This window comes from Rhopalosiphum padi, chromosome 3 (assembly GCF_020882245.1).
Source record: "Rhopalosiphum padi isolate XX-2018 chromosome 3, ASM2088224v1, whole genome shotgun sequence".
NCBI lineage: Eukaryota > Metazoa > Arthropoda > Insecta > Hemiptera > Aphididae > Rhopalosiphum > Rhopalosiphum padi.
In genome coordinates, this window is record NC_083599.1 from 12462664 (window position 1) to 12606842 (window position 144179).

General features: G+C 30.7%; 5 protein-coding genes and 1 long non-coding RNA gene across 10 annotated transcripts; 2 read left to right on the forward strand and 4 right to left on the reverse strand.

Annotated features, from left to right (window-relative positions):
* Positions 1–5915: 5915 nt before the first annotated feature.
* LOC132924806 (pre-mRNA-splicing factor CWC22 homolog) lies at positions 5916–13593 on the reverse strand. Its single transcript, XM_060989249.1, has 9 exons — positions 13542–13593; positions 10930–10981; positions 9221–9446; positions 9017–9145; positions 8767–8955; positions 8424–8571; positions 8191–8364; positions 7754–7986; positions 5916–6161 (listed from the first exon to the last, which is right to left on the reverse strand). Exons 1-9 carry the CDS (start codon positions 13591–13593, stop codon positions 5916–5918), a joined length of 1449 nt encoding a protein of 482 aa, XP_060845232.1.
* A 3082-nt stretch (positions 13594–16675) lies between these two features.
* LOC132924807 (cleavage and polyadenylation specificity factor subunit 6-like) lies at positions 16676–19031 on the reverse strand. The gene is made up of 7 exons (XM_060989250.1): positions 18948–19031; positions 18266–18412; positions 17914–18141; positions 17583–17825; positions 17461–17503; positions 16914–17303; positions 16676–16854 (listed from the first exon to the last, which is right to left on the reverse strand). Exons 1-7 carry the CDS (start codon positions 19029–19031, stop codon positions 16796–16798), a joined length of 1194 nt encoding a protein of 397 aa, XP_060845233.1. The 3' UTR covers positions 16676–16795.
* Positions 19032–23537: 4506 nt separating this feature from the next.
* On the reverse strand, positions 23538–29430 carry LOC132926622 (uncharacterized). 2 transcript variants are annotated; one of them, XM_060990996.1, is made up of 6 exons: positions 28954–29430; positions 25899–26558; positions 25715–25835; positions 24145–24272; positions 23919–24047; positions 23538–23856 (listed from the first exon to the last, which is right to left on the reverse strand). In XM_060990996.1, the coding sequence occupies exons 2-6, from the start codon at positions 26535–26537 to the stop codon at positions 23821–23823; spliced, it is 1053 nt and encodes a 350-aa protein (XP_060846979.1). In that variant the 5' UTR covers positions 26538–26558; positions 28954–29430; the 3' UTR covers positions 23538–23820. The 2 variants fall into 2 exon arrangements, with proteins under 2 accessions (XP_060846979.1, XP_060846978.1); XM_060990995.1 differs by lacking the exon at positions 28954–29430 and adding an exon at positions 27070–27175.
* Positions 29431–30593: 1163 nt separating this feature from the next.
* On the forward strand, positions 30594–33212 carry LOC132926818 (uncharacterized). The gene is made up of 4 exons (XR_009661538.1): positions 30594–30973; positions 31045–31281; positions 31341–31427; positions 32549–33212. It is a non-coding gene; the product is annotated as an uncharacterized LOC132926818 (long non-coding RNA).
* Positions 33213–35426: 2214 nt separating this feature from the next.
* LOC132924808 (uncharacterized) lies at positions 35427–36842 on the forward strand (the record flags this gene model as incomplete). Its single annotated transcript, XM_060989252.1, has 1 exon — positions 35427–36842. A coding segment is annotated over one exon (1008 nt), but the record flags the coding sequence as incomplete, so codon positions are not given.
* A 4796-nt stretch (positions 36843–41638) lies between these two features.
* Positions 41639–110833, reverse strand: LOC132926550 (uncharacterized). Of its 4 annotated transcripts, none has more exons than XM_060990916.1 (9): positions 109930–110833; positions 72079–73372; positions 57178–58524; positions 54776–55416; positions 51790–51949; positions 46887–47037; positions 46584–46728; positions 45964–46504; positions 41639–45838 (listed from the first exon to the last, which is right to left on the reverse strand). In XM_060990916.1, the coding sequence occupies exons 2-9, from the start codon at positions 73360–73362 to the stop codon at positions 42683–42685; spliced, it is 7425 nt and encodes a 2474-aa protein (XP_060846899.1). In that variant the 5' UTR covers positions 73363–73372; positions 109930–110833; the 3' UTR covers positions 41639–42682. The 4 variants fall into 4 exon arrangements, with proteins under 4 accessions (XP_060846899.1, XP_060846897.1, XP_060846898.1 ...); XM_060990914.1 differs by lacking the exon at positions 109930–110833 and adding an exon at positions 101303–101766; XM_060990915.1 differs by lacking the exon at positions 109930–110833 and adding an exon at positions 87026–87245.
* Positions 110834–144179: the final 33346 nt, after the last annotated feature.

Sequence of the window (144179 nt, forward strand, 5' to 3'; positions counted from 1 at the left end):
TAGATACTGCGCAGCGAAGAGTAAACTACTGACTACTGTCGAGTAGCCAGCGAGTGGATTATAGAATGACCATAGATGGTTTAACATACGCAATTAGCTTTTTGTCGTGGTATATAGTACCTACTTAAGATTCCAGAAATCCGCTTGTCCAAAAACGGTGTACAAATAACGTACCGGGATTAACTAATCGAGATATAATTAATATTATTAAGTATATATTAATTATATTATGGGGCACCGTATCATCGATTTGGGAAACGGTTTTGGTGCGATTTTTTTCCTACACATTTTTGATTGTATTATCGTTAACATTCTTGTAATCATCGACGGACTAAATACCCGCGGTACGACGGACGGCGCGGCAGCTGTTCACCCGTATTCGTTGTCTCCGTCCCGTCGTACTAGTGCGCGTAACATAGCAAAATTCGCTACGTCCGGCACTTCGCGGTTGGCCCCGTTAGTTTTAATAATATTATGACAGTATGATATGCAGACACTGAATCATCACACACGCGCCACGAAACTTAATACCGAACACTCTTCAGCGTTCGTGTGTAGGTTTTTTTTTACGATATTTGAAATATATTTTACCGATAAGTCTTGCGTTGGTTTAAAAACGCTCATAACTCGGTTACGGGGGGGGGGGGGGAGGAGATTATCGTAAAAAAACCAACACACGAACACTGACACGGTTCTTACCGTCAAGTTTCGTATAGTGATTAGCAGGCGGTCGATTCACTCTGACATTAAGACTAACGAAGCTAAACGCGCGAATCATAGTTGACCGCAGTTTTTACAGTGATATGTTCAGGGAAGGTGCCTGCCCACTGATATTGTAAGACGGAGACGGCGTCGTCTTCGATAATGATATTATGGGACACCAACGCATTGTGTTGTCTCCGTCTTGCAAGCGTAGTACGTCAATACAACACAATCCGTCTCACTCTGTTTTTTTTTAAATCGAACTGGCCTATATTATATATACAATTTAAAGGGATGATTATTATCTAGAGAATGAGAATCTCTGTGACTTTTATTGATACCACTCAAATTACGAGTTATGAGTATTTTAAAATGATCATTAATTGTTTTGAAAATAGAATTACCAATAAAAGTATCCGAAATGGCCAAATGCTCTGTACAATATTAAATATTATTATCTTTTAAGTATTATTTTTTATGATTATAATTCAGAAGTATAATACTATTGTTACAATAATTAAATATAAATATTAATTGTTTCTGACTAAATAAATAAAAACAACGGGTTCTATTGTTAATAATAAAAATATATCAGTAGGTTTAGAAATCGAAAATAATATTAATCGAATATTTTTTGAATTTGTGAATATGTTTTCAATTTGGTAATTCATTATTTACGCTTAATAAACTATTGCTGTTTTTGAGAATATTTTTATCTTTATTTTGTTGTAATTCAAAATCAAATAACTCAAGATAGGTACTAAGGTACCTACATGAAGTTTTCTCCGAGTGTTAATATTATCATTTTCTGATATAATATATATTATGATGTAATTTTTCAAAATACTTGGACCCTTTTTGAACTTTTTATATGTTAGAGAAGAGACTGTCAATTTTTTTTTAGTAAAAATCAACAAGAAATTATTGAATATAAGATCCTATATAAATTTTTCTTAAATAAGTTGCTACTTACTTATATTATACCCGTATAAAAAATATTAAAAATAAATAAATACAATTTTTTTTTATATGCATTATTTGAAGTTCATATTTTTACAAAATATAAAAAATGTTCAAACAGGGCTCGGGACTTAAAGCACTTAAAATCATTAAAATAAGCACTTAAAAACATAATTATAAGCACTCAAATAAGCATTTAAAAACTTAAATTTGAACAAAAATATTTAATCAATGTAAAAAAACGAATAAGCAGGTACTAGACATAATTTGTAACTGTGCTAAAAATAAAATAATTAAAAATTACAAAAAAGTATTGAAATAAAATGAATAGTTTCTAACTAAAAAATCAAAAAAAAAAAATAAATCTTTATATTATAAAAAAATTAAACTTCACTTTGATGACATTTTGCCTTATTGTTTATAGATTTTCTGAAAAAACTATAAAAAGTAAAAAAAAAACTGGTCAAAAAGTAATAATAATCAGAAAAACTGGAAATAAGCATCTTTTTAAAAAATCGCTAAAAAAAACAAAAAAAAAGCACTTTCAAATTTTATAATTGAACGTGTTGTAACATGACATATACTTCCATAGCAGTAGAGCACATTAGCACTGCTAAATTTTAAGTCAATCCATATAAATAAGCAAAAGCTTTAAGTCCCGAGCTCTGATTATGAGGTAAAATATTTATAAAATATTAAATTAATACAATAAAATTACCAATATTTTAAATTAATGTATAATGTATATGTTACTTACAAAGTCCGGAATTGTACATTTCGCAATTTGTACAGTGATTATTGTACACATCGCGAATTGAATAATGTAACCTGTACAATCTAGTTACTTTGTACAGCAACATTGTACGATTTGCAATGTGTACAAAAATCACTGTACAAATTGCGAAATGTACAATTCCGGACATTGTATGTAACATATATACTATATATGTGTCTTAGTGCCTTATTTAACTGTTACTTAACTAGTACCTTCCTATAGACAACGTGTCTACGTTGACATGTTGTAGTATGACATAAATTACGTACTCAAATTATGCGAGTCCAAATAAAAAACATACTGATATAGCTTCTTTAAAAAGAGGTCCAACTGTCGATCTCGGGGTATTCTGAAGATTTTCCAAGTTGGAAATTACGTATTATATATAGGTACACTGTACACTAGTGAAAAAGGTCGACAGGGTCCGTATTCGCTCCCCCCCCCCCCATCACTCGTATTTTTTCTATATAATACATTAATTAATAATTTATTGATATCATAATACTTAACACAAAAAGTATTTTATTGCCTATTTAGGAAATCAACTGTAAATTATTTTTAGTTTGTATAGAAGAAAAATAATTCCCCCCCCCCCCCAAATGGACTCAACTCAATACGCCTTTGTTCAAGCTTGCTTTATACAATAATATGTGAGAGATATCATTACACATTAACACATAATAATTAATACTAATAATATTATTAAAACATTTAATAAATCAATAACAAATTAATCGTCCAATAATCTTTATTTGTTAGTTCAATTTTAGTGAATGAATACATTTTTTATAAGACTTGACAAAATATTTTATAATATATAGTTGATTAGAATTAACCATGTCATTAAAGTATTGTCTAAGTTAAGGAATAAATTATTTGCACATTGCACTAAGCTATATAATTTATTCAAGTCGTTTGTACACAAGTAAATTTCAAGATTAACCTTCAACCAAAACATCAATTGCATAACAAACTAGTTTATCATATTTACTCAAATCAATTTGTACATTAAATAACTCCAGTAAAGAGTAGTCCCTAGATTAAAGTTATGTATATTTTTGTAATTTTATTTATTACTAAGGAAAACAGATAAGGGTTCAACGATGAAACTAATAAACAATAAATGAGTCTTATAAATATTTTTTCCATTTCATTATATAAGTTCCTCAATTGGCTAACATCAATGAATAACGGAGAAGAGTTTTGTAGTCACAAAATACAGATAATATTTAAGGCAGGCGTGCCCAACCTTTTTCAACTTGCGGGCCACATTCAAAATTTATATTTATACTGTGGGCCGAATATGCTTCACGGGTTTTTTTTTTTGTTCATTTCGATAAAATATAGACTAGTCATAGGTATATCTATTGTACATTTTATCGGATATATTATATCTGATATAATATTATCTTTGTTCACTTATCGAATTTATGACTCAAATCGTATGTATTTAAAGTTCTCAATATTTCCACGCTATAGTTGTTAGTTTATTTTCGTCATTAGAAATTTAGAAATTGTAGGTTCACATTAAGATGTCTCAAAATATAAAGCGCAAAATTGATACCGAATGCCGTGTTTTTAATGATAATTGGAGTCTAAGTTATTTTTTTATCGAGTATCGAAATAAAGCTATGTGTTTGATATGCAACGAAACTGTGGCGGTATTTAAAGAATTTAATATTAAAAGACATTATGAAAGTAAACATCAAAACAAATACGTCAATTGTGAAGGTAAATATTTATCATATTTTTTTATTTTTCTGAAGAGGGTATTTAGGTATTTCGCTAACTAAGTGTAGAAATAAATGCTTAAATTTATATTTTTAGGGAATCTTAGAACTTCTTTGTTAACAAGCCCAAATTTCACACTAATTATTTTTTATTAATATTCTAAAATCTATATACTGAAATTATTAAATTATTTATTTATTTTTAGGTAGCATCTATTACACTAATTTATTTATATTAATATTCTAAAATCCAATGCAATTTTTTTATATAAAAATTAAAAATTGTAAAATATTTTCTTAAAAACTTAATAAAATACATTTTTTTATAAATAATAATTTTTTTTTACACCTATACAAATTTCTAATTTTTATAAAATGGTCACGGGTCGGTTGGAACACCTTTGCGGGCCGGATTCGGCCTGCGGGCCGCGGGTTGGGCACGCCTCATTTAAGGTGTATGGTTATTAATTATTATACATGAGCTGATAATTTATATTCTTTTTGATTAGGTTTATATTATATATAAACAAAATAGATGTCTGAATATAAAACCCTTTTAATATTACTTAATATATTTTATTATACTGCAATTATCATTTAACAAAAATATAACATTAAGTACAATGAATATTCACAAATATTTCTGATTAATGATTTAAGTAACATCAAACAAATATCAATAATTCATATTACAATTAAAAAATAGTATACATAGATTATTATTTAAAAATAGTATACATAACATTATTATTTAAAAATAGTATACATACATTATTATTTAAAAACAAAAACAAAAACATCAATATGTCTTAGTATAAAACACTTTTAATTTAATATTTTATTATACTGCAATAATTATTTAACAAAAACATAATTTTAAGTACAATGATAATTCATAAATATTATTAATAAATGATTTAGATAATATTAAAAAAATATTAATAACTCTTTTAAAAAACACAAATACTTAACAGATTATTATTTAAAAATTAAAAAAAAAAAATCCCCGTCTTCTTAATTTAAAACACTATATTATTTAATATTTTACTACAGTAATTATTTACTAAATGATAATCGTTATGTACTATGATGATTCAAAAATTTTTTTGTTAAATAGTTTAGATAACATAAAACAAATGTTAATAACTCCTATGATAATGTAAAAATGGTAGATAGTCAATTTCATTAGTTGAAGCTGGAAATTTATTTGAGTTGAAACTTTATCTATTATCTGAAAATTGAATGATATGGCGTTAAATAATAAATGATAATCTTATAACTTATAATCTAAAATCTTAATACAAATAAATAAAGTATAACAATACATGTATTACAATTTATCATCCTTATATAAAATGAAATTAAGTGATCCTCAGGGCTATATGAAGTGGAAGTTCCCTTAAATATAGACATTAATTATTCAATAGTGATGGTAGAAAGTAATTAAATATATAAATATATATATTTTTTAATTAATATAATATTAATAATAATGATGATTTTTAGGTTCCTAAAACTTGAAAATTTATTTAAAAATAACATTCTATATTTAATTAAAAATGAATTTATCAAGCTTAATATTTGAAGAAAAAAAATAATTTCTCAGTTTTTTTTTTTTATCAAATATGATAAAAGTACTGTGACCCCCTAAATTGGACATATCTGAGAGGCACCAGCCTAATTATATCACCAGACAAATGTATGTTTTTAAAAATACTATATTATTTAAAAAAAATAATAAAATAATTTTACTTACAGTTGTTATGATAAAGTGTTTTATGTATTTCTTGATGCAAAATTTTAGCATAATCTTCGTTAGGACAATTTGATTTATCTTCAATTATTGATATGAACTTGTATGGTATTAAACCAATTTTAATTATATGAGCAAAAAATTTGGCAGTATTGTATGATTTTTGTATATCAAAATTGTAGCTTGTTACAAAGCAGTGAATAAACATAATTTCCATTAAATCAAAAAATAACTTGTATTTTTTACATAATACCTAAATAAAATAAAAATTAATAATAAAAAAAATTTGGAAAGTGAGAATGATGTTATTTTTTTATTATATTTTGTGGATGTATACACGACAAGTAACTTTGATTTTAACTCCTGAACTTGAGGGTGGTTCTGATAGCCAATTAGATCTAGATTATACCCAAAAAAGGTTTAAATTAAAAATACTCAGTAATTTTCAAAAAATTGGGGAAAACAAACAAAAAGAAGAATTTTCACTCAAAACCAGTTTTGGTGATTATCCATTTTGTTTTTTTGGCTAACTTAAAAATGAATAATTTTAGATAATTAAAATTTTCACCAAATTTTTAAATGATTATTTTCTATATAATATAAAATTTTAAATATTTCCAAAGCATTTTGTCTGTTTTTGAATTATTTATAGATATATTTTTAAAATTTAATATTGTTCACTTCAATTTCTCTGTTTTTTTTTTTGCTAGCCAAAAAAATTGAAAATTAATACAATCTTGATCTTAGTAGTATATAATGGAAATAAATAATTAAAAAAAAATATACAACCACAATCATCTTTTAAAGATATTTTAAGTTCAAAACAATGAATAATAATGTTCATTATTTTGTTATAATTTAAAAACATTATTTATAGGGACTTAAAGTTGTATGTATATTATGAATTTGACTTTATGTAACGAGTACTAATGACATTTTTAAAATATGTTCATTAATTTTTATGGTTTTAACTACAAACTTATTTACATTTTTTTTCAGTAATAAGGTGATATTGGCTCAAAAGCTAATAATAATAATATATATGGTATAGACATATATTATTATAATAATTGTATTAAATAGTAAATACTAATAATATAATAAATGCAATGTTTTTCTAAAAATAAAAATATTAAATCTACCTGTAATACTAATAGTTATAATTTATAACTTATAAATAATTTAAGAGGATGTCAGCGCAATATTTATTTTTTCTCTCAGACACACAACATAGATAAAATGCTTTCAGCTAAAATCATTTTTTTTTTTTATGATTTTTGAGTAATTTTAAAGTAAAATCATCGATTATGAAAATTATAGAAGATAATATTTTTGAGAGAATGACATATCGGTTTATATTTTGTTGTTATTCAATTTTATATTTGACTTTCAAAATAAAAAAAATGTAAATTTAAATGATGTTAAAATTGTTTTGAGACAATACTTAAACAAATCAAAATGTTTTATCTTCAAAAATTGTATTCTTTATCGTTTTTGTAATGGGTGATTTTACTCTAAGATTACTCAAAAACATAAAAAAATAATTCTGTGTAAATGCGTTTTGCGTATGTTGCACATGGGCTAGAAGAGAGAGAAAACAAACAGTACGTTGACATCCTCTTAATAGCAATATCAAAAAATATATTTAATATTTATTTAGTGATATAGGCTTCTTAGCTTAGAATCATTTTTTGTACAAAATAATATATTATTACATTTGAAATTGAACATATCCATCATAGTGACTCAACATCTACTTTACAGTAGAGCAGTATATACTTTTTTAATAGCCTAAAAAGATGTGTTATAAAATGTTTTAAATTGAAATTTTACTTTAGCTAGAAGTCCAAAATTATCTTTATATGTTCTACGTTCACAGCAACAGTCCAAAATCATAAAACAAAATTCCATTTCTTGATCAGGTAAAATAAATTCCTTTAAATATTTTTTATAATCCATTGGCGTGTCTACAATTAAGTTTATAACTTCTCTTAGACATATATTTCTTAAAGATATCATATTTATGTCTTTTCCTATATCATTAATATATTTTATCATTCCAATCACTACAAAAATAGTAACATTTTAAGGTTATTAGAAAATAATTTATAATAGATCCTATAAATAAACAAATCATGTGTATAAAATATGAAAGTAAATTAGTTTTTTTTAAGTTTTTTCAACTCAAAAATATAATAATGCAAAAAGAGAATGTTCTTTAAATTTGATTTATGGTATAGTAGTTAATATTTTAACTAAATAGCTCTTACATTTTTTTTCACCATCATATTGATTATAAAACTTATTTACAGATTCAAATCCATTTTCTTCTTCATCATCATCTTCTTCATCATCATCTTCTTCATCATCATCTTCTTGGAATTGTGATACCAACATTTTATAAAGTTTTTCATTTGTTTCAAATTCCGGATCATATTCGTACTCTTTATTTAAAATTTAAAATTTAAAAATATTTATTTTAAATATACATGAAATTTATTACCTATTTTAATTAATGTATCATCTACAATCGAGTCAAAAGTTGAAAAATGAGTGATTTGACAGTCATTAGTTGGTAGTAAATCAAGATGTTTAAACTTGAATCCATTTTCATATAATACTGATAGTCTCAAACTTAAAACATTGCAAACCTACAATTAAATGAATTGTATTTTGAAATTAAAAATCTAATAAAACTCAGCAGCTGGTTAAAAATATATGTGAAACTAAAATATTTTAAAAAATCAAAAAAAATAATAGTATTTTAAAATTTTTAATAGTAAAAATAAATGGGTATAATCTGGAACTATAAAAATAAAAAAATTACGAAAAAAATATTTGTTTACCTCTTCATCAAGTTGTTCATCATCCAATAAGCTATGAATTGTATCAAATATATTATTCAAATACATTTTAAAGACTTCACTAACTCTTTTACTACATATTTCCAAAAATGCAATAGCTATTTCAATAGAAAAAATAGACGGTTCTTTTAAAAGAAGAGTTAATAGTTCTACAGCTAACTTTTCATCAGCCTAAAATTAATCAAAACTTTAAACTATTCAAAATGAAAACATAAATTAATTAAAAACTTACAACATTATGATTAATCAAATGTCCAATGAACACCGCAGATGCTAAAGCATCAGTTTCTTCATATTGAAAAAAGGCACATTTGAATTTCATAATAATCCTGTTTAAGACTAATTCTCCTATCTCTGGAAACTTTATATTAGAAAGAATAATTTTAAATATAAACCATACAATACCAGTTATATAAAATTACATTTAAACACTTACTACAAGGTTTATGACAGCAACCAAAGTTGCATAAACATGTGTATCGTTGGAACATGAAGTTAGTTGTGCTTGGATAATAAAATTACAAAACAAATTTTGACCTCTTAAAATATTTTGTTTAAGTAATTCTTTTTTTACAGTTCCAATATTAATACCATTGACTTTGCATAATAAGTATACAATTGACATATGTAATTTATCCCAAGTAGTTCTTTGATAAACATCTCTAAAAAATTGAATAAATCAATTTGCATAATTAAATTTATTATACACAAAATAATATAATATTATAACATTATTTATATAATATAATTTTAACTACTATGGAAATTAAACATATTCCAGATGTTTTTTTTTTTTTTAATTCAATTTTAAATTTAAATACATAGTTTCAGCATAGTTAGGCTTTTAAAGATTGAACCATTTTAAGATTAATATTTTAGGAAAAAATGTATTACACTGGATAGAAAAATGTTTAATTTGATTAATTATCTATGTAATAAATACATCTTATAACCAGGGCTCGGGACTTATAGCACTTAAAATCATTAAAATAAGCGCTTAAAAACATCATAAGCACTCAAATAAGCATTTAAAAAACTTATATTTGAGCAAAAATATTAGGAAAAGTTTCTAACTAAAAAAAAATAAATTAATCTTTATATTATAAAAATATCAAACTTCACTTTTGAGACATTTTGTCTTATTGTATAGATTTTTAGAGGAATTTTCTGAAAAAACTATAAAAAGTAGAAATACTGGTAAAAAAAAAAACACTTTCAAATTTCATAATCGAATGTGTTGTAACATGACATACACTTCCATAGCACTTTGCTACATTTTAAGTCAATCCATAAAAATAAGCAAATGCTTTAAGTCCCGAGCTCTGCTTATAACTAATTTAAAAAAATATATTGAATAATATGTATACTTTATATTTTATGTGCATCAGTGATTTGTCCCCCTATAAAATAATCAGTTATTTCTTTATAATAGATATAATTAGTGGCAGCAAAGGTAGCACGTACATTTTATTGGAAATTTAAGTAATATACTATAAGAGCTTTTTTAAGAGATGTGTCAAACATACAATTTTAATAACTTGAATTGGAATTTTATTTTAACTTTTAAATTTAAAAATATAATAGTAGTAAATTAATACATTTTAATAAAAATAAATAAATATTCTTAAGTTTTAAAGATTTTTAAATAAATCAAATATAAAATTAAAAAAAAAAATGTTAAAAACTTAAGTTTTTACAAAAAATTTAATATTTTTATATAACTAGGTATTTTAAATTTAATATTAAAAATATTCAAAAAATACATCCAGTATTACAAAAAATTATCAAATTAATATAATGTAATATTAAATCATTTTAAACTATATTGTACTTTAACTTTTTACTAAACTTCAAACTGTTTGAATTGTTTTAAATTTGAGGAATAAAGAGTTTAAGAACTAAATCCTGCTTTTTGTAAATAATAGATATTTTAAGATTGTATAGTATTTATTATATATTTTAGATAAATGTTAAAAGAAGCATTATGGTGTCATAAAAATATGTATTTATCATTAAACATGTCTAAAGGATCTTAAAATAAATTATATTGCAATTTAAAATAAATACTTAACATCCTATAGCACTACGTATATTATTATATATTTTATTTAAGTAACAAAAACAATAAAGAAGTATAATAAATACCTTGATTTATCTATAAATTCTTGCTCGTCATTTACACAGTTTGATTTTGTATCTGTAAAATAGATTTCGTGATTATAGTACAGTATTTAATCTAATATATTTTGGCAGTTATAAAAATATAAATAATAAAAAAAAAAAATTAATATAGCTTATCAATGATCTAATATGACTTATTTTCATTTCTTATAACCAGAACTCTTTAATGTTTGGTTTTAGTAGGTCAGGTATCTCTTATGTACATAATATAGTTGGCTTATAAATTGTATATATAAACAATTGTTAATTTAGACCACATTAAAAATTATGATTTTATAGATAATTATTAATTAAAGAAGCAGAAGGCCAAACACGTTTATCATAAAACAAAAAAACAACTCATAAAAGAAAATCAACATATGCAACAATATTTTTACAAATCTTGATGACAATTCATCGACAATATAAACATTACTAAGTGTAACAAAGTAGTAACAACCTATATTGACCATTTATAATATATTTAATTATTTATATTGTATCAATCTTTAACAATTTACTAAAAATTGTTATTACATAGTATCAAGAAACAAAATTGTGAATGTACAATAGAGTTCCTTTTGATCAGAGGAAGAGTGAGTAATTATGAAATCACCTTTCACCTTTTTTTCTGATATTTATTGATAAATAGATTCCTAGTAATAATTCACAATTTCACAGTTAGATAGATATTTTTAAAAATGTAGCCATATAGGTATATTACTATTTTAACAAGCTAAACATTCAATAGTTAAAGCCATAAATAAAAAATAAAAATAAATACTTTGCAAAAATAATAAATAAAAGGTTTAATATTATGAACAATCAAAATAATTTAGATATTGTTTTATAGTGCATATTATTAAATTATAAAATATAATCACCCTTCTTAATTTTTACAATTTGTAAATTGTACATATTACAATAAATGTACTTATATAATATATTATACTTACATCATAAAATTAGAGAAAATACATGTTTATTATTATAGTAGTTATATATGAAATTTCTTTTAATATTTTGACCTAAAAAATGGTATTTATGTGCTCCTTGTTTGAATAAGCTAAATTACAAATATGAATAATAAAAATACTAATTTTTCATGTATTATATCATAATTTAAATTGTAGTATATTTTTAAAATTTCCAAAGGGGTCTCATAGAATTTTAATAATTTGTTTATTAACCAACACAGGTTTCTCTGATCGGTTAGTCACTAATGGTTAACTTATACTTAATATAACTATAGCTTTTATTTATAAAAGACATTTATATAAAATTATTAGAATAATACAAAATTAAATTAGAACATCATGAAATATCAAAGTAAAACTAAAGGTACTTAAATAGTGAAAAATTACCTAATTTAGTTTTTTTATTTAAATTATTAATGTACACAAAATTAAGTATTTAAGATACATTAGATGTATATTGTACAGGGGAATATTATTTTAACTATACTAATATTATTACTTTTCAAAATGTTTATCAATTTATCATCAAATGTGTAGGTATTTGGGATCCCAAATTTAATGGTCGAATAACAAATCAGTAAGTAAGAATAATAGTTCAATGATAATCTGTATAAAATTAATATTTTGTATAGTTCATAATATAATACCTAAAAGGCGTCTCCAAACTTTTTACTCAAGGACCATAAAAAAATTAATAAGCTTTTTGCACTGCCAATACATACAGATATTTATTAAATAACATTTGTAATTTGTAATTTCACAGGAATGTAATTAACTGATTAAATAAAAACACACTCTTAACAGTTGTTATGGCTTGCTGTTTTTTAATATAGTTTAGAATAAATTTGAGTTTAGTCATTAAGAAGAATGTAGTTTTTTAAACTTGTTTAATATGAACGAAATAGGTACTATACTATATAAATTGTACACTATTAAAAACTTAAATAAAAAAAATAATTAAGATAATACGAATACTTCATTTTTGAATAATTGTCTGCAGTTAAAGTGTCTGTGCGCAGACTATAGTTTGGAGACTCCTATAATAGACAAAAATTTACGCTACAATTTATTATTTGACTATAACCATTTTATATTTTGTTGGTAGATAGCATACAACAATAAAGATACTATAATTACAAAAAATCTGGTTCATTGGGCATAGTCTGCGCATAGTATGAGTCATAGATTAGCTATAGGAATGCGAATGCTATTATTTTATATTGTAGCAGATCCAGTGTTTGTTGTTTTTTGTTAAACATGTAAAAATAATGAAAATAACATTTCAATATAAAACGTAAATAACTTGATTGGTGATTAATAACTACTTCATCGACCGTAACACTAATACCAGTAACTGTCGATAAGAATACTTTCACGGTTTATAGCCGTGAATATCCAAGATCCGATACATTTTTGATCTCCGATTCAAGATTTTAAACTGTTAAAAGATTAATATGAAATTATTAAACACTACATTAGTCGACGATTGAGACGAAAACCATATAAAATAACAACTGTGTCCTGTATACTTGGCTGCTGGTGTGTTACGGTCTTCTCACCGAGATTAACTCGGTACATCTTTGTACGAGTAAAATCGTCACCGAAACAAAAACTACTTACGTTGTTCTTCGCCACTTGTGAACAGGCTCATGTCGATTTCCATTTCTGTCATTCCACGCAGGAAAGCTTTTCGGCTTCGACTCTTGAAACGAAAAGTGAAGAGTAACGAATCGTTAGTTTACCTAACCTAACCTTGTCGAATACAAATAATGTAAACGCAAACTCGCAAAACAAGATGACAACTACTAAACGCGCAGGCGCGGAAGCTGATGAACTACGAGAACCGGCGGTAGTGGCGACTGGTGGGCGTGATAAGTAAGCAATGCACTAGTGCGTCGGCGTCGTTTGCCCGTCACCAACTCAGAACTCGCAATGGCGTCGCTCGACGTAAACAACGCAGTATAACCTCAAAAACGGTTATGAATCGATAAAATATAAATCAGTACCTATTAGATAATTATGAATTAAAATTTACGTTATCCACTGCCCAGTCGCGAGTAAAAATGATTAACGAACATAATACAAATTACAGACTGATGCGAAAAAACAATAATCAAAATATTATGTACCGTGGAAATCACATGAACTACTACTGAGTACCTACTCAGAGTCTGGTAACAACCGGTTATCGCCGTTCGGAGATATGACGTAAACTATCAACTATGGATCAACGGTGGGTATATCGATAACGAGTTATCAGTAAGCAGCTGCTACTGCGCTCTCTCGATTTTACTATATTATTGGGTACATTTTATCCTGTAAAACAGTGTTTCCAACTTCTTTTACACGCGGAACCTTTTCAGGAGCTTGAACGTTCTGTGAAACCCCCATATAATTTTTGAAGCTTTCTACGTTCAAATCAATTAATTAAAATAAAAAAAATATTATTAATTAATTTATATTTTCCCAAATTTTCACAGAACCTTTGGCACCGGCTGATGGAAGTACGGAACCATTAGGTTCCGCGGAACACCAATTGGGAAAAATAATGATTTTAAAATATTTGCGTTTCAGCTAGGTAGTTAAAAACAATGACGCGTTCAGAATTGTTTGGTCATCACTTAGTTTCGAAGTTATAGTCTACTGAAACTTCGCCAATTTGGCATTTATAACGCGCGTTATCATTGTTATCGAAACAAATTATGCACTTGTGCGTAGAGCACCGGGTACAGCAACTCAGGCACGTATACCTCCACCGGGAATTTTTTTTTTTTTTTTTTTTTTTTTGAGTACGTGCCTGCAGCAACTATAGCGCCGCTCAGTCGCAATTACCGAATATCCACTATTGTGTTTGAGCTCCGACAATTTGACTCACGAAACTATTTACTATGATTTAACTAATCAGTAACCAGTCATGTTAGCAGTTTAAAATAATTGAAACATTGAAAGGCATACTTATACAATATACATACTTATTACTTAATTAACTAAAATATATTTTTGGTGATATTAAGAGGGTTCTCCCCCAATTTAAATATTGTGATGTTTAGTTTAGATTATAGACATTTTGAAAGGGGAGGGGTTTCAAGCTATCAGACGTAGAGGGGAGTGATGTATTCTGATATTCAGGTTATTGACATCCCTTTCCCCTAAACAATTTTAAATAAAACGTATTTGCCATTATTTTATATATTGGAACAATATGATAACATTTAATTATTTTAATTGACAACAGTATAAATAAACACCTTTTAACAGTTATTTATTTGCAAGAACATAGGTATATCAAAGTTATATATAATAATTTTTTTAATAAATAATCAATTATTATATAATACAATAAATAATTAATAAATAAAAATTGAATGATTTTTAAAACATGAAAAAATTAAAAACTACAAAAAAACAACATTTTTGAAAAATTTGTCAGCCAACCTCCTCGTGGTGTCTCTAGGGTTACGCTTTTAGGCTGAATTTAAGATTAAATATTGAAAAAAATGTATAATGACCCGGGAATCAACTCCTAAATACCTTTTAATGACCCGGGAGTAAACTCATCAGTGTAGGTAAACAGGTAAGTACACGGGAATTAACTCGTACGTAACCCATAAACTAATCTTCAAATTTCGATTTTTATGTATTTTTATGTACTATCCAATATATGCATTATATATATTCAAAATAAGCAAAAATATGTAAAATAAAATTGTTCGATTTCATCGAGAATAAGCCAAATCGTGGACATATCTAACAACCAATCAATTTGGAAAAACATGGAAATGCATAGAAATACTAGCTCTATAGTTATCAGCGTGTACCCATCATATTACATTTAATTTTTAATTTTTAATTTATAAAACAAAAAAAGAGTGTATAGTATTTATTTCTTAGTATCCTAGGTAATATATTTGTAAATATATTTTATTATTGTTTTCAGAACAGAACATTTTATTAAACGTTTCAACTTCAAAATGTACTAGTAATGAAAAAATAAATCTAAAAACAAAACATAATAAATCAATTTAAATCTCACTATTATTAATTTTAAAATACTCCTATAAGCTAATAATGATTTATGCAAGTGGCGTATATAAGAATCAATGTTGATGGGAGGTACCCCCCCCCCCCCCTATTTACATCACTGGATTTATGGCTGTTGATTTGTCAAGTATTAATGCTGTATTATATATAGTGCTAAAGTAGGTAAAAAATATAATATGATATTGATTTAAATGTATAAAATGTATTATTAAGAATACCAAATGTATTTATATTTAGAATTCAATTCAAAGATTCACTTATATTTTTCCTGCGATATCGAATACTTTTGGAATCATTGTTAATACTTTTCGATCTCTTATTAGAAGATAATTTATAATTGATAATTATTAGAATTTTTTTGAAAAAAATTAATTGAGAGACGACACCGCCAACACTCAAATATCCCTATTCCCCATAATAATTATGCATTTACACAAATGTATAATATTATATAATTAAGGATAAAAAAAAATCTACCATAACTATACCAATGAATTGAAAATTAATATACATTTATTCACCATATTTACTACGACTATAATTTTTCTTTTCTAGGAAACTAGAATACTAGATAGAAGCACCGAAAGGAAATAACAGTTGGTCGAAACAATGCAATATGATAATATGATATATTATTATATACACAAGTTTAAAGTTGTTTTTATAATAACAATAATATAATAATTGTTGGTCTTCTGTTTTAGTTAAGCGGATAGCCTGAGATAATCAAATATAATACAATATAATATAATATGCTTAAAGCTAATTGTAATTTTTAGTTTTTAATCTTCGTCGTATACCTTCTAACCATGTAATCATACCTATTAATTAGATTAATTGTGTTCACGTTTTGACCTCTTATATAATCTATCCGAAGGTGATCTAGACAAATCTATAACATAAAAATTAAATTATATAAACTTAAATAAAAAAATATAACTAAAAAGTAACCTTTCTTTTTCTTAACCACTTTGTTTTGAATTCCATGTATTGTGTTATACAACGTACACACTAATATTTTACTGCGTTCGTCGTAAGACACCTTAGAATCTTCGATCAATGCTATGGCTATATTCAAAGTTTCAATTGCACTAAAGTATTCACCATTACTAGCATTAGTTATAGCTCGTGCTATAGCAGAACTAGACACAATTCTATTCCTGTTAATAATATAATTTATTTCTGATTCTGTCATTTTTGTTTGAGATCGATAAGAGTTTGTACAGGAAGGATGATAATCTTTATACGAATAGCTTTTAGAATATGTAAGAGGTGTGCTGATTTGATTGGATATTGAAGGATTAACTGGTGCTTGACAATGATAACTTTGATTTGTTTGACCTGAATAGAATATTACCATAAAATTTATACATAAATATACATTAGGAATTTAGTTTTTAATACATTTAAAATAAAATATTTTACAATAATACAAAAATACATTTAATCGCTAGGTTTAAGGAAGAGTTTAAAAAATACAACGGACAGTTTCACTCACTAAGTGTACCCCCAACTCCTATTAGACATTTTTCTGGTGTGACCTAAAAAAATATTATCATAAAAAACTTTTAATCAAAAACACTTTCGAACAACAAAATAGATTGTAAAATTGAAACTTACAAATGATTTACCCATATTTTGTTGATATGATCTATTCCATTGATTTTCATAACCTGTGATTTGTGGATACTGTTGGTGGGTTTTTATACAAACAGACATTGGTGGCATTCTAGTATGATAAGGCTTACCTACTGATGAATTTTTTAATGGCTTTTTGTTAGGAGTTCTAGACATATCTTTCATAGAAGATATGTTTTGATATATTGATGAAAGGGAAAACCGAGTTTCTGATTTTGATTCAAACTAAAAAAATAAAAATGTCAATAAGTATATTAGTATATTAATAGAATGTTAATAGTATAATAATTTGTAAATTTAGATAAATTATTACCATAAAATATGCACTCGATGATGGATATGTAACATCAGGTTTTCGTCCATGAATAAGTTTATTTGGTAATTTCTTCAAAATCCGATTTAAACTTTGCTCTGATTCTAATGTAACAATACAAAAACCTTTTGATTGGCCATTTTCTCGATTTTCAAAAAATTGAATATCAATGATATTATGAACTCCGACGTCATTTATAGAGTCCATTATATCTTGATCTGTTGTCCACTATAAAAATTATTTAGGTATGCTATTGTACATTTTAGGCGAATTGGTATGATAATTTATATGACTTAAAATTTTAAGTATCTAGACATTAAACTATAAATACATATATATTTATTTAATTTACCCAAGTCAAATTACCAATAAACAATTGGTGGAAATTGGAATAATTGATTTTATTTGTCATGTCACCATCATCTATCAGTGAATCGTCATTGGAACCAAATTTGGAGTCATCAATAATATTTTTACCAAGAGTTGTCACTAAATGATCCTAAAAAAAAAATAAACAGCGTGGTGTTAATTCTAGAAAATAAACATATAACGCATAAGTATTAAATAATGTGAATGCATATGAGTAAATATAGTAGAGCCCGTTAAGAAATGGGATTGGGATTCAGTTGGGGTAATAAGTAGCCTACAAAAACATCATCGTGTTACTTAGATTACCTTAATGGCTTAATAGGACTATGTTCAGTTGAACTTTAACTACCTAACATTGAAATTGTATAGCTAATAATTATATATCTATATTATGGACGATGATAATGTAGTATACCTATTACATAATATAACCAATAATTATTTATTACATAGAGAAACAATAGTCAAATCTGAAATACTCATAAATAAATATTTATAGAATAAATAGGAAAGTATAAATACAAGGTACCTACAACATAGGTTACCGTGAATTCTCTAGTAAAATGTAGGAAAACTATCCAAACCATATGTCTACTATGAGCAGAAATTATTTGGTATGTTTATCGTAATATTTACTTCGTAGATATTTTTAATTGAGTAGGTACCTTTTTATTACGGGGTTCCAATCGATCCTGGTTTCCGGCGTACTGGTCTTGGTCCATGTCAATTTTAGTTTTCAACGTCTCCATTGATGCGTTATCGAACAGCGTTCGTGATTCCAGTTTCAGGTGCGGAATGGACACGACTGTTCGCGAGATCCTGAATTGATCCTCTATCGCCTTCGCGAGGCAACAAACTAACCCGTCGAAGATTATTGATGGCAATTTACCTTTATCGTGATTGATTAGGTAAGTTGCAAAAAAATGCGTTATATTACCATAAATGGATGACAACGGTAGCTAATGGCACAGGTAGTGTTATCTACCAGTAGTGCAGTGATCTTGAGGCGTTTACGGTTTTTTTTTCTTAACAAAAATCGCTTCGTATTCATAAAATCGAATTAGATTTCAAGATAATATTATTACTGCACATTATCCATTTAAAAAATTGTTTTTGTGTTTATAAAATAACGACAACATGACTACACTATTTATATAGTAGGTATTTGTTTTTATTAACCAGCAACATATATTTTATAATACTGTGTACTATACTATAAATAAGTTATATTATACTTGATTTTATTAGTCAGCTTTTAGCGTGTATACATTCAAATGTAATGGAGGTATACACTATACAGGCATCTTCAAATGTACATTGTACATAGTTAGAAATGTTTCAAGACATTTATTATATAGACTAATTTATTAGTTATTCTGGACAGGGGTATGCAAATGGATTTTTAAGGTTATACCTTCTAATGGGTTCAGTGGACTCACTGGACTCACCCAATAAGTAATAACAACAAAAACTAAACCATTTTAGGTATATATAAACACAATATAAGAGTAAAAATTAATTTATCGACTAGATAATATTATGTACACAAATAATGTATAATATATTATAGTATATTAATAAACAACAGACTTATGACTACTACTAACAAAAGTTTCATTATTATTTTTGTACAATATTTTTTTAATCATCGTTTGGATCCAGTTGGATAGAGTAACTAGTAAGCATAGTTGCAATTATGGTTTAACTCCAAGAGAGTGGCTACAGCCCTTATCAATGCTGTTATTATAAAATAACTCTTGGTGAGAGGTGGTGGAGAGAGGGTGGTGGCGGGTGGGGTGATCCACCACACAAAGTAATAGGTAGTAAAGAAGGTTTTAAAACGATATTTATCGGAGATGATTTATCAACCTTATTGGTTATCACAATAGACACTAAGAATATAGCTATTAATATTAAATTATTCTTCTTTTAGTATTATGATAGGTTGATAAAAATTTTTTTATTTATTGTACTATTAGTACCTATTTAATTATAATAATAATAGATATTCAAACAATATTATATTAATATTATTAATATATGAGTTAATAATATCTTGCTGTAACAACACAATACCATAACACAGATGAGTGAATAAGTTATTCATAGTCAAAATGGTAAGCGGTCACTTTGTACGGTCAGGTAAAATTTTAGATTGCAGAACACGGACACTGTAGTTTGTACTATTATATATTAATGTATATAGTAATATACATAAGTGTTATGTGTATATATAATGTAAATTATTAAAATGTAAAAATTAAATATAAAAAAAAAGTAAATTTATTAAAAGTGTTATAAAATATAGTATATTACTATTAGTCAAAATAATCAGTTTAAATCAATTAAAAATGTGTACAATATAAATATATGCCAAAAACGTGCCCCCAAACGAGAAATAATGTTAAAAGCGACATACCTATATAATATATGGAATTTAAAAATTCAAAATTATTTCTCTGATTTGGTGCTGGTTACATAAAGTTAATAGCTTATTATTTTCACCAGAATTAGATTTTTGCTTCTTATGTAACCTATTGCCACATTCGTCCAATTGTATTGCCTGCAGCAAAACTGTCCAAAAACTTGGTGAATGTATAAGATACTTAGATAACAGTTAGATTTACCAAATAATATTTAAACTTAATAACAATTTTAATAAAATTGTATGTAATATGTATATACTTTATGTATACAATAAAACAAATAGTGTCCGCGTTCTGCAATGTACCTTTTACCCGACCGTACAAAGTGTTCGCGTTTCGCACTTTTGATGCTCGACCATACAGCGACCTAGATTAAACCCATATAAAATACAATCATGTATATGTATTTTTAATTATTTTATACAGATATAAGAACAACTTATGTAGAATCATGTCGGAGCGGAATTTTGCAATGAAACTGATTGAATAAATATTTGTTTTAAATTGAATCTTAAATATTCACAAACATTTTAATGAATATAAAATAATTAACATTGGATTGCCGTTAAATATTAATATATTATCAATGTATTACATTAACACAATTATTATTCAACGTTAAAAATTAATCTTGATTTAATATTTAAAATATATCATTTAATAAATAATAAAACCCAATTTGTGTTCAAAATATATTAATTATATAAACGATTGACGAGTTGGCTTTAATTTTTTTCTATGTTTTAATATAAATAATTTATAGGAGTGCCGTAAAAAAAATGAACGTATAATTATTATATGTATTCACTATATAATATTATATGAGCATATTATGCATGACTATATTATAGTCATGCTGAGCATATACCACACGTCCACATAAATTGTATTTACTTTATTTTTTAAAATTATAGAGCGATGAGCGAATAACATACTGCGTATCTATTACGTTATAATACAATAATAATTCCGTATAGATATCCCCACAATTTTCCTCATTTTAATTTAATATTTAAATAATTAATAAACAGCGATATTAAGCAGGTATAATTAAAAAAGAATGTAATGAAAATAACTAATTAAAAATGATCATGATTTACTAGACGAACTGACGAAGACGTACTTTTACCATAATCGATACTTATATCAAACCTTTCATCGGTAAATGAAATACTAATATAAGGCAATATGAACTATTATTATGAATTTATGGAAGTGTGAACTAATATAATTTTATATTTTGTGTTGTGTACTTATATTATTATTTTTATGATGGGCATGAACTAAATAGTAAATACTAATGCATACCTATACTGTTGTGTTAAAAAAATATAATATGCCGGTACACATATTTTATTTAAATTATAAAATAGTAATTAGTAGGTATTTATTAAATACAAATAATGAAATAAAGATTCAACAGAGTTGTTAGGTACCTAATATTATACCTAATATTATTATAAATTTAACCAGGTATTTTGTCTGATATTATTTTATAATAACAAGCTTTGCCCAAAACTATTATTGTATATTATTGTATCAAAGCATAATAACAAATAATAATTATATACGGTAAGATTTGGATACGAATAAACTTCAGCGGTTTGCGACTATGTATATTATTATTATTATTATTATTAATAATATTGATCTTTTCCCGAAATACGTACACGATATTACAGAAATAGTTTATTCCAATAACGGAAGAGGTAAAATAATAATGTTCGACCACTGATTATTTTAAATTTAAATTAAATTTATTATTTGAAGTTCTAAATGTTGGTTATACTGCAGTTGTTTGTGTTAGGTCATGACGTCTGTTATAGTAATATTACTAGTCAGTATCAATAGTGTGCTGTTTGCGTTCTCGTTGTTCGCGTGTGTAATGGTCATTGGTAGAGCAAGGACTTTCATGCATTTGCATATTTTTTCTGGTTAGCTTTATCGTATGCTTGTTAAGTACAAAATACATTTCATAACGTTTATGATGAAATACTCAGTTTTCAGTGCATATTTTGATGATTTATCGAAAAACAAGCGCTTTGGTGAATCATGAATCAAGGTCAACAATTTGTTGTAAATTTATAAAGACGATAAAGATGAATTTTATCTTGAAATAATAATAATGGTTAGTATTTATTATGTCTATTTTTGTATTTTTATTTAACGAATAGTAGGTACGTGGTATAAAAACGAAAGTATCAAGTATCTATAGTCAGTGGGTACCGGGTAGATTAGATTAGCATTAGTTCTAGAACATTCGCCGCGTGTGTGTGAGTTTAGTGTGTTTAATTTTTATATAACGTTCGTATGTTTAATTTTTGTCACTCAATATTCCAAAAGAAAAATCGACAAAAGCTTATCATTTGCGTAATTTTGTAATCGAGTTTGGTGAATCTGTTTTTTTCAACGGATAATCTTATTTTATTTTGTAAAATCTGTAACGTGAAAGTAGCAAGTACAAAACGTTTTAGTATCATACGACACCTAAAAAATGACAAACACATCAGAAGTGCAGCACGTTTAGAAAACAATAAAACAAATAATGTGCAACAATTGGTTACAAATCACAACTCAAAACTATCGAAATTCAATTCAGATTTATGTCAAACTATGCTATCTGCAAATATACCACTCTATAAACTAAAAAACACTCATTTTAAGAATTTTTTAGAAAATTATATGTAAAGAGATATACCTGACGAATCGACACTTCGAAAATATTATGTAAACGATTGTTACAACCAGACAATGGATAAATTAAGGGTCACTGTCCAGGATATAAAAATATGGGTGTCAATTGATGAGACTACCGACAGTAATGGAAGGTATGTAACTAATGTAATAATTGGTACACTAGAAATTGATTGTCCTGGAAAAATTATGTTGTTGACATCTGAGGTGTTGGAAAAAGTTAATCAAACATCAAAGTTAAATTTTATATAATTGTTGATATTATATTATGTTATCAAATGTTTCATCAACAGTCAGAGAGTAACAATCCTTGATAATTGGACTATTATACTATGTTGTTCTTGCTGAACTTCAGTGGTTGACGTTTTTTTCTGAGATGAATTCTAAGCAAAATAACCATTATCTTCTCGCAATCGAGTTATAGCATGTCTATGAGAGATTCATGCAAATATTTCTAAAAGTAATAACATTATATGTAGATATATTACAATATAATATGTTATATAAAATATATACTTGTCGTTTTGTTGGTATTCTTCCTTCAGCTACTAGTTTGGCTCTAGCTTGCCTTCTTTTCATTATTCTAAGATACTGTTTTGCATTAAAATTTGAGGTTTTTTCAAGTGGTTCTGATCTTAAACCTGTCTATATAAATTGTATAGAATCAGTTTTATTATTTAGTGCAGTTTTAAAATTAGTTATTTATTATTTAAATTTAACATGCACAAATATAATGTCATACCTTTAAAATATTTTGTTGAGGTACTGCTTGTCCTACAGTAGTAGAAATGACTGGTTGAGCAACTACTGTTGGAAAATCATTACATACTGTACTACCCAACTGTATTATATATCCATTTTTATTAATTACTAAAATTTTAATAAACATAAAAATATGTATGATGATTTACATAAAAATATTAAGTATAATCAAGGCAGGCTGAAACAAGCTAAGATTTAAGCATTTCTTGTTTAATTACTTTTAAGAAGTTCTATCTAACTATTTCAGTGTTATTTTTTTACATAATATAAACTAAACTTAAATAGTTGTTCTTTAATATAACTAAGTTATTTAATAAAGTATAATTCATTTAATTATTTTTTCTGGTTCAATTGAACAACAAATGTTTATGATATGTACAGCACGAGGTTTTATGTCTTGGGCAGTATACATTATTAACCGATCCAACTGAACAATAAGCACTAAACACATTTCCCGCATTATGACATGGCCATACAGGTAAAAGGTATGTTCATGCACAATTTCATAATTAAAAAAAATCTAATGTCAATGTGAGTACTAATTTAACTTTTGTTTAATATTATTTTATTTTCATTTTATTTTTTAATTTGACTGCGATAAAAAAAATGTTCTATGTCCATGTATGTGTTTATAATATAGCTGGATATTAAGTATTTTCAATAACAATTAAGAAAATATTTTTATAATAAAAAAAAAATAAGCAAAATTGAATTTAACTGTAAGTTTCTTTTTAGATAAGCAATTTATTAATTTAATATGTATAAGTTCAAGAATTAGAAACTGGAACTTTTCATTTGTGGTGGATTTACCTGTTAAGAAATTGGGAAAGTTATATAATATGTGCAATTGGTTTTTCTAACTGAAGTAAAAGCTATATAGTGATACATATCTCAACAATTAACACTAGTATATAAATATCTTTTAACTTAAATAATGATTTAAATTATTATTTCAATTGCACTATAATTTTATAAAAAGATTTAATCAGTCACATAATTATTGAACAATTTAAAAGTAAAAAAAAAATATCTTTACAAGAAACTATAAAGAATGTATCATATTTTTAAAAATTAACATTTTAAATTATTTATTTGTTTTAGTATTTGTCATTTTTAAATAATTAAATAATAACTATGAAATCGTAAGTTTTAAATTTATTCATGATATAAATATGTCTGCACTCGTTTTATTATTTGATAAGATCTAATATGCAATAGAATTATTGTTGATACATAAGTACCAACAAACATTTGTTTTATTAAAATTAAAGTTTATTTTGAACTACTTAAATTTACCAGGTTAAAAAATACCACCAATCCGCTTATATTTAACACATTACTAATTATTAGTTAATGATATCTAAATTTAAATTATTTATAGTTAATTGAAAAACAAACAATACCTAATCTGAAAATACCATAATGTAACTACAATTAATATTTCTTAGTAAAAAAAAAAAATATTAACTTTTTGCCAACTCAGAAATTCAGTTATTTAATTATTTTGAGACATGCATTATATACTTAATTGTCTGCTTAATGAAACATACAGGTTGGTTGTGGTTGTTGTGGCTGATCAATAACTTGAGCTATACCAACATTTATTGATGGTTGATAAATGAATGATTTCCCATTAGATAATTGAATCAACTTTGGTTGTGCTTGTGCTAACTATATTAATAATATAACTATGAATAATGTTCAAAATATTAAAAACAAACGGAAAGTACTTACTATGGGTAATCGCGAATTAGAATGAATAAGCAATTCTTGCTCGATGTCAATTGGTACTATTTTACGTCTTGTTGGTAAAACTTTTATTTGGTTATTGTACGTTATTGGTGTGTCTAATTGAATATTAAGCATACCATAATTATCATCTGTTTTGATTTTTCCCACTTTCACTGATTGAGGTATGAAATGGTTCAATTGAATATTAGACATATTATAATTATTTTCTGTTTTGACCTCTTCTACTTTCATTGATTGAGGTATGAAATAGTTCAATTGAATATTAGACATATCATGATTATCTTCTGGTTTGATTTCTTCCATTTTCACTGATTGAGGTATGAAATGGTTCAATTGAATATTAGACATATTATGATTATCTTCTGTTTTGATTTCTCCCACTTTCACTGATTGAGGTATGAAATAGTTCAATTGAATATTAGACATATCATGATTATCTTCTGGTTTGATTTCTTCCATTTTCACTGATTGAGGTATGAAATGGTTCAATTGAATATTAGACATATTATGATTATCTTCTGTTTTGATTTCTTCCACTTTCACTGATTGAATCATGAAATGGTTCAATTGAATATTAGGCATATTATAATTATTTTCTGTTTTGACCTCTTCTACTTTCATTGATTGAGGTATGAAATGGTCCTATAAGAAGTACCAAACAGTGAAAATATAATTTTAATTGAAAAATTTTGCTATAGTATAAGAACAAAATTGTAACAATAACTGCAGTTACTAAAAGTGTAAACTGTAATTAAATAAAATGTGAAGTTTTATGTTAAGAACTATAGAATTGGACGCCATTTACAGCGATTTAGAGAATTAAATACACCTAGAATATTTAATTTCACTTTTTACGTTAAACACTAGTTTATTAGTGTTATAATAACAATTTTTTTCTGTCATTAGTCATTACTCATTACTCATGATAAACGAGCATTAATGTCATCGGTAATCATGACGATGAAATGAACAACCCAGTGTACAGACTTCTTGTCGTCACACCATAGACCATAAATCGTATAATATAGTCCGTTTTTTAGTAACTAAGATTTTAGTATTACATCTATATAGCATGAGTACCTCGTGACTCGCACTATTGTTGGTAGCTGACGATACAGCCTAATGCTGTTAACAAATTTAAAAATAAACTTACCATTGATAATATTCGGATTAATTGTTTTCGATAATTATTGACTGGTCCAAATTCCAGTGCACATAACAAATTACAAGCAATTAATAATGACTAATGAAAAATACGAATCATGACTCGATAAACTAACAGCGACTGATGACAGGAGGACGATGTAAATGTTGTGATAGGTACCGTAAATCACCAATCGCTTTACTCCAATTGTTATCAATTACGGCTAGCCACGGCTGTTAAGAGGGCGTAACACCAGCATTATTGTTATCTCTGTCGTACACGTGTATAATATTATAGCAAATCTACGGTATCTGGTTCACAAAATTTAGTGGTAAGAACTTTAACCTTGTTTGTTTATAGATTTTTTTTTACAACAATTCGATTTTTTATTGAGTTTTGCGTATATAAAGTATTGCAGTTTAAAAATGCTCATAATACGCTTAAAAACTGTATTATTGTAAAAAAATCTTCATACAAACTAGGATTAAGTTCTTATCACTAAGTTCTACGATAGGTCGATTTACTCGATATTTAAAGCTAACGCCGTAAACTGCTAAGCGTAGTTTTCCATGTCACACACTTGTTAGACGGAGATAACAAATACGGATGTAGTGGCCTCTTTTTAAGAGGGCGTCACACTCACATGTGTTGTCTCCGTCTTACAAGTACGTAATATAGCAAATATACACTCAGCAGATCACATTTAACTCCGTTATTTTAAAAATTAGATAAAAATTGGCATATTATGAAACTTGGATCTAGGACAATTGGTCCCCGCAAAAAAATGTCGTATGCGGACAATTGGTCCCCGTCATAATTTTATACTTGAACAACTAGTCCCCGGCGTAAAAGTAAAAAGTTAAATTTAAAATTTATGTAAAATTTATGTAAATCTCGAAAGCCTAAACAAATAATTTAAAAGATCGTTTTTTGAAAAGTTATTATCAAAACTATTGCAAATGGAAATAATGTTTTTTTCTTTTTCGCTTACAGGTTTCGACGATTTCTATTATTTATTATTATGTTAATTTTTATTTATTTTTTAAACAAATAACTATTATCTATTATATTTTAAAAGTATTATATTATTGAAAAAACATTTTTAAGAACGTTTATTGATTGGTAAAAAAATACTTTGTATTTACCATTTTACTTTTACGCCGGGGACTAATATTGTCCGAGTATAAAATTATGACGGGGACCAATTGTCCGCGTACGACATTTTTTTGCGGGGACCAAATGTCCGCATACCATGAAACTTGATGGTAAGAACATGTACGTAACCGGGGGTAAACGTAACATTATACACTTTTTAACATTTTTAAGAAATTGTTGTACAGATTTTTGATTTTTAACGTTGCCATACGATAGAGGAACTTGTTCGCTACTCAACTATATTATTAAAACTGCTTAAATATCAACTTTAGTAATAAATATTTTTAATTTAAAAAAAAAATCCCCGACCCCGGGGTTAAATGTAACACACCTGTAGGCCAAACACTCACCGTCGACCCAGAGGTAAGTCGACCGGTTCGGCTACACTCAAATAAAATAATAAAATATAATAAAAAATACATATATAACGCGGTCACCTACTCACACTCATATACGTGCACTAGGCACCGCAAACACAAACCCAAAGGGGACAGGGTACTCCTTATACTCGAAAATATTATAATGAATAAGAAATGTAAAATATAAATAAAAACAATGAATAATATGTAAAATGACGGGCCCAACAGCACCGCCGTACTATTGCAATAAATAATATAATAAAGTGTATCACAATAATACTTGGGCGCCCACTAACACATATAACAAAAATATATGTATATAAATTCAACGCCGTAACGGCAATAATACAAATTAATAATAATAACAATGTTTACATACACGGCTGCCGGCTGGTATCACCGTCGTATTCGCCGCCGATCCGGGTAGTGTTGATAATAGGATAATTGATAACTAATATTTCGCGCACTGTTGTCGCTGTAGATAAACGAAACGTGCGACGTGGCAACTTATGGACGCACGAACGGGGGTTACGCAACAGCGCGGCTTACCGGTCCATAAGTGCAGTGTGCACACAATTACGTCGATAATGGACAACGGTTTTCTACAGCGAACAAACATACAAAAACGGCACACGGTGCTTACGGCGGACGAACAGCTCGCAGCACTAGCGCAGACGTTCAAATTTACGTTCGAAATCCAATAAATATAATTCACGGCGATCACGCACACAAAATCAATATAAAAAAAACAACCGATCGCACGGCGGACGAGCGCGTATCCGGCCGGATGGTTAACGCCGCCACAAGCACTGAGGACATCCGACATTGACGTGCGGCAATGACCAGGCGCGATAGAGTCGGGGGACCGGGGGTATCAGTGAATTCGCAAAACAAATGTTATGCAACGAACCAACGACCGACGGCGATATCTGATATAGATAATATAATATTAATAATTGGCCGCGGTATCGTTGCACATAATATGTACGACACACCCTAGGGTTAAATGGTAACACATATCTTAATTCTGTTTTTCAATAATATTAATATAATTATATATGTTCTTGGAACAGAATTTTAAATTTTTTTTTCGTTCTAATTTTATATGTGTTTGAAGTTTGTAAAATTTTTCTTTTTTTAAAAAAATTATATAAAATCGGCAAATTTAGATATCGAAAATCTGTTCCAAAAATATTTAGTACAAATTCTCGTGATTATTTTGATACCAAAATCATGTTTCTACGATCAACGAGGCCTGAGTACTATTGGAAGTACGAAAGCATGTTTTTGGTAAAAAAATTACGAATTTGCCGTCGTCATGTGCTGCTAAAGCGATTACAGCGGCAGCGTTCTGAAATAGTACTTCTTCCACCACCCCGCTTGCATAAGCAGCCGTACCGCACCATAAGTCAAAACTGGTTATTTATCGCAGCCGCGCACTGGTTATAAATAGCAAAATACGTCAATACGAAAATAATAATTTTGTCAATAAATAATATTATTTTATTTTTCGATGTTATAATTCGTAATTGTATTATTATCGTATTTTACGCAAAATGGAACTACGACATAATACTATATCGTAAAATTGTCACGAATCAGCTAGAAAACGTACGATTTAAACAATCTTTTTTTTCAATTACAGACAATTGTTCTATAAAATTAGCGTATTGATATTCAAGACGAAATTTTCTAAATTTAAATTAGTATAACTGTATAAGTAAAAAAAGGTAGGCAAGTGGGTGTCGATCTGCTTTACAGTAGGTTACAAGTGAGTCACTATATACTTACTGGATTATTGTGTTAAATTTGAATTCAATGATATAATATCATTGTATAAGAAAAATGAATCTTATCGAAGACGGAGAGTCAGCCTTGATATATTATAATATATATTTTTAACTACAAAATAATTTAAATTTGACAAATTATTTGATTAACAAAACACGATAAAGCCAAACTGATAACAGGATAAGATGGCAAAACTTATCACATTAATTCGTTCAGTGTCAAGTGTCAACATCATTTTCACAATTTTACACTATACATGGTACAAAAAATAAACAAAGTTGTCCTCTAGTATCTATTTTAATGGTAGATCGTTCTAAAGATTCATATAGTGAAGTTCTGAAAGCGTTAAAATCTTTAGTTTCAAATTTAACGCCCCAACGAATTATGGTTGATTTTGAAATGGCCTTCATATCAGCTTATAAAGCTGAATTTCCTACAACAGAAATTAAAGGTTGTTTTTTCCATTTTCAACAATGTTTATGGCGGAAAATTCAAAGTTGTGGATTACAAAAAATGTATGGTGATGACGTTGAGTTTTTTCTATTCAAATACGATCGTTGAGTGCTTTGGCGTTTATTCCAATAATTAATGTTATTCAGACTTTTGAAGTACTTATAGATTCAACTTATTTTTTGGAAAATGAAGAACTATTATCTCCAATAATTTATTTTTTTTTAAGATACGTGTAAGTACGTGTAAGATAAGTACTGGGTGACCAAATCGTTACAATCGGAAACGCTCACCACAGTTTGATTTTTGCTTGTGGAACTGTTATGATTCAGTACTTAAACATCAACTACAGACCAATAACGCGGTCGAAGATTGGCATCATGCGTTTAACAGTGGACTTGCAGCAAATCATGTTACAATTTGGAGATTTATATATTTTCATAAACAAGAACAGTCCCTACAAGAGGTATTTTTATATAATATTTATGTATTTAATAATATATAACTAAATAATCTCATGTTTAGGTCAAAATGGAACAATCTTTGTCGGGTGAACCAAGTCTGAAAAAAAGAAAAAAGTACAATGATAACGATGAACAACTATTTAAAATGGTAAGTCAATACAACGAAATGACATCTCTGAAATATTTAAGGGGAATTGCCCACAATCTTACATTTTAACATATCTTGATTTGATTTTTTATTCATTTATTTATTTTTTTTAAATTTTTATTACATTAGTTACCTACTCAATTTATTTAATTTTGTTTAATTTTATTACATCACCGAATCGACCACAACCTTAAATTATAATTTGACATATATTATTAAATTGTAATATTAATTTTGTGATAAGTTTTTATTTTCTGTTTTTGAGGCAAATATTATTGTATACTTACATGTAAAAATCACTGTATTATATAGTCGATTTTATTATAATAAATAATTTATTGTGTACTTGTAATAAATAATAATAATAACATATTACTTTAAAAATAACATATTATGATTACAATAACATATTTTTAAATATTAAAACATTTTCATGGGAGATATTTGCATTAAAGATATTTTTAACACTAGATATTTTGTATTATTTTTGACTAGAGATATTTTGACCTGGAACCAAATAGTATAATACACTGAAATATTTTTCTGTTTTTGGTTTAACGTAAAATAACTGCTAGGTAATGAACTTATTTTTTTTTCAGACCTAATTAAATGTATTTAAGAGTACCCATAATCTTTCTATTCGTTGAACTATATCACATTTTGATTTAAATAAAAAAATAACAATTATATTATAAATTATTACACCGCTGAAGAAGGTCCTTAAAGAAGTTACTGTCAACCATTTATTTTGGACGGTTGAAATTTCAGATAATACTATTTATCATTGTTATTGTCCGTTTTACATATCTATTATTATAGATAGATTTTTAAATAAATGTATTTAAGAATTTAAAAAATAAAAACAATTTATAATATTGTTCATTTATTTTTGATTTATTTCAAACTTTTCATACTTATGTCCTTTTACTTTAGCATAATATAGAGAATACAATCATTACACATTATCATATTAATGATTTTGATTGACTCAATTTTTATTATATTAGCATAGTAACATACATCAATACATCATAATATCTAAGAGGTATAGGTATGAGAATAGTGAGTGTAATGTACTAGTGTGTATTTGATAATTTACCCATTAATTAATTTTTTTTTAGTGGTCTCCAATTGGTAGTTGCAACCCAGCCCCCTGAGGCTTAGATCCAGCACTGGGCATATCGTAAGCCATAAGTCATAACTGTTAAGAGGACTCAGTAACCGCATGTGTTGTCTCCATCTAGTTCGTCTTACAAGTGTGCAACATAGCAAATTTACGTTCAGCAGATCACGTTTAGCTCCGTTAATTTAAAAATTAGAGTGAATTGACCTAATATGAAACTTAACTGTAAGAACATTATCTATATTTGTATGTTGGTTTTTTACGATTGTACAGTTTTTAAGTGAGTTATGATAAGAGTTAATTAACGCTAAATTATATACGAATAACTTGCTAAAAAATTAAGCTAGGGAGACCGGGTGCAAATGTAACATGGATCAATTGTAACACGCTGAATATTTTCCTCTATTATATATTTTTATTCTACTGTTTGAGCAATCAAAATAAAAAAATCGTGTTCGATAAAAAAATTTAATGGTTGTAAAAAAAGTATTCATTCAAGGAATGGTTTTATTCAACCCGGTTAATGTATATTGTTTTTATTATTTTAATTTTAATTTTATGAAGTATTCAAGTTGTTGTCAAACATGTTAATATATATATTTACATTTTTTACAAATGTATAAAATATTATAGCTAAGTTAATGAAAAATTTCATTGAAGTATACTATACACGTGTTAACGAAATATTCAAGTATTATTAAAATATGTATTGAAAGGATTTTTTCATTTGTATCTAATAAATGTTTTCACTTATTTTTTTTTTTTTTTGTCATTCCTAAATAAACTAGATGCATATTATCAATGTATATTGATATATGTGTTGAATAAATGTATTTATTATTTGGTTTAATTTTTTAGATAATGATGGATTTGTTATATCTGCAATAAATAAACAAAATGAATCATCTGTTGTTGAATCAGTCTTCACAAATTTAGAGCCTGTACTGATATCCACATATGATGGTGGCTATGGTGATTTAAGCTGTAATTTGGATTCAACGCCCATTACATTTTATCCTGCTTCAACTTCAAAATCTAACCTTAACATACAAGTGATTTACAAAAAAAAGTAAAAACTATTACTAATACAAAATTGTTGTGGTTTTTAAACTAACACATAATAATCAATTAGTTAATTAAAATCAAATTAAACTTTATGGATAGTAAATGTTAAATATTAATACATTTTATCCAAATTTTTTTTTCAAGGAAATATGTTTATTATTGTTATGTTTAGCAGGTACAAGATAGTTATGAAGAACTAAATTTTTCAAATTTAGCAAATTTTGTGCTAACTGAAAATCATTCGGCTGAACCGTTACCAAGTACATCTGTTGGTAAAATAAATTAGTTTTTAATACATTAACTGAGGTACCACATAATATAATATCTATAATCTATATAAATATTATCAAATATATATTTATCATAATATTACTATATCTATATTTATTTATACATTTATAGAGAAAGTTTATCAAATTAATGTATAGGTAATAGGTATACAGTATACTTATAGTGATCATTTTGCAATCAACTTATTTTATTAGTATAAAACCATTTTATTATTTAAATTTATAAATAATATAGTTGTTTTTATATTAGAAGGAATTCAAACTATTTTAATAAAAATACACTCTGAATTACTTGCCAATTACATGATGAGTGAACAATTGTGGAATCAAATGAACAGCTTAAAAAATGAATTTGCCAATATTAAGCACCAGATGGTACCAGGCTTAAAATTTTCAAATAATTCCAATGACAGAATTTTTAAACCAATTTCCTTATCATACAGAACAAAGTGTTTTAGCTTGTGAAAAATTATTACAAGCAGACAATAATATCAAAGAAAAATTTGTATGTTATTTATACACTAAAACAATTAATTTTTATGTACAATTTTGAATTTATTCAAGACAATTTTTGTTTAATAGAAACATTTTCTTCACTTGGTTGGTGGTGTGGATGTCAAATGCCATATTCGAAGAATTCTAAATAAACTATTTAGTAACAAATTTGCGATTAATTGTTCATGGACTGGTAGAGCATTTGAAAAAAATATGTCTAAGTTTAAAATTAAAAATTTACAAATAATTGCAGTGATGAAATGTGTGTGATATATTTGATTTATAGAAACTATATAATTTGGTTTTAAAATTAATAAATATGTTTGTATAAGGTGTTATTAAAAATGATCACCAGCTATATTCAGAATCTAGCTTTGAAAATGATGTCCAATGATGGTTTAGAATTGGAAAAACAAGATTTGACAGAGAAAAGTAATCTTTTTTTGTGAGGGGATATAAATTATTAGCTTATTAATTTTTAAAATAGGTTTTTATATACAATATTTTAACTGAGACTTTTATGTTTTGGTAAAATGAATAATAAAGCATGTTTTGTGTTATTTATTAATAAGGAGATTAAATGACTCTTTGTTAAAAACTCTTAAGGGGATACTTAAGAATCATAGCTGAATATCTTATGTATTACTATTATTTTTTTATTTAGTATTTTTGTTTTATTAATTTTTGTACTATAGTTATTTTTTTCTAGTTATTAGAATCTCCAAAACAATGTAAGAGAATTAAAAATATTAGATCTATCTTTAATCGTCAATTTAAGAGACGAATTAAAGCTCAAATAGAAGTAAGTAGCATTATATTCAATCTTGAGTGTTAATGTTTTGTTAACTAATAACAATTTGTTTGTAGGCCATATCCAATTCATCACAAAAATGTACAGTTATTAGTACAAGTAGTACAATAACAATAACAAAATGACTGCAACAATAACAACAACAACACCAGCCAACATTTTAGTAGTAATTGATTCATCAATTGTTCAATGTTCTTCAACATTATTAAACAATTCTCTTGTACATTCAATTGTTGAAGGTCAAACTTCTGATTATTAGTATTTCTGATAAACTAAGGTCTTGGGTCGATCGATATAATGTTTCTCATAATTGTTGTAATTCTCTCCTTAAAATAATGAAAAGTGAAGGTTTAAAAGTTCCTAATGATATAAGAACTTTGATGAAAACCCCCAAAACCCATAATATTATAAATATAACTAATGGTTCATACATTCATTTGGGAATAGAAAATATGCTATTACCTATTCTTAAAAAATATCCACATCATGTTATAAAGATAGGCATTAATATCGATGGGCTACCTATTTCTAGAAGCTCTAAATCACAACTGTGGCCAATACTGATTTTTGTTTTAAATTTTAAAGAGCTCATTAATAATGTTGTAACTCTAGGAATATATCATGGAGATAAAAAGCCTAATTCTGTTGAAGAATTTATGAATCCATTTGTTCTAGACCTCTTAAATATTATAAATTCTGGTTTGAATGTTAATGGAACTCTTATGAAACTAGAAATAAGTAACATTGTTTATGATTCTCCAGCTAAAAGTTTCCTTTTGAATGTGAAGTCACACAATGCATATTTTGGGTGCACATCATGTCTAGAAGAAGGTACATATGTAAGTCATAGAGTGGTATTTCTTGGAGTAGAGTCTGCTTTAAGAACTGACTATTCTTTTCGAAATAGACTTAATGAAGATTACCACAAAGGACCTAGTCCATTGGAGTTATTGCCAATTGATATAGTAGATACTGTGTGTCTTGATTATATGCACAATGTATGTTTGGGTGTAACAAAAAGATTAATTGAATTGTGGGTAAAAGGTAAAAAAGACATTAGAATGATTGATATTAATATTCAAGAAGTGAATAATTCAATATTAAAAATAAGAGATTATGTACCTTCTGAATTTTGTCGTCTACCCCGCCCACTTACTGATATTGAATTCTGGAAAGCTATAGAATTAAGATTTTTTTATTATATTCTGGTCCTATTGTTTTGAAAGGCAAACTTAAAAAAGCCTAATATTATCATTATTTATTACTAGTTTTTGCCATTAGGATTTTATTATGCACTGAAACTTGTTATACATTAAATGATAATGCAGAATTTCTATTAAAAAAATTTGTTAAGGAATATTCTATGTTGTATGGTGAACATTATATATCATAGAATGTACACAGTTTAATCCATCTTCCTAAGTTTGTAGAAACTCATGGGCCGTTGAATAATTTTAGTTGTTTTCGGTATGAAAATTATTTGCAAAAAATAAAAAATAGTTTAAAATCAACTAAATATACTCTTCAAGAAACTCATAACAGATTAATAGGAAAACAAAAGTTAGAGTTATCCCAGCAATATGAGACTTCTAAAATGTACACCACGTTCAATGAAACAGAGCATAATATAAATTCCCCATTTTATTGTATAAATAATAAACTCTTTGAAAAATAATTTTTAATTATATCAGATTAACTGTAGATATATCTAAAGAAAGAAAAATAAATATTTGTTATTAAAGGATAACTCTTTAGTTTTTGTTCATAAAATTATTGAAAAAAAATTTAAATCAGAACATACATTTACTTGTAAGAAAGTTTTTACATTTTTAAGAGTTTATTGCAAAACCATTTTCATCCATAGATGTAGGCATTTATATAATAAATATAAATAATCTATCTAATTATTACTTAATTAATATTTCAGATGTTAAATATAAAATGTTCTGTGTCCAATTGTGTGGTAATTCATCAATTGTTGTTACATTGTGCCACAATGCACAATTTTAATAAATTACTTTATATTTAGGTATGTATATTTTTATATTGTTTTATTAAATTGATTACAATAAACAAAGATTTTTCAATAAAAATTGCTTTATAAGTACTTACCTAATATATCTAATATAAATATTAATTTATAGTAAGTATGGGTGTCTTTGAATGATGATTTATTCTGGAGCAGGTACCAAAAATATATTTACAAAAGTGCTTAAAAGATTTGGGTAATTAAGTATTTCCAATTATTGTAATAGACAATAGTATATATTCTTGCGTGAAATTATATTTATTTATGAATATATATCATAGGGAGGCTGGGGAAGAGAGATCCTAACACCGAATGCACATTTAAAGTTACGAGGAAACATAACGAGAACATATTATTTAAAACCATTATTTGACAATACCTAAAAACGTCCCAGGAATAGATTTTAGAAAAACATTACTGTAATGTTTCTAAAACACTATTCACGTAATATATATCAGATAACAGTTACATAATGTTTTATTCAATATTACAAGTAACACGGCATAAGGCGTTTCTGTGGTGTTTTTGGAACTTCTATGTAAGTTTCATAGGAACGTTTCAATGTTTTTTGGGAACATATTTTTTATATAATTGGAACATTATTTTGCGGGTAACGCACAGCACCGTTGAGCGTTACACACGCATAAGTGAACGGAAATAGAACACGACTGTAATTAATACATAAAACTGGGAGCGCGGTCGAGGTGGCTACGCTTTAACGTTACCTAACCTAACGCGTACAACGAGCCTGAGCGAAGTGCACATAATAAGTAAATTTGGCAATAAAATATGGCGATCACCAGTGGCGCACACTCATATATAAATAAGGGTAACACGTTCAATGGAAACCACCAACTACTAAATCGCTTTCAAAAACTAAAAATAAGTGGAAATGGTACAATAATATTTTTTCTAATATTCTGCTATTATTGGCAAATGTATTAATTATTATAGTGCCTGTATCAATTTGAATATCATTTTTGCACGAAAGTACCATTACACTTTTAAGCCAAAAAATTTAGGGGTAGCAGCTGCGACCATAGAACCCCCTAGTGTACGCCACTGGCGATCACCATGACAACGAGTAACCGGGTCGTGATAATCACCAATGGATCGTAGAGCAGACGATAGATGAGTAAACGACAGAAAAACACGTTGGCGGCGGCATCCGCCGCTTTGCCTGCAGGACCGGCTCCGACAAGCGCCTTTAGTGCAGCCAACATAAAATTATAATACAGTATAATTTATTATAATAATTAAAATAAAAATAATAAAAATGTTAGGTATAAGTATAAAATTAAGAAATTAAAAAACTGGTAAAAACTTGAATGGAAAACCTTACCTTTTTTTGTAATCTTATTGTCTCGTTAACCAACCGTTTAAATTTTCCTCCACCAACTTTGATCTAAATGAAACCTGCGTCTTTTCATTTGAGCTGATGGTCACACGATTAATATAATGAAGAGTGAATTGCTTTTTCAAAATCGGCAAATATTATTTTAAGCGAAAAATTGATATTAATTTTTAGAAATACAGATTTGAGATGTGTAAATGCTTTTGTATAATATTATCTATAATATTTTTACTAAGTGAAAAAAATACCAGTGGTATCCATTATTATTTTTCAAGCCACGGATTGTCAAAAAATGTTTCCATCCACAAATATTGAATCAACTTCACTTAAGCATTTTAAACTCGGACTCAATTCATGTATACCCACTTATCATTTTTTTTTAATTTCGGGACGCAATTCGTGTGTAGCTGTGTAAAGTATATACAATTTATATCTAGTATAAACATATTTATAAAGACATTTGGGTATAGTTTAAATAATAAAGCCCGGAGGGCTTTACTAACCATATACGTAAAGAAAACGATGATTTTAAGATAACCCAGGTGAGCACGCATCGAACAAGAAAAAGTTGAAATATTCGTTCGACACCTTGAATATGCATTTCTACCGAGTACCTATAAGACACTGAGCGATTTTGACATTGTGCAATGCAAAATAGTTTAATGCAACACATTAAAAAAAATCTTATTTTTCACTCGGTTTGAAGTTACTAAAATAATAGATACTATAACTTAAATAACATCAGACTTTTTTGTAAACATTGTAAGAAAACTTGTAACCACTTAAATAAACTTATAGAATGTATACCGTAAATCTATTTAATATTATACTGAAAATATAATAAAATATATTATAAAACATTTATTGAAGTTCAAATATTAATAGAATAATTCGTCGAAATCCCGAACATTTGAAAACTATTTTACAGTCGAAAATTCATAAGCTGCCCATTTTTACCGCTAAGATTTGATAATGTGATACCTACCATGTTTTTCACGAGTAGTGGTTCATACTGGAACGAAAAAATCTAAAAATATATAAATATAATCAATATTTTATAGACATTTGAAGATCAAATTTGGACGAAATTACATACAATTTTTAACAATGATTAACGGCGGTGTTAATTATTTTGTTATAATTCAAAAACAATATTCACGGGAACTTAAAACTTTTACATATTTTATGAATTTTAAGATATGTTTTATCTATTTATAACAACTATATATGAACTAATTTACACTGTTTAATGGTATTCACGGTAAGGTATTTTAATTTATAAGTTAATAAAATAATAACAATAATTTTATGTGGTTTAAATTATAAATATAAATATTAATGTAATAATTAAATAAAGGAAATGTTTTCAGAAAAAATTAAATCAACTTACAAAATACTAAGTTTAGTAAAATAAACGACTTTAATAGACATTTAGATCGTATCCGTTCAGAATTGTTTTTCGTATATATGATATAAAATTTTATTCAAATTTAACACACCCTTTACAGGGTATGTACAGGCGCACAGCAGTGTGGTACTCATTTTTCTACTTTATTTTTATAATTCCATTGTTTTAGATAAATAAATCTATATTAATTTTGTAATAAGGTACCACCTACGACCTATACATTATATATATATAAAAAAAAAAAAATTATAAGATGAATACTATAAAACTAGAAATAAAAAAATGCAACAAGTGGTGACTATTCTACATGCATAAATATATTAGGTGTCGAGTGGGTCACTGTAATGAAAATGTTAAATGTTAAATTTGAATGCAATAGTATAACATTATTATTTACGAAATATGATTCAGAATGGAGAATACCTATCAGTTTATAATATTATCACTAAGTATATATTTCACGATATGTTTTTTTATTTGATATTTATTTTAAAAATTGTACACTTCAAATACATATAAAATTAAATTGGTTCTAGGTCAAGCATTAACAGTGCGAAACGCGGCCAATTTGTACTATTATATATACTACTATATAGTCTGAAGTCATGACCAACTTTATTAAAAATGTTATTAAGTTTAAATATTATTTGGTAAATCTAATTATCTTCTAAATTTCTATAAATCATATAGCACCAGTAAGTACACCTACTACCTATACAAATATCGTATTATTATTTCTATATGTTTAAATAACAAAAGTATAGTACATTAATTCTTATTGTTAAAAATACTTTTTCTTTTCGACAATATAATATATTGAATACAGTATATATATTTCACAAATATTATAGGTATGTACTACTTACATAATATACAGAATAATATTTTTGTGAACATTTTTGTTAGGGTTTTTAAAATCTAATGATTAAAAAGAACCGATTATTTTGACTTGTTGTAAATATAGGTACTATATCTACTCTTATAACGTTTGTAATTTACTTTTTATTTTATATTTAATTTTTACATTATATATAGGTATTTACTACTCAGTTATATATACTTTATCTATAAAATAGTACAAAGTGTACGCATTTTTAAATTTAAATTTTTATCTGACCGTATACAAAACGTGTCCGCGTTACCTATGCAGTTTTAGCAATGGGCCGTACAAAATGACCGTTTACCTGTTTACCAAATAAATTGTACATAATATGTATTTTTATGCAGATATAAGAACTTATACGGAATGTTGTATTTAGTGTCAAGTATTTTGACTATGAAAATCGAATTGTCAATTTGTCATGTCTATAAATTGCTTGAAAAGAGTTAAAATATTTTGAAAATTTTATCATATAATGAAAAAAATAGTATAAATGTTCGATGAAAATTTTAAAATCATAAAATATATGCGGTGACTTCCCCAAGTTTTTATTAAGTGATCATGGACCATGGTGTAATAGTGACATATACTTAATGCTTTAAACACTATAATACGTTTTTATTTCTTGACGTGTTTCTAGCCACTAAACATTATCATATTTTATAAAAATATATATTAGACTTTAAATATATACGCCACTGAAACAAGCACACATATTCAAAACCGACAAAACCGTTAAAAATAATTCAAATACAGTTTTAATTGATTAATCCCTTTTATTCGTCGTTGTCACATAAATAATTTAAATAAATACATTTCATAAATACATACACATAGTTTAATTGTTTGATTAACCGATGAAAAATAATATAATGCGCGTATACAGCGGCAAATGTCACTTTTACGGCTTAGGTACACGTGCAGCGCATAAGATAAAATATCGGCGGCAATCGTCTAAATAATGTAATTTATACAATATAAAGTGAAGAAAAAAAAAAACAAAACAAAATACTCAAAATTAAATGTTTAAGATTACCTATAAAATACATAATATAGTCGCTATATAGTGTGGTTTGAGTGTAAACACAAAAATATAATATAATAATAATAACAAGACTACTTGGATACTTATGACTTTTCTGCTCTTATTATGAGCTAGGGTGGGCGATGATATAAATAAATATCATATTGGTCCAAACGCGATACAAGTGTCTACGATAAATATTATATAACAACGATACATTACTACTGAAAAATTATACTAAGTAACTATAATAAAAATAAAAGGTGAATGGTCACAATCGTACTCGAATTCAATAAAATATTATGTACAATTAGAATATAATAATAAATAAATTGGTGGGGGGGGAAGGCAGAACGTACGTAATAATGAAATCCATTGGGCGTAAAAAAGCACAGAGATGGGTAAAACGCGAAGGTACACCACAATGTCTAATTTTATGTATAAAAAAAATATTTTACATTAAAAGTAATTATCTGGGTAAGGTTAATGAAAGTAGGCCCGATACAAAAAAAAAAAAAAAAATACGTGGTCATAAGAATAAACAAACGAAAATAAAAAGATAAAACTAAAAATATTACAATCTACACAATACTAGTATAGAACGTAAAACGCGTCGATCACACGACGGACGACGTACGATTTTATCATAATAATATTATAGGAGTGTGTGCCCTGAAAAACGAAAATATTTTCTAGTGACGTACGAAAAACGAACGCCGAGTGGACACGGAACGAACGGGGTAAATTTTGGTTAAGACGCGCGACACCGCCGTCCACTACTTTTTACTACTACTCCTCTTCCTCTTGCCCATGGGCTCGGACGATTCATCGCCCAGGAACTCGAGCCGGGTGCCGCTGTCGAAGAATCGTACGAACGCAGCCGGCGGCACTTTGGGACTGTCGTCTCCGGTGCGGTTGTCGTTGTAGTCGATGGCCATCTGCGGCGGCGGGCAGTCCGGACTGAACCTCTTGCTGTGCGATTTGATGATGGCCGCGGTCGTCATGCCGTTCGTGCTGTCGTCGGTGCGGTAACGGACGTCGCCACAGTCTTTGAACACGAAAAACGGTTCGATGTCTCCTTCTTCCAGGTTTTCCGCGGCCGCCGCGGCTTCCTGGTCGTCGGTGTTGTTGTTGCGTCGCCGCTGGCTGTACACGACCCGTTTGCCGTGGAACTCGACGTAGTCGCCGACGTTCGTGGGCACGGTAGCCGTGGTACTCTCGTCGGTCGCGTGTTCCTCGTTGGTGGTCACCGGTTCGCCGGTCGATCGTAAGAAATGGACGCGGGTGTGCTCGACCAGGTCGACCTCGCCGTGCGTGCGGTATGTGCAGAACCTGCACGACCGTTTCCACGACCGTTTGGACGCGGCCCCCGACGAGTTCATAGCCGCGTAGTGATGCGTGTTGTGCCGGTCCAGCTGCGATCGTATGTCGCACTCGAACGGACAGTGTGCGCACCGGAACAGGGACGTGGTCGTCTCGCCGACCAAGTTTCCGGTGGCCCCGTAGGCGGCGTTCAGCTCGTACGCAGTCTGCTGGTCCGATATCTCGTTCGTGAAAGTCGTGTCCTGCGGCTGTAGTTTGACCACTGGTTTGGTCGTACGCAGTGGCTTCCGATCTTCAGCGGTCGGCCGCTTGCGAATCCGTTGCGCGTTGGCCGCCTCCTCTTGTTCCTTAATCATTTTCGCCCTGTCGGCCGCCTGTGCGTTGTTCTTCCGGATCTCGGCGTCACGCGCGTGCTTCCGCTGGTGTTGCACGTAATTGGCTGTGTATCGCACAGCATAGTCACATTTATCGCACTGGTACTTGTCCACAGCCCCGTGCAGGGTCAGGTGTACGACATACTGTTCACGCTTATTGAAAGCTGACGGGCACTTAGGGCACTTGTACCGCTTGGATCGAATAACGCCGTTTTTTATTGTGGTCGGATAAAAGAAAGATGGGTTGCCCAGCATTATGGATCCGAACTCGGGATCGATCCCGAGCTCTTCGTCGTCATCATCGTCGTCGTCGTCGTCGTCGTCGTCGTCGTCATTTTCATCTGAAAGTTCCCCCTTTGCATCTAATGGTGTAGACGTCGTTAATGAATTTGCGGACAAGGGTATTTTTTTACCTCTAGCTTTTAACTTTGACAAAGCTTTCAATTTTTTCGATGTCTTGTTCTTAATTTTTTCTCTGACAGGCAGGTCTCGATGTACTGCTTCATGACGAACTAAGTTACCATAAGTGCTCACTGCGTAATCACAACATCTGCATTTGTGACGCCCCGGACCACCATGTAACGTTTTGTGGTACTGCAAGGCTGTAGATTTGAAGAACTTACCCGGACACATGGTGCACATAAACTGTCGTGTATAACTGGCTTTAGTAGTCTTCACAACTTTTCCGGTGGCACCACTAGTGGTCTTATGAGTTACGGGCTTAACGGCGGCACCACTGGTAGATTTTATTGCAGTAGCGACTGTGGTCTTAGGCGCTGGTAGCAACGGTGGCGGTGGTGACTTTGATCTGATCATCTTAGACACTGGCAGTAGTGCTGGTGGTGGTGGCTTTGCATTGGCGGTTTTCATAGCAACGCCAACTGTCATAGAACGACGTCGGCGTTTACTATTGTCATCGACGTCCTCGGTGGACGGCGGTTGCGCTACGGTGGCGACGACGTTGGGCTCAGAATGCCGCACACGTTTAGTCCGTCTTTGACGTTGGCCGTCAGGCTCGGGCGAGTGTGTTTTTGAATGTTTGTAATCTAGTAATTGAGGCGGAGATCCTGGTCGTCTTTGAAGTTGAGGCGAGTCGTCATTCACCATTGCCGGGTACTCGGAACGCCGTGGATATTTAGGGTTAACTGGATATCCGGAAGTGAGCAGTTCCGTAGTACGCTGTGCATATTCATCACAATGTACGATTTCGTGCGCATCTACGTGACTTCTTGCACGAGCTACAAATGAACAACAGTCGCACGCGTTTTTCCAACCTCGGAATCTGTGGAACCGGATGTGGAATCGGAGATCAGCACGGAAAAAGTACCGAGCCGGGCAATATGGACAAAATTTAAGCTCAGGATCATCAATTTCTGTATACTTTGTGACGTCTTCAGGGTTTTCATTATCGCTAGACGAATCGGACAACACTTCATTACTAGAAAGTAATAAACCGCTGTTAGTGGCAGTGTTCTTGTCTAACAGCAACCTTTGTTCTAGCTCCATTACGTATTCAATGGCCCGTATTTGAACCGAGTCCACGACGGTGATATCGTAAAAGCCCACCGTTGAGCAGCTGTAACTAGTTGAGTGTACCTTGACATGTGATGCCAATACACCCGCGTTGTTGCACACATAAGTGCATCGTTTGCATGGGTGTAAGGGAGACGGCGGAACTGAACAGCCTGATAAACGCTGTTGCATTTGTCTGTGATTCTGATGATCAGGATGATCCGAGTGCATCCGTTCGTGCTCAACTGTGTTGTGGCGTCGGCGATTAGTGTGAGGGCAGTACCGGCACTTGAATACTTTCGTAAAAGGCGGAATGTTTTCTTTCCTGTAATGCCATACCATAGGGGGCCCGGTGGTTTCATCCACATCTGTTGCATTAGCTATTTTATTTTCTAATTTGTTTTCGGAATTCTTTGCATTCATGTCTCTTTGCCCAGCTCGAACAATGGAATCTTCTGGATATCGAAGCTCTGGTTCTTCGATCACATGCCCGTGTCGATAATGATGGTACAAAATAGCTGATTTAGTGACGTTAAACACGCATTCTGTACAACTATATAATGCACCCCGTTCGATGTGCAGCTGTTTATGTGCTAGTAAGTCTCTTCTATTGGTTGAATAGTACCAACACTCGTTGCATTCAAACACTTCAATTTCTTTGCGTGATACAGTTGTAGTATTTTCTTCCGATGTTGCTGATGACGTTGTAGACGTGAAAGTGGCCTGAAATTTCAAAAATATTATATTATAAATACTATACAATTTACAATATTAATATGTTTAATACATTTATTAGTTATATATATTAACTTGTTTAGCGGGAAGGAAGAATGGCAAATTAAACTTACTTTGATGATTTTAACTGATGTAGGTTCAGTCACTTCCTCCGCTCTAACTATTATTTCTTCATCTTCTACTTGCTCGTCTTCCTCCGGTTCTTCAACTCCATCGTATTCGCAACTTATCATATTGTCAGTTATTTTTTCATCAGCGACAGTACTACTAAAGCTGCTTTTTTCAGAGCTCTTGCTCGGTATCGAAGATGTTTCAATAGTTGATCCTTCGTCATTATCAACAAAATCAGGTTTGCACTCTACCGTTTCGACCACGACGATATTATCGTCACTGGTATCGAACAAAACTTCCATATTGGTCGTGGCGTTAGTGTCATCACTACCGTTGTCGAACATTGTCATATTAGCTGTTGCTTCGTTACTACTACCGTTTTCATCGATTGCTTGCATTTCCTCCTCGTCATCATAGTTGATTGAATTTGAAGCCGATTCGTCTCGTTGTTCGGTTCCGTAATTTACATCGGTGGCATTAACATCAGTATTGACACTACCATCATCCATCTCGTGCGCAAACATCATGTGATCCAACATAGCTCTTTAGTAAAAATAAATAATATTAATATTAATTGAAAAGGTGTTACGGCATTAAGATTTTCAAACTGAAATCAACTCACTTTTTTTCTTCCGACCAAAACGGACAGTACTCACACCTATACTTAGTTTCTTCTGGAATATGGGTGCGCTGCATATGTTCCTTCAATTGACCCGGGCTAGCAGCTGTCACGTCACAGAGCGGACAAGACAGAAAATTTTCGTCATCTGAAAATAAAAATAATATAATATTTTATATACTAATATAAACGTCAATTATAATGTGTAGCTTTAACTTTTTGGATTAAATCTTTTAAATAATGTAATAATAAAATGATATTTTTAATACAACCCAACAGAGATAGATAAATAAGTATAATACTCACCATAAAGCATTAACGACTTAGGGTTGGTAGACAACAACAGCAAAGTATCGGATGTGGATCCGGTTGTGGGAGTCTTTGTTTTTCTGCGGTCGATGGTTGGTGAATTTTGTTCTGTCGTTTCTTTTTTTTCTGCTGATTTTTTTTTTTGAATCTGAATAAAATATAACGGGATAATTAATTACTAATTGATAAAATTCAACGCTCAAGTCGACAATATTAACCGTAATAAAAAATTTGTTATAAATGTGTACATGTTGAGTACACATATCACGTCATGTATTATAAGCGCATTTAATTTGAAATAATTTTTTATGCGTAAATTAAGTAGTTATGTTAAGTTTCTTATTAAAAGTTCTGATTTATGAATAATATTAACAAAATGTAGATTGAAAAAAATAAATAGATATATATATATATAAATATTTTACACTCAACAGTTAATTGTATCAATAGTCATTGTTATATAGTTGATACAATTATGTACCATATTATTCATATTCTTAAGTTTTTATTAAAATAATTATATATAAATTATATTAAATTCAAATAAAATATGTATACCAGGTGTTTAATAAGTTTGGAAACTCTTAATTATTGTATAGATATTCTAATACCTACATAGAGTAATAACAGATAATACTGCATACAATAAATAATGTAAAATATTTAAAAACCTCATTAATTTTATCATATTATCATTTATCAATCCGAGACTAATGACTGTTTCCAAACTTATCGAACACTCTGTATATGCATTAATCGAATTATAAAATATATTTTTTCGATTATTGAGGAAGGTTAAAGAGAAATGATAACTAAAAATGATATAGAAATAAATTATATAATAAATTTTATGTACATATATTATTATCTGTTTTTTTTTTTTAGTTGGAAAGGTATGAGTAACTTAATTATTATTTAACAAAAAACGCTTAAAACAACGATTCACAGGCATAAAGGTAAAATCAAGAATATTTATTTCGTATACATAACGAAAAATAAATAACAGTAAATCACTATTATATATGAAGTGTTAGCACTTAAGTAATAGTTACGTTGAAGGTTGAAAACAACAGTTTTATATTTTTCTGACATTAACTGGATACTTATAATAACAATTTTAAAAACCGGATAAGTCTTTCTGTTACAAAGTAGTTTCGAGCGTATCTCGCATTGTTGAGTCAATTCAATAGCATAACATACAATAAATGATTCTATTAAATTAATTTTTCCAAAAATAACACATAAATTATGCAGCAGTTATTAAAAAATTATATCATGTATTATTGTTATTGTTATTAACCTTTATTAACCTGTAAGCTATTGGCTATTGATGTACAATAGGATGGTATGAAACGAGATAATAATTTAAATATTTTAAAAATTTCACTGAAAATGATTGGTAATATAAATATTAAACAATGTTTTTATTTTTTATGATTGATGTTTTTTGAATTAAGTATAATAAAATAACTAAAATTGTTTAATGAAAAATCGTTATTTTCCGAATAAGTATCCAATTGCCTGCTATAATTTTGTTATTTTCAAACACTCATAAAAAAAAATGAATGTGGCTTTATAATAAAGTTTTTATTTTAATCTCAATAAGAATAATAACCTATAAGGAAAATTGTACTAAATGTTCAAGTTTTAGTCATTAGTTTAAAATGAAATGAATTTTTAATTATAAAATAATTTGCATTTATCATAATTTAGCTGACGGTGAATTCTCAAACGCTTAAAAACAAATGACACAATATATTTTTGATATTTTTTTTATAGCCTTAGGAGCATTTGAGAAATCTTTTAATATATTTTTAAGCAATATGACTTATAATAATTTTATCAATATAAATGAAAAAAATATGAACATTTCTATAGTTATTCTTATTAGAATTATAACCAAATAACAAGACCTATTTTGTAAAAAAAATTATTTGATAAATATTTCGGTTTTTTTAAAAGTTAAAAATGTAAGCTCCAAATTGTGATGAAAAATATATCTTTCTAAAACCAACACAATCATCGCTCTGTTTAAAGTAAAAAATATAAGTAAAAGATGTTTATGATTTGTGTGGTAAATTCAGTCGATTAAAAATAATATCGATTTATTAAAATATTGTTTTGTATGCCACTGAGTTAGGTAAAAGTGTTTTTACGTTACCAAGTTCGGGCAAGTGTCGTGAGCGTCAATATTATATTAAACACTACTATTCATCGACGAAAACTCGAAGATAGCCACTTTATCACCATTTTGATAATTCGATTGCATAGCGTCCAAACGATTATGTATAAATAAATAATAATATATTCTCAATGCTCGGCGATTTTGTAGGTTTTTAAAACTACAGTAGTTAGTGACGTCGTTGTACGAGTGTAGATCAAAAAACAATACAACGCAGAGAATGGTATAGACATAGTAACGGTGCGAAAGAAAGAGAGAAAATTGCAATTAAAGTATGAAAAGTTGGTGCATAAATCAAAAATAATCTTGGACGTACGCGGAAAAAAATACGCTAAATAATTTCACCGTGCGGGACGAGCAACAAAATTGTGTAAGTATAATGTTCACAGGGCCAGAGAGTCAAATATATTTACCACAGTTAAATTATATATTACCAAATAACTTATTATTGTTATGTTGATAATTAATAGGCGTGTCGTGTGTTGAGTGACGCGCAAAGTTAATTGCAATTATAGACCATCAGTACGAGAGACATAAGTCAAGTTAAAAACTATGAAAAATAATTCATCGGGGGTGCGAATTGAAGTGGAATTGGTATACGAAAGCTGCAGTTGAGTGAAGTCACGCTCAAAGTTAAAACGAATAAAGCGACGTAAACTTATCCACAAAACAGTAAGCGGCGCTGCTATAGCCTATAACACAGCCGAAAAGAGGGTATTATAAATGTGCTGCCGTCGGATTAATCGTACCCGAATACGCGCGTAGAGTGGAATGTTATACGTACCTATATAAGTTAATTATACGAGCATTATTAATTATCTATAATATTAGTGACACGAATTAACACACTTATGGAGATTATAATAAATATAATACATTTATAGTTGCATTTATTATTCAACGACGAATCGTACTAACAACTGCAAATGTAATTATATGTCTTGATTCTATGTTAAAAAAATAACGCTATACAACAGTTATCAAAAATATAGTTCGTATAAATTGTTTCGTTATGGGGGGGTTATCGATTATGTTATTATCACGTCGCATTATATAATATACTGTCTTTTGGCATTATAAATAATTATACGAATTTCGATAAGGTTATGCTTATTGGTGAATTACCATTTATACATCTAAGTTTCATTATTATTTTCTAAAATTAATACTATAATAATCGGTATGTATTAGATTAAAATATAATATGATCGAGTTATGATGCACGGGGGTTTGAATTTAATAACACTTATCGTCCAATTATGTCATAGTATAATTTTGAATAGTAAATAGTAAATGTCCACTTTAAGTATACAGTATACTAATTAATAATATTATTATCAATTTATATGATTATATTAAAATCAGTTTATCTTGTTATGTTTTTATGATCCGTGGGCAATCGCTAAATGCAAAAAGGATGTTAGCGCATTATTTATTTTTTCTGAACCACACACGCAACATAAACAAAATTAACACGCAAAATAATTTTTAATAATCTCGGTGTAAAAATTATTATTTTACTCAAAAAAATATATTCTCTATAATTTTCCTCTAATATTATTCAAAACAATGAAAAACGATTTTTCGTGAATACAAAAAAATAAAAAAATAAAGACAAAAAGGTCTTCGTTGCGACCATTGGTTAAAGAGAAAACAAATAATGTATTGAAATCCTTCTTCAGAACAATGAGTTGGAATAAGTATAGTAATCTACTAATCTATATATACGAGTAGAAGTAATAGGTACATCAATTATCGGTCATATTATATAAAAAGATAAAAACCCGAGTGATAAAATAGTGATTGTTTACGTTAATCAAAAGTTCAAAACATTGCAGCATAATATCAATTAGCTTATAAAAATAAATAAAACAATATATAACTGCAGTAATTTGAATTGCGTGGCGATGACCTTTCTATCTATACAGTAATGTGTCAAAAACATCGTTAAAATCTAAAAGATATAACTTTAAGTAGTTAACAACTAGTTTCTTTTTTTTAATCAATCACTTCAGACAGTTATTACATTTAAGTTCGTTCTCAGTTTTTGAAAGAGACTAAATTATTTAAGATCTAAGTTGAGCAAGTATAGTTTAATCCAACTTAGTAAATATACTATACATATTATAATATAGACAATAGGGATTGCTATACATTTTTTTTACCTAAATTAAATTTTGTATTAACAATTATGTTTAAGAGGAATTAAAATTTTAAGCCTTAAACATACTAAAATTTTAATTTAAAGCAACTTCCTAGTCGTTCTATGTCAGTAGATACCATCATTGCTGGTTATTGTTGGTTGTTATATAATTACAAGATTATTTTGAAAAACTGTTTCGTATGTAAAGGAACCACACATACAGTCATAAATACGAACCCAAATTTAAACACGATAAAGAAGACAATATTTTTTGTATTTTCGTGTTTTGTTTTTTTTAGTATCATATATATTTATGAATAGATACACAAAAATACATTATTGTTTTAAAATTCATTATTTATGTTATTCAAACTTAAATAACTTTTGTTGTATTGCTGATAATACAATATATAAAAACATAAAAATATTGTATTTTGTATTGTTTATAAATTCAGGTTTACAACTATATAGCTCTAACCATGTGGTCATTTTTCACACGAAACGGTTTTCACAAACAATTTATGGATGTTTGGCGTGTTCTTTTATAAAAACTTTAACTAGTCTTAGGTACGTACATATAATTCGCTGTTGATTGCGTTGGTGGATATGTCAATGGCAGTAGTGCCGTCGTTATGTTGCGACGAATTCATTCTAGTCGCACTAGTGTTACTGCCGAATTCTCCTCTTCTGTAGTGTGCCTTGACATGGTTCAAAACAGTAAGCCGATCGCAGTCTCTGTAATGTGCATCAAAGGAAAAAGAAAAATCATAAATCAATTATAAAATATAATACATTTTACTAAAATAATATTAAAAAAATGGGCATGAGGCGGCGAAGGAAATAAAAATATAGCATACTATATATTTGTGTATAAAAAATAAGATTATTTCATAGAAAACACACGGTTTAATGTTCAAATGAAAAACCGAGAAACTCGCTTTGCTGATGTTGTTTAGTAAGTTTAAAGTATCATTAAGTAGGTATATTTAATATACGTAGAAGTGTAAAATTTGATTTAAATTACATTGTACGCGAATAATTATTTTATATTGAATGTATATAGGTATAATAGGTACTATTAATAATATACTATAATATATGAAAGGTTGAATAATTTTTTTCTTAAAACATCGCATAATCTAAGTTAATACCGCCGTACAATAAAAAAGTATACATAGCTAGAATCATAGAATCAATAGCTTAAAACTAGTAAAATTATTTAAAAAATGTTGTTGTGTACATTATATAATGTATAGAATATAATAATTTGAATAATGGCGGAATTATGTTTAAAGTATCTATGACCGAAAATTATTTAATAAAAAAATAATAACGATTTAAATCTTAGAAGTTTATAATAAAAATGTATTTGCAACCTTATGTTACATTTTCAATAAGTGTATTGACTCTAAAAATATTTTTTTTGTTGTTTAACAAATCGAAAAAAAAGTTTAAAAAGATGCTTAAAAATATCTTAAAAAGAATTAAAATATTTTGAAAATTGTATTATGTTAATATAATTATTTTCTGGAAATTTCAAGTCACTGCTTAATTTTTGAATTACAATAAAAGCATTACAATTTTGATGACCTATCAGTATGCAATAAGTAAATTGACATATTAAGTGTTGTGGTTTTAATCTGAACATTTTATCGTCCGTATGAATGAAATGGTCGATGCACTAAGCAATACACTGTTCCGCTATTTGTACATGCTAGGCACATGTCAAATGTCAATGAATAATTATAGTCACTATTTTCATGCCACAAAAACTTTTTAAAAGATGCTATCATCGGTCAAAACTAGAATATATAGGTTGGAGAAATTTTAATATTTAAAACGGATTTTTATTCATTAACATTTTAACTACCTATATAATTACATAATTTTTTATATTTACATTTTTACATTACGTACAACATATTATAAGCGATTCAAAAAATATTAAAAATAGCTTTAACTAAGAACATCGAAACATAGAAACTTGTTAATGAATCAAAATTGGTTTTCAACATTAAAATCCTGTTAAATGTGTAGTAAGATTAGGTATAAGCATAACCTTTTTATTTAATGACTGACGATTATACTAGTATAATACTATAATAATATGTTCAATATTTATTATATTATGTTTGACGCTTGGAATATAAAATACATAAGAGCAATTTTGAATGGATCAGAAAAAAATGTTGTTCTACCGTAATAAGTTAAATGTTCAGATTTGTACGCATTTGCATATTTCAATATTTTATTTTATAAAAGTATATTTTACAACTTAAATGTTATTTATATTTGGTATTTTTATGGTACATTTAACTAATAATTATAGAAAAAAAAAAAACATATTTGAGAAAATAAATTCGTTTTAATAAAATATTTTTTTTTCTGAATTTTATAATAATTTATACGTAAATCATTTTTTCAAAATTTATAATTATATAGTATTTTATGAATGAACAAACGTTTCTATAACTTATTTAACATTAATTAAAAACCAAAATAATACTTTTCAAATAAAACATGGGTTTTACGTGGTAAATAGGTAAGTTAATTTAAAAATTGTCGATGTTTTTTTTTTAAATTAATAGTAAATAAAATCTTTAATATAATCACATACATTTTTTTTTATATTATTTTTAATACAAATTATTTAAAATTGATAAAAAAATGTTTTTGTAGACATCAATAAAACCTGCTTAACTATAACCACAGCTGATGTGAACTAAACATACTGTGGTTATCCGTTACTATTTTATTTGTCATTAAATATGAATAAAATTGATTAAAAGTGATATCAGTGCTCTTATTTTCACTCTGTGAACCACACGCAACATGGCCATTTTGCATTTAGCCAAACCAATCTTGTGTTGTTAGCTTTAATATTAAAATGAATTGAGTTCAATTGACCTGTTATTAAACTTAAAGATAAGAAATATTATCAGTGTTCGTACGTCGGTTTTTTTTTTTAGTAATATTTAAATTTTCATACAATCTACTAGTATATAAAATATGATGATTTAATATGATCATCATATCACAGAAAAATTAAAATATAGTAAAATATCCGGCGTACGAACGCAGATAATGTGGATTTTAATTGATAATAGGTCAACTTAGACACGGCCTACAACACTATAGATTAGTTTATAGACGAACGCGAACGTACTTAACGTGGGGCACGGGTCACAGACGGAGAAAATAAAATATTATAGTGCACTGCAGAAGTGCAGACACACTATGTAAATAATATAATATTATAATTCGTGGTATAATACGGATTAGTGGTTATTTTATTTTCGATATTAGCTAGCACATTTCCTTATTCTTTTAGGTTTGGTGATGTAATTTACTGTGCTATAGATGTATATTGTATATTGTATAGTATTAATAAAAATTGAGTAAGAATCTTGTAAGTTGAAAAAATTAGCTTATGATAAATTTCTTCAGCTCTTCTATTACCATCAGAAAAATGTTCGTGTATGCAGTGAAATAGAAACATCGTCAACCCGTATTCACGTGCATAGTAGATATTTATCATATTATTATAACAATTTTATTTACCTGAAGAAGCATTTTTTGCACTTCCAAACGGTCTTACTGCGGTTGTCGCTTCCAGTAGCCGACGGCGGATTGGACGTCGACGCCGCCGCGTTGTGGGTCATGTGCTGGTTCAGCTGTTGGTTCCGGATCGCCGCGGCTTTGAACCTTTTCAACTGTCCCGCTACTGCTGCGGCCCTGCCTGTCAGAGACGTCTGGGGCTGGTGCTGCTTGAGCGATGACGTCGCACCCTTGTTATAGACAAAAGCGGGTGCCCGCCGCTTCCTGGCGATGCCGCCGCCTACGGACTTGCGGACGCCCTTTCCGTCCTCGCACTCGCCACCGGCCGCCTTATCCGCCCCGTCCGCTATGTCCATTTCCATTACGGTCAGGTACCGGTTGTATTTGCTGTAATTCCGGCGACCCGTCTCGTCCGTCATCAGCACTTTGGCACCCTGATGCGAGTTTGCCACCGCCACAGACTCCTCGGCGCCACCTTTCCTGGCCGACTTGAGTCGGATGTGTTTGGTTATGTCCCAGCGCCAGTTCGACCGGTACGCGCAGCACGAACACTCGAACGGCTTGCGGTTCAGGTGGCCGACGATGTGCACGTGGAACCGTGAAGCGGTGGCCGCCCAGAACGTGCAGTGTGGGCATTTGAACACCTGCAGTATAGTTATAATTTTATTATATTTTATACGTTAGTAGGTATACGAGACAAGCAAAAAAAAAATGTCATAGTAAACAAGTTGATTTATACAATAAAATATTTGTAAAAACTGTAAATACTTCAACTCAATTTAATTTGTAACTAATGGCCATAGTTGCCGAGTTTATATCATTAATAAAAAAAAAAAAAATTGTTGCACGATAGTTTGCTATGGAAAAGTTGAGACAGCGTGGAAGCGAAGTAAAGCAAAAAGGCATATTGAAAGTATTGAGGGGAATCGATTTTACCGGTTAAAGTTTGGATAGAAATCCAAAATTGGTCACGAAATCTTTGTAAATGGTGTATTTGTGGAGGGGAGTATATATCTAGTATGGACGAAATAGTGCGTAAGAATATGTTTTGGTCTCTTTCAAGCATATATATAGGGATGATCATCCTATGATACCTATTCGAAGATTGGGCATACAAGTATACAATATTTGTAAAGCCTCGAGAGATGCTACAAGTTTGAAATCCTAAAAGTGTCCATACCTTGCAACATATTATAATATATGATTAAATGTATATTATGTATGATGGCCGTGTAACGTGTTATACGTGCGCACTATATATAAGGTATTTGTTTTTAAGGTTTTTTGTAGGTAGATAAGTCGGCCTCTTTTCAAAATTTACTCTAAATAAAATATTTAATTATTTTTATTATCTTTGATGTTGATTATAAGTACGTTTATTTACACTTTAAATTTGCTGTCGACAAAATAATACAATAAACAAATTATGTAAATTTTAAACATAATAAGATATTTATATTACTGAATATAACACCTTATCTTTTGGTCACATCGCTATTATACAGATGGATACATTATAATAAAATATACCTACAGCCTACAGGGAATGAGTTTCAAACTCTCAATATAAAAATTGTAAATGAGTTTGATTCTAGTAATATATATTTAATTGCAAAATGTATAAAAATAAAACTATTGTAAAAATACATATACACAACTATTGACGGAATTTTAAATGTACCTATATAAATATGAATTTATCATTCATATAAACGATTTTCTAAGATCATTTACTATTATTATATCACTGTCATACAGTTAACCTAACAAAAAACTGCAGTAAAAAAATATTAAAATTAAAAATATTTTTGTAGGAATTATGGAATTTATAAAGTATATTTTTAAGTATTAATTTAGACTATAGCATGTTAAAATTATAGTTCAAAGCCTCAAAAGTACAAAATAAAATACTCTTAAATTCTTTTTTACTTAAATATAAAGTTTATAGTGTTTTTACAATTACACCAGTTATGTTAGGTAAATTGTAGGTACGTTTTAATAGAAAATATATTTGAAACGACGTGAACATAATATTTAAATAGTTTTCGATAAATAATTTTTATTTCGTGTTAAAATTGATTATTAGGTATTCTTTATGATTTATGATATATTATAATACACATTGACAAAAAAAAATCATATTATTTACGATTAAATGTACAAACAAAAGATTTTAGACTGACTTAGTCCCAGCAATATTTATATGATCATTGTTAAACGAAAAACTATAAAGTGAAATAATAAATTATTTTTTTTCAAAAAAAAGTGTGACTAAAATCAAGTAGTACAACCGAAATAGTAGTTAATAATTAAAATATTGTCAAAATAAGCTCACGGATACTTTGCAGTATACTATATATTATGCATAGATGGTATATACGTCAAATAGTGACTAAAAAACTTACCGTTTTGTACATTTTTCCTTCCTTTCTGATTGCGTGCTTTAGTTGTTCTTGATGTTTTATTAACAACTCACGGTCGGATGGATTATTATTTTCGGGTGTATCGTTGGTGTCGTCTTCCGACTCATCCTGCGGTTCTCGATCCACCGACGGCGATTCGACATTGGGCGGCATACCGATTTCCGTCACAGTAACGGAATCTCGTTCTTCGCAGTCGTCATCGTTATCGTCGTCGCCCTGGGGCGGTGTCGTCACCGCGGCAGTGTTCCACACGAAAATCTTGTTCTCCATCGGATGCTGTTGCGTTTCTAGGTCTTCGTCGGTAACGATGTCTTTCGCGGCGACGGACTGATTTGGAATGTCGAGCGATGCGGCCGCAGTGGAAACGGCAGTGTTCGCTCCTCGGCAAGTAGCCAAGTGCACGAGCAACTCGGCACTGGTCTTGCACCGCTTCCGGCACCGCTGACACCTGGTCGACTTGAGTTCGGAGGCTGTAACCGGCGGCGGTGGCGTAGGTGTCCGCTCTTGCGTCGCCGCAGTACGTTCGGTCTTCAGGCTGTCCGCGGTTGCGGTAGCGGCGTCGCCGTCGGCTCCGTGAGTCCGCTGATGTCGCATGAACTCCGACAGACACTTGGACTCGTAACGGCACACCTTGCACGTCAAGTCCGCGGTCTCGTCCACTTTGGCTTTGAGCTTGTCGAAAAATGAAGCGGTCTTGCTCTTCGGCGACGAGGTGGTGCTGCTGCTGCCGGCGCTGCTACTACTCCGCCGCCTATCCGCCGTGGTCCCGGAGGCGGCGACGCCACTGGCGGTGGCGTTGGCCAAGCCGCCGGTCGAGTTGAACGGGCTCGACGCGCAGTCCACGTCATCGATAATGGACGCGAAATCGCTGAGCGCGCTCTGGCCCGCCGTCAAGCTGTAGTAGTCGTCCGCTGTGATGACGGCAGCGTTGTCCTGCGGAGGCGGTGCCGACGATGTCGTCGTCGCGGGAAGTCGCATGCGGACAACCGTGGGCACGCGCCGCTGCTGTTGCTGATCGACGATCGGTATGAGTTTGGGCATGGGCCGGCGTCGCGATGCTGGCTTTTGCTCGGCGGTCTTGATGTTGCCCTCTGGCGGGCTGGTCACAGAAATTATCTTTATAGGTGCCGACGGCAACGAAGCGGCTGTGGTCGTCGTGGTCGTAGTCTTTTTCACGACTGTGCAGGTGCTGCTGGTGCCTCCGATCTTTGTCGCTGCGACCTTGGACATTGAGCCGCCACCGCTGGCGGATACCGACGGCGAGGCGCTCTTTGTTTCGGTCATGATTTCGACGATACCGCCTTCTTTGGTCGTCTCGTACGTTACGATCTGAAAACCATAAACGATTCTTTAAATTAACGAGATTTTATTTTCTTTATATTATGTTATAAAATAATTACAAATTATATATATATATATATATATATATAGCATTATAGCTGGTATAATATAAAATTCTACAAGGGTTGGTATTATATCAGGAACTTTTGCAGGATTGCGATATCCATTAAAAGTAAGTATCATAATATAATACGTACGATTCACTCCCCGTACGTGCACAACACTATAATAAATAATCAGTACTTAAAAGTAGCAGTTTCTAATTTAATGGTTAATTAAATCACGATTACAATATCTAAACTAGAATATAAAAAATATTCTAGTTTAATGAGCAGAGTAAGCGAATCAAACAGATTTGTTTATTTTGCATTACTTTCGAGTTTAGACGACTGTAGAAAATAAATTAAATACATAAAATAAATACGTACAAACACGCACTATATAACCCGAAGTGTATAGCAATTAATTTTAATAAACAATTTGTTTTTCATACACTTTTAATACACTTTTTTAACTTATACACTGACAGCAAATAACACATGCACACTAATTGGTATTTATATTTTTGGGATAACTGCACATATTATCTTTTTATTGGATTGATCTATTCATACATTAGAAGTTAGTCTAATACCCGCTACTAATAAGGTATGTCTACCAAATAATAAGTATATTTTAGAAATTATTATTATGACCTAACTTAAATGTTTTTTTTCCCCACTGAAATGTGAATACATTAGTTTCAATAATAATAACACGCTTGCTTGACATCCATAAAAGTAAACGTCGGCATTAAAAACGAAAAAAAAACTAGGGTCAACCTAACCTAACCCAGGGCACGTTAATCCATATAGGTAATACACCCGATATGCAACTCGAGAGTAATAGTCTCCAAAGACTCTATTTTGCTGGGCCGGCAATTGTATTTTATATAATAACGATGTGTACTAGTTATAATACCATATACGTGTTATACTGTATAACATATAAATTACACAGGCTGCTACGTAAACGATATAATATATAGAATGTCGCAATGACTAAAATTGTGAAAAAATTTTTACATCAGACACATTTTCGTCACATAAAATATGTGATAAAAAAAAACAATATATGAGTTTCTCTAAGAAAAACAGTAAACTTCCAGAATGGAATATATTGCATGACATTGCAGCGTCCATGTGGTGTATATCACTATACGTTGTTCGCTGTCTATCATATATTATATGCATATTGCTTGATTTCAGTAGTAATCAAATTGTATTATATTTAATTTTAATTATACATACGTAGTGTGAATCATTATGCCACATAATAACTGCGAGGAGCGTGCACCAGAAAAAAACGAAATGGAACTGATTAAAAAATAATTTACAAATTAAGAAGTAATAGTATATATTATAATTCGTCGGACACAGAAGATTGAAACAAACGACGACCTCGGATCTGTCTCGTCCTTATAAGATTGAATGAGTAGTGGTATCACCACTTACGCGTTTGAAAACGACTTCAAAGGTATTAATTGTTTGTGTCCACTTGTGATTACATAGCGATATCGCAATACAATACATATTAGCCATAGAAGGTATATTATAGAACGTAATTAATTTACACTGAGTCAACATGTGCATTATGAAGGTATATACAAAATCGACACTCACTAAATAGAACAATACTATCTGCTTAAAGAATATGTCAGAATGATCCAATTACGGAAAAGTCAAAGTTTAACGTCCAACGATCTATATATCCGGTCAGAGACTAACTATTTATATTGACTTTTCGCAATGCATATTATATTTATAATGTGTACTAATATTTCCCATCAATTGCGAGTGCGCAACGAAACTACATAAAATGTTTTAAAACACTATAATGAACGATTAAGGGAAATAAATGTGATGGACGAGAGCTCGTCATTTGTTGCGAATTACCAAAAATAATCGTGACCGAACTTTAGAAACGTGGTCATATAAAAGGATATAATTCCACTTTTCCTATTTTTACGTAACAGTGTACGTTACACAGTAATGTTCAATTGCTATTTTATGCCAAAAAATTCAAATCTTTGTATTTTATGAACTATATCTGTTATAAAAAATATATATATTTAGACTATTTTTTAACTATTTATAGGCATGAGAAATTTTTAATTATTTTTAATTGTTTTTTTTTTTTAAATATTAATAAAAAAATGTTCGCAAAAGTAAAAAAATAAACAATTAACAAAAAGTTTCTTATACATATAGTTAGTACTGAAATTAAAAAAAAAAATAGCGTATTATGAAATACCTACGTATATTTAGTATTTTCATAGAATCGTTTTTCGTATACAATAAGTATTAATACGTATATATGAATGAATCGATTAAAAATAAAATGAGAAAAAAAACTGTAAAAATCAGTTAAGCCGTTACCCACTTTTTAATTTCGTATAACACACTTAGTATTTCGTACTACACAAAGTGTGTTGTACTTATACAATATTTTAGTCCTTGCATTACAATGACTTGAATGACTTAGGAAGGTACTTAACGACGAGGTATACTCGACATCTGCTGTACTGCAGAACGGTTATCTACTTCCCCCTTTTATTTTTTATCTGTTAGTTGTCAGCAGAGTACGCAAGAAATTTACAGTTTTTGTATATTAACTCTGAAATAGCATAATAATGAAATATTATTTTAATTCTTATAATAACCAAAGTGCAATGATGAAGATGAGGAAATTGAAATTTTCATTTCAGTGGAAAATGGAAAAGTATATCATATTGTATAATACACGGACCTGGCAGAAAACGACAAGGTCGATTTTGGCGGAAAACGGCTACACCCATAAATATAAAGCGACCGTCGTAATATCATTTCATATCATAGAATATATATATATAAGATGCAACGACGAGTTTAATATTATTGCGATCGTTGTAAGACCATATACAATACGATATCATTGTCATTATATTATGGTAATGCGAGTGGCCTAAAAATGCAAAAACACGTTTAGGCCGAAGCGAACGACACACACGCACGCACTTTACATCATACGACGCGAATGTATATAATATAATGTATAAAATGCGTTATTATTTTGTCGTCACTGTAGCGGGCTGCGACGATTATGAAGACTGTCGATTTTTTTCCGGATACAAAATATAACGTTATACTATTGGGAAACAACGTACCCGCATAGATAATATATTCACGCATGACTGGATAGAACATCCCTACATATACTTCATATACATTATACACGGTGATCGAAGTCTATACAACCTATATAGTATATACTAGTTACCATAATGGTCATAACATGCGGTTGTGAGTACGGTTTATGATAAAGGAAACAATTTTTAGCAATCCTCTATCTGACAAATTTTGAATCTATTTAAATTTATGTATTATTTTTTATTATTATTATTTTGCAATATAATTTGTCATAGTGTACTTTGAAGTTATAATTCTATTTTATTATTATATTTAACAAGATGCTACACCCGCATGCATTGTCTTCGGTCATCCTAACTCCAAACGTATAAAATAGAAAATTTTATGTAATGAAGAATCCATTTAAGTTGTTTAATATTAGAGTGAATTGACCTATATATTATCAAATTTAAAATTAAGAATATGACTTATAAACTTCCGTAAGTTTTTTTTATACCTATCTACTTTAATTTTAAAGCTAGTCATGAGCATTTAAAAATTGTAAATTGCCAGACAACGTATGTAGGTATAGCGTTCTCTTGTTTATTATCAGTGGTGGTGAGGCGATACCACGAATTTAATTGCACGTAACACCACTTTGGTAATCTTCAATTACGCACTTGAATACAATGCATGCTATATCTATGTATTTAGATCATATTTAATGCACACTTGGCGAACTACGTAATAGTGACATTACCAGACAGTGTAGGTTTACACTGTTTATATTTTGGGTAATTTAGACAATCATGTATTATATTAATAAAAAAAAAAAAATAAAAAAAAAAAGATCTTTCTTTAATCGCTGCTAATATTATTATAAATGTATTTTGTATAGTTTGTTAAAAGTGTATTTAAATCAAAGTGTTATTCAATTGTATATTTTATAAATATTAATATATTATATATTGTATAGGTAATGTACAAATTCCGAAAATGCATGGACTCGCTATAATTGGAGTTGTGAGTAGCATGCGTAGCCCCCTCCTTAAGAGTATATTTAAACATAATTTAGGTGTAAATTATTTACGTTTGTACACAACAGCCGAATAGCGCAAACGGCAGCTGTTTTTGTGAAATACACGCAATAATACAACGACGAGGAGTGGTAAAACTCGATAACAGTTATATATAGGCGTTAAAGGAACCGCGCCGTCATCGGGTCAGAGATACGCAGCCGGTTATCGCTTCGCACCAAATAAAAGAGAGAAAATCGAGCCGTGGCGACGACGATGGCGACCAAAGGCCAAACGACTGTCTATAATACAAAGATAATAGAAACGGAAAGAGATACGCCGTCGAGAAAAAAAATTAAACTACTCCAGAAAAATAGTTCTTTTTGTATGTAACTTTTTCTGATTACATGGTCACAAAGTGCAATGTTCAATTGGTAATGTTTAAGCAAATAAAATCTTGTAATAGAAACTCGCGTGAAAAATCAATATTTATATAATGGTACACATATATACTACAATCGCGTATTTGGTAGGAAAAAACATTGATAAAACATGCATAATATATTATACACATTATGTTTATTTAGCACGATATTTAGTAACAAGTAAATTAGGTATAGTTAATAATCATATTATATTGAAAACCCGTATTTTTATATGACTAACCTTTCTATATAGGTTTATCAAATTCAAAAGTTTTAAGCCATATACATATTGCAGGATGTTTGTTTATGAACAATTCCCCGAGAGGAGGGCAGGTTAGATACCATTAAATCCTATAGTAGTCTATAGTAATATACTAATATAATTATACGAACATTTTGAATATCATAAAAATACATTTTTATTTCGTTTTCTTTATTCTCACAAGACCCGCAGACAAAATTTAAAGTACGTAGGGAATTAGGTACGAATATGTATATAAAATATTTCTAAACTAGGATGTTTTTATATAATATTCACATCGAAATCCCAATCGAAACAAACCATGCGCGTGAAGGTATATATTTTTGGTTATGTTATATATATATATATATCCTCATTGTGACATTCATGCACTGTAGTGTACCTGCAGACACTTACTCCTAAATCTCGACCACGTGTTTTAATAACTATAAGGTTTCCAGTCTTAGTGTGCTGTCCGTAAGTTAATATTTTATAACAGTTACTCTCACAGAAAAGGTATTAATATTCGATACTCATATACTGCTGACCCGGATTACGGACGGTATATTCGGCGAAAACAAAAACTAGTGGCGCCGGCGCTTTGTATAGGTACAAAAAGACGTATAGTGACGTGGATGTGCGTGTGTACCACAGAGATGATCCATTCAAGTAACAATACGGTGATATAATGTTTCAAAACTTAAAATGCCAGTAAGATTGAACAAAAGAAAAAGGTTTTTTTTTTAAATTATACAAACGAAAAAGTAAAATATTTTCGTTAAATATCTTGAAATAAATTCAATTTTAGGATTAATTCGTTAATGATACAAGCTAAGAACCTTTAATAACTAATAAGTAATAAGTATAAATAGATAGGTATTACATTTTGAGCAGACGAACAATAAATAAAACAATTTTTTTGTTTTTTTCTAATTAAATTTCTAATAAAAATTTGAATAATATGTATAAATTCCCTAAAAATGCTATAGATGGCTTATAGATTTGAAAACTACTGAACCAATTGGCACCAAAATTTATATACATATTAGTTTTACAACCCTTATAATTTATATTATAGGTTGCCATAGAAAAATTGAATATTCTATATTTTACATACATAAATAGGGCTACCAACAGAAATAAAATACTTTTATATAATCTATATGTATAGATCGATTGATGTTTGCAAAAAAGTCGAATGTTCTTAGAAACGTTTGAAAACAAATCAAGTGCTGTATCTAAACCTCCACAGGTAAATTACCCATCTCGATCGAATTAGATCACAAAGCAAGATATACATCGATATTAATTTGCTTGTGAATTGAGGTATATAAACTAAATCACACACATATATATTATTTATATATATATAGTGCGGTATTTTATGTTTCTTCATTTTTTTACGAATAAAGTCAGACTATTATAGTGTGTTATATCATTTGCACAAATTAAAATATTATAAGCAATTAAAATATTTCAATATGTGAGTTATATATGTTATATAAGTTATATATGCGGGACAAAACATAATATTAATGGGGAACATTCAGCACCTTGGTTCCAGTTTACTATAGTTTACTGCGTGTTGTATTGGATAAAAAAGAAATTCTAGTCACCAGACCACCAAAAATAAATAACGTAGATAATTATCGACAAACTCGCAATATTTTTTTTTTTTTTATTATATTTAAACAACATAAACAACGACAATTTTAATTTTAATCAATGCATGGAACAACCGCAGTTAAGTATCCCTGTTGGTGAAGTAGGTGTATAACAATTAATTGCACATCGACGCGACTTATAGATGATAGGCATACATAACAAGTTTCGACCATACTAAATATTGTAAATACACAATGAGCGCAGTACGCCGCAATGAACTACAGTACGTACAAAATAAGATAACATGTGTTATAATTTTCTAATGGCGTACTCCGTATACCATGTAGTAGGTCGAAAGATGTGCAAATCTAAATACTGATGTATATATTTGTATTATAAGTTATAATATAGTACACAAACTATCCAACCACAATTTTTAGTTACACAATATTAATATAATACATATTTGTAGTAATTCCTATAAGAGACCGGAGGCGGCTAACGCAGCAGATTAGATAACGCGAGGCGGCGTGTTTGTGTAACACATTTCTGGCCGTTGCTGGCTGCTGCTGCAGAAGCACGTGTATATCATGATATTATACGCAGTATAACGTTGGATGTATATGTTAATAAATAAAATATTTTATTTTGTAATGTTACGCACATGCGTATGATACGATACATCACATAATGTAGGCGATCTAGAGGTTATCGTTTTTTAGAACTCTGGACGATAAGCACACGCGGACGCGCTTAAAATATGGTTCGTTCAATACTCCGGAGTTAAGATCTGTCGCAACAATTTCACAGAAACTTCTGAAACTATAATTTTCGTTCAAACAGTTATTCGTTTAAAATTAATGTTGATATAAAAAATTTAAAAACCCCAGTTACATGCTAAACAAAATACAATACATTAGTTATAGAAATGCGAAAAAAGACCACCACAATACATAATATTATGGTATACCTTTTTAAATTCTCGAGTTTATGGTAAGTGACTTTCAATTCAACAATAACATAACCTAACCTGTTGGAGATGCATTGTACGAACTACGAACAGCGTTTCTTAATAAATAATGTAAAGAAATAAGGTAAACAGGTAAATGGTATACTTTTTATTTTCCTCGATATTTGGTCAAAAACAACAATTTCACAAACCAATACAACTGCAATTAATCGCGATATCAGCGTAAGTACCACTGCTTAAGTATTTCTCACAACCCTATAAAGCCGGACACCGGACAAACGGTCTCTATCCATAAAAAAAAAACTGTATCAAATAAATACGTTTCGTAGGAATTTTTCATCATATTATCATATTTTAAACGTCCAAGACGCGCAGAACGAAGGAAAATGAAATCCAATAAACACGTATTATAGGCGGTTACAAGTTAAGCGGCCGGAGTTAAGTTAGGAAAATTGCCTACATTTATAAATTGAATACAATAATACTATATACCTCATCTACATATACGAATGGTGACGGCGGCGGCGAAGACGGCACTATTGTAATATTGTTCTAATTAGATTATAATTACGTCTCGTCCAAGTGTATTCACAACTGTGTTTACCGCGTGTATACGTCTACAGCTAGTTAATAACGCACGAACGACTGTTAACGAACTCGCGGCCGCGGATATACTTCTCGCTCACCGAACGGACTGTTAGTATAGGTACCGCCACCACTACTACTACTGTTGTTGCTGCTGCTGCTGCTGCTGCTGCTGCTACTGCTACTATGGTTGTGTTATAATTTTTATGCCTATACCACATTAAGCAGTACTATATAATAATATCATGTACCTATATAAATTGATAAACACTACAGCACACTGACTGCGCGGTGTGCGTGTATTGAAATGTGTTTTGCAAGCTGCGACGTTCGCTGCAAAACCGTTTTCGAAGGACGCGTCAACGTAACAGAAGTATATGCTATTAATATTATATTATATGTACAAAAAAAAAATATTTAAATATGTATAATATATCAAAGTTTACTTTAACTTGAAAATAAACAATTTGTTCTTTATCCATTTTGTGATAATTGAATCCTGCAAGAAAGCTAAGTTCTACATGTGTAATATTACTTGGTAGGTATTAAAAATCACTTATATGGATTGTGAGTTGTTTTTTTATGCCTGAAGTCACTTTATGTAGTTAAAAAAAAAACGATATAATTTGATCTTCAAATTCGAGGAAAGTTTTTAGTAGGTAACAAATTTGATCTACTGTTGAGGTGTCAAAAGTAGAAATTTCCTAGTACTTTTCAAAATAATTGAGGAAAACAATCATCTAAATTTTATTACAAACATACAGTTTTAATTTCTCATAGCCAAGACTTTAAAATATAAAATTAAGTACCTCATAAGTTTTTATAAACAGTTTAAAAATACATACAATAAATAGTATATACATTTTTATTTACAGACATTTTAAGTGCACATGCTTAAAGCATAAACATTTTTAGTTTATTTTGTAAGCTGGGTAGGTATTTACAAAATATTGTGTTTTAAAAATTTGTATTGTCATGGATTATTCAAACTTTTCACCATTATGTTTATTATTATTTATCACATACAATTTGAAATCAAAGTATTAAATACCATCACCGCACAGAATCGTTTTCCCTAAATATCACAATATCCAATACAGTGATCTACTCGACACCTGTATTATATAGCAATGAGACTACTCAGGTTTTTATTTTAAATTGTTGTCTATATATTTGCTAACGAAAACGCCCTTTCGGGATTAGGCCAGGCATTGTCGTCACCCGCAGTTTCGCTTATAATAGTGACGCTATGGAAAATATCCACCCTCCAGCCAACTCCATCGTTCATCGCCGTCCAAAATTGATAGAAACTAACGAGAGAGGATTTCGTATTGCTATTATTATTTTTATTATACGGGTGTATAGTTTTGTATTTCTTTTCACCATGCCGGCTGTATAAAATATATATACCTATATTTATATGACACAAGTCCGCGGCGTATAAACGGCAGTTTCCGCTCCGTTGAGGCGGCGAAATATAATCTAAATTTTATCGAGCCGTATATATATAACAATAGCATATAATATAACGCGCCGCCCCGTCGCTGAACCGCGACCCTCCAATCACAATAGTCTTTGGCACTACGGGGCCACCACGGCAAAGCTCTGTAGAGGATAGCTGGGGAATGTCTATATTACCTATATAGTATCGACCAACTTAAAACGCGTATACGTCATATCCGTACTTGCTATATAATATATAGCTGCGGTGAGCCACCGACTGATACCTATATAATATATATCATATTGTTTTAATATCAAACTATTGATTTCGATCAAAATCTACGGGGAAAAAAAATTACATTTTTGTATTCAATATTACAGAGAAATATTATAGAAAAAAATCATGGTGATTACTTTACTGTCCCAGAAGGGCAGATCCATTCTTATAGAAAGTTATGATATATATAATATATATATAACTTCAATAAAACTTGAATCTCTATTATAGCTATAAACTTATAATAGTAATAATATTAAAACACCATTAGGTATATACAAAAACAGAATCGAATAAAATAGTAACAACTTAAATGCATAAAAAAGCTCATAAAAATGGCACACACTCGGTCAAGCTCAGGACGAGGCCTGATATGGAAATAGTTTCTGAGTGATACAAATAGCCAGTCTCCCAATGTCATATAAATTACGTATGACATTGGGTATCCTGGACCTTTTAGTAAGTAATCGTGTCTTTGTGCCGGTCAATAATCAATATATACAATAAAAAATATATTTAAAAAAAAATGTTGGCGTTTATTTGCGATGCGTAAAAAAGTATTCATTATTATTTATATATGTGTATTATATGGTCTACAACAGACATAATTTATTATGTAGTTTTTGAAGCTTACTCAAACGTCAGTATTCTCGACACCCCCTTAATTGTTATAAAGTTTCTCTAACAAGAAAAAGTAACGAAATAGCGAAGATACCAACTGGTTATAAACTCATACCTATAATACCAACACTAGGTTGTTTTTATTTCATTGCAGAATACGGGGAAGTTACTTGAGGAAATAATTTTTTTTTTATATAAAAATTCAAAACTACATTTTAAACTTTATATCTATTATGCTACCTAATACCTATATTGCCACTGATAGTATGTGATAACTATGAGATCTGTCGAACGGCCGTGTGAAAGAATAATAATAGATGACTGCATGACGATGACGTATATACAACAGCAATACATAATATAGGCAATTGGAAGGAATTTTTTCGATGGTGCCGTAATAAATACATACTTATATACAATGAGAAACACACAACAGCAGTCGAACACGACACCAAATGGCGATGTTAAATGCGCACAACATGCAATTTTAGCAGCAGAACGCGCACGCCAATGATGACCGAATGTCGAACGCGCACAATAAAGAAACCTATTCATCGGTACAAATATACAATAATGAAAATGTTATAGGTACTTCTAGAATTTAACGGACGATTGTTAAAAATAATATAATTTCCTACATAAACTATACAGGTGATAAAATATATAATGTATAACAGGTACTTGGAGACTATATCATAATATACTATAATCAAATACGAACGGTAAACATTATCTGTTGTAGAATATATATAATAAACTTACACCTGATATATTGGAAATTGATATTTATTATTTTTAAGGACCCTCATTCACCCTCCTAAATCCCCGATAAACTTCCTAAATTGTAAATCACCTATAGGTGTATATAACACACCACGACGATATGTAGGAGTAAAACATGAATATTATACAATATGCATAAAAGATATAATATACACACACAAATGGGTAGCTAACAATAATAACCTTCACAAATAAAAATTATAATGGTATTGAATAACTAAAGCATGAACATCGTGCACTCCCAGATTTGGTATTATATGTGACCGTGCCAATTTAAATCTTATCACCGGCCTTTAATGGATTAATAATATTAATGTTGGGGTTGTAAGATCAATTAGGTAAGTAATTAAGTTGGGGTTAAGTAAGAATATATTATAATAATATAATTTAATAATTATAAAATAACATGGAAAACAGCAAATACTTTAAAGGTTTTGTTAATTCCAAAACTGGAGTCGCATTACAGCTAATAAGTAATTACTCTGCATTGAGTATATATGACTAAAAAAGTGATTTAAAATTGTTTAATGTGATGCAAAATACAAAAGTACTAATTAACTCTGTTAAGAAGTATTTTAAAAGGATATAACACCATTAACACCCGTATTTGTTGTCTCCGTCTTACAAACGTACACTTTAACAAATTTTTAACATGCTTAAAAATTAACATATTGTACAAAAAATATGATTAAACATAAATTATGCTCTACTTTTATAAGTTAATAATAGGTCAATTCACTCTATTATTAAAGTTACTATTCAAAATTTAAACTGCTTAAAAACAATTTGTTGTGTTATATATTATGTTTGTAAGACAGGGACAACCCCAACCTAACCTAACCCAATCCTCTTAAGAAAAAAAGCTAGAATATTATGAATAAATTCGAATTAAATAAATATAAATATTTAATAAAGTATATAGTCGATCATACATAAAATTCTGATGTGTACGAACGTACTACGAAGAGAAAATTATTTTAGGATACAAACAAATATCGTGTTCACTGAGAATAAGTTTTACTTAAACCTACATAAATGTTACTCTTTAGAACTGACAACTGTTAATTCATATAGCACTACGCTTCAGTTTATAATCCAAAGAAATGCATTTCTCAGTACAACATTCTGCAAGTTATTTATTTATCTTCTTAATTATATTATATTAATTTGATACACTTAATAATCTTTATTTTATATCATATGATTATCATATTACTTTTAAAGGTCTTTATTAAAGTAGGTATTCATTTTAGCTAAAACTTACATAATATGTAATTTATGTATTATTATATTATAATAAACCAAATTTATTAACTAAAGCACTTGTTCGTGAAGTTTATGGTAGATACTTTAAATTAATATTGTTTAATAAGTGCATAATAATATGTGTACTTAATAGAACAATTAATTTTCAGATATTCTTTACGTCATAGTTGACCATCTGTCTAATGTTAAAATCTATACGTGGCATATAGTTTACTATATTAACTACTATATATATTTTTCATCTAAAAATCTCATTGGGCACCAATGGACGTATTATAGACTCATTTAATGTTTCAAAATTTTACGGGACATTAGTTAGTATATTTAAAATTTTTCTAATAAATAATAAGTAATAGTAATTTAATAAATTGTACACGTTACGCATATGCACAGCATAATAAATGCATACGTGAAGTTATATTTAAAAGATTCTGCGTGTAAGTAAATAATATTATATTAACACACCTACATGTTTTTAATTGGTTATATTATATACTTGAAAATCATATAATATAATTTTTGTTTTTATATAAATCTTAAGACTCATTTTATGGCTTAGAATAAATCGGAGGTACCCATTTCGTGATAAATGATAAATATTAAATAGATACATAAGAGTGAACTTAAAAAGAGTTGCGATATTAAAAAAAAAAAATTATAAATGTGAATCTTGTAATAGCAATTCACGAAATAATATTGTTGGCATATCTAGAAGGGGAGGGTGGATAAAATTACATAGAAAAATTCAAGGTGGCAAGCAACTTCCTCCGACCCCGAAAACAACTCTGCAAATAGTTTAACAGCAGTAAACTGTCTAATAGAGCGTGTAGAGGTTTCTTTGTCAGCAGTGGGAACACATGTCACATAAGCGAGTGTACATCATTATTATAAATAATAAGTAATGACAAAGAACATTGACAAGACATGTATGACAGAGAAAGGTGTACTGATTCAATGAATATTTCGGCGGATATAGAACCGAAAAGTATTTGAACGGCAGTAATAATAATGTTGTATAAATACGTTATATACAAAAATGCAGCTGCTGCAGCAGTATTATACGTTAGGTTAGGGGTTAGGTATATATATCACATATTAAATTATTATTTCCAAACACACGATACGCGGCATTTCGCCGGTTACACAACAGATGCAAGTACGTACCTCAGTGCCGTCGACCGCCGAGCCAGGAGCGTCGGATGCGCCCACCCGGTACCGGCGGCGGTTGGTGCCGTTTGCCGGGAACACGCCGCCGACCGGGGGCACGTGGTGGTTGGTCTCGTGCACCGTGAGGCTCTGCTTGATGTCGGCCGAGAACGAACAGTGCGAGCACTTGTACGTGCCCGGTGCTGTGACGCTGTGGTTGCGGTTGTGCCGGTCCAGGTTCCACTTGTACGGCGTCCGGAAGTCGCAGTCGTCGCACTTGATCATCGGCATCGTGTGGTACTTGACGTGCTTGGTGTACCGGGCCCGCATGTGCGTCACGTAGTTGCACTTCATGCACCGGAAGAATTTCTTCTTCAGGTGCGCCGACTTCTCGTGTCTGTTGACCAGCGTCCGGCTGTGGCTGCCGAACGGGCACACGGAACACTGGATAAATGTCACGGACTGCTTGTCTTGTTTGTACGACTTCTTCTGTAGTTGGGGTGGCGGTTGCGGCGCCGCGGACGGTGGTGTCGGCGGGGCCGTCTGCAGTAACGAGACCGCGGGCACACGGTCGTCCGCGTCTCCCGAACCGTCGTTGCTCAAGTCCGCCTCGTCCTCCGGCTCGTCTTCTTCGTCTTCGTCGTCTTGTTCTTCTTCTCCGCCGGCCTCCTCGTCGTCCAGTTCGTCTTCGTCTTCCCCGGCATCGGCATCGGCTTCGGTTTCGGCGTCTTCCTCGGTCCCTTCTTCGACACCCGAAACAGTGTGTTCTTCGGTACCAGATTCTTCCTCGACACCGGTCACCACTTCAGTCTCGTCGACATCCACGTCTTCCACAATCACCAGCTTGGCGAGATGCTGGTCCGTAAACTTTTCGAAACGTTGCACGCGGATCCGGACAGGCGGCACCAAGAGCGGCTTGCCGCTGTCATCGAATCCGTGGTTATTTTTGCCACTTTTGTTCGATTGGTGCACCATCTGCACGTGCCGCTGCAGTTTCTGGCTGTGTTTTGACGCGTACAGACAGTGCGAACATTCGTATACCTTAAGTCGCTCGGCGTGTACGTTCTTCTGGTGGTGCAGAAAGCTGCGTGGGTTCTGGGTGTAGTACGGACACTTGGCGCAAGCGTAGTTTCGTTTGACTTTACACTGTGGCAGCGGGAGCTTCGAGTTCGACGACGTCGAAGAGGGTGGCGCGGACGAAGACGACTGCTGGTGAGAATATTTTGGCTTCGGTCCGGGCTTTTGGTGCTGCGGGTCGCCCGAAGAACCGGCTGACGGAGCCGGCGATGCCGTCTTCGCCATTTTAAAGTATCTGCAAAAAAAAAAAAAAACGCCATGTATCAATGTTGACAGAATCCGTTTAAGTATTAAAATTATGACATGACGTTTTTTCATGGACGTCATCAAACTATTTGTATATTATAGTATAGTAATCGCGTGTACAATTATTACCACTTAGGTTCCTAATCCCACTGGCTTTTACGACGCGTACCTACAGGTCGTTAGATATATACCTTCACGAGTGAAAATAGTGTCAGAGCGTGGTTATTATTATTAAAAGAAAGACACGTATATCCGACAGCCTCTACATATCAAATATACTGCAGGATATGTTGTTATTATAAGACTGTCGTTCGATCGCATTTTTTTAAGTATAACTATCAATATGTATTCTGGCGCTGTCGCGCTGATCGGAAAACATGAAACGAAATTGTATATATACGACGTGCCGCCGGCAGAAGCTGTGCGCCGCCGTGCGTTCTATAAATAACATGGCAAAGAAGACTGCCCGCTGTTGCTGTTGGTGTAACGCCGTTCGCGAAAGTCCCCCGACGACAGCGAGGCAAATATCGATGTCAAGGAGGCGCGGCTAAGCGCGAAACCTTGGCGTATATACTGCAGCACCAGTAGTACAAGCAATGTAAGATGTACGGCCAACTATATATATATAATATACATGTTCTTATGTAGGACATATTATTATTATTTTTTTAACCGCGTCATACCATACGAGTGCGTTTCCGACAGAAATATATCTGTCGATGAATCTCGCGTTTATAGAGACGAGACGATGCGATGACTACCGATGACGAAAACTCTAGTGGTTATTATTATATCGTGTCCTGCAACTGTGCGGCGTCGCACTCGTAACCTTGGTGATCCGTTTATTATATACTGCATATACCTAGGGTGAGAAAGACAAGGTATACTAGCTGTGGCGGTGGGAATCCGAGCTAATATCGATTTGTATCGTTAGATTCCTGACGCTTTTTAGAACGATCACGATTATAATTGTATTAATTTTGTATTTTTTGTATATGTACGCGAACGTAACTACGAGGCGTAACCGGTTAAATCGATAGTAAGTATAATAGTATGGTAACTATTCTGCGGGGGGGATACGCGTTCGGCAATAATTTGATGTTCGAAAGTCGTCTACATCGCATATGCATTATATATACATTTTACGTCATCGTATAAAGGTTTTCCGGGAAAAATTGTTTTCATAGGAACACTATGCGATTTTCTTGTATAGGTTTTTCGAATCACGGTGTAACATTTGTTCAAGTGTGTATAGCAAACACGGGCGCGTATGTGGCGCGTGCGCAGGAATTAAGTCGATATATAATATTATTGACGTCAATGCAATTGTGTAAGTAAAATAAATACAGTATAAAGCACATCTTAAACTCATCAAATATAATAGTAAAAAGTTAAGTAAGGCAAAGGTTACACGAGAATATAAACTCTAGAGAGGTGAGAACTTCATTCTAGCAGAGCCGCAAAGGCACAATTTTAAATGTACAATACGATATATATATATATAAACATAAAAATAAAAATAAATTACTGCTGTGATTATGAATTAATGATACAGATATCGCTAAAACTAAGTATAAAAATTTAGCAACTAATTATTTCGTATGTATACCTATATTAAAATATTAATCGCTCCTGGCATCTTGGTGGCTCATCGTTGGTAGTACGACCCTCAGTCAGGATTAGGAATACTGTGCGAGTGTCTAGTTATACAACTGGGTTTCCACTACGAAACATAGTTGAACGACTCGTGTCGTGTAGAATTGAATACATTTAACATGTATAAGTAACGTGTTACCAACATTTTTTTACTAACTACGGAACGCAACAAGCCACGATGTGTTGGAAACTCGGCTAAAGTCTTATAAGATAAAAATCGATATATATATATATATATATATAAGTTAGATATTGTATGTTGGTACCACCGATTATACACGGTGTTCTGGTGTAGGTATGTGTGGTGATTATTTTAATGTAAAAAAGTTGAAAGTTAAAAGTAAATGATGATAAATGCATGAGCATACAACCACATAATTATTTTCATAAAATAACAAATAATAAATAGGTATTGCATTTTAGGTACTAGAAGATAACAAGCATTTATTATTGATTTGAGAAGCATGATAATAGAATAAGTAAATTGATCTTCATTAATTAATTTATGAGTAATAATTAATGTTTGTATACGAAGTCTTAGAACCAATATTATATACGTATTGATTAATTAATATTATTATACTAAAAACGAAATATATTGGTGAAGGAGTAAGATCGATTTTATTTTTTGTTGTTGTTTGTACAGCCACATTTTACTAGCTTGCAACAGTTACAACCATGTGGTTCATCTGCTTTCTTTAATGGACTTGATAGCACTATTCCAGTAGTTTGAATATTATATATTACACATAGTCATAATATATTGTTAGTTTGTGCGAATGTGGTAAAATATATAGTTATGTAAAACGCCATAGGGAGTACCTACTTGTTTTTTGTTGTAATAACCACTCAAAACAGTGTTCCCTATACCTATACCTACCTCAGTTTACGAGCCACAGTTGAGATATAAAAAATGAGAAAATGTGTCACTTCGGGCTGCCATCGGGTGATCTCCTTATATGATAGCATTCTCTCGTAATATGTACAAATAAACGATATAATCATATTATAGTGCGAGTTCGCACACAATCGTTTATACAGCAGTTACAATTTCCACGTCATTCTCGTCGGCGCTTAAAGAAACGACGACCGCGTGGCCTACAGCATTAAGTATATGAATATATCTACGACATTTTTCTCGGATGTGCGCAAGACCACGATTTCGGGAAGAAGTCTCGTCGCACGAATTCCGATGCTGTCGAACCCGTCAACAATAATAGCCACAAGCTGCGCGTTTACGGTCGAAAGTTAACCGCACGTGGCGCGTCGCATTTGCAGCAAAATCAGAGAAAGTTAAACGCGAGCGCATAAACGAAAAAAAAAATCGTCGTCGCGGTCCCGCCGCGCTGCACATATTATTATAATATGAGTTATTCGTCGTCATCTGTCGCTCATATACCGACGTATCTACTGACTGCGCCTGCAACGACGATGTGATGATGATTATTACGATTGACACCGTTCTCAAGACGGACGGGACGGCGGAGATTTCTGTTTTAATTATACGAGACGAATCGTATGCGCACGAAGAACGACGACGGACGTTCGCATATCGTTTCGTCAGAAAAAAAGAGAAAAGCGATATGGCGTTAAAACCGATGACCGTTCAGAAAAACGTAAACGTCCGAATTTATCGTAGGTAACAACGACAGCGACAATAATAATAAATGATATTATATTATACTAAACCGACCGCATGAATATCCTATACTGCAGCGGCAGCGCACTACTACAGCTGTTTCGCAATACTATACAATTTACACATACCTATGTATAGATATATTACAACTCAGTCGAGTACTTGAATATTATATATATATATATATATATATATATATATATATATATATATATATATGAGTCTATGCGTGTGTGTGTGTGCGTGTGTGTGTGGACAACCAGTGCCGGCGGCTAAGGTATTTTTTTTAAGCGTACCTATATGTGCTTTTCAAAACAAGCAATCCTGCAGCGAGCACGTCGTACACACGAGACTGGACGTCGACTTTCTCTCACCGAAAAAACAATGTAGTACGTATAAAAAAGCGACGGCCGAGGATGGCCGGATGACGACCGATGATCATCGACACTCGACCGCGGTGACGAAACAGCGCGCATCGTTTACGACGGCGATATCGATCCACATTGCGCATTGTCGGTATATATATATATATAATAATTATATTGTATTGTACGGGCTATACGGGATTTATATAATAAGTAATATCCATTTGTACAATACTTATATACCTATACTTTATGGTATATAGTTGTAGTGGTTGTGGAGGCGGCAGTGATAGCAGTGGTATTCACAATATACCTACTCTTGTAAATATAAAAACAGACGATACTTCTAACACCGCTATATTGGTTGCATTTAAATATAATAACAAGTCAAGGTCCGCGTACACGACATATTACAATATTATATTGTATTAAACAAGACGAAAATATTTTTAATTCAATAAAATTAAATACTACCATGTACGCATCGTATAATATATATATATAGCTAGGACCCCAACCGCCCCGGTAACAGCGTAATATATTATTATATGCAGACGTATATAGATGATGAGTACGCCGTCATATTCTTGTTATTGTAATACACAACAACAATATATTTTATGAAAACAACCATGAGCCCCTTTCCCCTTTACATCTCCCGCACACAACCCGTTCGCCGAGTCCAATTTATTTCGTTACGATCATCGTCGGAGGAACCCCTCACCGTTATGATATTACAGTCGCATCCTAAGATTAATAAAAAAAAAAAAAAAAAAGCAGAATGTAGAGCTGCATTGCCCGTTTCATAACGTCGGTAACACACACGCATACACGTCACACTCGCTCTCGATGATAACGATTAGATAGTCAAACAACACTGTTGTGCACACACACACATACGCCGACGTGCGGAGACATAATAATAATAATGTAATATAATATACGAACGATTATTAAACAGAAAAATATATGTCGAGCGGCGTTCGTGTGTAGAGATAGTGCGTAGTAATAAGTAGTAGCTAGACGCGTATGTATATAGTATGATAATTTATATATGTATATATACACTCACACACACACACACACACACACACTATCGTTGTAATACAATTACCGCAAACGTTCGGAGCCGCGTACTGCACACACGTGTGAGCTAATAAAACGATGTCGTTATGTCGTTTTATTTACACACACACATGCACACATAATACTCTGATGCCTATACTTACTGCAGTGTATGTGTACAATAATAATATAATAATTATATCGTACGTAATCGTTACCTCCACCACATCATCTCTAAACACACACACAAACTTACGCCCTGTGCGTAATTGATTTAGACGATGGTATATATCACATAATAATATGATATATAAGTGTTGTAACCGTATACGCGGTTACGCTTTACGATATTTTCAAGTTATATACCTTACTTATTCTATGTACCTACATCATTATAATAATAATATATATATATATAAATAGTGTTTAAATGCGTTGTAATAACGTTAATAACATAAAGAGACTCGATGTTGCAATAATATGCACGTGCAGTATATATATAGTAAACACGACGGATGACGTTTACAACAAGTCACGATTATACGGCGCCGTCGACGGTCCAGAGTTGGCGCGAAAAAGAAGACCGTGTGCGAGAAGTAATTAACCGTATAGCCGTATGTATATATACATATATATCGCGAGTACTGGTTGCTGCGCTGCAAGGAGAACCGGAAGAAGAACGCGGCGGCGGCAGTGTATAGTCGTGGACAACGCACGTGGTATGCGCGCGAGAAAGGAAGAGGCGAACGAACGGGTTTTCTGGAGCGGGCGGAAACGGTCATCAGCGGCGACGACTAAATATAGGTCTTTGACCTCGCCGACCACGGTGGTATACACGCCGCGGACGAGTCGACGCGGGCCGCGATGGCGCCCGAAGAAGCGGCCGCCGTCGTCCGCCGCTGCAAGACACGCAGCCGTGACAAACGCTGCGCCCTGTCGGTCTTCGGGTGTCTTTCGCGAGTGTCCACGCGCGCGCGTCGCCCAATGGCGAGTGTGGGAAACCGGCGGAAGGCCGACGAGGCGGACGTGTGGCGGCGACGTCCGCGCGCGGTCGATGCGGCTTTTTACGTGCCGGCCGGTACTGTCCTCGTTCCACTTCGCGCGGGCGCGCGCGAGAGCAACCGACGACGTCCACGCGGCGCTGCCACTTTCCGAAATCTCTGAGCGCGACGTACGCGTTTTCGGTTTTTCGACGATTCGCGCAATACCGCCGCAGCCGTCGGTTTTCACGGAGACACGTGCGCGTAAGCGGCGGAGGATTTACTGTATATCGTAATAATATTTCGATATCCGACGGAGCAAATCGGTGACGACGACGTGAGTGGAAAAAAAACGGAGCGTCCGTGCGTGTACGCGAGCCCCGCGGACGCGCAGCGGTTTCGCGCGAAGCATAATCCCCGCGCCGCTGCGACGGTTCAGGGTCGAGCGGGCCCCTTTTGTCTCGTCGACGTCGTCGTCCGGCGACCGCGGTACACCGCCTCATCGCCCCGCCGCGCCGCTTGTCACCGACGGCAGCGGCAGCGGCGGCGGCGGCGTCGCGAGTACGACGACGACGACGATAATATAATATTATTTAGGTCACACGCGCGCACGCCGTTACGGGTTTGCGAACGCGTATTATGTACACGTCGTCGTTAAATATTTATGGGCAGCGGTGCAGAGGTCTCGCGCGTTGTTGATCGTCGTCATCGTGTGTAATATACAGTCATCGCGTCGTCGTTTCAGTCTCTTCGCGCCGTCATCGCCATAATCGTTATCGGCGAATCCGACGACCTTGCGCCAAGTTAAAAAGCTCAAACTCTCGCTGGTTCCTCCGGCAGTAATAATAATACGAGTATATCAAGACGTCTTACTACCGCGATAAATCATGCGTCTTATCCGCCGATAAGAGTCCGGTGCACCACATATTTTACTCCGCGCACAGACCCGGAGGAGTACGCCCCCGCCCCCGTTCGACGCGCGCATATTATATATTATATGGGTTTATATAGTGCGTTCGGCAAATGAAGTAGCCACGCCGCGGAAGAAATTCTGTTTATTATTAATATTATTATTATTATTATTATTATTACTATATTATGAGGGAGGGGTCTCGCGATGAAATTCTTCTGTGAGGCCACCGAGTTTATATATTTTTCATGACCGACGACGACGACGACGACATTCACGCGGTTTGCGCGACGATATAGCAGAAATGTGATATATGACATAAAACCGCAACGATCGATACTTTATTAATATACGAGCAAAGTATACTCTGCTCGTATATAAAATATATTATACAGTCGACTATCGGTAACTCGAACTTTGATATCTCGAAATAAGTCGTCATCCTGAGTAAAAAAATTCTTGGCATTACACTTAATTGGTTTTTGATATCTAGAAATTGTTAATTTATTACTTGAATGTTGTTTTTCCCCTTTAACTTCGAATTACACAGGCACCTGGTGGCGTCAGCCGTGTTGAAATATTATATAATATATTAGTATATTACTATATGGTTGTACAAGCTCACTATCACGAAATACGCGTTGGAATCTATAGGCATAACGCGTTCAGAAATCAAACTAATGCACAGAATATATCTATAAACCACGAGCACCTCTGTATATTATAACACTCAATATTGAGATAAATATACTCAACGGGGTGAACCCGAGGGTGTACGAACATCACAGTATTAAAACAATAAGACTATATTATTTCCCTCTGAAAATAAGATAAGTAGTATTCTCTCAAAAAAAAATGAAAAGAAAAGAAAGGTAGGTACTTTCCATTTTTTCACACATTTTTCTGGACTAAAATCTACTTCGATAGTATTGAAAACTGTTATTTAAAATAAAATAATAATAATAATAATAGAACGTATTAAACAAAAGTTAATTCATAGTCAAACTTTATGATACACTATAATATGTATTTGTACATTTATTTATTTAGTATGTATTATTATATATTCATGAGTATATATATAACACCTATAATAATATTAATACTATACAATTTAAAAAATAACAGTAATTTACGGTAATTTATGTACCTACTACATTTTAATTTGGAGTTATTATAATTCTGAAATATTATAAAAAAAATATATTTTGATACATATTTTTATCATAGTGATTTTTAATTTTTAATTATTTCATACAATTAGGTATTATAGGAAAATATTTTTGGCCAGAGTATGAAAATAATAGGATCATATATTCAAACCCACGAGAAAGTGGATCTTATTTTGATGGTGGATACGGAAACGGTCATGCGGTACCCATCTCATTTTTGGAAGAAAATAGCTATACGGGTCGAAACCCTGCGACGGCGCGTTTTAGGTGTCGCCCCCCCCCCAAGCGACCCACACACCGCAGAACGCTCGGAAATAGACCGCCGTCTACCTGGCGATGGATATAACGGCGACGAGAGCGATCTCCGCGCCACAGTTCTTGCCAAACAGCGGGGGGGACATTTGGCCACGGTTCTCGCAGAGAGCGTTTCGCGGCGGCAAAGATAAATATTTCTAGCTCGTCGTGTCCGCGGCTCAACCATGCTATAAGAATCTACCGGAGAGGAGAGTGGCGGTCGTACCTATATATCACATAATATAATGACAATACGTAATAACATAATAATATATATAATATGGCGATGCGACGACGACCTTGGCAAACAATTTTCGTAACGTTTCCTACCGTATATAACATATACTCGAAGCCTATCGTTGCAGCCGTTTATCACGTGCAATAATAGTAATATAATATCGACATTAAAATATTATAAACAAATATATATCATAGCGGATGGGAAAATAAAAGCTAACACGAAACACAATAACTACCACACGAGTAAGACCTTACCTTTTTTTCGTAACACACGACTCCTATGTTTAGTCATATTATTATTATGTATTTATGTGTATACACATCTAGTTTCCGTGTTGATATACTATATTTTATAAAATAATTGATGTTCAAAAATGCGTTTGAGTTGTACTTGCGGATCAGTACGAAAAAAATGCGTAATAATACTTAATTATCGTTCTAAAAAACGACAGTTCGGATTGTTGGTTAGAACTATACCTTCGAAAATAACCTTTCCCGACGAACTGTACAAAGTATTAAAGCAGCAATAATATGAATTCCTAGGGCATATCAACACGTTTTATCATGAGGGTATGCAATTGATGAGATTGTATCAATGATCAAAACTTTGATCTCCACACATCTGTAATATAAATATATTTCAAAATTGTATTTCAAATTATACCCATAATACGAGTATACATAAAATAAATTTAAAATTTCAATATAATATTCATATAGTTGTTAAATCACGCGTAATACACGATTACTGCATATTTTTGTGGTTGCTATTTTATTTATGCGCCTTTAAGAATGCAGGTTGAACTAATCGATTGTGATGAAAACAATGTTGAAATAATTTATAATTTAAGAAATTTTATTCATTAACTCTGTATTTTAGATTTTAAGACTAAAGACTAACTAAACAACACTAGAATAAAATTAGATAGGTAGGTATTTAACAAAAAAAAAATCACAAAATTTACAAAACAAAAGTATAATCAGACATCAACAATAAACTAATGAAAATAACAAGTTCTTTAAGACCCTGATTACTGGTTGATATTGTAGACTTATAGTATTGGGTATATGGCTCAAAAAAACAATGTCTAAGAAACTTTTCGATAAAAGTTATTAATAATAATAATAATAATACCTAGGTATATAATAGAAGAAAATCAATGATATTATATAGTATACTATAACTTCAATTTTCTTAAGACTTGGTACCAAAATCTCCTACTCTTATCAATAAGCTATACCTATATTAGAACTCTGCATCACGTGCGTTTACGCGCAGTTATACGTTAAAAATGCATATATTATTATCCATTAATGGATTATACTATGTGCTAAGCAAAATCACAGATGTGTTGTGTATCTTTATCGAATATGTATAATATTGTATTTTATTATAATGTTACGATGCTTACGGATACAAAGTCACGGCGATACGACGATTATTGCCGGCCGGCCGAACCTTGGCGAACGCGATCTTTATAATCGCTTAACGCTACAACCGCTCTACTCACTGTATCGTGGGAGGGTGATGTTGGTGTGGGTAGGAGGAAGGTAGACGGATATGAGCACTGCTAGATTTTCGTCGTCGAACAAGACATGACGGAAAAGGAGCGGCAGCGGCGGCGATGGTCTTCTCGTCATAGTCGTCGTTGTTCGTACGCGCCTAACTTACTGTACATACATAATATAATAAGACAGTGTAATGTATATTATTACTACTGTACATAGTAGCCACGAGGACGATCGCCGCCGTTAACGCTGCATTTTATCTATATACAAGATGTGTCGTTTTTACTTATCCAAAAAAACGTGCGCTGCAGCGCAGCTCGAGACCGGAAAACCATCTAAATATTTATAACAATATAAAATTGAGATATTATAGGTGGTATATTTAATCGTAATCAGGTCTAGATTCTGGTATAGGCATACTGCTGCTGGTTGATCAAGCTATAACGACACGCACTTAAAAATGTTACTTTCGTTAGAGAATTCGTCGACCTTCCGTCATGTATATATTATATAGGTACATTATACAAAACCATAAAATCGCCGTACTGACTGGAGTGTTTTGCGCAATATTATTATATAACGTTACAGCACTCGCACAATCTGTACTTACGCACAGTGACGACATGTTGGTTTTCGGCGTTTTCGCGCTCGAAGATAAAAGTATAATATACTATTATCATTGTAATACGCGCAGGCGGGCAAATGGAGGGGGTTCTAGAACCAAACTAATTTCGTACGAAAGTCGATATAGGCGTTAGCTCGGTAAACGGTATACATCGTTGCTGATGTTCGCAGTGTGTGCCGCCAAACAAATACACACACACATACATACATACGCATACAGTACGCACGCGTGTTTAATTGTCGTCGTCATGTCACGCTTCATTAGCTTTATTATTAGCGTTGCTTCGTGTATATATTATTATAATGAATCGAGAAGGAAGACGATACAAACTACTCTGTGCCAAGGCCGCAGCCGCCAAAACGTATCTCGTCGATATATTATAATAACAATCCGATCATAGTACAGGTACATGATATATTGTACATCGCACCAAGTGGACAGGGGCAGCGGAAAATAAAAACTCGTCCGCGCCATATTGGCTGATAATATTCAATTTTATATGTTTTATTGCGACAACTAACGATGGCGTCCAATGAGTACGTAAAAAGGCAGTGATGCGCGGCACGATCGCCGAAGTCGGTTTAAAAAATCACGCCACGTGATATGGCAGATAACGTCCAAACGGGATCTATTTCACTTCTCACAATTTTAGGGTTTTATTTGAAAATGCGTGGGATTAGAGAACTTTTTAACATAAGATTAAGCTTATTGGATTTAATATGTTATAATGATAATGAACTATGCGAGAAAATTTCATAAGAAATTTAAATTATGTTACCACCGCAACTTTTACTATATTATATTATTTTGAGCGTCGTGTTTTGTCACCGCAAATATTACTCTCGCTGAGCCGATTGGAACGATATAATCGATAACGTTTAGTGTCTTATACTGCAGTTAGAAACTGCAAAAAGTACTGTTTAATAAACGTAATACTGGTAATAGCACACGCGCAAGATTTTCCACAAATAAATTACGTACAGCCAATGGGTTGTATATCGCATTACCGACGACCCTCCTCGTCGTTGATTTTCGATCCACAGTCATACTATCTATATACGCGTAGGGCTTATGCGTCACTCGGAAATCTTTTTGACCGAGACCCTTCCCCATGTCCGAATCCGTAATCGTAGAAGATATTATTTATATACGTATATAGTGTACGAAGACACTATCGGGCTTGACCCTTCGACACTTTTAGTGTGACGGAAATTTTGCTTTGGGGAGTGGTGAATTGTCTACGTCGGGCTTTGAACCGTAGGGGTAAGGCAGTATATGAGTATAAATGAGCGCGCTGCTGGACACGGCTTGGTTGAATTCGCCAATACTTGCGCTACTGCAGCGAGCACTTGGCCAGCAGTCGGGAGGTTATTATTACACAGACGTATTTTACAAACGTGCACGGCCGTCGTATAGCCTCAAGAGGGTGTCGCGCGGAGGGGGTTTAAAAATAACCAGTGGGCCGCCGCCGTCGCAACGTCGAGCGCGCGAAACGCAATAATATAATACGCACACGACTGCAAGCGGATGAACGCGAGCACGAAACAAACGCTCTCGCGAACGTTGTTTCCGGTGCAGTATAGTTCGCGACCGCCGCGGTGGGTGTATAATAAACACCGTGTTATTATTATTTACACGGCGCATAACAAGAGTACGATATTATGCAAGTTGCAAATGATTATACGACCGACAACGACGTCTGATTGAAACCAAACACACTGCGTGGTCGTCGATTATTCTACGACGAGAACGCGTAGCGACCGACAGGAATTTCTGGTACGAAAAACTTGACCCAAAACATCAATTCACCCCGTTAGCGTCATCGAGTGAGTACTATGATGACTTCGGCGTCCCCGCGCTTGTACGTAATATCATATAAACGCCAAGACCGGATGTGCTGTCCGGTCGTCACGAGCGATTTCTACGAATGGTTTCTGCGCATGTATACATAGCTATTACCCTCGACCGCCACCCAAAATCGGACGCGACACGAGAGATTACGAAGTGTGACGACGACGACGAAATATTACAGGCGGAGAAGACATGTCAAACCTAATCGTTATTTCTACAGACAGACGGATTATACAAAGGACGTAGGAAGTCGCACGTATGATGACGTTTCACGAGAAAGGATTTGTATTGTACCGACGTAGAAAAGGCGTAACGGAAAAACTGGTCGAGAGGGTTCTCAAGTGCAGGAATTGTCCTAGTGTTCTGTGGACGTGGTCGCTGCCCAACAGATCGTTATACATACATCCTCGTGCGCGAGTGTTGGGAATAAGTGGCACGCCACGACGACGACGACGATGACACGGTGGCGGCGGTTTGAGCAATAGCGGCTACGGCGGCGTGTAGTGCTGTTGCTGCTGGCACGTTGTAGTGTATTATTATGGTGGAGGGCTTGTCGTCGTCGGGTTTATCGATTCCCAGCTCTGGCGCTCGCGATGGTTACACAACGGGTGGCTGCGGCGGCGGGCGGGCGAGCCGAGGGGTTTCCCACCGTCGCTCGCAACGAAATTCAGTTACGGCCGGCGGTGTATATCATAGCGCGCGCGCCGAGGTGGCCACCGATCGTTATACCGCCGTCGCCCTCGGAGCGTAAAGTGAAAAAGAAGCTCGCGACAAAAACAAAAGCCGGCGAGGTATACACGACAGGGTAACCACCACCACGCTCGCGTTTACGGCGAGGAAAGCACACAACAAGCAGCACACCAGCAACAGAAGCAGCGGCAGCAGCAGCAGTAGTGCTGAATGCTGATGACAGGTGGTGTCGACGGTTACCGGGAAACACCGCCGGCCGTACCATACGTCACATTAATATTGTTGTCCTTATTTCATAATTATTAATACATATATATATATAATAATATATTATAAATTATTTACTTTACTATTCAATAACAGTGCGCATTTGACGAAGAAGCGCACTCGTCGTTAAACGCAAACAAATACTACAGGATATATGATACGCGCGCGATTATATCATTATAGATAGTACGAACACAATAATGATATTAATAATAATAAACTATAAACGTGTAGTAATCATTATTGTGATAACAACAATATACTATAATACTATATACGATTTGTATACTATAATATATTGTCTATAATATATTATCTCGTACGTTACTATTACTGTCGCAGTGTTATGTAGAGGGCGATGAATAAAAAGGATACTTACGGGACTTATTATAATAAAGATTGGTTACGTCCGCGGCTTAAGCGAAGAACACGCCGGTGTGCAACGTCGTATCATTAATATTATTATTATTATTATTAATTGCGCGCGCGCGCACACACACCGACAATACACGCGGTCGCGGCAGCAGCTGGTGTGCCGGTGGGCTGCTGCTGGCTATCGAGTCTCGTTCTGTTCCGTCGGCCGGCGCACTACAGACTAACCGACCGCACGAGGCGGGCAGGCAGGCGGCGCGGCGGCGGCGGCGGCGGCAGCCGTTACGAAGGTTGCACGGCTACCACCACCACCACCGCCACTTCCACCGCCGCAGCCGCCGCCGCCACCGACCGCCGCCGCCAACAGCGACGCTGCTGCCGCCGCCGCCGCACCGCTCTTGGTATGACACAGCGTAGTACCATCGTCGTCGACCAGACACGGCCCGTTCAGCACACGCGTGCAAGGCGGCGCACACAAGCCATCGACACTCCGGCGGCGAGCGGTCCCACTCGAACGCGCGCGCACGCACAAGCGTCCGCAGAGCCGCACACCCGCACGCACACGAGCGGCTGGAGCGTCGTCCCTACTTTTCGTCGTCTACCGCCGCGGCGGGCCGTGGTGGTCGGTAATCACTCGGGGGAAAAGAATCACAAGAGTTCACAGAACCCGCGACGCACGGTGAGCGGGGACGGACAGACAGAACACCACCACTGTGTATAGAGTTTGAGCCGGAAGCGGCGGCTGCGCGGCGACCCGTTTTGTTCGAACACGTGGGAACGCCGCGCGCCGGCCGAGGAAATTCTCCAACTGCCAAAGACCATCGTGTGTGTACCGGAGATAACACGGAACCCGCTAACTTTGCTGTGTTCTGTCGTCGCACAACTATATACGATAATATTGTCGTGTACGATGATTCCTCCGCCTCCGTGGCACGCAGCACCGCCGCCGCCGTCCAAGACAGAGATACGCGTATTAACATTATTTGCATATTGTGCACAGGCGTCGCGCGTGCGCCATATGTGTCAAGGTGACCGCACCGGCGGCGTAGTAGTAGTAGTAGCAGTCGTAGCAGTACACGACGAAACGACGCAATACTTGGCGGCTGCGGCGTAATACTATTATAGCGCCGAAACGGTACCCACATAGTAATGAGCGTATATACGTTTGTAAACGGCGCGAATCGTCCGGCCGTGTCCGTCGTTTCTGTCTTTCCTATTTTTTTTTTTTTTCCGTTCACCGGTTCCGAGAGGGAGCGGAGAAACCGGACGGCGCGCGCGAAAAGGGGTGGCCGGCAAACGACGACCGCTGCGCGGAACCGGTTCGCCGGGCGATTGCGAAACGCCGCCGAACGCGACGCGGCACGCACACACGACGTATGAGTAGGTCCTGCGGCGGATTTCGATGGAGCTGCAGCTGGCGCGGCGCGCGCAAAGGGTTATACGCGCGGTCGTCGGAGCGTGTTGCGTGTAGAAGGCGCTTAGCCGTTACGAGAGACAAAAAAGCCGTCATCGACGGTTACGGCACATGCGGCGGCGGCGGCACGCCTGCAACTCGGGAGGTACACAGCGGAATCAGTGCCTCCCACCGCTTATGCTGTCTCCCATTCCCTAACCGTATACGGTTTTTCGTCTGCTACACCGCGCACGCGGTCGCCACATGGCCCTCCGAATTAACGGACGTCGAATTCCTGAGCGTCTGGTCATCGTCGCTGCGCTGTCGGGTGCGGCGCGTCGTTGTTGGTGCGGTGGGTGGGTGGGTGTCCGTCAAGTCACCGAAAGACTCGTTATTCCGCGGCGCATAATTGTTATTGAATAAAAATGTATTTATGTGACTATAATATTATTATCATACGCATTTGTGTACGTGACACGGATTCGGACGACATTGACCGTTGACGACTGTTGCGGCGATTAAGTAACAACCACAACAACGTCGAGCGTGCCTCCGCGAGATAATATTATTATTATAATATGGTGCGCGAACGACGCGCGACGTCTAATATATTACACTATCGCAAAATCGAAACGAAGAAAACAGGTTACGAGCGTAACGCCACCGCGATTGTAAAAGACAGGAAAAAATGATATTAATATTTAGTTGGCACACTACAATATTGTTTTAATTTTAAACGAAGATGTTATCTAATTTACATTATCCGGTGTATTATAACGACTCGGAAGACGACGAATACGTGCACACATAGTGCAGGGCCAATACTCTTAAGGTGGATTCGTCCCTGCACATAATAATAGTTTTTAATAATACGTTATAATAATTAGTAGGACGTAAATTATATTTATTTTTTGTTTTCAATAATTATACAAATCAAATTAAAGCACTTTTTTTCATTAGGTATACGACTTGAGTATCACATAAAGATTTCAACTTAAAATAAATGCTCGATCAAAACAATATCAAAATTTTCAGAAGTAATTAGAACTACGCATTCAACTATAATATTATAAAATGTGATAAATATTTTATAACTAAACGACTCGGGCTTATATTTAAATAATCAGATACTATAATGTTAAAAATTGCAATTTTATTAACTAGAACCTCCAAAAAGTCAAAAAAATTTCAAAATAGTGAAGCAATCTCCTTTTTTAAGGGTTGGTATCACCTATCTAATTTTATATAATGAAATATGCGAGTAAAAATTTCAGTTACCTACTATAAACCTATTTCAATGAAAATGAGCGTATTTTATAATTATCTCTAAGTGTTAAAATTGTTAAATTCTATCCTGCACATAATATATTATGATATATAATACAAATAGCAGTTATAATACAGTATATTATAGGTATTGCAAGCCCGCGTGTTAAGTGATGACTGATGATTATTACACGACGTTTCGCCGTCGAACATTGCTTTATCGAGAAATAAAAACGTGGACGAGCGCACTGCAATTATTATATAGTACACACACATTAAGTGTATAATATGACAATGATAATTATTTATGACAATATAATATGTGTGCACGAACATAATAACGGACGAAACGACAACGGCGAGAGCATATGGAATCGGAATGTATGACGTGTATAAAATATAATATGAATAAGCACTCTGAAAAGCCATCGATCCGAATGTATATCGGTCAATGTTTGATTAGAGTGTACAAAGGTCACGTATAATATAGCGTATATATATACATATATCAATAGCGCGCGTATGTTAGTGTTATATAGGTTTAACGACGTCCGCCTCACACGCCGACAAAACTAAATCGAAGCGACGTTTTATTATTGCTCCCGAAAATATAGTATAACGCCCATTAGTGTTCCGAGTGTTTATACGCGGTTTTGTGTTTTGGATGATTGGCTTAAACGGTACCTAATCCAATTAATTTTACGCGGGGATGTCCACAAGAGGTAGCTATTCAATACGACACGCCATCCGAAAGACTGTCAAAAACGAACGAGTCGAAAGTAAATTTTATTGTTGAGAAGAGTCGAACGTTTGAGAGCGTTATTAGATAAAATCATATATATGAGCGTGATTTCATTTTCTAATATGAGCGCCTTTTGCCAATTAGTAATTACTTCGGATATTATATGATAGTATATCACAGACCAAATTATTGCGATTATAAAATGTACGTAATAGATTATATTTTTATCTTATAATATTAAGTAGGTACCTAAATTTATTGTACATCGTATTATTTATATTATACAATGATTGGCACATGCATTCTTTTTTATAAATTGATATTAAATAATACAAGAAATGTGTAGCCCATTTGCGTTCGTAATAAATTTGTATTATACTTGATTAGGTTTGGAACCCATAGTGTTTATAATTTAATGAAAAGTGGGATGACAAATAATATAAGGTTTGTTTTTAATCAAAATAAGAAAAACAGCTAACGTTTATAAAAATTAAAATATATATAGAAAGAACAGGAATTCACCACCACCGGCACCACCCCCTCAGGGCTAAGGAATTATACGCTACCACTACATAGAGACTATATTACGTATACTATATCAAGTATAAGATCCTACTAAAAAATCTGTTGTCTGTTTAAGAACAACCTAATCAATATTTTAAAATAAATAGAATTATGATAATTCAATTATCGTAAATGTAACAGAAATATATTGATTTTTAATTAACTATCGAAAAAAAGGGTAGGAAGGATTTTTTTGTGTATCAAACTACTTTTTCATTTTATGTTTGTTACTTTCTTATGGTAGGTACATTCATATTTATTTTAATGAAACGCCCGTAGATGATCAAGGTTTATCGTTTTTCGTCAAGAACGATTCAGTTAAATTGTAACAAAATCTCTGTAGTCTTTTGTCTAAAAAATCCTAAATTGTAATCAATATTTGTTATAAATATACAATTTTCGACGAAAAAGCAATGTATAACAATGAATAACACGAGAAAAGAAATAGAGTTAAAAATACTTACAACAAATAATCCACGTTATAAACGAACTTATTAATAATAAACAACTATTTTCAGGTTGTTGAGACGTTTCAAGTGCAGAGTTCTCGAAAACTTTATCGCATCGACTCAGTTATGTTAACTATAATGTTGAAAACTAGGCTACCTATTCAAAATCAGCAACAGCGCGCGATAGTCTCAAGTCTATGCAACGAAAATACGAATAATTTGGTATTTACTGATATGTAAATAATTTGCGAGTGCTCCTAAAACTTTGACCAAATATATATACCTAATTCTTTATTTCTAAGTCTACGATTATATTTGATGTCTGTATTTTAATACTACTCCCTATTTTCTCCGTTTTTATCTTGAAACAGATATACAGATGTGATTGAAACACAATAAATATTTTTTTATCAACAATTATGGGTATATTAATATATTAATATTTAATATACTATCTATATCCAATTAATAATTATATAGTCAATAATTAGTTATTGTGCATTTGGAATACAAATCACAATAATAATGTACATAACTCGAGATTTAATTTTAACTCATGTGACATGTATATAATTAATGTTATTTATAATATTTGGTTTATATAGTTTATAACTACTATTAATGGCGATTGATTTGAGTTTGTAAAATTTAACGATACGTTTGAATCGTTTGATTTTTAATACAGCGGCCAATGGGTCTACTACACTGAAAAAAATTACATTTTTATTTTATTACCTGTGTATGTTATATTCAATTGTAGGTATTTTCCTTTGCTAAAAATATATGTAAAAGCTAATTTTATTCACTATAACAAAACGTTTTCATATGTACCCATATAATAATAAATACAGTAAGTACATATTATCTTGTATTATTGTGTATTTTTTCCTTAGACCTACAAGAGGTTATGATAGTTTTGTTTATTTCACTGCTAATTTTCTGGCTAAGGTCATGTTGGTGTCTCAAACAAATCCGAATAACATTGAAATAATATTAAAATCTTAGCAACAACTTTAGAAGTGAATAAATTTCTACTAACGCTATTGAAACTCATATGCCGGTTTTAATGTAAGTAGAATCGACATTCCACTAATACTGCTTCCTCTAATATTTAAGTTATAAGGGCAATACAATTAATTTTAAATAGTATACAAAATTACAAAACATATTAATCGTAAACGTATAATACGACTTAAACGTTTCAAAAATAAAAACAAATTACGTCTGTGTAGATAAAAATTTTCTGTGAACTCCAAATCATACAGATAAACATATAATATCCAATGTTAAAATGCATTATAGATAATTATACAATGGTGTCTTTGCAGGTGGGTTCTTATTATATTACAACTAAATGTCTAGAAATAGCATGGCACCTGATCAATTTGTATACGAAATCACGTGTTATAACAATAATAAAATACCAGTTATACATAACGTATCTTAATATTAACTCATACACATCCATTTTTGTTACTAATAAAAACATGAATATAGGTACCGCCTTTAAGGATTTATTTATTGTACGAATAAACCAATAGATATTATTTTTAATGCTTAATTATATTATAATAATATTAGTACATACATCGGTGTGGAAGGGAAAGAACACTTAACCTAATACATATATCAAAGAAAAAACTTAAATTTGAAATAAACATTTATTAATTTTTACCTACATAAAAATTGTAAATGGTAAGTAATTTTAAATCATAAATATTCTATATTTATAAGGCTCAGGTTTTGCAGCAAATGCTTTTTTGGCGAGTGTGTGATAAATTCGTTTCACATCATTGTGATTGTAATGCAGTAAACTTTATTTGCCTTTTCCCCTAAATATACTTTTTAGCTAATTTGTGCAATACTTTTAAATAATATTTACCATGATGATTATTATAGCGATACCACGTGTTTATAAAATATATAAAATAAAAATAATAAATAAATACGAATCTCGGGCAAAATATTAATTTTTACCTAACAACATAATCTAAAACATAAGTCGGGGATCAACTAGAAATAAAGTATGTAGTTGGATTCCCAAAGGCAAATAATGTATAACATCCCAGATTATACAACCATTGTGACCTACAATAATAATATTATAGTCTACTTGCGGGCTCAGTGACTCTTACAAAATGGAAACAATATAATTAATGTTTTAAAACATATTTTAAATTTTTAAAAAATAAATATTAAAAATTTGTTATCATAATTTTTTTTAAATAGTAGTTATAAAAATTAAATTATTTGTATTATTGACAATATTAGAGTGTATGTATTAGAACTTCGACATTTGACAGTGTAATGTTGTCTTGTAAGTTATCATAAACTTTCCAATAGTTATTTATCCTATTTATAAATACCTTAAAATTACCACATGAAAATTTGAGGCTTGTACGTAAACCACTATTAAATATTATAATATAGTTCCCCTTAGATTCAATGTTTTTGATATCTCATCCAATGTCCACATTATTACATAACATAATTTCGAGTTAAATTTTAATCTAAAATAATAGGCCATTGATCAGTGCTAAGGTGACGAATCTCATAATATTGATTTGAAAAAATACTATTTGAAAAAATATATTAGTTTTAAAATATGGTTAACTATTATTAATATATTTACTACACAATTACATAAAACTGCACGACTTTATCAATCGTTGATCCATTAGGACAAAAAACACAACTGACTTTAAAAGCAACACTCAAAAAATTACCTAAAGTTGAGTTGCAATGTATGGTAAATATTTGTAAATATATGTTTGTTTCTATACAAAAGAGGAAAAAGACGGCTACGCCTACCCACGTTATAATATTATATAGCTTTGCACATATTATGAGCCCCGCGGAGTTTGTTTGCGGTGTGCGCACTCACACTTATAATCGTAAAAAAAACTAAACTCGATTTATTTATTGCAGGAAAAAATGAAACAACTCTCATTGATATAGGGTTAAAACAATATAATTTGATGGTGTAGCAAGCAATAAACAGCAGTTTTAAAGATTGCAGTCTGGTATATGAGCAAGTAAAAATCGAATAATTTTCCCAATATTATGATTAATTGTATAGATGCGCTCATTAAATTGTTGTGTTTTTTTAATTGCACGTCGGATTAAAAATGTACTTGTACGACGTGTACACTGAACATGCAGAGCATTGGCCACAGTATTTTTCATTTTATACCGTTTTAACACTTCTGGAAAAAAACACTGTTATCCATTGGATAAGATATTTTTCATTCCACTAAATTATTTTGTATATTAACTTAAGAAATAAATACTAAATTTGAAATGCTAACCACTGCACTTATTATTACGACTTAAACGAAACATTATTATAAATGTCACTTTGTTTTGTTTTTGTAAAATTATTTGGTATAGGTATTTCAACAAGCTAGGTGACTAAAATTAACTATAAAAATGTATAAGCCTATATAATCTAAATACGACTTATAGATACTTATTAAAACAGGAACGTCAACTCAGTGGATGCACACAATGAAGACGGTACCGATTAAAATTCGGTAAACCTCGTGAAGTGTTTGTAGTTTAAATTAAATTATCAATATTCAAGGACGGTAGTTATTGCCTACGGTGCGTGGTGTCCGGCAACAAAACGCAACTGTACGCTGCTTACATCACGAGTATAAATATCCAAATATGATGAAAATCCGCAAATAGAGAGGGGGTGTATATAGACAATTGGAAACAGATGAAAAATGTAACACTGTAACAACAATAGTTTACTTAATCATAATTTAAAAAGTAAATAATTAAGTGTTAAATTAAAATCACTACGGGAGAAGTGGTACGTTCCACCCTTAGCTAACCCACAACTTGACCACAAGCACACGTAATCGACATTGCTGTTGTTTTTTCTATAAAATATTTTATTACATTAATTAAATAATAAATCAGTACTCCTGGTATTGCGGAAGAATGCCAGCATCAAGAAAATGTAAATGATTTATTTATTCACAAGCTCACTTTATTATAAAATTATCGATATAAATAATTTTTTTTTTTTGTATTATGTAAATCCTTGTACGTAAGTGCACTCGTATTTATAATTTTATACTTACTACACCCTATATATATTTAAAAACAATATAAACATTAATATATTATAAACTATATAAACAGATACAAATTGGACTATGGAAACATTACACATAAGATATAAACATTATTGTTTTACACTACCAGAAAATCTAAAATATTTATTTTTTTAACCGTGAAGCTTATAATCTATAACTGTATTTATACTATAAAGAAATAATTTAAATTACCTAACTTTTTTTATACAATAACCATTAATTTATTATTAACACATGTTATCATTAAAATAGTATTGTCCAGAAACTATATAATTTTGATTATACTAAGATACCATATAACAGTAACTACTACACTCAACCCATTATTTCTATTATTTAATAACTGCATTAGTGAGAGAATCGTATTAATATTATAATATAAATTATAGTATATAGGAATTCAAGTATGAAAAAGGATAAAAATATTTGAAAAAATGTCTTAGCCATGAAAAATGAATAATACATTATTTTATAATTCTATATAAAATTAAAGAAGATTGATTTTATTAAAAAAGAAAATTATGTAAACATTCCTTGACATCAATTTACGTAATTGTAATCTGAAAATAGTTCCGACCGCTTATAGATTTTATAGACATCGCGTCACCGCCAGTAAGTACACATAATGTTTTATGGCGGTCTCACAATTTCGAAAGACGCCTGTTAAATATTATATATTTTTATAAACACCTTGGCAGAAAGATATAGTATTATACTACAGGTACAACGTCTACAAATCCAACGGATCAAAGTCAAAAGATAAAACACCAGTATGGGTACTCTACTCTGGCCTCTGACACCGCCACGTAATAGCATAGCTGTTCCTGGGCATTTCATATATACACAGTATAAAAACTCCGGTCGTATCTCAAGATTACCAAACCAAATTAATATAAACTATATTATGTACCTATATTACTCAGTATACGTTGTATATAGAATAACAACCATATGATATACGTATATTATATAAGTACTATTTCATCAACTACTGCAGGAAAATATGATAATTCCGTAATACATACGAATCATACGAATTACGGTTTGAATATGAAACCCAAAGGCCATTGTGATTACAAACAACTGTTATTATCATCAACTTCAAATAGCAGGATGTTTCTACAGACAACGCGGTAAATTTCTGGATGTAGCCACACGTACTGAGTGTCTGAGTACCTTAGATATTTTGTATTTTTGTTAAAGCATAAACGTATCATAAAAATCTAAGACTAGATTTCAACTAACGACAATTTGTTCTACAATCTACTATATAGTTTATAATCGACAGCAACAATTTCAAAAAATTAATTAAAACAATAAACCTTTGAATCAAACAAAAAATATGTAAGTGATCATTAATATATTTAAAAACAACTTTAATGAGCTCTGCAAAAACATCGTCATCATAAATTTTACGTCGGTTTACGTCGATAGTAAGACAATTCACAATAAGCACGTCTTAACTATACTGAAAACGGCAAGATAATCGAAAAAGTTTTTACGAAAACGCGGTTTGGGCCGCTTTGAATTTATGATAGTATTTATATTGTTTATTATATAAATATTAAATGATTGGTGAATTGTTAACTTGTCAGTCATTAATACAAAATACAATAATATGACAGTGATGAGGTAATTGAACGGTGGGCGATATGATAATATTGTCACGATGCTTTTTATCGGCAAATGACACACTTGTAAACTAATGCAATCATCAAAATACGTTGTTTTAAATATATCCGCACGTTATAGGTAGATAGGTACTAAAGTAGAAATTCAGCGTGGGCTAAACAATATTATTCTGCTGAATATCTCGTTTTGTCTGCAGTTTAGCGGCACATTTTTCACGCGTGGTACTAAAAATTAATCCAAAAATGATTATAGATTGTTAGTGACATAAAACATGCGTTTTTTTAAACAGGAAAATTAACAAAATTGACAATTGATTAATTACTTCTCACTTGTATTAGTTGTATTAATTTGTCTACATTTTATAAAAAAAATTATCAAATATATAAAATATAGAATATAGATAGGTACATATTATTATAATGTTACATGCTAACTGATCGTTGAGTATTAATATGAAAATATACACTTGTAGTTTTTCAGTAATAATATATGTTTTATTAAATTAATTTTCTTAGAAAAAATGACAATCATATTTTGTAAATCATTATTTTAAAACGGTTTTTAAAGAAGCGCTGTTACGATTGTTCAACTGAAGTGTGTTGACTATATTATATTTAAGTGTCTACTAGTGTTTATAACCGTTAGGTAACTATTGCAAATCGTTTGGTGGGCTCCCTAATATGTTATTCTCATTAAAAAAAAAAATGGTGGCTATATTATATGGTTTACTATATAGAAGGATCGCGAATTAATATTCGAGTGGCCAAACTGTTGGTGGTCCCAAAGTTCATATTTCCTTGTAGTACACGAGACTTATTATAGTTTAAAATTTAAATGATCATATTAAAACATTTAACAATGCGCTGTAACTTTCATTTTCTATATACTGTGTTCAATTTTCAAATGGTCTAATTTTATTGTTATTAGGTGCCATCGTATAGCTTCTTTTCAATATTAATTGTTAATTTATATATTATACAGAGTATGCAACAATACCTAAATGATGATAAACGATTGGATTTGCTAGATTAAAATTTCGTAAGAAACGTTAGATCTCAGATTTTTTTAATACACATTTGGTTTTTTATTTACACCGTGTACTTTATCTGTTATACCTATTTTAATGTAATTTAGATGGATTTTCGTATAGTCTGATTAAAAACTATAAAATGTATCAAAAACCAAGGTTACTAAAAAACAAATAAATGGTTATGGACAAACTGACGACGTATACATTACACACTTTTGCACGAGAAAAAGGAACTTGAGTCAGGTAATTCAATATTACCTATGCAGAAACGTTTGAAACGATTTAGTCGATACTCGGCGACAACGACGGTAGCGTACACAATGCACAACGGACAGAGTTCACAACGGGGTCGGGGAAAAATATGTAAATATTTAATAACGACGACAACGACGTGTAAACGGCGTACAACCGAAACAATTTTTACATCTCGTCATTGCCGCGCATTTTTCGATTTATTTCTCTACTAAATATTAAATGATACAAATAATCTACCCGAATCCGTACGCGAAGACAAGAATTGTCGGCGCCACAACGGCGACGCCGTTGATTTTCAATCTTTTAGCTGAACTTGTCGGTGTACGCCAGTGCTGAAACCCCACCACTAGGAAACTGAGACAATAAAATATTTCCTAACATTTTTTAATATATAAATTTTATGGATATTTTTGTCAACACATCATTGCACGGTTTTTAAAAAGAAAAATATTCAACTTTGGTTTTTAAAAAACCACTCTAATATGATGAGCAACGCGTCACTATACAACACACCAACTACTACCTATATAGTGCCGACACTTAATAGTGAATTGTTTGCAAGCCTTTGTAGGCCCATCAACAGGGCTTTATCGCACAACGGGCGTTGATTCACGTACATGCAGCAAAGTAGTAAATATTATAAATAAAAAAAAGCAAGTGTTACTTATTACAATATATTACTGAATGCATACGAATTATGTGGAATGGAAACGACCGTTGAAAAGCTAAAAGCCTTAGCAGAGCAACGCTATTTATTATATATCACACAAACACTGACCTTTCAATAGTTAATTATATATTTTCATAACATTTTCATATTTATTCATAATAAATATTAAATATATAATCTTTTATATATATATATATTATTATTATCATATTAGTCATTGATTTTAAAATAATTATAATTTTTTTAAAGTGACTATATAAAAAAACTGATTTATATTTTTAGTATTATACCCGTAAAGATTGATAAAAATGAAGAATAAACAATAACAATATATAAATAATATTTAATACATTATACTTATAAAATTATAAATTATAGTATATGCATTATGTACCTAAATATTTGTCAGGCCATGGCATTTTTCCGTTAAACCAAAAAAACAAGTTAGCATAACATTTAATTTTACTATTATAAAATGGGTTGACGGAACAAGTTGGATCGCCCAGGATCGTAATAACGATTATACGATATAATAGTATACGAGCATGTACTAATATATGACATAGCGATCATTTTCCGGGCCTTTAAGTTATAATTACATATGCACAGACATTCATTGCGGAAAAATGTGTTAAATAAAAACTCCTCAAATAATATATTTTATTGTATGGTTAGTCCAACCCAGACGAGGACTATTATCACCGGAAGTTGACAGAAACCATTGTCGGGCGCAAACAGTTGGACAATGCATAATAATGCCATCGACGCAGATAATAAAGTGACACGCACAACCAGACATTGTACTGTTACGCTAATATTATAATAATAAAACAACGTTGTATAGATCCGTTCGTTTTCAGACAAAAGCTCAAAGACTGGCGCAAAACACAGAATGGAAAAGCGCGGTGGCGTTGGTTGGTGAATGAACGAAAGCCCCCTTTATCGAGCTATACACCGCCGGGAGAGGAAAAAAAACCCTATAATCCGGACAAATGATGTGCGACGTAACTTCCATTAAATTCCCAGATCGGACGGGATTTTCCCGAGTAAGCGCAGTACGGACAAGAGCGATCGCGGTTCCAAGTAACCTCATATACATTACGGAATACAACACGATTTATCATCGATAAACAAATACACAATGATGGGTTTTTTTATATTTTACATAATATTATAAAAAGGCGCGCAATAACGATATTAGTATATTATGTTCAGTAAGTTTGTTCGTTTTAACATAAAGTTTTCACTTTCGGACAACAATAAATAGTGCTGTACGCCAAAAATTTTCATTTTTAAAAAAAAAGTATAATTTTGGTGTACGAATTTTCTACAACATAGGAAGTCTAAATGTCATATAGGATTTTCTGTGAAGGCCAGTTGTTATCAGTAAGCAGTAGAAAGTTCAGGGAAAGTCCCTTTCGGAATTCCAAAAAAATATTAAAATAAAAAAATATTATAATATTAACTATGCAATCAGCTGCATTTACACACTTGGAACAACAGACCCCAGATTTCTTCTACTACATTATTAACGTGTATAAACAGTTTTTTTGAAACAATCAAACCTATATTATATTATTACCTAATATTACGAAAATGAAAATATTTTCATCATCATAGAGCACGAACTGATTGCAATGACGACCACTAGACCTCCGTGCGATAAAAAGTACTATTATAATATGTTAATCCATCTACATTCTATATCGTTTCAAAATTTACCCAATCCTTGTGGTCAATGTTTTGCGAACTGTGCGCTGACGCCTGACGGTCGAATGTCGGGGAATAAACCGTCATCCGAGTAAAAACTCCGCTTAATATAATAATAATAATATGTACCTGTGTATACTGTATAACATAATATTATAATATTTTTTTTACATCGCGTGGATGCGTGCGTGCTTGTAGTGTGCATTAACTATATTATGAAGTATAATATTATAGTATTTACGTTTTATACATGTTAGCCACCTGTTGGTAGTTGACCTACGGATTGTAGCGTTGACGAAACGAACAAATGCATAATAATAATAATAATAATAATATGAAACGTATTATTATTATTACGCCCGGCCAATATATTATGAGACGATATTATAATAATGATACGTGATTATTCATTATTTATTTTCACTCATTTTTTTTATAATGTTATCATGTTATGTTGTACGACTCACTCAAACTTAATGTTGTCCGGTATGATTCGCTGGTACCGCCGCATTACGATCGTGGCGGTAGTATCGGCAGCGGGGAGAGTAGAGCCGACTTTGACGGGAACCAGAGCTGGCAACCCTGCAGGTCTCCTCGGCTGCACGTAAACGCCTGGCGCTGCCAACGCCATGCCGTTGTCTCGGAACGAAACAGCAATATTATTATGTATATAATATTATAATTAATAGTACACCAAAAATACGAAAAAATTGTCGGGCTTTCGTGCCCTTTAAATTTTTAAAAGCAACACTACCTCGTGGCAACGTTTTGCAAACCGTTTGGCGCATATGCAAATATGACCGATAAGTGGTGAAGAGAGGGTCGAAAACAACTCTACGATATATACACATACGAACGGTGGAGGTGAGCTACTCGTCCAATGCGATTATATTATACACCACGACAGATGCACGGCCGGATGACACACGTCGCACACGGTTACCGAGAGTGAACTGATCGGATGCAATAATCTAAAAAGCGAATACTACGTGTCCTCGTGTCTAACGGTCGGCGGTGAAGAAATGACAAGGAGGAGTAGAGGCAAGGCGGCACACCATTTATATACGACTGAAAATAAAAATCAAACACAGGACGACCTTGACCAAAATTGCGGCAGAGGCTTCACGAAACACCAGAAATCGAATAGACCTAATTCGTTGTCGGCAATATAATAACGACGAGAATAATGGGTATTAGGTATACAATGTGTATTTGTCAACTGTTAGGCTCATAAAGGGTCATCTCCGGAGTGGATTCTGCGGGCCAGCAAAAGACCAGTCCATAGACAAATGACATTTATATAATACCCATATTGATTGTAACTATACCTATTTATTACCTACCACATTATACACCAATAATAATATGATCTCCACAGAAAACCGCTTTTCGAATTTATTTTATACCATGAAATACATTATAATAGGCTATTTCCTGCGGTACATACAATTCCGAGTTCTTACATCCTTACTATGGTTTTTATCCCACCTCAAATTGTAAATGTTCTAAAATATATTATTGTCAATGTGAAATATCTCGTTTTATTCGAAGAAAGAATGGCTACAAAACAAGAAACGTGGGTTCGTAGAAGTTAAAGAACTTTTATGAAAAAAAGTATAATATAAGAGACCAGACATCATCCATATGTCCCTAGTCTACGCCAACATGCTGGTAGGTAACCTATTTAAACGTAAGGGCAACAATGAAGAGATTTTATATCGAATAACGTGTATAACAGTGCCCGACAGAAAAATAGCCTTAATCCTGCGGTTGTCCTACACTACCATCCACTGCCATACGTCATTTCCGTTGTAGTTGTAAATTAACTAAACTGTGTGTCATCCACATCAGTGGCGGCCGATTTATTATAAAAGGGTTCCCTCCCTGCAGCCTTTCTATGTATCGCGTATATTATTATTAAAAGACCAATGTGGCGATGCGGTCAATTTAATTAGGATGAGAATACTATACAAGGGTTTCAACGCGTGTATTAAATACAACATCAGGGGTGCCCAATTCAAAATTGCTAATACGTCGAAGTTGTAAAACAAAATCAATATCATTTAGTAAAATATATAACAAATGAATACATTATAACAATAATCTATTAAATTAATAAACGTATACTAAACAATAACTATTCATAAATAATTACATTTAATGACTTTTGAGACGAGTTTTTGAAATTGCCATAACCTTGCAAGGTTAATTTTAACCAAATCTCAAAAATCTTGAATATCAAGAATAGTAAGTTACGTTATGAATTATAATAACTATATTTGAATACACAGATATTATATATCTATATTTTTATTATATAAAATGTATTAAAATTGTGTATAGGTTTCTATGCATTTATTTTTTAATATAAATTATAAACTTATATGCATACACATTTATTTTGTATTATAATAAACCAACCTTAGCTAAGAATTGTTTTTATTTTTTGCAACAATCAGGATCATCTTTATTTTCGCTATTAAAGTAACCAATATTAATAAACTAAGATTATCTTTTACAATTATCTTAAAATTCAAATTGAACATGCAAATCAATAATAATGGGAATGGAAAACACCCCTGAAAACACCCCCGCTATACCTATATTTTGTCTGTTTTTTTATTAATTTAAAAAATAAATCGAACAAATTTAACAGAGTTAAACAAAAATACAATATAGTGAACCGGAAAGGGTTCGTCAATATTAGTCATCATTGTAAGTTGTAAATACGATTACAGTGTACGTAATAGGTTAGGTAATTCACAACTCAAGTATTGAAGTCCTCGACAGTTAATTGTTGATAGAATAATATAGTTAGTAGGCACAAATGAGATGATTTGAATTTCCAGACTTGTAGACTTTTGTTATTTTTTAAACTATCTAGTGATTATTGCATAAGTTAGGTCTTATGAACTACTTTTCATTAGCCATATAATATTATACTTTGACACTAGTATGTACTGTATACTCGTAAATACTATATACTATACATTACATTGTTAAAAAGACAATATTATTGTACTCGATTTACTACATTTATTCTCAACCTACTTAAGAACTGAGGCCAGATAGTTAACACGTACCGCGTCGGATACACATATTATTTACATATACTATATTTACATAATATGCGGATACGACAGTCGTCGGCGACGCCGATGAATAAAAAAAGTTTAATTTGGTATTTTTGCGCCATGCGTTTATATATTTAAATTAATATAGAAAGCGAAAGACAACAACGATAACACGTAACACTGCCAAGTAAAACTCCTACCATCTGTATAATTTAAAGCTAGAGTTTTCAATTACTATATAATACAATTTATTTAACTAAAACCAAGAAAAAAAAAAAACAATAATTTTATAGTTAAAAAATACAGTCAGCCCCACTGTCCTATATGCAGATTTTATGTCTTATACAATAAAAAGTACAATATGTAGTGTATAAAATACAAATACTTAAACAAAACTGTAGATTTGAATATTCAACTAAGTTAGGTTAGGTGTAACTATAGGTTTTAAGATTTAGTTTGATACCCATACCGCTTACACTTTCATTGCCGAAACATTATTAATAATAGTTATTAGTTATTATTATAGTTTTTAGGTATTGAAAATATTTAAATACATATTAGTAGGTATACAACTGTTTGGTTTACTACTATATATTATAATATGTAATTAAATAATTAATGTACCACGTGCATTGTGTATGAACGAAAAACATTTTTTTCCTAATTTCCTAGTACAAGTTTAAAATTTGAATTTTTAACACGAAAAATGTATTTTAACTAGGGCCTTGTTAAGAGATAGCTGCATTGCATCGTCAGCATATTTTACGGCACTATGCGCGAGATATCTTGTCGCCAATGCGGCGGCAATAACCTACTACGCTATGTACTCGAGGGGGAAATTATCGCTATCGGCAAGACCATCAAAAGGCCAGTAGGTTGGAGGGATTCTAAAGTATTTATCCGTTATAATAATATGACTATGTTATAGACCTTTTTTTTTTTTTGATTAAAATAACACTTTGAAACGAATTTTAGTCAGTCTCCGATATCAAACTATACTCTCCTCTGCTTGACCACTATTCATAATGTAAATTAATTATTATTTAATTTAAAGTTTAAATTAAATCAACAAAGGTTCAACGAGTCGTTTACAAATCATTTATATGAATATAAATTTATAAGTTATTATTTATAACCCTCTTTATTACAGTAGAAAAACACGGTTTAAAATCGATAAAATTCCGAGAAATTGATTTATATTTGCACCTCATATACCAAGTTAATAAAATCCATTTTATAAAAAAAGGTCTTTTTTAGTTTTTTAATCGTTACAAGTATATAGTTTTTGAATATAAATGCAAATATTTACAATATTTTTAAGACTTTAATCCCTTACACGTATCTTAATATGCGTTAATATGGAATTAATTAAAATGTGTGTTGTTAACTTGTATAAATAACGATTTAACTGGTGATAATTTGCACCACTGTGTATATGATATAATATACTATATGGCGCTATGCTAAGTCATCGTGTTCCCGTGTAACTGCTTCTAATTGTATAATTAAAATTAATAAATGTTTATTTTCAGAAAAACCATTTATATATACATATATATATAAATATGATGCACCAAGCCATCACTAATATTAAGTCAAATATATAAACGGCATCAATAAATTAATACGTTATTTAGTTATTACCGTAGATAATAGATATTACGTATGGCTTTTGAAGTTAACAATTAATCGAACAGTGGATATCGAAGGAGTTTATATGGTACACTGTCCTTGTCTGATTTAATTTTATATATTGTTTTATGGATTATTTTACAATAATGCGACGTCACGACAGTCAAAATATTATTATTTATTAGATAGCAGACATTTGAGTGTAGAAATCGTGGTGATAGATTTCTACATATGTTGTAATAATAATAATTAATAGAATTCGTAAAATCGTATGTCAAGCTAATTTCGCTAATGTGCTCTTTGAAGTTGAGCCAAAAACCGTCACTGTACTCGTATTATAAAGTCTTATCTTTGCGTAGACGTTCGCAATGTCTTTAGAATTACATCGTGTTTAGGTTTAATACAGTTGTACAGAGAACTAATAAATATAAAATAAAATTCCATCCCGAATCCTGATGCACATGAACACGTGCAACTAATGACAGATAATATAATACGATATATTTGTGTCTTGTTGTTTAATAATATTATTGCCATTGGATACACATTGTCGACTAATAATACCAATTATTAATTATTAATTACGTTATGATATTAAATAAAACATTTAAGTATTTCATACTAAAGGTTATTGTTACGATTCGAAATAAACATATTTTTGTTTTAATCGTTGTTATCCAACATGGGGGTTTAAATATCATATAATCAATAATACCACAATATGTAGTTTTAATTTAATGACGTGATTTATAACGTTTGTTGTTTATACATTTATAATATACTTATAAGTTATAACTCATAATCAACATAGATAAAATATAATATGAGGTACACATTAAATCCGTAACAACAAAATAACGGAAATAACAAAATCTAAACTAAGAATTAAGAATACGCATTTTAGTTCTAAATATATAATATTAATCAACTGTTTAATTAGGTGTATCTATAATGATTTACGAATAAGTGACACAATAAAGCTATATGATTTATTTATATAATAACGGAATATTATTAAAACTGATATAAAATTAAATAAGAAAAAGTAATATAATATATTAATAAATTACCAAGAAATACGCTGAAAAAGGTAGAAAGAAGTAAACAATTACTCGTCAAAATAAAATCCATCGTAAGGCTTAAATCATACACACAAATTTGCACAATGTTCACGTATCACGTTATATTAGTTTGACGTCGCCACGTCGGATACAATCCCGATAGACCAAAAATCGGTAAACATCAAAAGAAAATAGGTGATGGGTATTTGACACTATTTGTTAATCGACCGATGCCGAACAAGTCTTAAAATCTTAACTGACCTAAGTTATAAAAGTAAAAAAAGGCAAAATAAATATTAATTTCTTAAAATTTGAATGCAGAGAAACAGATTTGGGGTGATATAACTATTTTTTAAATAATATATTTTAAAAAACACGACTAAATATCCTAGTCCTCCTTATAATTATTACAACGGCAAGCAAACGATATCATTCCATATGAGGAAATTAGTCCACCCACGCCCCACATTGAACATATTATACATAATATATTTTAAGGAAAATACGATATTAGGCAATATATAAATTTGTTTAAAATAAATTAACTCTAGTAAGGTACATTTATTGTACTGAATACTGTAAGAAAATAACTTATGTGAGACGTGAGTTTGTTTTTGAAAATATTTGTCAACTACGGGAAATTGAATGCTGTCATTATGTATAATAAAATCACATTGTATTATTATTCATTATAATACTAATAGGTATGCTATAATATTTTTTATATTAATTTAATAATTTTATTCTAATATTAAGTTCTTAGTTTCTTATTAATTTTTTTCTTTTAAAAAATACTTGTTTACGGTCGATAGTGATTTAGTATTAGCAATAGATATGAAGTAAAATATTTTAGCTGACTAGTTCATTATGTTTATTTAATCGATAACCTAATTATGTCATTATACCATTGAATTAATAATATAATAATATAAATTGGTAATATAACATAATACTTAATTGTATGAAAAAAATGTAAATCTATTTAATTATTAATTGTAAAATAGATAACAATAATTTTGAAATATGTAATTCCGTTTTTACTTTTTAGCACTTTAAATTGCTGTAAAGTGTATAATTACTAATTATACAGTTTGATTTGACCAATATGATTTTTTTTTCATAATACAGAGAATAACATTTTTTATTCAAATATTGATTTGTTGAGACCTAAGCCAGCTCTGCTTTTATAAAAGCTGTGTCCAATAGAACAAAATCTGCTACTATATTTTAAATTGAAATATTAAATACAAGATAATTAATAATGATATAATGATAGTATTTATTTTATCTACCTTTTGAGTTAATATTGAAGTTGTGCGAACATACAAAATACTTTAATTTAAACAAATCCAAAATTTAAGAGATACATTTTTTTTCCGGATAGAACTCATATTATTTTTAACAATTTTTCAAGACACCAAAACATAATTTCATTTCGCTAGTTTATGTTTGAAGAACAAACTAACAAAAAGTTTTCAAAACTTGTCTTAAGATTAAGGACACTAATATTTGTTGTTTGTGCCTTACAATAGTAATACTACTAGCATAACTACTAGCAAATAGGTACTCATGTACGCGCAAGCAGTTCGCGTTTAGTATTGTTAATAGTAAAATAAATTTCGGGACCTACCTATTACCTTAATAAAACATTATACCACATAATTTTAAAATAATGAAAATGAGATTAATACATAAATAATATTATTTACAATATATTAAAATGGATTTTTCTGAACATAAAATTTTCCAAATATCTTAAAATCAATGTAGATATGTAATAAACACAAACAATTTTCTTACTTTGAAGTTAAGTAGAAAACAAATTCAATTCACTTACATTTAAATTAACGAAGTTAACCGTGAATTGCTGAATATAAATTAGAGTTACGTACTTGTAAGGCGGATACCACAATATTGTGGGTGCACGTCTACAAAATATAGTAATCGTAAAATATTATGTCTAGATTGACCTTTGCCGTGGGAATATATCCGACACCGTGGCGATAGCATTCACATCGCGGTTAATATTGTGGTACGGTGATAAACATCGAATGCGGGTGGAAGCACTTAGATTGCCTACAAAAAGTGCTCAGCAGTTTGCTACAACTATAGCCTATAAGCCACAGTTTTCAATGTGTATTATATTATATTATATTCATTGGCATATTTCTATTTCCACTAACATATATCACTAATATTAACACTGCTAAAGTCTAAAATAAATAATAATATTTTATTGCTAGGTTAGTAGTACACACAACTAAATTATATAAATAAATAATGAAAATTAAGTTTTATCGAGTTTCTTCGATGGCCAAAAGTCGATTGTGTCGATTATCAACGAAAAAACATAATAATATCATCGCGATGGTTTCAAAAACCTATTGCTATTATTACTTAGTGTTACGATCATTATTATTATTTAGGGCCCTCCTCCTCCTCTACAGGTATGCATTTTGATGCGTCAACGATTGATTCCCAATTCGTTAAACACTTATCCGGTAACGAAAACTTAAAAATACCTACCTATATTTATAAATATATATGAATCAAAATTCCAAATCGCAGGAAAGCAAAACGAATGCGCGCACAAAATGTATCCGACGCAAAAACGGTCATAGCGCTCGGCGTATTCGTATCACAATAAATTATAAAGGTGCCTACAACTACGGCGACAGCAATGCGCGTACGATGTTCACATTATTGTCACATTGTGAAACACGTGACTAGCGCACGGCGACGGCGGCGTTTCCGATTCGACGGTTCGCAGAAAAACACAACACAGCAACGCTGTACACTTGCACATAATATTATACACAGTGACATACACAGCGTGCGTATTATACACAATAAAAAAAAAAAAAATACAGATGCGCCTACACACGCATTAGCGCAAACTTAACAGATATTACGGTTTTCGCGTTCATCATGCGTGCCGATCACAGACGACGAAGGTTTGAACAAAAATATCCAGCTGTGCGAGATGAAAATAATTGAATTACTTGTCATTATTCGGGTTTTTTTTTTATGTACATAATATCGCCCACCAAATTTATTATGTAATAGCATATCGAAAAATGAATTTTATTAAAATTAAAATAAATAGGTAAAATAAATGCCCTCACGCCCGGTTTACGATTGATGACTGTGATAATAATAACAACAACAACGATAATACCTAATAATAATAATAATAATAATCACGGAGTAATAACAAACAATATTACAAAATATTATTATCGACTCGTTATAAACATTTGGGTACTTAAAACTTAAATAATTATACGGGAAAAAAACGTAAAAAGTACAATATAACGGTCTTCTTACCTGCAATCGACTTTCAGCGCGCCGGCTACTACTAGTGCTGCATGGGAGGTGCGTCGCGCACGCACATACACTCAAACCGGACACGCGTGTAACAGACAGTACGGCGGCGAGATAGAATATGCAGCTGGAAGTTGTCGTGCCGTAAAGCGCAGCGGAAAGGGTGGCGTCGACTGAACGCGATCGGTCGTCGTGGCGGAATGAGCCGCCCGTCGTGCTGGTGCCTGTGCTGCCGCTGCTCCTGTTGGTGATGTCGCCGGTCGGCTATTGCCGCGATGCTGGCGATGCCGCTGCCCTGCTGGTGCTACGACGCACTGCTGATGCGGTGGCGACCGGCGAACACGTGTTGATCGTCGCCCGCCGACTCGTCGTCGTGTTGGGAAATAATGCGGTGTTCCGCTTCTCGCGCTACGGCACTGATTCTGACATGATGTAATATCACAACATTACGGTATACGAATAATTTACTGTGCGCATTACATGTTGTTATGTTGATAATCAGTTTAAATAGGTACCCGGCGGTATCGGTTGTTGTTTCCAACAATTCAAAACATAATAATATTATAATGACGTCGTGTTATTAAAGAAATATTTGCACGCGGACACTGATGCAGCTCTGACGAGATCAAAAAAAAAAAAAAAAGAAGAAAAACGGCATCGACTGATAACTTCGCGGTACTATAGAGTACAGGTACACAGTACACTACAACTATATAATATTATTACGAACCGAACCGTCGTTTAAAGAGAGTAAAACACAAAAAAAATGTGATAATGTGATATACGAGAGCGTGGTCGCCGGAATATCGGTAAATACTAAATTGCTATTATTGTTGTAGTTGTTGTTGTTGTTGTTGTTGTTGGTTATGGGCTGCTATAGCGCCGGCGAGCGGACGGTAACGCTACTGCTGGCGGCGGATGCGGATGGCCCTCGGCGCGCACAGAAAAAAAAACCAACGATAAGCTACACACACACACACACACACACACTCGACGGCGGCGGCGGCGTGGCGCAATGTTGCCAACGTGTGCAAAAGTTCAGCCGGCCGTGTGTAGTAGAGTTGTTCGTAGTACCCACACGACGTATAACAGCCGCGCGGCAGAGTGTCACGGTCGTCGTAATCGGTGCGCGCACGAGGAACAACTACAATATCATGGTGGCGATGGCCGCCGCCGCCGCCGCCGCTGTCGTGTTTGCCGCTGCGTCGTCTGCCTCTGGCCCCTATACGTTTGCCCGCCGTCGATGACGTTGACGTTGACGCATCGTAGTTGTCGCGTCCGCGTCCCTTCCGGGCCGTCACCGGATGAACGCGCACGAAAGGCATCGTAAAACGCCCGAGCGGACGACGTCGGGGACCCTGTGCGGCCGCGGCCCCGGTGGTACGAATTCGTCACCGCCAGTCATCCGCCGGCTATACGAGTCTCCCCGATTTATACGGCCCCATATAGCCGGCCGCCATCGTACACACTTAACGCACTGCGACGCGGACGTGTACCCGCCACCCCGGACACCCGCAAACCGTTACGATGCGGGCGCGTCACAATATGTGTTCGGCGGTTTGCGCACAGTCGTCGTGGCGGTTTTTATAATATAACGTATGTAGCTACGTATATATATATATATATAGGTGTACACTGCTGCAGCGGCGAGTGCGGTGGTTTCGCAATAATGTTATTTTTCCAATCCCGAAAGAAAAACGTCGCCCGTTACACCACACACCGGAAATGCGCCTTTCCTGTAGTTAAACGACGACACAACCGCAATCGCCTTGTTTGCGAATTCCTTTGAGTCGCCACTCTGCCTCCTCGTCCCCCCTCCTACCAACTAACACGTGATACAGACATCAGACGCACATCCGCCACCATCGGCGGTCTTGTCCCGTGTTCTTGACATGTACCCCGACCACAACGAGAATACGGTATTTATCATACGATTCGGATAGCCAAAAACAGTTCGAGATATTCTCTGTTGGTGATTTATATATATATATATATATATATATATATACTTCAAGAATAATGGTTTGACCTCTCCTTCTATCAATTGATGTTCACGATGTCTTAACGTTTGTATTATTGTATTTAACACGCATTTTACTTGATTGACAGCTGCTGTGTAGATCTTAAAATGAATCATATCATATCATGACCAACCACCAGCTGGTGGCTCCCGATAATGCATTCTCCCCGCATACATTATTAAATTGTTTAGGGTTGATCAGTGGTGTAACGCAAAAATATACTACCTCCCCCCCCCATACAAAATTTGAAAAAACTGATCATTAAAATTAATCTTAAAGGTGCTATAGTATAGTCCTACAGTAGATACACTAGTAAATTATTTATCAATACAGCCACAAATGATGAAAACCCGCTATTCATAGGTATATACTATATAGTATATAGTCATTATAGGATTTGGAAAAAGTGTTAAACTTTTAATTTTGTTGGTGTACAAAATATCCAAGAAGTAAATATAGTTATTAGTGTAATTTATACACAATAAGATAGACCGTTATTCTATATAAAATTAAACTTTAAATATAAGTTAATCCTTCAATATTTTTATTTTCTTGGGGTTTTAATTTAAGGGTATTGCAAAATGTTCTTAAATGTTCGTGTTCTCTCAGTTATAAGAGGCCGCAGACCACGAGTTACGCCACTTGAGCATTATGCCTGCATTATACCTGCGGGCTGCGAGCGATAAGTTTTCTAGTTTATTCTACACTCCGGGACGGTAGGTAACAAATGCGTAACACGACGATTGCCAGGTGCTAAAAATCACGTATGTGCAGATGTCGGCACGGCTAGTGGCGTATTTATGGGGGTAATATGGGTATAGGACCCCCCTTGGTCTTTTTTTTTTACTGATAGGAGTAATAATGTCGTATCTATATTACAGAAAAACAGAATAAAATTAATAATTATTGAAAACACTACAATTTATTATAATATTGAATATTGATAGCATTTGGAAATATTACGGCGGTTGATGCCCGTAGTCCATACACTATTTACAGCTAAATATGTACATAATTAAAAACAATTCGAATTGTGAATCGTAAATGTCATCAATCGTCATTATTGTCAATAATAACAATAACCATCCGGCTATTATCATACTTCTAATATTATAAGCATTTGCAGTAGTTGCTATTTCAAAACATATTGTATGACGAGAGCATGAGGCATTCTAAACAATAAATTCCAATAATGAAATGAAGTACAAATAATAATCAAACATAAATACTAAAATAAGTACGAATTATTTTTATAATATTTATTATTGTATTACTTTATTTTTAATCGAGCATAATAATTCACTATACCCATCATAATCGCATACTCGCGTTAGTACCAGTGCCGAACTTCCGCCTTAGCAATCCTTTCTTATTAATAGTTTTTCTCCAGGCTCAAGAAAATTACTGGGAGAAATTTAAAATGATTCATCAAGCACCAATTAGCTATCGAAAACCTACTTTTCTAAAATAATTCATAAAATTCTGAATTTTACTTGCATTATTCTTCGGATGAAAATTAACTTAATTTAGGTACTTTTTAATAAAATAAACTTGAAGTTAACACGTTAATCTTAAAAAAAAAGTAATGAGTTAACTAATTTAATTTTAACTTATAATTCGTTATAATACCCAGCCTTGCTAGTTGCTGGCTAATGCACTATTTTTTACTGATTTCGTCCTATATATAAATTTGTATATTTATCAATACTAGACATATATTATTGTATTCTTATGGTTTTCTCCGTTAAATAAAAATTTACAATTATGAATAATAAATCTTCTAATTATAAAAAAATTATATAATTAATTAAATTATATTTTTTCAAACGCATCTCCCCACCCCCTTCTTTACAAAATCCTAAATACGCCACTACACACACCTATACGCATGATTGTGCGTACAATATCGCGTGGCCTATGTACACATATAGTTTAATTTAAATAAATATAATTTATCTTTATAGTGGATTCGCCGAAGAACGTTACTGCGATGTGAAAGCTCATTGGATCTATTTTTTAACATTATAAACATAATATTATTATTATTGTCATTCATATATTTTTTTTTTTTGTAATAATTTAGTTATCAACATCCACCGTTGACTATTAAAACCGGAACGACAAGGTGAATAAGTGTGCTAAGCCCGAGGCTTCTATATTTACGCATTCTCCAATTATTATTTTATTTCAAAACAGTAAATTGTCAGCATAGTTATATAAATGTAATAATCATTTTTAAAAAATGTTTACAAATAACAATAATTGCTTTTTTTAAAAAAAAAAAAAAAATACATATTCATTAAAGTCTAAGCTATACCTCTTATTTATATCTACACGACTAATAATGAACTTCATACTGATTATGTTATAACAGGGCCAGCTATTGTTTGATCGATTCAAGTCGAATCATGAAATTATTTCATCATTGATATAAAAAAAAATATTTAATAAATTACACTTTTATATTGCTTTTGAATAACTTAAATGAAAAAAATATATATTATATTATAATTAGTAACACTGCTGATAAAGGCAAACTGATGTAGTATTAATACATTTTCCATGTAATTGAAATCTTATTACAATTGAATTTAAAAATGTAGAGTGAGTGTAGCTTAACAAATTTCTCAAATACGAAACTTCGTTATTCTTGTGAATATTGATGCAAAAAAAAAAAATATGCAAAACATTAAATTTTGGTTATAGGTTAGGTTAAGTTATAACAGAGTTGGGCGTCATTCGAATAATATTTTATTTAGATGATTATTTAGAATTTAGATACTATTTTATTCGAATAATTTTACCTCATAGTTAACATATGGTTGATATTTTGGTGATTAAAACAAATAGGTATAAAATAAACAGTAGGTAATTAGCATTGTATTTTAAGGTCACAATTTTATTGTAAATCTTCTTTTATTTGAAATTAATAGAAAAATACTATAAATAAAAAAAAATATAGAACAATCTAAAGAAGTAACTATAGAAAGTAAAGAATTCAAATATATTTGTATTTTATATTAGCATTATAATTGATGATTATTCAATTACATTATTATTCGAATAATTATAAAAAAAATCATTCGAATAATATTGTTTTCGAATTATTCGAATACATACTTATTCGAATAATTATCTAGATAATATTTTGCCCAACTCTGAGTTATAGCCATCTTATATTCTTGAATCTTGATTACCTCTATTTTACACATACACTGCATGCTTTAGTTTACCGGGTCCTAAACAAATTCTATTTTTATTGTGTATATTAAATTATCTTATTTATGCTATGATAACCATTTTTGTATTTTTATTTAGGTAATCGAAACAGGTATCTTAATGAGTGTAATGTCATCTTGTCAGTCAAAGTATGACAAGAAGTTGCTCTCTACTCCTTTCAACTCCAATTGACTGTCGCAAAGCTCGAAGTCCTTGGGGGCTTCTAGTAATATAATATTGCTAATTAAACTGTTAAAGTAACACGAATAGTTGCTCCCTACACTTACAGCAGTTATGAACCTAGATTAGGGACTATGTTATAAATTATCTGCACCGAATAGACGTAATTACCGTGATAAATGATAAATACTTAGAATGGTTATAACTTCGATACGATGTATGACTGTATGAGTGACAAATTCTGATTACACTATCGTTTTTATATCGTTACTATATTAATAATATATACACAATAATATGTCAGTTCCAAAAAAAAAAATTGGATGAACATGCGGTTAACTAGAGGTTTTGGCTTATGCGCAAAGAACCTAAAATCGAAATCTTCGAAAGGTTTTATTACTTAAAAACTTATGATTTCTGTAGATCATTTTTTCATCGCTGTTCTAAAGTCTTAAATCATTGAAATACACGAGTTTCAAAAAAAATATATATATATATATATAATATGTAATAAAAACCAAGTGACAATTTAAGTTAATTTATGCCATAATTATAAACAAGAAAGATACACTTAGGTAGTTATAATTATTAATTTCAGATAAAATCTATTTTTTTTTAATAACAATGCCATGTTTTAAGATTCACTAAAGATTTAATATTTTAAAAATGAACATACGTATTATACACAGATGAATAATAAATCGATCGTCTTACTCTTTAAATAAATAGTAGGTATACCTTTTAACAGTATCAGTATACGTTTAACTTTTAAATGTTAATGTTTACAAAATATACAAGAGCTTACCACAAAATGTATTCACCAACAAATTGGATGCATATTCAAACGAACACAATAACAGATTGAATTTGCATACATCTCACTGAATGAAAAAATACTCAAAAGAAAACACTAACCCGCGAGCTTTTAGACAGACGTCGAGAATCAACCCGTGACGGTGAAAAGAAAAAACGCAATTGAGATGAAATAGAGTTTTTTCCACTGTTCATTATGTTTTCATTTCTTGTCCGACCTGATATACCTAATTCAAGTCCTAGAGACCGTGGTACAAGAAGCTTGCCTATAGGTACTCGTCAGTTGTCAATAACCATTAACCACACTACCGCGGGCGCCGATAGTTCGCGGTGTTATTGCGTAGTTTCCCGCCAAATAAATTCGTACGTCTTATCTGCTGCAGTTATCAAATGAGCTGCAAATATCGGTCATTGCCTCATCGAGTCGTATCTACTATCTACATACTATAATAATTTACTTACTTTATTTTTATCTTGAAATGTATATGTATTTTTCGTTTATGGGTGGTTATAAATTAAGATAGTTTACTGCGCACCGTATAGCCCGTATAGGTATATATAACAATATAATGTTAGAAAGAAACCACAAAGTTTGCATTGCCACTTGCTGTTAATGACACTACGAGTATAGCACCGAGTAAGAGCAAAATTATTAATATAAAATTCATTTAAAACAGAAATATCATCAAGTGTACATGCATATAGGATGGTCCTTTTTTAAGGACCACTTTTATTTATTAAGTATATTTTCGTTTGAAATTTACAAAGTCCTAATTCGTAAACTACCAAATACTGATCTTACAACATTTCGGCATAAATGAATACTAGGTAGACTTAACATTTGAAATCAATCTAATAAGTAATAACTGAAACAGGTGCGGCTGAATGTACCTGTATTGTTTAGTTTTGTATAACTTGAATTGTTTAGTCCAAGATTTTAAATCGTACGTATGTAATGTAAGATTACAGAATATAAGATTTTAAAAGTTGAAAAAAAAAATTACATATATTCAATAAAATATAAAGACCAATTTATAATGTACAAGTTCACAATAAGTTCCCATTGTTTTAAACTAGTAAGTACCTACCTAAGTAATTTTTGTTATATCAAATATATAAAACATAATAAATCTAAATTATTATTTTTTTATAAAATAATTATACATCTTTACATCTGAATTTAAAACATGATTGGAATAGAATTATCTAAAAAAAAATTTAATTTTCTTGTATTGCATGTTTTTTAATGTTTATTAATTTTATTAATTACTAGCAGGTGTGGTAATCTTCTTTTGCGATTCATTTTTTTCTTTTAATTCCAATAGAAAAAATAATTTTATTTATTTATTTCCTGAAAAATTATCTGAATCATCCTACTACCGTTGAAATAAATTTAAACAATTTGATTCAATAATATCAAGGTTTCTACAACTATTAATTGAACGTCTTTTTTTCATAAGCTTGCCGTGTTTTTCACGCACATCAAAATATTATGTATAAAATCCCCATTTGAATGAACCAATATGCATACAATTTGTGTACATGAAAATAAAACCCTAAAATGCTATCAAAAATAAGAAAACAATTAAATTAAATAAAACAATTACCATCAATGAAAGAAAAACAATCTAAGAAAATCATTGGAAAGCTTTTTTTAAGCATTTCAAAATAGTTTACACTAATACGTATATCCCTTTTGGACAAACAATTTTGTTCATAATGACCACAGAAATAAATTAAAAAATCCTAAGGCCTTTTTAAAACTCCTAGTGATCCAGAGAGTCACTTAAGGGTGGTGTAAGTATGACATATTGACATGATTTCAGACGAATGACTATGCGGAATTACGAATTAATCGGTTGTGTAGTTCAAGAAGATTAGAGAATATTCGTTTCTACGAAATAGCGAAAACTAAATTTATATATAGATATACAATTATACAACAATGTATAAAATGCTTGAAAAATAATAAGACAATAATAAAAAATCATTGAAAAACATAGAACATTGAAAGTGGTAAGTATATTATAGAATTTAAGTTTTTTTTTATAAATCAAAATGGTAATAATTAAAATATATCTATAAAATAAAAGAATATTAAACTACCTACTATTAAAATGTCTTATACGAATATAAGAAAAAAATGTATAACATATTTTGTTATATTTTATAATAAATTATAGATTTACTGTCTAAAAATCCAATATCTTTGGTCGTAAAACAAGTATATAATTTATTGTAAAGTATTTATGATTTATTCATGTTTGAATGTTTCATTTTTATCACTTTTGATGTCATAATAAAAAAATAATAATGGCATTACGTAAATATTTCTATTTTCTTACTTTTTTATTTTGTTAGTTTTTCCTAATTATTAATAAGATATTTTTTTCAACTATAGTAAGTAGGTACTGACAAGGTTAAATTTATTGCCAGCGACTACTACTTTCAGTGTTCATTGATTTGAGAAAATTTATTGCTCCAAAATGTAAACACATACACACAACAATTTAAAAAAAAAAAAGAAGTTAATTGTAAAACCAATATATTCTTCACTCCGTTCTGAAACTTTTGAAACGTTTGCAAAATTAGTTTGAATAATATTATGATTGGACAATTTGTACAATGTACAACCATAAATATGTATTTCAATATTAAAAATAGTCAATACGATGAAACGTACTTATAGACTATAGTTTCTTTTTAATCTTTGCCTCCTTTAGACTTTTCAAAAATATTCCACACAGAGTTTGTAACATTTTTTTTTAACTATTAGGTACAAAGCTTGAACCTTGAAGTCTCGGTTCGGTAGCATCTATAGTCTATGTTATCTATAAAAAGTAAAAAGTCTGGTCCGATAACATTATTCAATATATACACTACAATAGGTATAACAAGTAACAACATTTATTTACATATTAGTAAATTGCTTATACGTTATACACATTTATATAGCTCCCCATATACATAGAACTGTCAGATTTTTGTTTTGTCAGAACTAACCATTGGATGCGTCATTGTATAAAAATCTAAAAAATCTGTATGCTAACAAAACTGATACCATTGTTAACTGCAACCTCATTACTATTATTTAAACGTTAGTTTCTATATCATTCAGAAGCTTCTGTGTGAGCGAGAACCATCGTTTCGTTCTCCGCGCTGTATATAAAAGTTTAGTGACGGTAAGAATCTCGTATCCATATGCTTAATTTAAATGAGACTAACATTCAAATTATGTGTACATGATAGTTATAAGTCAACAAATATAGGCAAGACTTAATCTCCAATACTTTTTAAATATGCATTCTTAGTACTTACATGACGTTTGTTTTGTTCAAAATATATATAATGTCGTTCTTATACGTCGATGAAAAATAAAAAGATATTACCTAAACTTACAACCTAAACATAAAAATTAAATTATATTGGACCATGTTACTAGTTTATTATGCAGCAAATCAGAGGTATCTATTTAGAATATTTTGGAATACATGTATGTAAATATTGTAAATTAAAACAGACCTAAATTATTCGTAATGAGCTTAAATTTTTATGGACTGTACTGAAGGTTGATATGTTAGTTTTAAAAGTTATTAGTTTTTATATGTATTATATATTATGTGTGGGTATACTTATACACAATGTTAAATGTACGTATTATTTACATATAACTATACAAGATATTATAGATGTAGATGATAGTCAGGCGTGGATACTAGGATACTGGATAGTTGTTTTGTGTTTTTCAATAAAGTATAAGTTACTTCAGGTGATTTATTTTAAAATATGCAATTTCTTTGCCAAGCTAATAAGTTAGCATTTAATAAATGTAAAATCTTGGTATCTTTATTATTTCTGTATAATGATTTTTTCATCGTGATTCAATTACCGGCTAAACTTCTTATATAGTTATATATAGCTTTTTTTTTGTACTTATTATTACTTACTGAACGTTATATTGCATAAAATCAGGAAAAAAATCAACTTATTTTATTTAATAAAATTAAATAAATATGTAAATAGCTAGATTTCATAGTGTTTGATATGCATACAAATCTAATATATTTTGTATTATATCATGTCTGTTGAAAATATTTCAGATTTACTTAAATGTCCACAAATTCGTATTTTAGTATTTATATTAAATTATAGGGACTTTATATTGTTTCTGAAATTAAGATCACTCAGTAAAATATTTATATTAATATCAAATGTATATTTATTTTCAATGGACATGTTTTGAAAGAAGTCTGAATAACATGTAAATAATAAAATTAGTTTTATTTCAAATTAAGTTCAAAAGCAATCTTCAATAATTTAAAATTACAGGCATAAATTGTGTAATATACAGCTCAGAATATTCTTTAATATAATTTTGGGAAAACTTAGAGGTATTCATATTGGTAAGTGGAGGAAAATATATAACTGGGAACTTCAAAATTTGTTTCTACGTCCTAGTATAAGTAGTATAACTATAGAAGGTTGAAAAGGATCAGAAATACTTGGTACAAAGAGATTAGAGAACAATAATAAGGGCCATAGGTATAAATAAAAAATATGTTAAGGGTTAATCTTAAAGGCCGTTACTCTAACTCCACCCCATACAAAAAAAAAATCAATTTAAATAATAAATATTGCCAAATCTTTATTAATAAATTATAATAGTACTTTAATGTTTGTGTTCAATATTTAAATAATTTGTTGTATGATGGCCACTATACCACTAATATATTAATCGTTGGCAACAACGCTACTATATGACATTATATGTTATTCTTTTAAAGAAATAATGGGTGTAAAGATTTTTCAAAGACTCATAAAATCCAAAAGCCATAAAATATAGCTGATAACGTTCTAAAAGAATCGTGACTTCGAGCACATATAATATACTTATTTTTTAGTTAATAAACTTAAGAAATCTACAAAGAACATAAAATTTATCGATTCTATTATTATTTTAATTCTTAATATACTTGTGTATAAAAATAAAATTATTATTTATTTATTAACTTGAAATAATAAATAAAAATTATTACAATTCACGTTTAAAAAAATTGTTTTGTATGAAATTATATATATATTTTTTTTTTTTTTGAGTAATTTCTATTTTATACTATTTCTATTTCATACTACCTTTGCTTAAATCAATTTTTATTTTACCTACAAATCTCTTTGAAAATGTATACTTATATAATAATTATTTTTAATTTTGGAGTCTTAATAACTTATCATTTTTTTTTTTTTTAATAAATCATCGCTATTAATTATTATTATTGAATTAATACTAGAATAATTATTATAGTTATAGTTATGTTTTATTTGAATGTTGTTTCCTCAAATAATTCAATCATGTTTAATTTAAATATTTTGTGTAAATAAATTATACATCAATATAAAACTACTAAAAATTGTTTAGATTGGTCATTACGCATTAATATATCGTTATCCACAGTTTGTTTATTAATATATATAATTTATTAATTTATACTTCACATTTTATATAAATGAAAAAAAATCACTGCTTTTATTCTATATAGCTATATATACAACGTAGTGTATCCATTGTAATCGATAAACACCGACACAACGTTTTGTGGTAGTGTATACATAATATCAACTATTCGCATCAGCGGATACTCGGAGCGAATTGTATATAATGGTACTTGACTCGCAATAAAGCGATTGAGAACAGAACCACGCCGCAGTGGTATGTCACGCGGAACCAATTTCGGATTAAGACATTTTTTCGCAAAAATCGTTTTTTTTTTACCGTTGCACCTAAAATAGGGACGATATCAATCAATTTTCTCTTACTGGCCTGTAGGTTTATATATTGTCTGAAGGTCAGAAATCTTTAACCATATTTTAATATATTATTAAATTATTTATAATAACTTTCTCGGATAAGCATAAGCGGTATACTAATATATAATTACTTATTGAAGTAATCATATATTAGTATATAAACCTTTAAAAACGAACAATTCCAAAATAACACATACATGTAGGAGGTACTTCAACTTGTACTACTTATGTTGTGTATTATAATATTTTATATTAACTGAGTTATATTTTAATTAAAAATACAATATAGTAATAACAGTGCATAATAAAAAAAAAAATTTAAATGTATAACATTATAATATAATTAGTTAAGTAATCAGTTAGAAAACATATTGAAGATTATATTAGATAGATCTAAGTTATTAATATAATTTTTTATAAAATTTAGTATATTATCAAGATAAATAATATATATTTTATGTTTTGATGAATTAAATAAAATGTACATTTGTTTCAATAATAATTGATTGAAATTACTTTTAAGGGCATTTTTTCTAGAATTTTGAGATAATCAATCAAAATATTATGAAGTTATTAAAAAAAATTGTAACATAATATTTGGTATTTTTTATTTAATGAAACTATTAAAAAAAACACCCATTGAAAATACCTATTGAATGAGGAATTACCACGATATCACATCTATATAAGATAAATATTAAAAAAAAATTATTATGAACAGTAATCAAAATTTTTAAAAATACTATGAAACACCAGCCAAATATAAAATAAGATACATATTCAATATACGGAATTAAATTAATGAATAAAAAGTTTAATAAAAAACAAGTATATAGAACATTATGAATATTTAAAGACATTTCATTTTTGTTACACCATTTGTATACGTTGTACAATGTACATACACATTAAAAAATAGAACTTAAATTACAAATTCACTATAATATACTAATGTATAATTATGTATATATCTAGTATTATCTGTAATAGGTACCCATGTGGCTATGTTTAATGTATTAGTTATTTAGTATTCTTTAACTAAACGATACAAAATGCACCATTCGTTTTAAAGTTTTGCTATGTATACGTTTTTTTAAAGGTTCACAGGGCACTTTTAGCAGCCAACCCATCAGCATATACAACATGTATAGTGTGTACTTTTATAGATATTATATGATTTTTATAATTAGGATTTTGACCCGAACACGATTTCGCGTGTTTGTTATACAATTGTTAGTATAATTACTAATTACATTATATCTCATATATGTATTATGTATGGTTACGACGGTAAATCGATGTTTCCAATAATATAATATTAATATCTCGTACTACAATGGTATACCAAACATTAAACATAACGCGTCTTGTGTAGATAATATTACGATATATTGATACTCATAACGCAATGGCACGTCCTGCAGGACAACTGCGAGACGTCAAACGATAAATAAATAATAACGTCATAATATACAATATTACATACTTACGATTTACGAACGTAATTGGGTACGTATATTATACGTATACTACTCGTAGTATAATACTCGTGGTTTATAGGAGTGTTCATAATATTATAAAATATATTATAGCGATTAAACCCCGCTGTTGTTGTCGTTGTTGGTTTATTTGGTTATTGAAATCGCTTTGAACGTTTTATAAATTATGAGCTCTGCGACGTTAACGTTTTTAATACGCAGATTCCTGACACTATACAGAATGGAATTTTGCGTTCCTTTTTGAACGGAACTTGCTCGTTATTTTAATTTCTATATTGCTTTGTATTTCGTTTATTACATATTAGATATTTTTTTGGAAAATCGCGAAGACGACGGATTTGAGTAGAATTTCAACAGAGGTCACAGGCCACAACCTTCAGCACTGGTATTCTATACCACCCTCGCCGACGATGCAAAGTATTCAATGCAAAGTATTTCCAAAGCGTCTGTTGATGTTGTCATCGTTTCACTTTCAAAATGTATAAAATATAATCAGTCACTACGGTAAACAAAATACCACTCAAATTATCATCTGTAATGTACATTATAATGCGTATCATTTTACATTTTTACTCATGAATGACGACGACGATCATTTTCAGAAAAAAACATCTTATTATGAAATATAAGAACAAATTTTCTTTTTAATAACGAAAACGATCGCTGCCGCATTATATACCTACATAATATATACAATATATATATATATATATATATATATACATAAGTAATAGTTAATAATAATTAATAGTAATCACGAATGAAGACTAAATGTATTAGTGTGTTACAATAGATTTATCAGCAGCGTTCTCACTTAAAGTTGCCATCGATCAGCAAATGTACAGTAAAAATCGCCATGGACCAGAAGTCCTCGTTATACTCAATGATAATCATATAGGTCTAATTAAGGTTATTGTGTAAACATTTACATTATTACATTATAGGTGATACAACATTTGTGTTATAGTAGTTTTATCATTTAAATTTTCAAAATAGAGAAAAATGATTAGTACAAAAGTGTTTTTATTTAGATACATCTAAAATGATTTATAATTTTCACATTCTCTTATTATATTTTAGGAGGATGGGCGAGGGTCAACTCTTCAAATTAAAATGGAACCTAAACTTTTTTCGCAAATATAATGTGAAGAATATTTTTTTCGTATGTAAACATTTTAATAATTGAGTATAATTACAAATCATTCGAATTTTGAATAAAGTAAATCAACATTTTCAAAAAAATGGCCCACTAAATAATTTATAGTAAAAAAGTAGTTATCGTAAATTTTTCTTTGTTACAGGATACGTTGATTTTGACCTCTTCAAAGTACAAAATAAACCCAATTTTCTATCCAAATAATTCTAAAACTACTCTTATAGTGAGAACTTAAGCATTTTATTGACTATCTTGTTGTGTACACAGACATAACAAATAAACACACATCATTGTAAAATCAATACATTCATCGCTCCATTTAGAATCTAAAATATTGAAAAGTTCGTATAATTAAGTTTTAAATGTTAAATCGATGAACTTATATCAATAAGTATTTACATTTAATTGAATATTGTTAAAGCCAAAATAGTTTTGAAAGAAAATATACTAAGTTTATTTATGCTCTTTTTATGTATTCATTATTATTTAGAAATAAAATGTCAAAGTTAATTTATTATAATACTATTAAACGATTGAAGTATACAAATATATTTCAAGTTTAAACTTTAAACTATTTAGATAGTACCTACACCGAAAGATTAATATAAAAATAAAAAAATTCAGAAGCTTATTATAACCGGAAATATATATTATATTTATATTTTATTTGATTTCGACAACTGTTTTTAAAATTAATTCTAAATATCAAGTTAATATTATCTTTTAGGTAGATATTTACTTTACACTTGTAAAAATAAATAAACTATTTTTGACTTTTTGACCCTTTTGTCAAAAAAGTCTCTCAAAATCTTATTATAAATAATTTACTTAATAGTTAATATCAAATACTGTTGTCAAAATAAAAGGAATATGATTGGTTTTTAAACATAAAATTATACATCATAATACTTAAATAGGTTATTATTGTGATTTTAAATTGTCTATTACATATTTTACAAAATAATATATATTTATTAATAATATCTATCAGTGGGGCACATTCCTACAATAATTTGCATATGTAGTTTTAAAGTTGCATTAAATTATTTATATTTTAGAATCTAAGCAGAGTAATAGATGTAGATGTATTAATTTTATAGTTATTGAGTTATTTATTTAATTTTTTTTTGTGTGAAAACCTTTTTTTAATATAAAATGTATTATAAATATAATTATAGAACAACTGTGATGCAGTTACGACCCATGTTCATGTAACATTACGAGTAGGGCGGAAAATAATTTTATAATTTTCCTCGGTCGACCGGTACAAATATAATATATAAGGGAGGAGATCAGAAAATATATTATAAAATTACTAATTAGGCAAAAAAAAATATTATCTAAAATAAAGTTAATTTTTTATCAGTTATTACTTATACAGTTATACCGTAGGACGAAATTTCATCTAATTTCTTATAATCCTAATAATTTTTATTACATTTATCTTTATCATATATTTAGTGTTCAAAATATTATAATTATGTTTTGGTAGTTGTGGGGAATTTTTATCTTACCGATTATTACGTTCACGAGCAGCCACAAATGACTAGTTAATTAGTACATTTTTATTCATTTTTAAAAGGTGGTGTTGCAGCAAGTATACATTATATGTATGTGTAAATGTGTAATGCACTAGTACTATGAAGTATTTACTTATTTTCTGTATGTATAATTATGTTCAAAATCCACAAGTTTTAATTACCACATTTGTAGTAAATAAGTTTTATATTAAACTTGGTTTTTTGGCATTTGAAAAAATACTGAAGTTTTTAATTAAATATTTTTCATTTTAAAATGTTGTATGTTACAGCTGATAATATAATGATTATTTAATCTTAATAACATAGTTTCATTAAATGTTAAATAAATATAATTAATTGTTATCTTAAGTGTTAAGTTAATACTATATATAGATTATAATAAGAAAGAAATTGAAATAATAATAATAGTTAAGTGATTAAATAAGATCATTAATTTAAAAATATAGTTATCATCTGTCTTTTATAAAAATTAACAAACAATAATTTAACATTAGAAGTATAGGTCTAGAACATATATAATACTCTGGAAAACTAAATCATAAAAACACATAATTAATATGTTTATTTGATTTATTATTTTAATCACAAAGTATATTTAATTTTTACTAGTTGATATTTCAATAATATTATCTTGTGATTGACAATAATGTATGTGTTTCTACAAAGGAATAGCGATCAAGAAATTACGTCTGGGAAAATGCATTATGTACATTGTACACATTACACATTTCTATACGTACTGAATACAGATAATAATATTCACAATCAGTACCTAACTCAATTTCCAGTAATGATTTGTCAATATATACATACTGCATAACTATATCATGACGATGATCGGAGAAAAATGACATACCAAAAATAAAATGCCCAGGACTACAAGACTATAGAAAAGACGTGAAGTAAAAAAATATTATATTATTTATATTAGCATAAGTTTCTCCAAGGTCGGTGTTCTGGTTTCAGTGTCGCCGTACTCTGGCAAAACTATTTCTCTGAAACCTACTAAGTGAAGATCATAATAATATTTGTTTCATCGGCGCGTACATAATACAATTATTATAACGTGATAAGTTATTACTAAATAATAACATTCATATAATATTTTATATTCACAGTTAATACCCGATCGCATAGCTATACAATAGTAGTTATATACTCTTATAAAGTTATGTGAAATGTTAATTATACAAACGTTCGATCATAATTTTATAAAAGCAATACACCGACAGATCACGAAATTGTCGAGCTTTCTACGTGTCACCTATATATATAAATATATCTATTCTGTTTTTGAGAAATTTCTATATAAGTATTGTATACAGGATGAGGCCATTGTGTCTTCCCCCTCCTTCCTATAGATCTAACGGGGGGAAAACGAGAAACCGCACATGGTGGCCTATCCTGTATAGAAAGTTGCTAACGATTTACTTCACATATATATTTTATACACACCAATAATAGACTTATGTGCCACTCCAAGGGTCTCATTATTGCATCTCCAACGCGTTGTACTTATATTGATTTACAGAACGCGTTGTGCCTGCTGGGATTGATGATTTATTTTTTTTTTTCTATAACAATTCGTTTTTCAAAGACTTGCCGGTTAAAATATATCTACGCCGAGACGCAAACAATTTATTATTTTTATTCTACTAGTCACGTATCTTATAAAAAAAATTCATAGCATTTATAATAATTTTAGGAATGTGTGTTAAACGTGTTCCGATCCACGCGAAGAGGAATACCTATATTTTACACATAGCTACCGCGGTTACTGTGACTGCAGACCCCTCCTCCCGCAGTGATATGTGTCACTAGCAAAACATTGCTAATATTGGTTAAATTACGTTCATTTTCATCCTTAATTAATTATAAATACGACCGGTGTTATAATCAGTGCCGCAATAACTGGGTGTGTTGCGTGTGTCAAACACACAGACCCAGAGCCCCAACCTATAATGGGGTTGCCGGAGCCCAATGATAAAAATGTTCAAGAGGGGGGGGGTTATTAATTTTATTTACATACAGGCCTAAATTGGTGTAATCGCGGCACGGGTTATAATCAATTTTTAGTTTTATTCGAGTACCGAATTCGACAAGTAAAATTAATATTTTAAATCTGCACGAAATACGTACTATCTACACCGCTGTTTCAGATACAGATTCAGAACATAGAATTGTCGAGACTTAAACGATTTTCATCACGCACAATTTATACACTATATAGGTGTACTTACTTACAACTGCAATGATTATTGATTGAGCTCTTATTACAATCACTTTTTTTTATCAATAAATTGGAACCTAAAACAAACGTTTTCATTTAATGTCATATTATTTATTTTAAACATATATATATTATTATACCTATACTTAAATTTGTTGCTTGTATTTTATCTAATTGCCTAGTGCACACCTATTATATACCTACATTACCCGACGTAATTATCTGTACCTTCAATTAAGCAAACGCTTTGCTTGCGTATAAATTAAATGCTGTTGAGATTTTTCACATGAATTATCTATAATTCTGCTGATTCAACGAAAGTTTTCTTCTACACACATATGTATATATGTATTTTGCTGACCAATTGTATTTAGGGAGATACTGCTCCGCCCCACAGCAATGTGAGATTTCACGACGTTTCCAAATGTCGTCATTGACGTTTTCTCGAAGCAGGAAAAAATTAATCATTACGTTATCTGCACTTTGTCGGCATATATGATATTAAATACACATTTATAATATAATACAATGTCAGTCATCATATACCGTTCAAACAATATTATGTTATCAACAAACATCGAAATAAATCATTGGGTTTATTTAATAACAATTAAAACCGTATCTCTTTTTGTCGCGTAAAAAAATACACTTGTCTAATGTGGCGTACAAATCGTAAATGAGCTGTAAAATTAATATTCGTTTAATATTGTTCTTATAATCGTAACCGGACGTTTCAACATAGTTTATATTATTATATTATAATACGCGCCCAGAAAATGAGTTAGTGATTTATTACTCAAATGCCTAATTAGGTTATGCTGTACATGAAATAACGTTATTCTGAAATGTCTATGTTTGAGACAAACAGACATCAATAATAAGACTTACTAAAGCCAGTGATTAAATACCAGTACGAGTACACAAAATCTAGAGTGTGTACTGAAAAGCGATTGTATATGATTAAGCGTTTATATAACAAAATATTATTTACAATACACAATACCTACCTACCTGCAATATTATTATATTATTATTATGTTGGTGATAGGTTGATATAAATATTGGCCACAAAGGCGCAAATCGTAGGCAGCTATAGCGGGGCTACTATTATTGTACATTTTAACGGAAAAAAATTATTTTTAGGATTTTATCCCTGATCTACTTACTAAAGAACTAACTTTATCATAGAAAACAATTTAGCCAAAAATAAATAAATATGACCAATGAAAACATAATAGTGCATCATTTTTTATTAATCGTTATACCTATTATAAGGTAATAAATAATTTTGAATGAAAATGTTTTAGGAAATACATAATAAAATATTTTATATAACTCAAGATTTATTTTATTAAACGAAAATATTATATAAGCACTCTGAAATGTTTATAGCTAAAACTTGTGCACTTGAAGAACAAGAGAAATTCAATTTGGATGTTCTAAAAACAAGTTATTTGTCAATATGTATACTGTATATTCAAATTTATAGATGGTTATTGATTTATTTAAAGTTGATATCATATTATGTTATTACAATATTATCTATACCAACTCTCTATCAAAGTTCTGCAATTCGCAGAATAAAAATTTATACGATATATATGTTATATTGAAAATAGTTCATTCATTAGCAGAAAAAAACAGAATAGATTAACATACTAACAAGTTATTAAAATGTTTTCTTAATACATAGAAAAAAATGTACACCCATTGTAAATAATTAGGTCAATAATTCATAAACAGCTAAAAGTAAAGCAGTATTATAATGATGTGTTAACTAATAACTATCGATTTTGGGTTATATCATCTTGATATAAAATAAATATTAGTTTATAATTTTATATAGATATTATAATAAATATAACATAGGTAGTAGGTACTAATTAAAATACATTGGGCATTTGAGATTATGCGACGTGTATAATTTTACAGAGAAATTTTTAGCACCTTACACTTAGTACACACAATAAAGATGAACAATAATTTGCAATTATAAATTATGATTAATTATTATTTTCTTATTATAACAACAGCAAAACTACACTTTCCGTTTAAAGTTTAATTTTTACTACTTATAAAAAATACACAATTGTTGCAACGGCATTGTATATTATAACTTAAATCTTAATAAATAAATAAATTTCCGCCAATTGTATTAATATTTGTTTAAAGATAATTACATTTGGACCCTCAATAAAGGTCAATATATTTAAGTTAATTCCGTTGTGGTCCATTATATGGTTCATCCGTCTTCAATCCGCATTTGCATATTTTTCTTAAATGATGAACGGTAAACAGATCATTTAAGGTGACTCAGCACAAGGCCAGACGCTCACTACATCCACTTATACTGTTTAATGGCTTCATATTTCAGTTTGCAATCAATTCCTTCGTATTATACCATTTAAACATATATACATATTATATGGCATTTACTGAAAATTCTGTAGAATGTATAGAAATATAAAATTGATATTTTGAGTTTAATTTGAAAATTATTAAAATCACGTAAATACTATATCATACACTAAGTATTGTATTTTTTAATAAAATAGTACATCCATCACTACATTAGCAATAAATAATAAATCGTTATTCTTCAATTTTGTGAAGTGGGTAGTACTTATATTATTTAATTTAGCTATTTATTTAAACATTGGTCATCCTTATATTTAAAAATACAGAAACATTTAACAATACACACTTATAGGTATAAGTACCTAATACCTATAAAATAATTCTATTGTATAGTTATTAATTTCGGCCCTTGAAGTATTTATTCATTGATTGATTAAAAACCATAAGAACCCATGTACCTATAGATACAAAACAAATATAATACATTTTTATTGCTAATTGGCATATTAGTTGTTATAACCATATAGTTATTTATTTCGTTAAATTATATTTCTAAGTGATTCTGATACCAGTGATACCTGTCAAAATAGTTTAATTATGAAATTAGTTAAACTACAAGTTCATATATGACAGGGAACGATCTAGTTAAAATTCATATAAACAAACTTCATATTCGAACTAAATATTATAAACGCATATGTATTTGACAAGCACCTAATTACAAATTATTTGGTGAGAATATATTATACTTGATTCAAATGGATTCAATATATATTGTTCTCTTTTGTTTGGCCTTACCTTCAGGATCGGTAAAAAATAAAAATGCTTCAATATAAAACATTGAAGGTTATTTAAAATTTACAAATTGAATCTAATTGGTACTTATTGTCTAATGAAGTAGAGGGGCTCAAAAGTAAAAAATTACCAATACTTTTCCAAATTATCAGAAATAAAACAAATCCACATTGAAGAAAATCAGTTTTTAATTTGTTTTTTTACAATTAAATAAAAAATGAATTACTGCAGAGTGTAGATACTTGAATTATATACGTGTTTCTTTTTAATTTATTTATAATAAAATTATTGTTTTTGAGTAGAAAAATTTAGTTGAAAAATAAATACAGTTACAATTTATTTTTATAAGTGTTCACTGAGTTAACGTTTTTAAAAAATGTATTTAAATCACTAACACTTACAAATTATTCAGTAGCTGGCAATTCATAGAATTTTTAATTTTGACAATCAAGGCTTGAAAATAAAATACAAGATTCCTAATTTTTCCAAAGTATTTTTTTCTAGAAATTAAATAAAAAAGTCTAGCATAAAGCCAGATCATTTTATGATCGATTAACGTTCAAAGTTGGCTATAACAACTACTTATTAAACATTCATATTATGTAGTACACCGATTTTTTCTCAAAATTTTTTTATTTATTTTGTTATAATTCAAAAAATAAAATACCCTATAAACTATAGATAATAGATTGACAGGCTGTCTTTGTTCAGAATCGTATTTCGTTTGCAATGATTATATAAATATTTAATTCAAGTGTAACATACTCGTTACAATGACTGAATAACCTACTCAATCACGTATACTTACACTTGAAAACTACTATACAGTATAAAGTAAATACTAAATTTTCAAATTTTCTTTTTCTGTGTATGTATAATTTAGACCAGTGCAGTTAAAGTTAGTGTATGGTATAATTGAAATATTTTAAAGATTATATAGACAAATAATTATGACGATTACGTCATTTATAATAAAATATTCATTATAAATAATAGTATCGTTGCTATTATATTTTATTACACTAATACACTAATAGGTAATAATAATAATAATAATAATTGAAAATTATCTTCGTAGTCGCACTCGTAAATCATTCAACAAAACTCAAGAGAAATACTTGAAAAGTTATTACTTATAACAATAATGATTTGATTTATGTTTATAAAAAAGCAGTTTAATCCAACGTTACAAGTTGTGTGTCCACGTACGACGACATATTATAGGAAAAACTCCATTTCCTTATTCTCGTATTCTCCTGTATAAACTCAAGTGGATTTGTTAAATTTTATTTCAAGGCCAAACAGTTGTGTTCTTTATATAGGTACTAGAGAGGGCTGCTGAAGAGGGCACTGGACCCACGGAAAGGAAAGGAACCATTTGAAATTGAATTTTATTAGTATAAATTTGGTTATATTAATTTGACAGCAAACTTGTAGCACAGGAAAAAAAGAAATATTTAAAAGTACGCCAGTGCGGTATAAGTATGGCGTCTCTCTTATAGGTACTGAATAAGATTATCACAGAGATATGCTATATATACAGTATAAACTGCCTAAAAACATTACATTTAAGTGTAAATAGAAATATTCGATTAGTTCCGTTCCACCTACGTGTCTCTTTTATTTGTGTAATATTGTCCAACAATGTCTCGTAGTGTTTTTTGTTATTTTCGTCCTCATCCCATTTGCATATCGTCGTTATTCTTTATAGTAAGTTATATTATGTGTTATTATAATAAATGTAAATATCGTAGATTGTATCATAATGTGTACTTGTATTTAAAACATCGAGTCAAAGGATAAATAGCGCCATATCGTGAACAAAAGTTTCTCACCATCGCATAATATTATCTGAACTTGAAACGACACAAATCAACTACTCCGATTAACATTTCTTGAGAAGAGTGCACAATACAGAAAAAACATTTATTCATATTTTAAGTAGATACATACGTTCAATTCTTAGATAATAATTGATAAAAGTGAAATAGTTTCATTTTCATTATTCAAAAAGATGCCATTTACAGACAATATTGTATATAACCGCGTGAAGTCATAAGACATTATTATACCTTCTATACATATTATAGTTGTAAAATGTAAGCTTTTTCATTTATTTTTATCTAATCTGGTGTTAAGTGTTGAAGACTGAAGACGTTAATGCAACTATAGTATGAACGCAGTGAATAATAAATTTTATTCATAATAATATTATATAATAATGCATTTTTGTGATTTCATAAAAAATTGTGTCTTTTCAATATTTTTAAATCATCAATTACGGAAGTAAATTATATTAAATTTAAAGCTTTTTTATCAGTAAATTTATTGTAAATTGTAATTTTAAAGTGAGAACATCTATAAATAGTTCAACGATTCCAAAACAGTTTGAGAATTTATAATAAATCTAGTAAAACACTAGAGACTTGAATATTAGTATTTAATAATAATTTATTTTATAATTTCTTTCTGAATCATAATAAAAGCAAAATAACAATTTATTTATTGAAAACTGGTGTAATTTCGCGTTTTATCACCGCCATTGTAAATTTACAACTGTAATGTATCAAATTTTATTAAATATTCTGGTTCAAAACGTGATGACACACATGAAAAATAAACATATTATATTATTCGCTCCGCTCTGCTCGAAATCAAAAATGGAAAAAATCTATTCAATCTATTTAACAATCCACTATAAAGTTCAAAAAATAAAATAAAAATAATTAATAAAAACTGCTCTGCTGTACAGTGTCGAGTACCTTGATAACGAGTTACTTAGAACTTAGTCATATATCATGTATGTATGAAATTTGAATTCAATAAATCATTATTTAGAATCATTCATTACAATATCTCTATCATACATTCTACCCCATAGGCCGCAGAACAATGAAAATGAAAACGTCATTAACATTGAAATAATATATTATATAGGTAATAGCCAATAGGTAGTTATAGTGTTATACGGTTATCGGTAATCGGAAGTCGTCCAATTTCTTGAAAATAATACAAATTGCTGTTTCGGAACTCGAAGAATTTGGCGAAATGCGATGCTTTATATTTTTGTAATCGGATTTGGCAACTATTAGAATATTTTAGGGATGAAAGCATTTATTTTAGAAAACTTAAATTGGTGAGAAATCGAGTTATTTATTCATAATGCATAAATCATTTTTATACCTTTATCGGCTTTATCGAGAAAAATATTATTGTTTGATCATTTTTGTTCTATATATATTTTTTTAAACAGACTAGTACCTAAAAATTATAATTACTAAAAATATAAAATGTATACTTACATGCTTCAATTATGTTATGTGGTTACGTACAATTTACTTATGACTTAAACATAATTATATTGATTATTGATTTATCACTGTAGTCAACTCTAAGTAAGTTATTTTATCTTTCTTCCACCTTCCGTTAAATATACTTAAATGTTACTCATTTACAAACGTCTTTTACTTTTAATTGGCTTGTGAAAATACCATTTATAATTTACGAAATTTATCTATCGCTATCATAATAAGTATAATACACCAGTAACCAAGTGTATAGGTAATAGGTATATTACAAAACTTATTTTATTATCATAAATCAAATACACCAGTTTATATTATACGACACTTTCTGTTATAATTTAATGATTATATTATTTGGTTTTTTTAATTAAATGTAAAACTATATAATCAACTATTATTTTTCCAAAATATTTCAACAGCACATTTTTAATTTGTATATTATTTTATGAATTCGTATTATATGGTCTATGAATGGCATTTTAAAATTTTTGTATTAATCAACGTACAATTTATAAAAACATATTTTGTAATTTCTTAATATTTTATACGCAGTAAGTACACTAAGTACAGAGTTTTATATAAAAAAAATATGTATATACTGTGTAATAATAATTCACATGTTTATTGATTCAATTAAGATTTTAATTTCGATGTTTTTGAATTTCTATAATACATGTATATTGTATTTATAACATTATTGACAAATATTTAAATACAAAATTACATATTTTACACTAGTTTAACATAGTTGTACTTAGCTTATTCAGTTATTCTGTAAAGTTTTAAGCATATAACATGGAACTTTAATAATAAGATATAATAAGTATAATTAGTATTAAACATAATTTCTGGATAAAACATTCGTTGAAGTCTATTCGTAATAATAATAATAATAATTTTGACGAAACACATACCTATTTTGGTTGATCTAAATATTATATAATTTGTAATTTATAAGTTTATAACATTGGAAAAATGATAATAATAATAATAATAATAAAATAATACGAGTAATAATCGCATAAAGTGATTAGCTAGGAAAACATTTTCTTTGCTTAATTTTAAAATAACGTATGTAAGGAATATTATACTTAAAATGTTTAATTTATGTATTAACATTTTGTATCCTAATAATTTTGTTTTCTATAGCAGAGGTGGTGAACCTTTTTGGGGTCAAGTACAACATTTTCCCAATCGGTTTTAAAAATTTTATCACATGCTTAAAATAAATTATATTTTCTAAGCATAAAAATAAAGTTACCGATTTATTATGTATTATTTTATTAAGTAGGTGAACTTATAATTTTTAAAATGTATATAATTTGTTTCGTTGAATTTCTTATAACAGTTATAATAAAAACTTCATAAATAGCACAATTTTGAATAATTTCAATTTTTTTCGTGCCATTGAAATTTGATCAACGTGCCACATTTGGTACGCATACCGTAAGTTCGCCACCCTTGATCTATTCACAAGACTATAGTCTTGTATTCTACATTTTGTAATTTTATAATGTCATATAGATATTCAATATTGAATATACACGTTGAAATAATTTCTGCTTTTATACTAAAAATGTCTTGCCATTTAATTATAAGCGTAATCAGATAGGAACTAGGATGAGTAATATTTTTATAGTACTCCCTATTTATATATTGGATAATAAAAGTAAAGAAAAATATGTTTTTAATTAAACAAAAAATTGGCTAAGAACAAACTGCAGTATACAAGAAAACTCAAGACTGCTTCTCAAATCTGACTAAACTTAATATTGAAAGAGATTTTGTTAATTTATTAAAAAATAAATTAAATGATAGAAAACATGTACTTACGTATATTTAGATACGCGGATGAATGCAAATTTATAGTCTCGGCATTGTGAAATTTATTCTACAGTTTAATTAAGAGAAAAATATAAAGACTTTAACACTACCCCCCCCCCCACAAAAAAAAAAAACATTTTTCCTCGTTCCGCCTATGACCTTATGTTGTATTTCGGTTAGCGGATTAAGAAGCTACAGATTACAGTAGTCAGACCTCAGACATTTATACCCTTAAATAATCATATAGGTAAATTGCAGTAATTTAAATACATAATATCTTAATCGCACACTGCAGATCATTATAGCAAACGCAACTAAACATCGCATAACTGAAATAAGCGGTCGAAAGAGTGTAACGCGATATATATGTACCTATATGATCTAAATAAATATTATAATATATTTTCCGTGATTCTCCTGACCTTCAAAACGACTCTACTTCCACCAATGCCGCCGCGCGCCGTTTCAGTCATAATACATGTCTATTAAATATGCATCAGCCACCAGGTTTAAGATTTAGGTGTACATCTCCTTGCAGGCATATATGTTTTAAGCAGTCATTGTTTACGCTATATATATAACCGCGATTTAACGTGATGACTGATGACGATACACTTATTAAAACTGAAACGACGAGTGCACGCATTTTGTATAACACGCATAATATGTAATATTGTAATAATATTGTATTATACATAAATGTATATTCGATTTGGTCTCGTACGATGTCGAGACAGCTGTCTGATTCGCTACACGACCCATATATTATATTATATACTAAAGCGGACTATCGACTACGTAAATATAATAATATCTTAAAACTTTGTTATATCGTCGTGTCAAACCCTGTTCAGCGCGCGAGTGATATCGCAGTAGACACAGCCACCGTGACTCTACGGCGGCTATAAAGTCGCGTACAGGAAAGTCCCGTGCGCTTTCCCGGGAACCGTTTTTCCGACAATATAAAATATATATACATATATTATATGTTATATATACGCGTAATGCGTACGGACGAGGGTTTTCGGGGGTGAGTCCACTGCCGCCGAGTGCGTGTCCGAGAGAACCAATCGAGTTTTCCCCGGAGATCCCTTAATCCGGCTCGCTGCAGCTCGAGTCGTAGGTTTATATACGCACAGTTTTCGCGCGTCCCCTCACAAGTCTCTATACGTGCGTGCGCGTACACAATAATATAAAAAATCGCATGTGTGTGGATAGGTTGTTCCTTTATCTGTCTGTCTCTGTCTCTGTCTCTGTCTCTCTCTCTCTCTCTCTCTCCCTCTTTGACCATTTATATATAATATATATATATATATATTTATATTATATGCGCGCATAGAAAGGGTCCTGGAAGAGTACGACTATATAAGGCCTCGTCATCCCTTTTTCCTCCACGCTTACTATACCGCCGCCGCCGCTTCCTGCCCTCCGGTCGCCGCGCTGCGTCCATCCCGAGAGAGGTCCGTCCGACCGACTAACGTCGCGCGAACATCGCACGCTGGCAAACGCCGCGTACCCCGTCCTACCGGCTCGGCCACGACCTCGGCGGCGCCGCCGCCGACTCACAGGACCGCGTATTGATTTTCCGCCGGCTCTGTGACGCCACGTTCGTTTTTCAGCCTCTCGTCGGACCCTCCTGATGGATTGCGCGCGCGCGGGAGTGTGCCCTATAGCTATATAGTAATATATATTATATAATACAATAGTCGCATGTACGTATCCTGCACTCCGGTCGTGAAGCACGAGGATAAGGTTTAAGCCCACTCGTGACGGGATCACGTCACCACCTATCTTTTCTCTTCTCAATCTCTCTCTCATTCTCTCTCTACTTCTCTCTCTCTTCATTTCGATCCATCTCGATCTGTCTATGTATTATTACGTACACGCGAACCGGGAAGAAGGCTTTTACCGCGGTTTAAACATGTAGGACCTGCTGCAAGAGGTTGCTGCGCCAACGTTACTAATATAATATCGATAGGATTGTTTCGGAGTGTGATGGTAGAGGAGTGGCTTTTCCGCCCCCTGCAGACAAGAAACAAATAAACATGATCATACTCGTACGGCATTTTTATGAAAGTCGTGCACAATATGTTATGTCTTATGTATAATGTATATATATAATATCCAATTATATTAGTCGCATTCAAAACTTTCTTGCATGGCGCGTATATGATAATACAATATATTTGTCCGTCCTGCCCTATATATAATATATATATACGAATAAAACGAACCTTACATCATCACACCATGTCGCTGTATATTGATAACCTGCAGTGGTCTTACGGTTCTCTAACGACTTAATTGCGCTGCACAAGTCTCATCTGATTACACGTGGTCAGCGTGTAACACTGCAACGTACCTATAACTACGCAACTGTTTACTGGTTGATGGATATGGAAATCTATAAGATCCAAAACATACACCGTTGAGGCGTTGGTATTTCCATATAGACGAGATGGATGCTTTTTGTACATCGCTTTTTTTATTTGACGCGCATATATATTATATATATATATGCATTATGCATACATATACATGTTAGTTTATGGATCATGTACGATTTCTCCGACAGCGTACGGAGCAAAAATAAAAACGAAACTGTTACATATATATATTCGCACCGCATGTTTCCATCTCAAAAATAATATTATTATACCATCGCAAAACTTTTATATAAGCGTGTTGCGGTCCCGCGGGGTATATACTACGACTTTGCCATACCCATACGCCAAAACACGAGAGGCCAAGCCGGTATTAGCCGGTAACTCAGATACTTGTTTTTTTTTTGCATACATCATAATACGTATATCTGATTGTTTACTAAAAATCCATTTGCTCTGATTGTCGCTATAAATATGAATTGCCGCGTGTTTAAATGCGTCGCACTATAAATCATTTTTGAATTTAATATAAATAATATGATTGTTTTATTTCATGATAAATAACTTTTTAGTCTATTTTTAATGATTTAATTAAGTCATGTAGATGCATATTACATAATATACTTACACAGAATGGTTGAAAACATGGTTCCAAAAAACACTTTGGTTAAAAATATAAATAATTCGTTCTAAAATACACATAAAACAAACGGCGAAAGTAGGACAAATAGGTATATATAGGTATAACCTACTAATTATTTAAATGCAACGAGCCGTTGTGAACTGCCTAAGAGTATCCAGATAATGACAACAGTAGAAAGAGGTATGTTATCCAGTATATTTTCATTTAGGTACTGTTGTAATTGAAAACAAATCATGGTGCTCTCACTTTAACAAAAAGGAAAAAAATATTTTTAACCCGCAGGTATAAATATTTTAAGCTTACATTGCCGAGATGAATTGTATTGAATATTATATTTAATAGTCTCACAAAAGCTGCGTAAGTTATGTACAATGATCAAATAAATAAAATATACATCCATACTTAAATACTTTTCTTAGAAATAAAAACCAATTATAATAAGAATTTATTCATTCATATCATTACTCTCACTAAGTATACACGCTCGTTGTGCAGTTTACTAAAACACAATATTGATACAGCAACAAGTTCATTCAGTTGAAATATTTTAGTCCATTTAAGCTTTTATTATTCAATTGAATTTTTGTGTCATTTTAAACCGATTACATATACTATATTCACCGTTAACAAAAAACATATATATAATACAAGTACATGAATTGACGTATTTATTGTTGAAGTGTAATATTATAATAATAATTAATTAAATACATATATTTTATATATTTTCATAATATAGTATGTATATCATATAATACATTTAAATAACGTAAGACTAAAGATGTATTTAAGTTAAATTAATCGACACCAGATAAATACACCTGAATAATATGTGACAGTTAATGTTGTGAATGTTTACTAAACGTTATACTTTTTTAAATGAATATATTAGTCTATAAATAGATTGTTCAATTATTTTTTGAAAACACAAAACCTGTTCTGTTGAATTTGTATTAAAACATAATATTATTATATTTTAATAATATTTAAGGGTTAGCATTAATAAGTCAAAAAGTTAATTTTTTTAATTTTTCAATAAGTATTTTAAATAAATAAATATTTTTTAACTTGATTATTTAGTAGACACAAACATTAATGTAAAATATTATAATTTTGAAATTCTTATAATTCGCATAAAATTATAATCGTCAGTAAAAACCTTTAATAATGATGGAAGTATTGGTATATCACGATAAAACAAAGGTAATATTGTTATCTTTAAATTTTATATTAGGTCAAATAACTTTAACTCTAAAGATAACAACACAAAATTGATTTTACTGAACACAGATTTGCGTACGTTTAGATAACAAATGCAGACGCGGGTGTGGCGTCTTCTAAATTTAAAAACGAATAATATTTTAACGCAGTTATAATATATTATCATACATCAATATTTAATATATTTAATGTGTACACGTTATTCTTTCTATATTATATACATATTTAGATAAATATTTTTTAAATGGAGTCCATGATTACCAGTTTCATAACATTTTGATTTAATTATACCATGAAAAAAATTTGTTTTCTCGCTATAGTTGAACACTAACATATTTGAACTATAAAATTCTTCATTTTTTAATTTTATGTAGATACTTACGTATTTAAAGATTATACGCTTTTATTAAAACATGATTTATATACAAATGATTGTTTTTGTTGTTTCTTATAAATACAAAGTTAATTTGTTTTAACGTGCTTACTATTCCTATGACTTACTTAAATATAATATTAATAAAGCATAATATTTTAAATAACTTATTAACTAAACATAATGTTTATTATAGATGTAGAAATAATTTTAAAAACTATTCTTCGAAACCATATTATAGTAAAGTACCTAGTTCCTACTATATAGTTGGTTACTAGTTATAATACTCGATTGTCACACTGTCACGTACTCACGTTTTATATTGTTTTCAAGATTTGTAGATGTAGATATAAATGGTGATGGCTCAACTGAAATTCATATATTTTTTAATATAAAAACTATTAAGTCAACATTAGTGGCTATAAAAATGAAGCTCTAATACAAAATATAGATAAATATTATTAGTTTTATTTTTATATATATATTTATATGCATATCATATCATATAATATATGTAATATGTATACATATTATGATAAATAATATAAAGATTTCAATTTTATTTTTAAATGTTGACGTCTGTACACGGTACGTGTGTGTTCATTTCTATTTATTATACACTTGAACAAACATGTTGATAATAATAATAAAAACATTACTGAGCTTGTATATTTTTCAATCGGAACGGAAAATATGTGTCCCTTTATCGAAACGAACGAATATAGGTACATATAGGACTATACGTATATTATTGCCATATAAGATATTATAACATTATAAACGCACTTTGACAATAACAAAATTATACATACCATCATACTATAACAGTGTTTCTCAATCACTAGCTGTGTCACGAAGTATATATTAAATTACACAAAATATTCAAACATTTTAGATACGATTTACAATAACTATAGGTATTTGACGCGTAGTCGTTATCATTCGATGTCGGGCGCGCCTAGCCGATGAAGACCCGTAGTCGTCATAATATGACAATTATTTTTATTCGTTATTTAAAACGGTCGGCTGGTGGTATTCGATCATTTTATTTACGGCCATTCTCAGTATATAAGTATTAAAACAGAACAACAAACAGCTGGTTTAAATTTCCCAGCATTTTTATGTTTATTAATTTCCCTGGTCGTCGCGCGTGTAATGTTACCAATATTTACGCGGCTGGGTAGGTGCGACCTCTGAAACAGGTATACGTGGACATGAATGAGTTAATTGTGTGTCGTTATAATACAAAGATTGAGAAACACTGTAGGCACACTATACTAATAACATAAAATATATCAATTGCAGGTATTCTACAACAAGATGTTTAAACTACATTAGATACCACATACACTCAGCACTCAGGCATAAGTTCAACCAAGTAGAATATGTTTATCTTTGGTTATTTTCTACGTAAAATAATACAATATAATAATAGCTGCATGCCGCAATCACTTTAAATATGCACAAGTTATTTATACGAAAAACACATTTTTTACAATTGTACTGGCTTTATGGCCAATATTATTCCCTACGGTCTAAACTCTATGTGTATTATGTACACTTATAGAGTATACACTTTAAAATATATGTACATGATATTATTTTGAATTTTTTACTATTAAAATAATAGAAACAATAATATTGTAGTGAGTGTAACTGTGTAATGAGGGTATGTATACAGTCGTGCCTCGTGCGCCCGCGCGCGCACACACACATACACGACTTGACACATACATATTACATATTATTAAGTACCTACATGCCCGATCGGTAATGGTTAACGATATACGTGAATATATATTATATTATGATAGTGTATATCACATTTCTTTTAACGAAAGATCAGGTTTATTTACTTACATATTATCTAACATAGTATTTTCAATCTCCGAATCTTACCTTTTTTAAATTTCAATATTATATTTGGAACCTACATCTATACGCATACATAATGCTTTCACTAATCTAGTGGCAAAAGTAATATACGAATATAAGTAATAAAAATATATTGAAGGATAAAAATAACCTCATATAGATAAGCTAGTTTGTTATTTTTTAAATAATAAGTATATAATATGCTACTCATGTGTCACAAGAATAAACGGAGAGAAGAGGTCATGGCTTATATTTAATTAATCAAGGATAAACATAAAATAGATTGATGATCAGGTTATGTTTAAGTATATAAATTTCCAATTGGTTAATCTATTGAATACAATTATATGTATTTATGCATTTTTTTTTTGAAAAGTCTATTATTGCATTCATTAAATCATAATACATCAACGGTAGTAGACTAAAAATTATGACTTATAGGTATATATTATAATACGAGTAAGTAATAAACAATACATATTATACTTGGTTATGACTGTAAAACACTTATAGTGTACCATGTACCTATTCAACAAATTCCAATATATCCATGAGTCAAATAAAAACAAATTAAAAAATATTTGTAACTAATTATTCACAAATATTAAATTCTGTCTTCAGCTCCTTTAAATTTACCTCTTCACTATATATGTTTTCATTAACTATAAGTACGTGTATAGTGAACGTGCCAGTTGAACTTTTACTTTTTTATCGAATTTATTATGACATTTAACCCTGTATACCGTTTTGTTGATGCATTTGACTTATTTATACTAGTATTATTATTTTACATATATATCTATACAATACACACATTATACATTGTTTTTTAGACAGCAGTAACAGATTGTGAATATATATATATGTATATATTATTCTGCACCAAGTTTACCCGAGTCGAATATAAGAACAGATTACGATACCAGGGACCAGCCGACCAAATTTAATTCAATTCTTAACCTTTTTTATCTGAAGACTACATTTGTATGTGCATAGTTTATAGCACAGAAA

Excerpts from the sequence above, each read along its gene's own strand:
- LOC132924806 (XM_060989249.1), bottom strand. The coding sequence starts at position 13,593 with ATGACAGAAATGGAAATCGACATGAGCCTGTTCACAAGTGGCGAAGAA. Across the intron at positions 10,982-13,541 it reads CACAAGTGGCGAAGAACAAC|ATACAAAATCAAACTGTGTA; the intron begins GTAAGTAGTTTT and ends TCTATTTTACAG. Across the intron at positions 8,956-9,016 it reads ATTTGATTAATCATAATGTT|GCTGATGAAAAGTTAGCTGT; the intron begins GTAAGTTTTTAA and ends GATTAATTTTAG.
- LOC132924807 (XM_060989250.1), bottom strand. The coding sequence starts at position 19,031 with ATGGAGACGTTGAAAACTAAAATTGACATGGACCAAGACCAGTACGCC. Across the intron at positions 18,142-18,265 it reads TTATTGGTAATTTGACTTGG|TGGACAACAGATCAAGATAT; the intron begins GTAAATTAAATA and ends TAATTTTTATAG. Across the intron at positions 17,504-17,582 it reads AAAATATGGGTAAATCATTT|GTCACACCAGAAAAATGTCT; the intron begins GTAAGTTTCAAT and ends ATATTTTTTTAG.
- LOC132926622 (XM_060990995.1), bottom strand. Across the intron at positions 25,836-25,898 it reads CTAATTCGCGATTACCCATA|TTAGCACAAGCACAACCAAA; the intron begins GTAAGTACTTTC and ends TTATTAATATAG. Across the intron at positions 24,273-25,714 it reads ACAACAACCACAACCAACCT|TAATTAATAAAAATGGATAT; the intron begins GTATGTTTCATT and ends TTAAAATTTTAG.
- LOC132926550 (XM_060990914.1), bottom strand. The coding sequence starts at position 101,466 with ATGGCGTTGGCAGCGCCAGGCGTTTACGTGCAGCCGAGGAGACCTGCA. Across the intron at positions 73,373-101,302 it reads CCGGACAACATTAAGTTTGA|ATACTTTAAAATGGCGAAGA; the intron begins GTGAGTCGTACA and ends TTTTTTTTGCAG. Across the intron at positions 47,038-51,789 it reads CAATCAACAGCGAATTATAT|ATTCAAAAAAAAAAATCAGC; the intron begins GTACGTACCTAA and ends TATTTTATTCAG.